The 143,353-nt window shown below is 44.0% G+C and overlaps 3 protein-coding genes across 12 annotated transcripts; 1 reads left to right on the top strand and 2 right to left on the bottom strand.

Moving 5' to 3' along the window:
* Positions 1 to 12,604: 12,604 nt before the first annotated feature.
* On the bottom strand, positions 12,605 to 22,200 carry DACT1 (dishevelled binding antagonist of beta catenin 1). The gene is made up of 4 exons (XM_053946649.1): positions 21,844 to 22,200; positions 19,439 to 19,571; positions 17,661 to 17,816; positions 12,605 to 15,354 (listed from the first exon to the last, which is right to left on the bottom strand). The coding sequence occupies exons 1-4, from the start codon at positions 22,198 to 22,200 to the stop codon at positions 13,496 to 13,498; spliced, it is 2,505 nt and encodes an 834-aa protein (XP_053802624.1). The 3' UTR covers positions 12,605 to 13,495.
* A 40,235-nt stretch (positions 22,201 to 62,435) lies between these two features.
* On the bottom strand, positions 62,436 to 131,907 carry KIAA0586 (KIAA0586 ortholog). Of its 7 annotated transcripts, XM_053945093.1 has the most exons (32): positions 130,197 to 130,219; positions 129,877 to 130,096; positions 129,165 to 129,241; positions 128,538 to 128,607; positions 127,349 to 127,415; positions 126,956 to 127,133; positions 126,350 to 126,583; positions 125,580 to 125,748; positions 124,629 to 124,802; positions 123,715 to 123,832; positions 122,637 to 122,769; positions 121,241 to 121,282; positions 119,629 to 119,855; positions 118,674 to 118,746; positions 118,044 to 118,295; positions 117,683 to 117,857; positions 111,919 to 112,101; positions 110,851 to 111,038; positions 109,582 to 109,689; positions 108,366 to 108,449; positions 103,963 to 104,159; positions 103,639 to 103,760; positions 102,871 to 103,052; positions 99,942 to 100,101; positions 99,140 to 99,362; positions 98,302 to 98,543; positions 97,811 to 97,887; positions 96,032 to 96,169; positions 94,250 to 94,430; positions 90,760 to 90,899; positions 87,085 to 87,172; positions 62,436 to 62,781 (listed from the first exon to the last, which is right to left on the bottom strand). In XM_053945093.1, the coding sequence occupies exons 3-32, from the start codon at positions 129,165 to 129,167 to the stop codon at positions 62,636 to 62,638; spliced, it is 4,374 nt and encodes a 1,457-aa protein (XP_053801068.1). In that variant the 5' UTR covers positions 129,168 to 129,241; positions 129,877 to 130,096; positions 130,197 to 130,219; the 3' UTR covers positions 62,436 to 62,635. The 7 variants fall into 7 exon arrangements, with proteins under 7 accessions (XP_053801068.1, XP_053801070.1, XP_053801069.1 ...); XM_053945095.1 differs by lacking the exons at positions 129,877 to 130,096; positions 130,197 to 130,219 and adding an exon at positions 131,871 to 131,907; XM_053945094.1 differs by lacking the exons at positions 129,877 to 130,096; positions 130,197 to 130,219 and adding an exon at positions 131,130 to 131,209.
* TIMM9 (translocase of inner mitochondrial membrane 9) lies at positions 131,231 to 138,366 on the top strand. 4 transcript variants are annotated; one of them, XM_053945097.1, is made up of 4 exons: positions 131,231 to 131,312; positions 135,090 to 135,153; positions 135,469 to 135,564; positions 137,880 to 138,366. In XM_053945097.1, exons 2-4 carry the CDS (start codon positions 135,115 to 135,117, stop codon positions 138,012 to 138,014), a joined length of 270 nt encoding a protein of 89 aa, XP_053801072.1. In that variant the 5' UTR covers positions 131,231 to 131,312; positions 135,090 to 135,114; the 3' UTR covers positions 138,015 to 138,366. The 4 variants fall into 4 exon arrangements, with proteins under 4 accessions (XP_053801072.1, XP_053801071.1, XP_053801076.1 ...); XM_053945096.1 differs by lacking the exon at positions 131,231 to 131,312 and adding an exon at positions 131,343 to 131,705; XM_053945101.1 differs by lacking the exon at positions 131,231 to 131,312 and adding an exon at positions 131,760 to 131,780.
* The last annotated feature ends 4,987 nt before the right edge of the window (positions 138,367 to 143,353 follow it).

The raw sequence follows: 143,353 nt of genomic DNA, 5'->3' as shown, positions 1-143,353 counted from the left end.
CAGACCCAACACACCACCGGCCTCACAGGCTGCACAGGGCCAGGGGTCGTGTCAGTGCCTCTGACACTGCAGTGTCCATTAGAAAAATGCATTAGGCTTTATTGTAAACAAAGGTGCTGTGGTACAAGGAGCCGTATTTCAATTACTTAAGCCCTAATGCCAAACTTGCTCTGTTTCAGAAGCAAGGATAATACAGCACTGACAAAGTATATTATCCTTGCTTTTCAGTAGCCACAGATAAGTATCACTATGTCACTGTGAAAAAATGTGCTCAATTATCCTATGTTGTTATTACTTAATCTGTGTTTCAAAAAAAGCTTTAGACTGAAAAGATGTTAGATAAAGGCTAAGTATTGCAGATAAAGGCATTGCTTCACTGAATATATGCTGTAAAAGCATGAGCTGTGGTTCCACACATTTAAATGAACCAGGCTCCTCTCAGCATGTTCCAGTACTGGCAGAGTCACAGGCAGGACTGGCTGCTTGCACAAGAAGGTGGTTTTGGAGCCCTAAGAGCAAAATGCAGAGGTAGGCTGGGGAAGGAGCCTGGTCCATCTCAGGGAGAACCTTTTCAAAGACTTCCAGAAGTCTTGGTATGAATCTCCTCCCCAACTGATGGAGACTGGGTCCCTGCTGAGGTCTGTACTGACACCACACTTACAACCAAGCTGTAAACGGCACAGCAGAAGGGGATGGCCCAGCCTGAGGCTTTCTCAAATGAACAAAGGAGCTTCATCCAGAAGACCCTGGCCACCAGATTCTCATTCTCTACACAGTCACCAGTGAGAGGTAGCAGGGTTCTGGATACCCATGTTTGGATTCCAGCTGCAGCCCCCTGTCAGTGCTGTGTACTTTAATGGTCCTAGAAAATGAGTCCAGCACACTGAATTGACGACAAATTGATTGAAACCAGATGTTGTGAAAAAAGCCTTTTCCAAGTTCAACGGCACATGAATGGTCTCAGCCTGCCCCCGGATAATCCGACTTCTGTGCCCCAGTCTGCCACAATAAACTAATTGGGAGGTTAATATTTTGTCTCTGCACTGTGAACTCCTTGGGGAAAGGAGCTTTTTAATTGCATACACAGCCCATGACCTGGTAGGCTCTAAATCTCACTGGGTGATGGGCAGAGTTATAGTGGGACCTCAGCTGAACACCCTGAGCTCATGTTACTGTCTGGATTAGCAAAACTCCAGACTATTACATCGTCTGTAGTCTTCAGGCATTGCTGGGAGTTTGGTTTCCCCACTGAGCTAAGCTCTTTTTTGGCATAGTCAAAGGAAGACAAACAAAACACTGCAGGTACAAAGGCACAGGAGGAAAAGCAGCACCAAGCTGTTGTTTGGCCAAGCCAGCAGATGCATGGTGGCAATATTGGCTTTGTAGGAGAGCAGAGGTGGCCAGAGCCTGCACGCCCAGGTCTCACCGCTTTGCAGACCTCATCACAACAGATATATTTACACTGGATACGCCTAATTAACACACCCTGCCAGACCCAAGCTTGCACTCTTCAGCCTGCACATACAGAGCAAGACCACAGTTTGGTCAGCTTGTGCTCCCCAAGGCAGATAAAAATGACCTCAAAAGCCAAGCTTGATGCATGGACTGCCATCAGAGGGTCCCTGGGAGGATGAGTGATTGATCCTGTTTACCTTTGGCACAGCAAGGCATTTAACATCAGGTTGGGAGAAGCTTTGTAGTTGTTATTCTAATGGGCTTCAAGACAGAACTATTTGTTTTGGAGCGTGATAAGACTTTTCAGACCACTGGCTCCCCGGGCAAGGCTCTGAAAGTCTATCACAGCACATGTGAAGCCACAGCACTAAACATGCTCTGCAGAGCATTACCAAGAAAACCTGCCCCTCTTATATTTCCTTGTCAAAATTACAAAAAGCCCAACAAATCCTACAGTGCTCAGCTCACATCTCTTCCAAAAGCTGGGGGAAGAAGCCTGCAGCTGAGGTATGGCAGAGGAAAGGTTGAGAGCAGACTCTCCTGGTGACTAATGCAGCCGAGATAAGCATCTAGATGCTCGCTAAAACATACAGTATCACACGCAATTAAAGGCTCCTTCCGAGATTTTGCAAGCAGCCAGTAACTCCTACCCAGCCATCTGCCCAGAGAGGGCCTCCGACTTGTCAACCAATCCATTTCCCCCAGTGCCACAGGCTGGGTGATACCGATCTCTGCTGTGTTTTCTTATGAGAGCTTTGATGTACGATCTCCTCGCAGCGGCAGCCCCCTTTAGGGAACAAAGCCCTGCTCTAGCCGGGCTCCTCACCAGTTGTCCAGGTATTAGGTTCTTTTTTCCAGCTTCGGGGCAGCCCTATCACTAACCTTTTCCACTGACCTTTTGCAGGGAACCTTCTGCTCGTGGCCATCTGCGTCCTTTTCTTTTCAAGCATTCACCTGAGCATTTGCAGCAAGCAATTACCCACACACACACACTGGTTTGCATCAGTCACAAAAGCTGTGAGCCTCCAATTAACCACCTCATGCCTTTTAATGATACAACGCTGAACAAGGAAGAGAATTAAAGGGAACATCCTTAGAAGTGGTTTGCAGCAGGACAGAGCCGTCTTTATTATTGTTTGTATGAGGGTAGCACCTAGGAAACTCAGCTAGAGGCTGTGAAAACAAATGGAGAACTTGGGGAATTAATTTAATATGGAGAATTTACAGTCTACAGGACAAGACAGAGTAGGTGGATGGGGTGTAGTGCAATGAGAACACAATGATTTTCTAAAGATCAGAATAACCTGTCAGCATCCTTTACTCATCAATGCCAGGTTCCTGTGTCCTCCCTCCTTGACACCACTTCAAGAATGCTGGAAGAGGGCTCAGTAGCAAAGGCAAGTGTGCCTTTGACTCCCAAAGCCCTCGCTGGAAGCACAGGGCAATGCCTTGTCTCTGTCTTCAAGAGATATCTGGAGATACTGCACCTGCTCAGAAGGTTTCAGGCAAAACAGCATTTCAGAGGAATTCACCAATTCAGCAAAATCTCAGCAAGGTGAGTCAATTTTGCCCAGGTTCCCATGAAACTTGCACAGGGCTCCAAACATCAGAAACCTGCTGAGTTTCCTGCCTGGTCACCCATCTGGTTCCTCCACCGTTCAGGTTTCCAGGGCCCTGGGGCAGCCTGCTGCCAAATAGGCTGCTTAGCAAGGGGGATTTCACTGCTCCCACACTTCTCATCTTGAGGTGTCTCAGACATTAGACCATCTCAGGCAGGAGAACCCATGAAACCCAGTGGAGAGGCTGAGAGATCCATGGATCAGCTCTTGAGACAACCCACAGTGCAAGCTGATGCACTATTCCCTTCTGCAGAATTTCTACCTGGTTGTGTTCTGCTCTACTTTGGCAGGAATTCAGCCTAATTTCATCAAAATTAAACTTTTATCCAAACTATAATCTCCTATTTAAGCCCCTTCCTAGCAGACACCCTCTCAGGACAGCTCATTTTCCTCTCAACAGCAGCCTCTGCACATCAGTCCAGTTCCAGCTGCTCTCAGGTCAGGGGCAGAGAGTTGTACATCCTGTACAGCCCACCAGGAACATTGCAGGGATATACAAATCAGCCAAATCTAAATTATCTGCTCTAGAAGACAGATGATATGAACAATCTTACAGTCCCATGAGCTCACCGTGGGAGGAGAATGAGGTAAAATCTCTGTATTTATCCATCTAATGGAAATATTTGATCTGCCTGAGGACTGAACACCTGATATTGTAACACAGTGTCATGGGGCTCAGAGCAGTTCAGCAAACTCAGACAAAGGAAATGGGGCAAAAAGAAGAGATTCACTTGCCTAAATGACATTTATTCTCTGATTTTCTGGAAAATATGGGGACAGATTCTGGAAAGATTGATATGAAGCAATACCAAAACAAAAGGGACTGAAAGATACTTAAAAGTGTCTTGTTCTGCTTCATGTAAGACCAAACATTTCTCACTGCTCACAAACCAAGTGACAGCAGCAGCAGCCACTGTGCCAAGGCACCTGTTCAGCCACCAACAGGCTCCACTGGGAGCCTAAATTTATCTATACTGTGAGAAACACGTTGCTGGAAGCCTGTTGTTCCCAAGACATACCTGCAACGTGTTGAACAAGCACCGAGGCTCCTCCTTGGGATGCAGCCGGACGTGCTGTGAAAGCTGAGAGCTCCTGAGCACGCCGTGGGAAGTTCTCCTGGGAAACATCTGTGGGAGACTCTGACACCAGCTGAAGGGTTATGTAGGGCTTGAGCAACAAACCATCTGTCAGGACCTGCTTATTAGGATGTTTACTCACAAAAGTGGCCTTTTCATCAGTGCACCAGAAGCAGGTTCTGAAAGCAGCCCTGACCACCAGGAAAACGGCCCCAGAATCAGTCAACAGGAACAGGAGTGGATCCAGCAGCCAGAGGAATCAGTTTCTAGCACAGGGACACTTTATCCATTTTGCCATCTCTCCTAGCTGTAGATCAGTAAGTTATTTGGGTTTTTAGATCAATGTCAGTGAGGACCTTTCGGCAGGATAAAAGGCCTTTTTTTTCTGTGCCCCACACAAATCCATTAACTCTGATATATATTTAGGGAGGGTGATTTATTATTTTCACTTTGCTGTGTTTCCTGTCCATATTATGATGCTTGCTTTGAGTAGCTAATAAAGGGTGGGAACACAACAGAAAGAAAACACAGCTCCCCACTTGCCTTTTTCTTTGTTGTTAAATATGAGATTAATTGTTTGTTTCATATTTCTGTAATGAATAATTACCATCTACATGAGCCCAAGAAACCTACCCAGGGTGGCAGTGGGCATCTGCAATGGGGAGGACACATGCTCTGAATCAAATGTCAGTGGCTCAGCAATAAAAGCCTCTCTCGGGGCTGAGACCATCCTTCAAAGGCAGCAAGTCTCACTGTGGATCAACACAGGAAAAAGAAAGCAGCAGGAACCACAGCAGAGATCTCTATCTCCATGGCAGGGAAGGGGAGGGGAAGGAAAGGGAGCTTGTCTTTAACAGCAATAATAAACACTTTGGAGTGTGCTTCCTCCTCTCCCTGCATGAGCATCTTCACCCTAAGCCCTGATGGGCTTCAGGTGGGATCAGTCAGATCCAAACCTCTCAATCCCAATATTCCTGTCAGAGAAAAATACTTTGGGGTAGCTGTGGATTGTGCAGCTATAGGGCTGCTGCAGGGTGTCCCGCAGTGTTGAAGACAGTGATGTGTTACCTCCATGTGTTTGTTGTCCCATACAAAGCACTCAGAAGATACCTGTAAAAAAACATGGATATGTTGCAGATGAGAAGAGGATCACATCTCTTCCTTCCAAGCAACCGAACATCAAGGAAAACACTCTCATGAGGTGTTTGACAGGAGAAACAAGCCAGAACTTCACTTTCATTCAGCACTCGGGCTTTAATGCCAAGCCACAATTTATTTCACAAGGAAGAAAAAAAAGCAGTAAAGGAAACACTTACCAGGATGAACACGCTGTCTGCTGTGGCCTGGAGGCAGGAAGGTGGCTTAAGCAAAGGCAGGGATCAGGAAATCCAGGTCAGTGGCCAACACTGCCCTTGACCTCACTACCCACCAGGTGGGATGGCCACTCGCCTGGCACAGCTCCTGTGGCTCCTGCCATGGCCTCTGCAAGCTGCTCCAACAGGATTTACAGACCTCTCTCTTATCAAACCTGATGGATTTCCTCTCCCACTCCTTTCCCAGCCCTTGCCCTGCACTGGGAGATACAGAGAATGATGCAGCACTGAGGACTGACCTTAGGTCTAGAATGAGGAGACCATCACCATGATTCTGCTTTCCAAGACTCTGGATTTTTAGCAAACACCTACTCTTTCCTGAGTTCACCTTCCCGAGAGAAGAGCAACTCCAGGAAACCATGTCAGTCAAGAGTCCAGGAAAGAAAACTGTAATGTGATACAAGTCTAACCCGCAGAAACGCTGGGAACGTCTCCTTTTACAGAGGGCCCTTCCAAAAGAAAACCAAACCACTGTAAATAATGTGTCTGGGAAGAGAAGGCAAACCTCTAACCATTCCCTTGCCTCCACTGCTTGCTCAGTTGAACTGCATCCTTCCTTTGAAGCCAGGCAAAGTTACCCTCTCTGCTTTCTCGTTCTGCTCTCTAGCCCAGAGATCCTGCTGCTTTGCTAATCTCACTGCCTGAAACTGGGATTAAAGTTGGATTAGCCAGAGAGATGAATGAATGGGGCTCCAGACCCTCCACATTTGGTGTTTGTGCTTGCCTCATTTTCCCAGCTCTCCCTGGGCATCCAGGGGAAGAGAAGGGAGCAGATACAGAAAGGGCCATTCTGTCACTTCCCAAGTGCCATTCCCAGGGTTTACAAAAAGTCCTGCTACTGATACAGAGCACAAAGCACATTTATTCATGTAATTGAAGTGGTTTTAGCTCTGTGTCCTCAAATACAACAAAATTAATTTCTTCCTTTAAAAGCTCTCCTTGCTATTACTGCTTAAATCAAGGACTCAAGGCACTGCTTCTCCCAAATTCAAATTAACAGTTTGAACCCAGTTTCACCATGGCTGGTGAAACTGGATTTTCAGTCTGGATTTTAAGGAAGAGCAGGGAGTTCCTTCCAACATGAGCCAAAAAAAAGTCATTGGGACAGTTTGCACAAACAGGCATGGGACTCTTGGAAGCTCAGTGACCTTGATCCAGCATTCCTGAGCACATGCTTAATTCACCCCAAAGTGTGTGCTGAAATGCTTCGCTGAGTAAGAATGGGCTTAATCACATGCTTAAACACTTACTGCATGAGCACTTCAGAGATTAAGATTGATTAGGTCCTTCTCCTACCTGTACCTCATACCTCCCCTCTTTGTGAAAATCTCATTTCTGAGGGCATGAAGCTCATAAGGAGACACAGGGAACACATTTTTCAACAGGTTGCAAATTTTCTAGCTTCCTGCCCCTTGACCACGGAAGCCTTGACCTTTTAAAGGGGGGATAAAACAATTTACTTCCAAAGCCTGATGGCATGAACCCCATCACGAGGTCAGAGTCCAAGTCATACGGGTTCTCCTTTAGTATTGTCAAGGAAGTCTTAGTTCCCAGGACTTACAACTCCTTTAGAACAAACAAAATCCAGATTTTTAGAGCTTGGCTCAGTGAAATCAAATTGTTAATGTTAATACACTTTATTGATCTTAAAGGAATACAGCATGGAAACAAAGGCCATTAATTAAGAGAGAGGCTCTGTTTACATCAACAAGTCACACAGCATGAAAGGAATGAAAGGAGCAGATCCAAACTGAGGTCCCCACAAGAACAATGTACAAAGTTCAAGTGTTTACTTCAGCCTAGACTTAGACTGGTCCCCAATGTCATTTGGACTAAGCTTGCCCATTTTTGACTGGAAGCTATTCCAGGCAGCCATCACTGGGTCATATCCCCAGATCCCTGCTCAGGTGGAAGCACATTTGCCCTGCCCCTGGGTCAGTGTTCTACCAGTGCGCTCCAAAACTGCTCTGCTGCCCCAACCAACACTGGTCAAGTGGAGATGACCATGAGACACACTTCCAGACTGCTCTGCTGCTCCAAACCAAGGCACAAGTGGAGACACAGTCAGATGAAGAGAAAAACTCCCCAAGGACAGCAAATTCCCAAGGCAAAGAGCAGTGGAGGCACTCAGGCTCTAGGATGGTTCATTTGGTTTGTAGGTCAGCAGCTTTTCCTGCAGTTTATAAGCAACTGCAGGGTGTAAAACTGCTGCCCAACAGTAACTCCCAAGGTAGACTCATTCATGGACTGAAGTCGTGAGGAACACACACAGATTGTGTCCATAACAATATTTGTGGTACAGAGGATGATGTTCACCGTAACAGAGGATTTAGAGTGCCTGCCTGAAAGGGTGGATGAATTTATTGTGCCAGAGGACAAGAGTGACCAAAACCATGTGTCCATAGTCTGGATAAATGCATGTCACCATCAGCCAAGCGTGGAAAGTGAACTTCTTGGCAAAGCAATGCAAAACTCGCCTTCAGCAGAAGTTGGGAGGGCAAAAGACTAATAAATATTAGAGTGAGGAAAATTCAATTGCAAAGACAAGTCCCATTAGTTACTTCAAGATCAGAGAAACACAGGAAATGGTCTGCTGGGTCAGCAGGATGATGCATCTCCCCCAGCTAATGGTGCTTCAGCAGCTGCAGGAAAAGACAGTCTTGAGGAGGAGCACAGAAGCCTGGCCACTGTCTACAGTCCAGTCACCTCACACTCTTCCTAGCATCCACCATCATTGGTAGAGCACATCCATCCCTACTTTCTCTTTCCCTCTGAACTTGCTGATGTTACATCCATCTCACTATTTCCAGCAGAAACTAATTCCCTGCTGTGTAAAAAAGCACTTTCTAGTATCCCTTTTAAATAGATCCCTCTGGTTTTCATGTATCTTCCCTCATTCCAGAACTGTGAGAATTTTCAAACCCCAAAGCAACTCATAGAATCATAGAATAGTTAAGGTTGGAAAAGACCTCTAAGATCAAGTCCAACTTTTAACTCAAGCACCACCTTGTTCACCACTAAATCAAGTCCCCAAGTGCCACTTTTTTTTTGAACACTTCCAGGGATGGTCACTCCATCACTTCCCTGGGATGCTTGTTCCAATGCTTGAACATCCTTTCAGTGAAGAATTTTCTCCTACTATCCAATCCAAACCTCCCCCGGTGCAACTTGAGGCCGTTTCCTCATGTCCTATTGCATGTTAACTGGGAGAAGAGATCAACCCCACCTGGCTCCACCCTGCTTTCAGGGAGTTGTAGAAGGTGATAAGGTCCCCCCTAAGCATCCTTTTCTCCAGGCTGAAGCTCCCAGCCCCCTCAGCCACTTCTCTCAATACTTCTGCTCTAGTCCAGTCTTTTCATCCATTCCATCACCCTTCTCTGGATATGCCCCAGCATCAATTGTTTCTCACCACAGTTCTCCATCTGTAATGTTAAAGTGAGAAAGGTTCAGTTTTTTGTATTAGCAGCTCAGTCATATTTATTTTTGTTGGCCACTCCAAAGGTACATACTCTGAAGTTAGCTATTAAAAATGTATTTAGCTGTTTCTGCTTCCTCAAAAATGCCCTTGTTCCCTCTTGTAAGAAGAACCACGAGCCTGGGGAAAGCCATGCCCAGTGTGGTGAGTCACCTGCCAAGTGGCCACCACTGCTCATCAAAGCCTTTGCTGCCCTTTGTGACAGGAAGGGGTGCAGGTCCCTCAGGGATGGCTTTGTTGGCTCCCACCTGAGGAGTGCCTGACCTTCCTCTGAGCCAACAAACAGATTTGGGATTACTGAAGGCACAGAGCTGTTGTGGAGAATCTGTTTTCGGTGCTTATCCAGCATGAACCCCAAGCCATGAGAAAAGCAGAACACTTGTAAGGGATGGACAGATTCCTGCTGAAGCCCCAGGACCAGGAAAGCTGCAAAGGGCTGGGACCTACAGGCTCTCTGCAAGCAGGGGCTGTGCTGTGGAAGGCCAAACCCAGTCCTGGGGAATGGAAGCTCATGTCTTGTCCCCAGTTCCTACAGGACTTGGTCAGATGGTTTTTCTGGAAGAAATGAGGCAGAGTCCCTGGGAGGACTCCATTTAGTCCAGTCTAACTTACTGAGCGAGGTGTTAGGCTGAAAACACCTCCTCTTCCCACTTCTTCTGGAAATGCAGATGAACCAGGATCAGACTACTCTATTTATGGGACTCTCCACTCCTTTCCCTCAGAGCCAGCTGTCTGAGCCCTTGCTCCACAGGCACATTGGATTTCTCACGGCAAGCAGGAGGTCCACAGCAGGGGCCCCACGCAGTTGGGACGTCTGGGCACCACGCCAGAGCCTCTCCCTGACCCCACACTCACCAGACACAGCTTCATTCTTTATTTGCTGACCCACAGCTGCTGGCTGGGGTGAGGGAGCAGAGGATAGACCCAGAAAGCCTGCTGGAAGGCAGACAGCCCAGGGACACACTCATCCCCTCAGTGAGAGTGATGGTATTCCAGAGGTGTGCAGAAACACTGCATTATCTGAACCACAAGGAATCCAGCTCAAAGGGCTCTGCTCATGTTCCTTTATGCTCTTGTACTTTCCTGCACATAAGGAGCATAGGGATACCTAATCCCAATCCCTCTACCACCTACCCCCACCTTGAAACAGCTCCCAGTGCAATGAAGTGTTCCTGCTTCAGGCTTCCAAAATCAACCATAAACACTGGGGATAATTAAAAAGTGAACATCATGAAAAATACACTGGCAAGCTGTGAAGCTGGAAAGCCAGGTAGCTTAAAGAAGTGCCAGATATTCAACTGGTCTCCAAGACAAGCAGATGGTTTTCAACCTAACGTTGCAAAAACTTACTAACTCAGATGTGTTTCCTAAATCAGAACCAGAGATGGGAATGTGTGTTGTGTATTGGGACCATATCAAGTACTTTTCCTGCACTGTTAAGATCTGTTATTAAAAAAAAAAAGGAAAAAAAAGGAAAAAAATGAGGGGGTTGAGTGTTGATAGAAAAAACTAGGCCTGGATAAAGGATTCTGAATGCTTACCTAAATCACGGAAGAAAAGGAAAATTCCTTCCCCAAACTGAAAAGACTTGGATGCAATTAAGAGGGAGATACCATCAGCCCATTTCCAAGTCTGGTATTAAGCTATTCAACAAGAGAGCTGCAGAATACAGTGGCTGCAGCTGATCCAGTCTTAGCGATATTTAGGTGGTTATTTTATTTTCTTTTTTTACTCAATTATCTGAAAAGAAACCATTCAGCAGCTCACTTTTGAAAGGCAGCCTCCCTCACTCGGTACAAGGCAATCTGCTATAGCACTGCAATTAAAAACTCATCAGCCCAATGCCACTGGGTGTTGGTTTGTCTTTCCACCAGCAGCTCCTTTACAGCCAGAGAGAGTGCATGGCTGAGGATCCTCTCTGCTGCTCTTCCACACCTTTGAGGAGATTTACAGGGATTTGCACATGTTTTTCTCGCTCAAAGAGAGATTATGTGGCATGATTAAGAGATCTTCAAGGAAAGAAACTACCAGCTTCCACAAGACATTCCCTTTGTTTGATATAACACCCATCAGTTATTAATGGGATGGCTTTAAGCTGTTGCTTAGCCTCAGTAATGCCATATTTAACAACAAACATTACTTCTCTCCTCTCTCTGTAGTGGCAGCCTCCATCCAGCAATTTCTGGATTAATAATTTTAAACCAATATATAATTTTTTCATACATACATATATATATGTATATATATATATATATATATATATATATATATATATATATATATATATATACACACAGGCTGCCTTTCCGTGTATAAAGTAATAGGAAAGTTATGAGCAGATAAGGGGAGTTACAGCTTTTGCTGTTTCATGGGAGGTGGAAGTGCAAGGACTTTCTGGGTCATTGAATCCACAGCCTGGTGATGTACTGCAAAACCCTTACAGAAACTGATTTTCCACTCCTTATAAAAGCAAACAAACAAACCACAAATAGGAAAATAATAATATGCGACATTATAAATAGGGATTTACTATGCTGCAGATTAAAAAATAAAATGTGCTTCTTAGGAAAAGTGTTCCCACTGTCTCAGAAGCTGCTCCCTGAGATGTTTAATTCTGAGTGGATCCTTCCTTCCCACATTTGTGATGCAAGGAAACCTGGGGGAAAAAACAACCTGCTCTGCCTTTCAGGTGGGTGACAGCAGGAAGGACACAGAGGAACCACAAAGGAAAGCTCTGCTCAGACCTTGCTATGGAATGGACAGGCTGCACACATATCCCTGAAATCCACACCAGCCACAGCACCCACTCCAGTTGTTTGTCCATTACTTTGTGGATGCCAAAGCAGAAGATGAACTTGCAGCAACCAGCACAACCTGCCCAAAACCTCCAACCTTCCCACCAAAGGCTGGCAGCTCCAAAGCTTTTGTTGTGAATGGAAGCAGTGCTGCCTATGGAGGGCTCCTTTCTCCTTTGCTGCCAGACTCCCCTCAAGTCCCATGGCAACAACCTGAGACAGAGACCAGTGGGTGACCCAATTGTCACCTTCCATGACCTTGCTAGGGCTGTAACAGAGCCAAGAGCCAAAGCTACGGAGGACACCATGGACAGGCAGCCTATGCTCTCCTCCACCCAGCCCAGCTCCCAGAGCACACAGCTCTTGGGGATTCACTTACTGGACATTCCATGGGGACACCTGTTGTGTCCCACAGATCAATTTGGTAACAGAAACCAACCATCTGCCCCCGTGTTGTACTAACCAAAGTCTGCAAGCACCCAGACAGAGAGCAGGATTAATGTTCTACTTCCATCTGCTCTGAAACATGAGCTGCCCATCAGCAACAACCTGATGCCTCAAGATGCCTCTGAGCTCCTAAATCCCACCTTGCCCTTGGAAAAATGCAAGCTACAAGAAGAATAAGAGAAGCTGTGACAAGCCAATTCCCTCAAAGCACAAGTCACATCCACAGCAGCATTTTAGAATTGCCCCTTTTCCTGCTTGGCTAAATACAAGGAACGTTATCAGGTCACATCAGGAGACATCTAAGTGGTGACAACACCAATATAAAAGCACTGACTGGGTCTGCACCAACGTAACAAACTTTAAAAAGTATTAAAACAGACTGTTTATTACAGCATATGATGTGTTATATTAATTTACACAATGATATATATATATAAAAACAGCCATTGATGATGTACAGTAAATTGGACATCAACAGGAATATTAAAACTACTGATACTCATGCACATGACATGCATATGGATTTTTTTTTTCTTTTTCAAAAGCAGTTTTACACAATATAATGAAGTTACTAAGCCTTGGTCAGCTGCTCCAGCTGCAGTTTACTCTGGACACCACCGCCGTCTGCAGTGGGACTCACAGGAGATCGGAGCAGAGGTGCACTCCAGGGAAGGCGATTTAACAGATTGAACAGGAGCCCTTTCCTGGTGGGGGAAGGCTGGGGGAGGACAGGAGTGAGTTTCAAGAAGAGAATCAACAAGAAAAGAAAAAAAAACCAGACCAGAGTACCAGAAGGAAAAAGTTCAAGATGTGGCAACAGCAGCAGCAGAAAGGGACAAGCAAAACCATGAAGAACCACCCTCACTCCCTCCCCTTTATTCCCTAGAAACTTATGACCTTAAGGTGTCAATATCCTGTATAAGACCCAGAAGTGGAAAAACTAGGCAAGGAAGATCCATTCCCAGAAACATTTTAGCCTTTTCTCAAAGCCTTCTGACACCACGCGCTGGAGGCTGTTCACCACTGAAATGGCAGTGTTGTGTTGTTGGGTTTTTTTAAACAAGTGTAACGGTCTTTTATTTCCACATAAAAGGCACTAGTATCCACCCAAGTTCTGAAGACAAGTGACATAATTTACCTTAAGTTTTAAATATTTGTATTATTTAAAAAAAAAAAAAAATCTGTGGAAATATGTACAAAAAAAAGCACCTTGCTTCCAAAAGCAGAAGCAGATACATTCCACCAAGTCACCTCACTAGACGGTCGTCATGAGTTTCAGGGAGCCTGACCGAAAGCGAAGGATCTTCTTCTTGAGGTTATGGGAGGCTTTGATTTTGACAAAGGCCTTGGCCGCATTTTCATGCAGCTCCGGCGCCGTGACTGTTTGGATGGGGAGCGTCTGGACAAACTGGGACCAAATCAGGCCCCCGCTCTCATCAGAGTCGCTGGTGGTCGTGCTCTCCCCTACAAACTCCACCTCGCTCAGGCTTGACTCGCTGTCTCCAAAGCAGTTCGTGGTGTAGTTGCTCTGCTCGTCCTCGCTCGTGTCCACCACGGTGGAGTGGAACAAGGACTCGCACTCGGCTGAGTACTCAGAGTCGCTGGCCACGTAGGCGTAGGGGCTGACATAGGGCAGGGGCACCTGTGAGTAGACCCCCACGCCCTCCCGCCGGTTCCTCCTCGCCCTCCGCAGGGCCTCCTCGTAGGAGATCTCCGCCGAGGACTTCCAGCGGCGGTAGTCGGCACGCTTGTGTTTGGGCTTGGCCACCACAACGTCCCGGCCGTGCCCATGGGAGCGGAGGGCGGATCTGTGCAGGCCGGCCTGCCGGCCCGGGAGGCTCGGCTCCAGCGGCAGGCCGCTGCCTCTCTTCCCCCGCGACGAGGGCTTTTTCAGTTTCTTATTTGTATCCAATTCCTCGGGAAAGCGGCACTTCTTGCCGACCAGTTTGGCTTTCTCCCTCAAGGTCTGCGAGCTGTTTTCCACCCCGTTGGCAAGGTGGGACCTGTGTTTCAGTGCAGAGCTTTTCAAAATCTTGACGTTCCGGGTGCCTTTGTGAAGCTTCATGCTTTGCTGCTGGGCCGGGATGTACTGGGCGTTCACCAGCAGCCCATCATCCAGGCTCTGCGAGGAAGAGCCCTCGCTTTTGAAATCCAGCGCAGGCCTCTCCTCGACAGCCGGCGACGAGGAGCGAGCTGCCTGCAAGCTGCTCTTCAACAGGATCTTTTTGGGAGGCTGGCTGACCCTGTTCTCTGGCTGCAACACCACCGCCTTCCCTGGGGTCTCTTTGGGAGATGCAGCAAAGAGCTGGCCATTCTCCTTGGGGGCATCCCCAGCCGTGGCCGCGGTGTTGCGGCCCAGCTCCGGCGGTGCCGGTTTGACGCCCCGTGGCAGGTGCTTGCTCTGGAGCTCCGTTGTTGTGCTGGGTGGGAAAGCTGCTGGCAAAGGGGCCTTCCTACTCTCCAGCTGCTCCCCAGCCGGCTCCCTTGGCCTCTGCTTTAACGGGGAGGGAGCCGTGTGGTCCGGAGCAGGGGCCCCACCGGCAGGCAAACACACCGGCTTGGAGCTCTTCAGGTTCACCACATTGCCATGGGCCACCATTGCTGCCGGTTGCCGGACGCACATGCTCCCATGCCTCAAGATCCCTTTGGTGGCATCGGCGTTGAGACTCGTCCGGGGTTTGTTAGTCCTTACTGCATGAGTCTTTTTCTGAACCAGGCTTAAGATGTAGCTGTCTATCCTCTTGCTGGTGGAAGGGCACGGAGCCGGCCAGGAGCTCTGCGGGGGGAAGGCGTTGGCGGATTGTCCCGAGTCCGTTTCGGATGGGGTGCAAACGTCGCTCATATCGCAAGCCAGCCTCTCCTCTTCTCGCTGGGGGTTCTCAGTCACGGGGAGAAGGAACATGGGGCTCTGCACAGCCACGGCGTGGAGCGGGCTGGGGTAGCGGTAGATGTCGTTCCCATTTTTAGACACCAGATCGCACTGGTACTTGGGATGTACATCTGCAACGACATCGAGGGAATTTGAGTGCGGTGTGGATAAAGAGCGACAGACAGAGCCTGCGGTCTGGTCCTCATGCTGGCCTTCCTTATTATAGTCCATCCAGCCTATGAGATCTGAAAGGCATTTTAGGAGAGTTTAGAGAGCCTGCCAGGGACAGCTGTGCTACGTTTTTAATGTGCTGCCAAGGACGCCGGTCCATCTAGGCACACGATGCAAAGCTTTAACTACAGCGGCAGCAATTTTGCAGCCAGGGGTCCTGTTCAAGCCATACAAAAAGCAGCACTATCCTTCTGTGGGTCTCCCTGTCACTGCATCTATGTGGGATTTACCCCACTAGGACCACATGGTTAAAACAATAAAAATCACAGCCCTAATGAGAACGTGTACATTGGTTTCAAACCTGTGCCCAGGTTGTTAAGATCTTCCTATCTTCCTTTCAAGCCACCCAGAAGTCTGCAAGGGTCTCTTATTTGTTACACAGTCACCTGTGAAACTCTCTGCAGGCCTCAGCACATATGAATTTTAAATCCAAAGAGAAACATAAAAAATACAGACAAGAGAACAATTAATCCTTGTAGCTTATTGACAAATTTCACTTCTGGATTCTTTCAAACATGTCTTGGGTCAGGCAAAAAAAATCCAGGCTTAATTTTATTGTTGTTTTTATTACTGTTACTACTATTATTATAATAATATTTATAGCAATGCTAATAGTAATAACAGATGCTCCTTTTGAATGATAAGGGGTTAAAGAATGGGAAACAGGCTCATGTTTTCACACAAGTACAAGGAGTGCAGGTCAATCCAGCTGACATCCTAGCCTTGGCTCTGCAAAGAGAGTTCTGCCAGAGAAATCCAGTGCATTTCACGGTGCATGAGTCAGATTTAATGGCTAAGGAGCTTACTAGAGAGGTAAGCAACCTTAAGAGCAGGTCTTCCACTCAAGCACCTAAGATTATTATTATTTTTTAAGCTTAAGTTGCTCTTGTCTTCTTGGGTAGGGGTACAATCTAAATGATCCTCTGCCAGTCCTGTTTTCTGCCCTTGGGCTGGAAACTTCAGCCAGGCTATTCCAATTGGAATGCTCAGTGCTCATCACTTATCTAAGGCTTATTTCAAAGAGGTCTCATGGGCATTGATGAAATTTGCTGATAGAGATGATGTTCCTGTGTGAGCAGGAGAGGAAGAACAGGGAAGTTAAGACCATAAACTTCCTCCAGATAACCTCTCAGTTTTCCTACATTTCCTAAACTCTATGTTGGCTTCAAGGAATGTTAACAAAAATATATTTTTGAAATTTGTCAGTTTGTGAAATTTCATCCGCAAAAGTGAGACTCTATGAATAATGAGAGCTTTAGGTTTTTGTGATGGATACAGAAAAAACAGCAATGCAATCAGCTGGAATTCCTTGTGTGGGTTGTTTTTTTTTTTTTTTTCTTTTTTTAATGTATGGCCCATGAAGATCACATATACCTTACAACAGGGAGCATTAAATTACCTCGAGCTGCTCACAGGAAAACTTAGAGGACTTGTCAGCATCTCAGAATGAATGTATTCCAGGCTGCATTTTCCCAGTTCAGGAACAGAAGAGCATGAGTTATTCTGTCCTCGATTCACAACAAATCACTGTAAGTTAACCTTAAAGAGCAGAATGCAAAGTGGAAATACTGTGGTTGGAATCATCCTCCTCAGCCCAGAATGAGGTAAAGCTTCAGAAAATGTCTGTAGTCAGTAACACTGGACCACAACAGCCCTATTGAAGAGTCTCTTCTGGAGAACAGAGGAGGCCTTCCTATTGAACCGTCCCACAAATCAAGGCTTGCATCTTTAGACTGGTGTCCAAGGAAAGTTCACAGCTCTCTGCCAAAGAGACAAAATGTACCTGGCCTGTTCATGGTGTCTGTCTATACTATATAAATACAGATCACACCTCACCATGCTCACCCGGGGGTCGAGAACCATCAGAATTGACAAAATGACTGTTAAACATATGTGCCCTGACCCCCTAAAACCTGTACCCTGCTCCTTACTCTGTGACCTCAATGCTGGCATGGCTAAGAGCTATTGTTAATTATTGCTGTTCACTCAAAATGCTTTTCTAAAGCAAGAGAAATCAGCTGATTGACGTGTTTCTGTGTACAGGTACCACTGCCCTCTGCTGGGTAGTGCAGCTGTCAGATCTTCACATGCCATTTTTACGTGTTTAGAGTGACATATTCATGTGCAAAGCTAAAGCAGTGGAGGGCAAACAGCCCTGCCTCATGACCCATGTACATGAGAGGCACTGGGATCTTTTCAGAGCATAATATGGCACATGAAAGGAAGAAGGGTTAATCCAACCCAGGTACTCCTGAGGCAGTATTTCCAAAGCCAAAGCCACCTCCTGGAGTAGGGTGTATTTGACCTGCTTTTACTATACCTGCAGATTTAGGGCGTCCATCTGAGATATTCAGTGTTGCCTCCAAAGGGCTGCAAAAGCAAGTGCTAGAATGGCAACTGGATAAACACTCACTGAAGACAGAGTTAGATGAATTGGAAAGCGATCCAGAAGCTCCATCACTCAGCTCATAAAACCCTATAAAAATAAGAGTTTGGATTTATATTAGTTATGTCTACACAAAGTTACTATTTGTGTCCCTAGAAAGGCAGTCAAGCTGGTGTTTGAGTTGGCTTACTCTAACACAAGTAGTTATGGGATTTCATTCAGTCACCCCCAAAACAGCCAACAATTTAGTAATATCCTTATTGCCATACATTTACTTTGTTTAAAAGTAAAGCACTTAAAACAGCAGAACTTATCTTAGCATATGGATTTTTTTTTAACTTTAGAAGGGTTGGGGTTCTCACCTTTACAGGGATTTTCAGATTTTAGCAACAAGGATCCAGGCTGTGTTTGGCAGCTCACTCATTTAATAGAGTGTTATACTTCCAAGACAGACTCTCCAACTATTACTTAACTACAAAAGTGTTGGGCCCAATGCTATCCATTACTTTCCTCAAAGTTCTGGAGATAAACATAATATTTGTGGATGACAGGAAAGAAGAAAAATGGCAAATAATTTGCAGACACATCAAATTAAATTTCCTGGTAAACTGGGCCTACTCAAGGAAAAATGACACAGCACAACCAAAATTTAAATTGTTCATTTAGGAATAAGGAATGCAGAGCATGCCTACAGAATGGGGATGCATCCTGGAAAACAATAATCCTGGAAAGGGCTTAGTCAACGTGGAAAAGCAGCTCAATCAAGCTTAATGATATGGCAAAAAAAAAAAAAAGAAAAAGCTAATGAGATTGTTGGATGTACAAAGAGGCTAATGAATAGCAGCAGGGAAATGACTTCAGCAGTCTACATGGCCCTGGTAAGAAACACTGGAACAGTGAGCCCAGTGCTCGAATCCAGCATGCTTAAAACAAAGCTAAAAATTGGAAAGAGGCCACCAAGCTATTTAGGAGCTTGGAAAAATGCCTTAAAATGAATGACTTCAAGAACCTGACCTGTTTAGCTCATCAAATAAAAGCCAAGAATTATACTGTATAGCACCTCCAAGAGAAGGAAAAACTGGGTATTAGAAAAGACCTTTCTTTAGGGGAGAAAAGGATACAAAAATATCAGTGCTGGAACAAGTCAGATTCAGACTAGAAATCAGCAATGGCTTTAACAATTGCTACTTGGAGGATTCTCCACATTTTAGTGTGTTCAGAACAAGTCTAGGGGCCTCTAGGAAAGGCTCCCCATAGTTAAATACCACTTACTGGCTTCAACACAGTTAGAATGAGATGCAATTCAATATTTGGAGGATTGAATTGTTTGATTCCATGCTCCTTTCTGGCTGTATGACCACTTTTGTGATATCTTCCTCCTGATGGTGGTGCTTCTTTTCACCATTTTTCCTTCAGTCTCCTCCCTAATATATAGGATAATTAGAATTTTTCGAACTAATGTGAGGGTGGCCTTGAAAGAACAAATGCCCCAAACACTAAAAAACTAATTAAGCTTGAAATGCTCCTCTGAAAGAAGCAAACAGCAGCCTTTCCAGTGGTCAGTGAACTCGGTTAGTAGGAATTAATTATCAGAGTGTGAACGAGATGTAGACATTTACTGCTGCAGTACTGAAAACTCCAGCACTAAAATCTACAGCCAGTTTAATTCCAGGTCCCAAGGGAGGCTGCATTTTGCTGAGCACTGCCCTTACCTGAACTTGGACGACTGTCTGTCTCCAGGTGTTCATCTGTCGTTTTTTCCACGTCCAGGCGGAGATCACTTATTTGCTTATCCAGCTCTTGCAACTGATTTAATAACCCAGCATCCCTCCTCCTCAAGCAATTCTGCAAAAGAAGAGGACAAAGAACATCAGCTCCTTCAGTGGGGCAGATGTGAAGGAGTCCCAAGGACCAACAGACTTCTCTGTCTGAGCCTTGTGAAACACCTCGTCGATATTCTTTTAAATAAAAACTGAACAAAGCCCTGACATTTTAGATGGATGCTCTGGATAAATACTCCAGTGAAAAATTATTCAGGCACTTCATCCCAGCCTGTTCCAGCCATTTCTGCATGAGGAGCATGTTTCACAGTTCAGGAAGACCAATGGGCTGTGCTGACCACAGCTGGAAGAACAAAGCTGGATTGTGTGACACGGCCCAACCAGACCTGTGCACGTGGAATGGGCAAGGACGGCCGTGCCAGCCTAGCAGGGCACGTTCCCCACCACACTGGTGTTACTCAGAGATCACATCTGCTCACACAATGGCACCAAACAGCTCTGCCAACAAGTGCCTGTGGTGTGGGAACCGCCTTGTTCTGCTGCACATTATGAGCTTAGAGTCCACCATCCAAAGAGCAAGATTCCCAGGGCTGGGATCACAGCCCTTTTATTAGTTTTGCAGTGCAGCAGGAAGGAAGAGTAATTCTTCCTCTTCTCCCATTATAATTGTATGAAATTGCTGCGAGACGAATTTTAAGGCTATTTATGAAGGTAATTTGATGGCATAAAATAAGCAATAAGAAATTATTTTGCAAGGCACTCATTAACCCACGGTCAACACAATCAGTTTCCCCCTGTGCATTATAATGTTGCTTATCCATCATCTGTTCAGCTTCATACCCTTTAATTGCTCTGGCTTTGGGGAAAGGGGAGGAGGCAGGAGGAAGGTTCATCTACTTTTGTTTCTTCAAGTGCATAATTTGACTGGCACCCGGGGTGCTCTGATACATTCATTGCAATGAGTTTTGATGCTCATAGCTGGACTAGTTCTGAGCCCATTAAATCCAGGATAATCTTTTCCATGGAGTGGACCAGTCATAGAATCATAGATTCATAGAAGGGTTTGGGTTGGAAGGAACCCTAGAGATCATCTCGTTCCAACCTCCTTGCCATGGGCAGGGACAGCTTCCACTGGACCAGGTTGCTCAGATCCCTGTCCAGCCTGGCCTTGGGCAACGGGAGAGCAAATGCTAAAAGCACTGGCAAGCACTGGCTGAAGATGTGCTGGCGCTTAAGGCCATCCTTTGGAGAAGCAAAGGGGTGATCCCAAGCCTTCTCCCCCATTCCTGCGGGAGCCAGGGCTGGCTGGCAGCCAGGCTGGAGGAGGTGATGGGTTCAAGGGATGACTTCGCTGCGCCACCTACTGCCACCAGCGCCCCCTCCCCCAGTCAGCACCGCATCTGGTTCCAATCTGCAATGTCAAGTGCACAAATTAAAGCGCTACCACAAATCTCCGACTTTTTTTTTTTTTTTTTTTTTGAGTAATGATTCCGTGGTCCTTCACTACGGCTCTCGGCTGCCAGCCAGCCCCTTTTCAGCAGACAAAATAATTTCTTTTTATCTTTTTAAAAGGGAAATAACCCTAACCTAACTAAATCAAAAGGGTAATAAGAAAAAAAAAAAAAAAAAAAAAAAAAAAAAGGAAGGAGGAAAAACGGGGGGTGGGGAAAAGAAAAAATCAGGGAAATAAATCACGCAATCCAACTTCTCCCTGGGTGAAAGCAAATGCTGAGCCGCGCACAAAGAGCGCCAGGCACAGCTGTACGCTATTTTCATTGAAAAATGATCTGCCGCTTCATGCCGCCCTCCATCTCTTCCCACACCAGCTCCAAAGCGCGTCCTCCAACAAAAGCATCCCTTCTTTACGGGCCCGATCCTGCCGGTGCCCGAGCGCCCGCTGCCTCCTCTCGGGGCTGGACCCGGGAGCTGGCTCCCAACTTCCATTCATGGCAACGGCGGCGCCTCTCTTGCCATGAATGGAAGTGGGACCGCCGGCCTGGCTCCGGGACCCGAGGGGAACTGTGCGGCCACCGGCACAACGCCGGCACGACCCGCGCACCTCCGAGCTGTCACCGGCCCGCCGCCTCACCTGCCGCCGTGCCGGGTGACAGCGGGCCGGGGGTGCCGCCCGCGGGGGTTCCCAGCTCCTTTCTCGCCTCTCCGCGGGCAGGACCCGCGGGTCACAGCGACCCCGGGAGCACCGAGCGGGCGCGCATCCCCAGCACTCCTCGCCCGCATCCCTCCCCGGCGCTCCCCGCCCGCATCCCCGGCTCTCTCCGCCCGCATCCCGCGGCGTTCGCCACTCGCATCCCGCGGTGCCCCCCGCCCCCGCTCACCAGCTGCCTCCGCAGGAGGAGGATGTTCTCCTCCAGGAACTTCTCCTCCAGGCTGCGCGGCGGCGGCCCCTCTCCCGGCGGCTCCCCGCGGCCGCCCAGCGCCCCGGACCCCGCTCCCGCCGGCCGCCGCAGCAGGAGGCTCTTCACCAGCAGCTCCTGCCGCTGCCGCAGGTACTCCAGCTCGCCCAGCCCGGCCAGCGTGGCCTCCAGCCGCTCCCGGGTGCGCTGCCGCTCCGCCTCCGCTTCGCCCTTCTCCCGCCAGCGCGCATCGGGCTCCCGCGGCGCCCCCGCGGGTCCCCCCGCCGCCTGCCCCGGCCCCGCCGCCGCCGCGGCGCTCGCCACGGGGCTCGCCTTCATCGCCGGGGAGGGGGCGGCCGCCGCTGCCAGCCCTGCCCGCGGGGGCACCGCGCCGAGCCCCGCGCCGATGCCGCCGCTGCCGCCGCCGGTCGCGAATGGTCCGCGGGGCGCCCGGCTGCCTCCCCGGCTGCCACCGCCCCGCGCCCGCCCACCGCCCGCCTCCATCCCTCCTCCATCCCTCCTCCATCCCTCCTTCCTGCCCGCCTTCCTCCCCGCCCGGCCGCGGCTCCACGCCCGTGGTCGTCTCGCTCCTTCTTCATCTTCTTCCTCCTCCTCCTCTCACCTCCGTCGCCCGCTCGCCGCGGGGTGCGGGAAGGTGGAGGATGCGGGAGTGCAAACCGCTGACCTTCCCAAAAACTCCATTCGTGACCTCTGGAGCCCTGCACGGCGTAGTCACGGGCCATCCCAGAGTGATGAAGGAATTATTATTGTAGAATCGCAGAATGGTTTGAATTGGGATATTAAAAACCACCTCCTTCCGACCGCCCCGTGCCATGGGCAGGGACACCTCCACTAGACCTGGCTGCTCCAAGCCCCGTCCAAGCTGGCCTGGAACACTGCCAGGGATGGAGCATCCACAGCAACCTGTACCTCACACCCTCACAGGGAAGAAGTTCTTCCTAATTCCTGATCTAAACCTGCCCTCTGTCAGTTTAAAGTCAAACACTGTTTAAACAGATCAGCACATCCAAACCAGGAGCAAAAACGATGCATCTGGGGAAAAAAAAAAAATCCAGGCATGAAGAGATGAGGGTGTAAGGAAAGGGAGAAGTAGAAAGCAGAGGAGAACATGGAAATCCTTGCACTGGGGTGCTGACCATGGCATGGGCAGTGGGATCAAAGCAGTGGTGAGCAGTTGCTTCAAAGCCTGTGTGAGTAAACCAGTCCAAAAAAGCCATAATGAAGTGAACTTTGCAGCAGCACGCAGACTAATTGCAGCAAAGGATCTGCAATTAGGTTTTCAATGGGCATGTGGTGGAAAGAGGCGGAGAGTGGAATGCAGATGCTGAAGGGAAAAAAAAAAAGAAAATGTTAGTTTCAAAATAGAGTGAAAATTGAGTTGCAGGCATGTACTAAGGGGAGAAAATGGAAGAGGAGGAAACAAGCATCGAGGGAGTCCTCCACAATATGGGGTTTGTTTGGGAAAATGTGAGCCCACCGTACAGCAGCTCTCATGGACATTATGAGCATAATGAATGCTCTTTCTCACTATCCATCAGAAGATTATGAATGTTTGTGGTACTGGAAGGTCTCAGATGGAATTTGGCTCCTCACTCCCATGCTGTTTGCAACACACAACACATAGTGCTGTGCCATACCCCTGCTTCACCTGGTGGGTCCTTGTCCTGAGAGCCCACAACTGGCAAAATCCTTACTTCACTGTCTTCTTAAACCACTGTAAAGTGCTTTCAAAAAATGACATCCACTTCCTCTTGCAGCTTAAAACCAGCCCTCCCAAATCCTGGCCCAGATGCAGGTGAGGGCACATGTTCAGAGGATGGTTGAAGCTAAAGCCAGCTCTGTTTCTTTTTGCAGCTTCAGCCCACAGCTGTGGCAGTGCAGGGCATCTATGGTCATCTTTTAGTTTGAATTGGGAGTGACTTTTCAAAGGGTCTCTCCACATCATCCCAGGTCACCTGAGGTTGCTAGGAAAAACTGGAAATAAAAAGAAGCCACATGTTGGACCTCTGTCTCTCATTCCTTTTATGTATCTGGGCCCATAAAAGGCCCAGAAGTAGGTTCAACCCCTGCCCCACAGCATTTAGGCCACCCCTGCTGACCTAAAAATCCTCTCCATGGCTTTTCCTCTTGTGTGGATCTTGGCTCACAGCACCCCTGAGCGTGTTGATGCTGAAACTTGTATTGCAATGCAGAGTGACTTTTCCAAGGGCACCAGAAGCTCTCCAGATACGGAAGCAAAGGCTTCCACATTTTCCTTCACCCTTTGTAGCCAGGTTTTGCATGTAGCTCTGTGCCTCGTATGTGTTTGCACACAAAGCTTCATGCAATATTTATGCAAAGCTATTTCAGCTCCTTCTGAGCTGTTGTGCGCTGTACTATGTGTAAGTCGCTTCCAAAATAAAATACAGCTGAATAAAATCTGTCTTAATTATATGTTTTTTTAAAATTTTGCCACTTATCATCTTGTAGATTTCAGCCCGATTCCTCCCTCCCAAGTCACCTCTTCCACTCTGAGGAGTATAAGGTGCTGTCTCCAGGACTCTCTACTGACATTTCTGTGTTCATCCTTCACAGTGCATTAGTTCCAGGAAGGAAAAGAAACACAGGAACTGCCAGAACAGTCAACTCCCTACATCACACGGAGAGGAGAATGCAGCTTTGAGTGAACCAGACTCACCATGTGGTTATAGGATCAGCAAAGAGGAAGGGAAGGAGGATCTGATGGAGAGAAACTGAGGTTTTTCTCCATAGAGGAAGCAGTGGGACTGGGGAGGCTGGACGGCATGGGAGGAGGAGATGTGCAACTGAGCAGCCAGAAAAATTGACAATTTATGTAAATAACAGAAGGAAAACAAGGCATCACCTAAGACAAAACAAGGGAGGGGAGGGCCACAGAGACCCTTTGAGAGCTAGGATGCAGCTCAGCAGAGTGTAGGCCATGCAGACAAGGGAGGAGAGAGCCTGGAAAGGCAGGGTATGAAGGCAGGAGAAAGAGCAAAGAGAATGAGCTTAAAATACAGGCCTTTTAATTTACTCAGGAAGCCGCTCAGAAAACAGCAAAATGAAAGGCTCATAAGCAGCAAGAGGGGACAATAAGGTGAGAAGATGGAGAAAGGACCAGGTGCCATTCTTTAATAAAATGGGGATTTTAAAAATAAGAGGAACAAGAGACTGAGATTGGTTTCTCCCCTCTCAGTTACACTGCAGTCGATCATCCCAATGAAAAACCAGTCTGAGAGAAGAGAGAGGCCTCAGTCCCCCTATTAACTCTGACTGGACCTTTGGAGGCCTCTCTCTCAGCAAACCAAACATCTCAAAACTCTTCACAAGGGCTGAATAATGGGACTCTCAAATGAAAAAAAATTGAGTCCAAAATTGTCTTCCAATCATCTCCTGGCTTATGGCAACAGCTGAAGGACTCGCTCTTACACTCCTTTGGAAAGCTGCTATCCCTTCACTGGGGTATTCAGATTAAATTGTCCACAAATAATCCCAGATTCCCCACTGAATGTGGAAACAGCAAGGAGTGAGGCAGTGAGATGTCTGCAGGTAAGGAGAAGAGCTGATGATTGAGGAGCTCTGTTGCTAGGAAGTTATGAGAGATGTAATTCTGTCTGCTACAGAGGCGGTTATGAAATGGTTCATCTCTTATGATTATCCTGCCTCATCTCCTGTGCTTGTATTATTAAGTGGTAGAAATGCTGTGTTCCTTCAGGATTCAGAGATGGGGAATGAAGAGATGGTCTCTGCCCCACAGAGCTTACAAGACAAGAAAGAGCTGCCTCTGGTAATATAAAAGGAGTCCTGGGAAAGTAGTGGTTGGCACAGTGAGTTCCTAACACACAGGCACGGGGCGAGAGATTCTGGCCCCCATCTCCTGGTCATTTCCTTCCCACTGGGAGCAAACCCCTACAATTCCAACCCACACATTTGTCTTTCACCCTGCTGATCATCAAATTCAATTTAGATTGAATGAGGCCAATTAACACTTGTTGCTTTTCCTAGGTTCATTTCTGACCTGTCACACTAAAATGAGTGTAGGGAATTGGAAAAAAATGAGGAACATGACAATTCCCTGTTGGTGAAATAAAAGTAAATGCTTTCCTTGCTCATTGAAACACAGCAGGGTGACACAAACACTTGGGGACTATGCCTAAGACCCACAGCTGTCTGATCCTTTATTTTAATCTATTCTAATGTTAATTGTCCAAGTATTTCTTAATTGCATTGGATAATATAATAGGGCATAAATCTTATCAGCAAATCAGCCTGGCATCAGCCTGTGTTATCATATTACCATGGTTACATTATTATTACAAGTGAACCTTGTGCTCATTACTAACCACAAACAATTCTAGCAAACAAGCTAAACTGGAGCAAAATATCCTGGCGGTGTTTCCATTTTTTGTCAAACAAAACTAATTTCTCTGGGTGCTAGGTAACAGCAGCATACCTACAATGCATTTTCAACCTTCTGCATTTATTTACTTGCATTTGTACAGCACTGAAACATTTCCCTGCTGTCAAGAAGGTGCAGAGGCCAGATTCTTGGAAAGTGGAATAGAATCTTTAACACAAACTCACGGTATTCAGATGACAAGCACTGCCCCAGCCTGTCAAAACACTGCCACGTTTGTACTGTTGTGACAAAAACTGCTGCACTGGGAACCCCTGCCAGCTTGATTAGGTCCCTCAAGGGCCCAGCTTCTCAAGGGCTGGCTCTCATCTGCTGTGGCTGTGGTCTCCCATCAAAAGACATTTCCCAGGGGGTCACTGTGAGGGTCCAACTCCCCTTGGCTGATGCAGGAGAGGAGGAGATGTGATGGATCCAGTGAGGGCAGCACTGCCCTTCCCTGCTCCAGACTGTTCATTTGGGCATTTTCTGCTGTTCCTCTGCTGCAGAGCATTGTTCCACCAGCTGTGCTGGGACTGTGGCTGGAAAACAGATCTCTATTCTGGTCTGAGTTAAAAAAAAACCCAAAATAACAACTTCTTTCATTTTTTGCTGATATTTCAGTGATCCACTTTTAAGGGTGAGCAGTTGCACTGGCATGAGTGAGAAAGCAGAGCTGTGCAGGAATGGGGAGAAAGAGCAGGAAACCCTCCAGCAAAAACCTCCATCCAGACAGAATGTGGAAGGAAAGATGGACTGTTTTCAAAATAAGAAGTCACCCAGGAGGCCATGGAAGAGGATGCAGACAACAGCTGCTTGTGGGGAAGCAACATTAGAGCTTCTCCAGACATTCCTGTCAGACTACAAGCCATGCAATGACATTCATTTCCTTTTCACAGCAGCAGCCCATCTGTTGTGTCAGGGAAAGGGCTGATTTTGGATCACCCACTGCTGCCTCCAGCACTGTGCTGCTCCCCAAGGCCATGAGAGAGCCACTTCATGCAGAACCTGTGGAGTGGTGAGCCCCGAGCCCAGCGAGGTGTCACTGCTGCTCAGCAATGCCCAGTGCCTGTCAGGTGTCACACTGGCAAAGGTGATGCAAAACTTGCTTCTAGTCCCTTGATTAGGGAAGATCTGTGAGAAAATGTAATGGAAAAGCGGAAAAGACTCAAGGGTGGCCTTCTCACTCTCTACAACCACCTTAAAGGAGGCTGTAGCCAGGCAGGACCATAGGAAATGGCCTCAGGTTGCACCAAGGTAGGTTTAGATTGGATATTGGGAAAGATTCCTTCACTGACAGGGTGGTCAGGTGTTGGAATAGGGTGCCCAGGGCAGCATGGGGTGCTGGAAGTGTTCAAAAGGCATTGTGGATGTGGCACTTGGGGACATGGGATAGTGGTGAGCACAGTGGTGCTGTGTGTGTGGTTGGACTCGAAGATCATACAGATCTTTTCCAGCATTAACCATTCTGTGATTCTATGAAAGCCAGGCCAGATGAGCTCCATTTTAACCTGTTTTCTAAGGATAAGAGAAGGTCTGATAAGGACAGCACAGGGAGGGAGAAAATGGAGTTCAACAAACCAGTGTCACTTATGATGTTCACAGCTGACAAGAACCAGAGCTTGAAGCTACCACCCTCGTTGTTCACCATAAAAAAACTTCACCAGCATTTCAGCAAACCACCTAATTCATCATGCCCTGATGCTAACTGATGGGACTGCATTCCCTCCTCAGGCTCATGGACATTTCAAATAAGTCAGAGCTGGACTGTTCCAAGTGACACTTCCTTTCTCCCTTTTTTAAATTTCTTTCCCTCACCACCAAGCAGACAATGTCAGTTGAGTTCTGCTCCAGTTAGTTTCAATTCATCCTTACAATATCATGTCTGATGTTCTTGTGTTTTGATTCCTTTTCTTGTCCTGGACTGGGTTTCATATGTATGTTTTAAAGTGCCTAAATTTGGAGGCATGAACTTCTGCTTAGCTTAATGCCTTCTTACACCCATGCTGCCAGTGTTCATTGAGCACACTGGGCTGGGGACAGCCCTCAGCAGCATGGATTTTGTGGAAGAATACCTATTAAACTGAACAATCAGCCACTGGGACTTAAATTACAACTTGAGGTTTAGACAGCCTGGGAGAAATTCCCAACAGAAGGAACTTTTCCAGAGGAAAAAAAAAAAGACATAACCTGCAGTACAATTTGCATTCAAATTGTGAAGAAGGCACAGGTTGTGCTCTTTGGATGGCCTTGGGACCCCTCAGCTGAAGCTGGCACATGATGGGAGCCTGGAGCTGGGCAAAATACTCAGAGGATATAACAGGAGTAAGTCTCTTTAGTGTATAACAACAGCAGGTCGAGGAATCACTAAAAAGCCCAAAAACCATAAATCATTTTGCATGAAAAAGTTCCTTTTCCACTGCTCTGAGGAGAACAAACACAGACCTCTTGCTGGGCTTAAGAGAAAGGGAGGTGTCACTGGCCCCAGGCTTTGCACCAGTGAGTCCCATGACGCTGGGAAGGTCAGGTGTGCAGCCACAGAGCCCAGGGCACAAAAACTGCAGGGGCTGAAAGGGCTCTGGAGGTTCTTGCTGCCAGCCTCTGAGCCTTCACTTAAAATCTGAGCTGAAGAGCTGCAGGTTTTAGCAGAATGACCCACTAGTCTGCTCCATTCTCCTCTGAGAAACCTGTGCAACTCTTTTCCCACCTTGCAGGACGGGAGCAGCTCTGGTCCCTGCCATGGAAACATTTATTCCTGCAATTCTTCCCTGTATGTCACTCCATCCTCATGTTTGCCTGACTCCTTAAAAGTCTTTTCCAACCTAAATGATTTTATGGTTCTGTGGAAGGCTGGGTTTGAAGTCAGGTGCAAACTGACACACAGAAGTACCTGAATTTCTGCTGGTTTTTGGTTTTTTTTCAGTATTGACCCTCTTATCAATCTTGGCATAAGAGGGAATAACACTTTTTAATCTTCTCTAATGAAAGCTTTTGTCCTGGAAGAACGCATTTTCTATCAACCCAGGCACATGTAAACCTGCAAGAGGAAAGAATGGCATTTCAATTTCCAGAAATTATTGGCCCAAAAGCTTTGATCTGATTCTCACAGCTGAACTGTTCATTCAGGGCACGCTGCATCTCTTACATTACTGTTTGCTGCATTGCCATCAGATGTGCAGGCAGGACTGTTTCCTCATAGAAAATAGCCTGGAACAGCAAGGCAGCACTGGGGACGTTATTCCATTTCAAAATTGCCAATCAAAGCCTCTCTCATACGGCATTGTCATGGGACAGCAGTGTCCTGGACTGAGCCAGGAGCCCTCCAGACCTGGGAGAGGACATGGGGAAAGGAGGGTCTGGTTTGCCCAGAGAAGGCCACTCCAACCCTGCAATTTCAGCTCCTTCCAAAGGCAGTTCCTGGGAACCTTTTGGGTGCCCCTGCAATAGGCTGGTATTGTTGCCCAGAACTGTTCCCACTTTGCAGATGATTACCTCCCAGTGCTTCTCAGATTCCAGCTGTTAGTCTCATGCATAATGTATTTCATTTCAAGCTTTTCATCTGTGCATAAGTTTTCCATCTATTTCCATCCTGGTCTCAGATACTCTTCTACCTGTAAAGCAGGAAAAGTTCTACTTTTCCCACTTATTTTCTGGAGTCTCATTCCTCTCAAACACAGCTCCAGCTTTTTTGCCACCAAAAGGCTGTTTCAGGGGGATGAGGTTCACATCCTCTTGCTGCAGATTTTTGGGGACACCTTCTTTCCAGCAGCATCTCTGCTGGCTGCAAAGCCCACTGCCTGCAGCTACTCCCAGTTCCCTGCTGCTGGTGAGGGATCAATTGCATTCCTGGGATCACTCCCTCAGCCACAGCGAGCCAGCTTAGCTCAAGTCACCCACTCCTTGTAGCCACCCTGGCTTCAGGGGCTCTCACAACAAGGGGAAGGTGCTTACAAGCACCAAAAGAGGCCATCAGGAGGCCTGCAGTGTCTCTTCAGCTGGGCCAGCACAACAGGCATCACAGAATCACAGAATCACAGAATGGCTTGGAAGGGGTTGGAAGGCACCTTAAAAATCATCTCGTTCCAAACCCTCAGCCATGAGCAGGGGCATCTACCACTAGACCAGCTGACACTACAGAGTTGTTTTGGTTTCAGTTTTGCTGGGTTGTTTTTTTTTTTTTTTTTTTTTTTTTTTAATTTAAACATTTTGGTTTATAAACTTAAACCTTTATCTTCAGGCAGGTGCCTTAAAAACAGACACAGCTCACACATCAAGTAGATGTTTGATGAAGGGACCCTAGGTGAGTTTTTTCTTGGTCTGAGCTACAGAGAAAGTTAAACTGAACCCTAACAGTCCCTGCTGGGATTGATGAGGGTCCTGGAGACAAGCAAGCCCCTCAGGCAGCAATCCTGGCGTTACCATGCTGCCTTGGGATCACTGATGGAAACTGCAGGACATCCAAACTTCTGCAGGAGTTGTGCCAAGGCCTGTGTTAAATGTCCATAACCCTCTGCTCTCTCCTTAGTCACCTGATGGCAGGGACAAGCCGTGGAGATGGTTTGGAATAGCAACGAGAGCAGATTCAGAGGAACTAGGGAATGCAGGGCTCAGCAGTCAAACACCCAGCAGTATCTGGAGCCACTTCTTTTCCAAATCCTTTCAGATGCAGCCTAAGGGTTTAGAATTGACTTAAAAAGCTTGGGGGGGGGGGGTTGATTCAACAGAAACAGTTAAGCACTTAATAACATTAAGCACGTGCTCAAGTCTCTTCCTATTCAACAAAGCACTTGAGCACATACTTCACCCCTCTTAGATGGTCCAGAACCAAAACACTGAGTTCTCAGAATTTCTTCAGTCTTTAATTTTGGAGGGACAGGAATTCGAACCTTGATCCATGTTTTAGAGGGTCCCTATTTGCAAATGAGTCAGACTCTAGCTCCAGAACTACACACCCAAGTGCTGGCACATTCATATTTTGGACTGGGACCTGAATTTTTCAGCTTGTGCCTCACTCTGATCGATGCTTGTGTTGATTATAGAGGTTGAAGTGCAGGCAGGGAGCTGTTAAACCCTGTTTCTATGCAAGGTTTGAGTTGATGATGCTTTTCCCCAACTCCACCTCCCTGGGATGCACAGCTGAGGCACCAGCTCAGTGTTCAGTGGGTGGATGCTCAGCCCAGGAGTGTGCAGGACTTGCAAAGCTCCTCCAGTTTGGCTGCTCCTCCAGAAATTTCAAGCCTCTGCAGCACAGCTCCCAGAACTGAGTGAAATCCTCAGGTCTGGTTAATATCCAAATGCCATCCAGCACCCACTTAGGAGCTGCAGGGGGAAAGAGCAAAGGGAATGAGCCCGGCCCAACCGGGGGATGCAGCAGAGGAAAGGGATGGCAGCCAAGAGGGAGATCCTCCATCTTCCTCCAAGCTGTTGTCTCAAGCTTTCAGCAGACTGAAGCAAACATCACCACTTTGCCTCGTGTACATTTCCAAATGTCACTGCTTCCTCCAACACTTTCTGTTCTTCTTTTTTTCCCTGTTGTTTTTTTTTTTTTCTTTTACTATTCATTTTAATTTGCTTCTAACACAAGCTGAGATCCTCCAGAGCAGAGCAGCAGGCATCAAGAAAAGTAGCAAACAAATAAATCAAACCCAAAACATCTGGGCCACATGGCCAAATCCAGGCCTGCTTCCCATCTCACACCAGTGCCAGTGTGTGGAGCATAACTCTTCTCCTCTCTTGCTTTGACAAGGCAGCTTCAGGGCTGCTGGCAGGGCAGAAGAGAGCTAGGAAATAAAAGGCCAGGCTTGTTCCAGGGAGACTGGAAACAAATGGACTGGCAGTTGTCTGGGTGAGCAGGGCAAGTGTCAGTCAGATGTCAGAGGCAGCAGGAGGAGTCAGGAGCCCCTCCACGGGCATTACCAATGGTCTGGCGGGGGAAGATAATGAACCTGGTTAAAAAACAAAAGGCAGAATTCAAATAGCTGCATCTCAGGCCTGCCAATAAGAGCATCACTGAAGGATTTGCTGATGAAGTGGTTGCCAGAAGATGAGAGGAGGAAGGAGCATCCAAGGGCTATAAGGCCCAGGAGGAGCTGTCACTTGGAGCAAAAAGAGGCTCAGGGAACCAGCAGGACTTTCCTTGCTGGTCATGATACTGAAAATGACTAGAAACCAAACTTTCTAATACAATTTGAAGTCTTATAAAGCAGGCTTTCTCTATTTTCAGCATGCTGGACATCCAGGGGCTATTTCCTCTAATCAGGTGTGTTGTGAAATTTACAACAGGGTATATATTCCATCACTTTTTATTCCATCACTTTTTATTCCATCACACACTCACTGCAGCACACTTCCTAGCTAATCCATAAACAGCCTTTCCTAGAACTCATTTGCATGCATCTGTGCCTTACTGGAAGGTCTTGGGAGGGTTTCTGGTGGTGGTACTCACTGAGTGTCCCCGATGTGACAGATGACTCTGCCTGGAACGTCTCTTAGGGCATGTGCTGTTGCTTTCTGTTACATGGCTTTGCCACAACAGCCACAATATTCCTCATATATCCATGCTCTGGTCCTTCCCAGACAGCCAGAGCCAAAGGGAGTCTGGCACAGAGACTGACCAGGGATGAGGAGAGGCAGGAATGACAACTGCCTTGGGCAACACCTGCCTCAAACTTGCCCTGTGAATGTGCTTTCCACTGTATCTGCTCTGACCCAGAGCATGTGGGCTGGAGGCACCAAGAATCCTTCATTCCAGAGGCAGATGAAGAGTGAATGCCCCATCTGACCAAGTGGGAAACAGGGATGGGGAGACCTGCCTGAGCTAAGGCACAGAGATGAGAGCAGAGCTGGCATCTGACCAGCCACCATCTGGCACTACTGACACAAAATCAGGCTCCTTCACACCCCTGGATGACACAGTGGAACTAGGATTACTCCTGGGAAGGAGCAGACTTGGAAAACAGTAATAAATAATTAAAATAAGTCAAGCAGCAGCTCCTGGCAGCCCAGCAGAGCTGTGAGAGCTGTCAGGCTGGGCTGGGCACTGTCAGACTCTGCCTCTCTGCCTTTGAGGTGGTGATGCTGAGGCCTGCTGGTCCCACAGAAGTTTTCCCAGCTTTGCAAATGGGCCACATCCTGGAGCAAGAAGCTCTCAAAATAACCTCACAGCACTGCTGTGATGAGGCAAGAGCTTCACCTTGCATGGGCAGGCCCATGAAGGCACCAACCACAGCTGGCTGCAGTGCTGGGGAGGACTGGGTGGCAAGTGTTGGCACAACAACAAGGGTTTGGCTCCTGGGTGTCACTCTGTGCCCTACAGGCCATTCCCTGTCCTCTCTCAGCCTCCCTGGAGCTGGAGCAAGATAAAAGGAACAGGCTCCCCAGGAAAGTGGTCACAGCAGCAAGCCTGCCAGAGTTCAAGAAGTGTTTGGACAACACTGCCAGGCACAGGGTGGGATTTTTGGGGCTGTCCTGTGCAAGGCCAGGACTCAATGGTCCTTGTGGGTCCCTTTCAAATTAGGATATTCTATGAAAAGGTGAGGAGAGGCTGGACCCAGCCCAAGAGCAACATCCAGACTGCAGGGTGCTGGCTGGATTGTGCTGATCCCTCAGACCCTCCCCAGCTGTCCCCAGACCCCAGGTCATGTCCAAGGGAGTGCCCAAGCCCCAGTGTGGGTGGAACCCCAGGTTTACCACAGCAGGGGCTTTGCCAGCACTTCAAGCTTAAGGCACAAAGCCCTGGTGACCCACGCTGGATTAACCACGAAGGAGGGGAAAGCTCCAAAGGCTGTTACCCTCTTTACCCTCTGCTGCCTTTCCCAGCAGCTTATCCAGGCAACCTTTTGACTAAAGGGACCAAAACCATCTTTCCTTCTTTTCCTTAGTGCAAACACTGGCTTCTTTTCTATCCCACAGCTGCATTGGGAACCTGCAGCTCTCAGAGAGCACTGCAGCAGCCACTCTGGGAGATTTACTGGGGCAGCCAGCTCTTGGTTTCCCTGGTCACCCACTGAGGATTTACAGCCCCTGTGCACTGAGAGTGAACAAAGCCCTGCTGTTCCTCATCAGAGACCTTATGATTGTGTCCATGGGGAGGAGGATCCAAACCTAGATAACCTTTGGGAGGAGAAATGGCCATTCCTGGATGTAACAGGAGAGACAGGCAGGAAGAAAAGAATCCGCAGTGCTCTGGGAAATCTCAGAATACGAAGCTGGGAGTTTGCAATATTTGTAAGGGTGGAGAGGAGAGGTCACGGGGCAGCAAGAACAGGTTGGTAGCAGAGTTTGTTCATGTAAATTTGGCTTCTGGGCCGATTTTCTCTTGGTTGTGACACAATTAAAAGTGCTTCTGCACAGGATCCACGTTCCAGCTCCTTCTTCTATATACAGAGCCCAGGGTGCCTTGAGACCTGCACCAGCAGCTCCTGTTTTGAGTGGGCTGCACTCTGTGACACACAGCTATGAGGCACCCACAGGCATCTTTTGGAGTAGAAGGGCTGATAAACTTTCAAAGGATTCTCTGGAGCCCGTGCACTTTGCCCTTCCATCTGTGCAGGGGCTCTGATCTCCCTGGAACCAAGAGCACTACCAGCAACACTTCTAACACTTCTCTGTGATCTCTGTGGTTTTCCTCTCAGCTTGCCCTGAACGACTGGCATGAGACTTGCACTCAGCCACTGCTTCATCCTGCTGATGGGTCTGACCATGAATGCCACACAGCTGTTTGCTGTACCCTTGGTGTTGGAGTCATCAGCAATGGAGAAAGGAGGGTAAACAATCATTACTATGCAGATTTCAAAGAGAGCTGCATCTGTGCCTGGCTTTCTGCTTTGTTTGGTGACATCTTCACAGGACAAAGTGGAGGTTTTTTTTTTTCCTTAACTCTTACATTAGCAGGGGAAGTATGAATTTGTTGTGATAGTAGTTGTCATATGCACAAAAAAAAAAACAAAAAAAAAAAAAACAAAAACCCAAACAAAAAAAAAGAAACTAAAAGCTCCCGAACAAACAGTAACACAATTCCCTGTGACTGAAGATTCTGCATCTCAGCAAGTGGCTTCCTGGAGGAATATATCCACAAAGGATTAAACTCCCATCCTAATTAGAAGGGAATCTCTGAGACAACCTTTTCCACAAAGGAAACAAAAAGGCAGAGCTGACACGTCTAATGCATATATTAACACTAAAGACATGGAAATTAATTGGATTTATTACTCTCACAGCTGCAAAGATGGCTCATTTCTAAGTTTATTTTACAGAAAGTGGCGGGAGGAGTGGGATTTAATAGTCAGCTCAGTTAAGCTAATGAGCCAAAACTAATGGTCTCTTCTTGTTTAGAGAGGCCCCAGCTCAGTGGAGCACCTGAGCTTGTGTGTGGCTCTCAGCGTGGTGAGAGTCCAAGGGATGCTTGGAATCTGCTGGAATGTTTGATGAATAGGACATGCACAGATGCTTAGGGTCTGGGAGGAAGAGGAAGCATCTTTCCCAATGGCAGCCAAAATCAGTGGGATGATCTGTGGGGATCAATCCACAATATCATTTCTGTCCTGAAGAAATGCTACGGAGACAAAAAGATAATGAGAAACTCTGTCCATTTCCAGCCAGGTTAGTTTTCTGCTAATTTACAAAGCACAACCATCTTTCCAAGAGGTTGGATCCATTCCAAAAGAAAGCCACAGCTCCCTTGTGATGGCTCCAGCAGGTAGGACACTGAGACAGGAAGGCAGGAGCTCAGCTGCAGCTCAATACTGGCACCAGCATCCCTAAACCTCAGCCTCTCTCATGTTTTCTAGGCTGCATCACTTGAAAGGATGTTAAAAAGATTTCTAAAGGAGCTCTCAGAGATCTGTCCTCTCCTGTAGATGAAGAAAAACAGAAGGTTTTTGATGGGAAAACTGAGCGTGGAAATGGCAAGATGAGTGTTGTTTACAGAGCACTTACCTCAAACCTCCATGAGAGGATTTGGAGGATTTTGGTAGCTTCCTTCCCAAATTAGAAACCAATTTTCTGAGGCAAAGGCAGGCTGCCTTGGGCAGGGAGGTGTTAAACTAACAACAAAAGGGAAAGGTGCAAAGAGGGAACAAATGGAAGCTCATTTAACACATAATGTAAGGTGCTGAGAACAAAATTAATCAAAGCAAAGAAGGAAGTGGAGAAAAACGCTTTCATCACCTATTCACCAAAGGTAGGTCCTGGCTAATAAACAGGAATCTCTGTTGTACAGCAAAAATTTGGCCGAGATGGAAACCTGAAGGGAAGCTCATTGGAGTGTTAAAACCATGGCTTTTAGGGAGGCTGAAGTGAGGATAAGATAGGGACCTGTTAGAAATGGGATCATGAACATCCAGGTCAATGGACTCAGTAGTAAATGAATCTGAAAATTGATGGCTCAATCATCTAAAACAGAAAGTACAAAACAGACCAGCCAGTGTCTGCAGTGGAGCACAAAATCAAACCTGTGAACCATCTGAACATCCCCCCGAGCAGCTGCCAAAGGCAAGGAGAGGAAAAGGGCCAGATTGTCACAGGGAAACTTCAAATGAAGCAAATCTGCAGGAAAGCTGCCTCCAGCACCGAGACAGGCACCGTGCTTGTGAGGGATGATGGTGATTATTTGCTATCTCAAAAGAACTCACATATCCAACAGGGGAGAACTGTGGATCAGACCTTTTTTTCTTGGCAGATACAGAGAATTTGATCACAGCACTGAAAACACACGGTAGCTTAGGTGGGAAGTGATTGCCACTTGAAAACATTTGTTATGTGCAGATGGAATAAAATCAAACCCAGTCAGACATTGCCTTGCTGCTTTCTCAGGCTGCTGTTACCAACCTGAAAACAATCATGGGCTAACTGAGTTCAGAGTAAGAATTTAAACAGGAAAAAAAATACAAAAAAAAAAATCAAAAAAAACCAAACCAAAAAATCCCAAGAATTATAATAGGGAATAATGAAGAACATTTCTCTATACTGACCAAAAGCCACAATCTGACAAGTGAGGGACTGTTCTAGTAGTTAAAACAATACCTCTTCATCAAGAGGAGAACAGAGATATCCTTTACAAACAAATGGGGAACAGAGTGCTGAAGGCAGTGAGTACAAATCCAAAGGTAGGATCTATAGATCATCCATATGGGAAACAAAAGGGTAAGAGACAGCCAAGAGAATTTGAGCAACTGCAGCAATTTTTATTTTTTTTTTTAAGTACAGGGAAACTTCTTGTTTTCCATGTGGGGGCAATAGCCCTGCAGAAAAGGCAGCAGCAGAAAAGCACCAATTTTTGTGTGTACCCTTTGAAAACAGCCATAGGGTAAAGTGACATCACCTGGGGCTGATGACAGAGCTTTGCCCCCAGTGGGCAATAGGGTGATCATTAGGCAGAGATTAGGTATTTTAAAATAAAAGGGTTTGTGCAACCTGCAGCAAGGCAGAACTGTCTGTGCTGGGCTTTTGCCTTCCAATTTCCCGTTGATGCTTTGCTAACAGAGGCAGCTCTGGGAATTCCCATGCAGAGGAGAGGCCAGAAAGTGTGTGAGGTAACACTGGGTAACAACAACATGGGTGCAACACCTAAAACACTGGGAGTAGCCTTCCAGTAAATCTCTCCCCCATCTCCACTGGTAGTTATGAGCCAGCTGTGCCATTGGCAAACAGATCTTTCCTGTCCTCCTAAAGAGCAGCGGGATTGGCCTCCTGGATCCCGGAGATTAAATCTCAGGAGGAGCCTGTGCTGTTGTTGCTGGATACTGCCCTTGGAGCAGCAAGAAGGACCAGGGCATTGGGTGGGACAGGATCTTGGAGACACTCCCCTACAGCTCCTGGGCTTGAGACTCACTGTGGGATCAAGAGTTTGCCTTTCCAGCTGGACACTCCCAAACCCACCTCATCTGGGTTTGTTAACAGATTGCTTATTGCCAATCCAGTTTAGAAACCCCATACAAATCCTGCTCGGCCCCTTCCCTGCTCTTTGGCAGAGCTGCAGCCCTTCAGGGAGCTCCCAAAACATCCTCAGAGTTACCAGAAAGGCAGAGTTAGTCATGAAACCTTTTACTGATGGAGACAGATCCAGAGCACGGGTGAGCCCAGGGCAGCTCAGTGAGCACATGGCCAGGCTCTCCCAGGACAAGGCACCACTGTGCTCCCTATCTCCCTGCCTGGAGCCACCTTGCCAAGAGGGAATGGCAGATCCTCTTGTCAGAGAGGGGCACTGATGTCTCGTGTCACCTATGTTGGGGATAGTGGCCATCCTGCTATTGTCCCACAAAGCTGTTCCCATTTCCACTGCAGCTGCAGGGAAATCAGCTCATCTAAACACATCCCACGGGCACTGTTGGCTCAGCTGTCAGGAGCTGAGTTGCCCCACTCCTGGCACGTGTGGGGAGGCATCACCAGTTGGTATCTTCACCTTCCAGTGCCTTAAAAAAATAAGGCAATCTACAGAGAGAGGCACAGATCTGCTGCATTTGTGGTGAGACAAGGCTCTAAGCAATGTCCACACACACCCACTCCACTTTCCCAGAAAACGCCTGCTACACCACTACAAAAAAAACTCATTTATTGACTATTAATGAAAGCATTCTTCCAAGAGGTGGGAAGGAGCAGGAAAGCTGACGAGCCCAGCCCAATTTACCAGAGCCAGGGACATGGGGCGTGCAGTGCCAAGCAGAGATTGATGCAACACGAGCAGCCCTGAGCCAGCAAACTCAGGGGATGGGGAAAGAGGAGTAAAAATCCCTGCAGTGCATAGCCAGGGCCTGGAAAAAAAATTCAGGACAAAAAGCGAAGGGCAAAGCTTGAGTCACAGAATTCACAGAATTCCCAGAATGACCAGGTTGGAAGAGACCTTAAAGATCATTGAGTCCAACCCAGCCCCAACACCTGAACTAAACCCTGGCACCCAGTGCCACATCCAGGCTTTGTTAAACACACCCAGGGATGGTGACTCCACCACTTCCCTGGGCAGACAATTCTAGAACTTTGTCACCCTTCCTGTAAAAAACTTTTTCCTGATATCCAACCTGTATTTCCCTTGGCACAGCTTCAGACTGTGTCCTCTGGTTCTGTCAGTGCTGCCTGGAGAGAGAGCCCAACCCCAGCTGAGCACAGCCACCTTTCAGGAGCTGTACAGAGTGCTGAGGTCAGCCCTGAGTCTCCTTTTCTCCAGGCTGAGCACCCCCAGCTCCCTCAGTCGTTCCTCACAGGGTTTGTGTTCCCAGCTCCTCTCCAGCCTTGAATCCACCATGAACCCACCATAAAGAGTCCACCCTGAACCCACCACACTCCTAACGCTGCTGGCCCTGGTGCATCAGCCCTTTTTACCCCAGACTGTTATCTAGCAAGGGAACAAGTCAATGGAATAACCTACTACAGATTCATTACTGTCAGCTCACTCAGAATTATGTGTATTAATGACCAGATTATATCTGTTTATATAATACAAATTACCATAGAGTGACTGCAGGCATTGAAACGCTCCTTGTGTGTTTGACACACATAAATAATGGAGGAGCTCACGCTGCATTTGGTACACATGACTAACCTTTTATCCCTGGCACCCCAGTGCAGGCTGCAGAGAGACTCGGGTTTCACATTCCTCGCTCCAGCTGTCATTAGCCTCTCTGAGTCTTGGCGAATTGGCAGCTAATTGATGTCCTTGTTGGACATTATTTTATTAGTCAGGCCTGGTGAGCATCAAGTGGCATTTTAATGCCCTTCTATCCTTGGCTCCACGTGGCCCTAAGCGTTAAGGCTTGTAAATAATTAACTGCACTCCAAGAGTTTTAGGAAAGGGTGAATAAGTTGTCCTGGGGGTTCAGGCTGCTCCAGCCCTCCCTGGTGCTGTGATCAATGTGGGTTCCTGGCAGGATGATGGGCTGTGAGGAATCACCCAGACCTCAGTCCCTCAGTGATGGTTCACACCATCCTTGGGGGTGGATGGACCTTTGGGAATCTGCCATGGGGAAGAGGGAGAAGTGGGAGTGTGCAGACAGCCTTGGGAGAAGGTTCAGATGAGGGTTTGGCACATACAGCTGTGCCACGCTGCCCAGTGCTTGTTGCTGCACCAAAAAACCATCACTGCATCGAGCTGTGCTGACATGTGGTGAGGAAAAAAGGATTTTCACAACCTGCTGTGAGCTTCTGGCTTGTCTGAAACCCCACCTGCCAGGTCACCCAGGGGCTGGGGCTCAGTGGTCACATCACTGCTGGGCCAGGGCACTGAGCAGCATCCCCAGCTGGAGACCCAGGGCACAGTAAGGCCCCTCTGGGTCTGTGGGCAGGGAGGTTCTGCTGTTGCATGGTGCCTCAAAAATACTGGCCTTTTTTCTTCTGCTTTTTCTTCAAAACTGGCTAAATAACCTGAAATTTGAGACTTCCAAATCGGGGCCCAAAAAAAAAAAAAATTAAGTGAAACATTGCGAATCACTTCCTTTTTTTTTTTTTTTTTTATTTTTTTTAAAATTTTTCTTTTTATTATTATTTTTAGCAGCACTGGGAAGTCCACCCTAAGCTCAGACCTTCTGAGCTCACTGCTGGCAGACCATTCCCTGTTGATCTCTTGGGATTTCTCCCCCTTTTTTCCCTCCTCTACCTATGGCTTTGTTGGTCATATGTTGGGCTTCTCTTTGGGGGCTGTCCTGACTGGGGAAGCTCTTTTGGAGTAGTTCCGTATTAGGAATGAGAGATGTATTGGACTTTTTTGGTTTTTAGCTTTTGTTTATTGTTGTTTTATCAAAACTTTAGTATGTTGTTTGTACTAGACTTTGTATGTAGGAAAAACAGTACAAAAATGGTCTTAGATGTAGAGTTTTAAGGTTTTTTAAGGCTGAACTACAACCAAACTACTTAATTAAGAAATTATACTTAGATTATTTTCTCTTTTAACTTAATAACTGATCTTTTGAAGCTTGTAATGTGGAATTTTTTGTCTAATTACAAAACATTATCCAAACCCATGAAGGAGAAGGAAGGAGAAGGAAGAGAAAGGAACTCGAGACAACACCCTATACTCTCCATCTTGTTTTATATCCATTACTATATTCTAAAAACCTAAACTCTAAGTTTTCCACCTTGTGATATTACACACTTCTAACCAACTACATACTCAGTAATCTTAGTACTATCAATCAATCAATTTTTAAAGTCTTCTCCACAGCTTCAGGTTAAATGTAGTGCTCTCTTGTGAGTCTGTGCCTTTAAGCACAGAAAGTTTAAAATTCTCAGCATCCAGGATTCCAACATCTACCCATCACTCTGCAACCCCTCTGGGACAGGAATTTTCTGTTCCTACATGAGCACTCTGCATTTGTTCTCAAACACAGCCCCCGGGGCAACAGCATGATGCAAAAAATAAATAATTTAAAATCAAACCTTGATCAATCTCATAAGATCCCTTCTCCAGCCCTGCTTAGGTACTGCATGGGCTTTTCCAGGAGCTGAGTAAAAATGAACAGGCAACTTGAGCACACCAGGCTATTCATACATTAGGCAATAATTATAATGTATATTAACTGCCTGGGTGTTGAAAGAGTCCCAGCATGAGATTGCTTCCCTAATAGGAGACAGGAGTGATAAAAGACAGTAATAGATTGCCTTTCAGATGTGGAATTAAAAGCAGCAGCTCATTAGATTATTTTTTTTTCACAGCCTCTAATCGCAAGTAGTTTCTTTTCAAGTCAGATTTCCATTTCCAAGGCTAAGCTCAGCAACACAAACAGAAATTAAAGAGGATAGGGGGTCCTATTCTGACCTCTCCAGGATCACAGGAAGGGAGAGTAACTGAGCTCAGCTCAGCAGTGCTGCCCAGCCCACCTAGGCAGCCTTCTGAAGAGACTATCATCAAAAGATCAGGATTTGGCAGCTTTTTTTTTTTGCTTTTTTTCTCCTTTTAAAAGGGAGCTGCAGCCCCTAAATTTCCTTTTTTTTTTTTTTTTTTTTTTGAGATAGCCTAGAAGATAAAGCTTTTGAATTAGAACAATCAAACAAAAAAATTAAGCTACTTCAAAGCAGTGGTGGAGATTCTTAAAAACCTGACATTTCCACTTACTGATCCAGTTTGTCTCTAGCAAGGAATGGTTTCCAGACAACTTTGGCTGCTGTTTTAAAAAGTAAAGTATAGAAAGGAAGAGAAGAAAGAGCTGGATTTTTGCTGAGCTGGGAAGCACAGTAAATAACATTCATTAGGTTCTCCCAGACAGTTTTAATGACTCAGAGTTTTAAACTGTTCATTCAACATCTTTACAGGCCAAAATACAGTAAGCTTTCAAACTCAAATCTTTTGGCAGGAGCTGCATAATCCATAAAACATTTTAAGGGCAGGAATTCAGGGGAGATTCAAAAAGGTATAAAATTGGGCCAAGAATGGTGTTGCTGATCAAATTTCATCTAAATCAGCAGCGAAGTCTGATTTTATCTGTACTGATGGCACCTAAAAATAAAGAAGTCTGGAGGAGCTCTGTCTTCCCACCCCCAGAGCCAGGACAGGCACAGCCACATGCAGATTTTGGCTGCCAGGCATGGGTTAACCAGGTTTCCCCATCCCTGTTTTTAGTAGCCAAGCTCTTACACACAGATGGAGACTTGGATCCAGCAGCACAAAAGCTGCATTTCTTTTTTTTTCCCCCCACTGTTCTGTCCACTTCAGCCTGGATGGGAAATGAGCTCTTCAGCAGAGGAGATTATTCATGCAGGAATCCAGGCCCAGGGTTTAGGCCTAGCTTAAGGCTCCAAAAGTGCCATGATCCACATCCCCTGGGAGCAATCCTGCTGAGTCCTTCCTTGTGGGGTGCCAGTGCTGCTGGTCCTGGCAGGCAGGGGAGCTCGGGCAGCTGGGAATTGTCTGTGGAAAGTGAAGGCAAAACGCTGCAGCCTGGTCCCAGCTCTCCTTGAGGAGCATGAGGATGCAGGGAGTGCCTGGGAGCTTCTCTGGAGCCAAGGGGCTGCTTCTGGGTGCATCCCTTTGGGGTATGGTCACTGCAAGTCCATCCCCTTGCCCAGCTCACCGGCTTGAGGTTGGTTATGGCGTTTTTTCCTGCCTCAGCACGCTGTGGTGCCAGTTAGAGAGAGGTTTCAGGGTGGTTTAGCACCTGAACAGGGAGAAAAGTGCCCAGCAGGGCCATCACCCCCAGGAGCCCCTCTGGGAGACGTGAGCTCACGTGGTGCAGACCTTGCAGACCCAGGAGAAGGCGACACCAGCTCTGCCACAGGCCAGAGCCCCCCAGACTGCCCCAGGCTGTCAGAGCCAAGCTGAGCCATGCCTGATCCCAGCTGTGCTGCTGCTGGGGGACACACAGACCTGCAGCAGCTGAGCTGGGCTGCTCCCAGGGCAGGATCTGCACCCCCAAACCCAACTGCAGCACCTGGCAGGGAGGGAGCAGGGAGGGAGCAGGGTCTGGCCTCAGAGGGATGGAGCAACCATTAAAGGTTGGCCCAGGAGCTGCTTACAGGGACACACACACACAGAGCAGGGCCCCTGGGGAAAAGCCGCCTGTGGGGGGGATTTTAAGGAAAGCTTTCAGCATTTTGGGAACTGGAGAGGCCAGGGGTGCTGCAGAGGCACCAGCTCATCCGGGGATGGCTGAAAGCTGAGCTGACTTTTGTCATTTTGGGGTGAGCACGGTGAGGGCCCAGCCCTCACCTCCAAGGGTGTAAATCAGGAGTGCACTCAGAGCCTCCATCTGCAGGGCAGGGTTTGCCCAGAGGTGATGGGAAGCAGGGAAGGTGCTTTTCTGTGTGCTGGTTTGACAAACACGGTGTTGTGGTTAAGGAGACATCCAGGAGGGGAAGGAAGGGAACCCGCAGGATTTCCCGTTTATCAGCCACAACCACCTCCTCCATCTCTGCTGTCAGACAAGAAAGGGTTTGCAGGAAGGTGCTGTGGTCTGGGCAGGAAGGGGATTTCGTCCCTATCACCCCACACCACAGCACATGTTGATGGTTTCCCTGCCTCAGAGGTGCTCTGCCTGGATCAGGTTTGCAGCTGTGTGCGTTTATCCAGCGCTCACCAGCTGCAGATCAAACCTGGGGTCAAAACCAAAAGCCCCCAAACCCAGAGCCACACTCCAGCCTGGCTCTGCTTCCCAGCAAAAGGCTCAAACCTTTGGCCATTTACTTCCCAGAAATAGGATCAGGACCTAAAAGTAGCCATTAACCCCCCCTCCAAAACATCCCCATAGATTACTTTTTGTTGCTAAATGTTCTCTCCCTGGTCCCCCTTTCTCCTGGAATCTTGTTGCATGGAGAGCTTGAGCACAAAAAAAATGCACAGCTGAAAATGAAGCGTCCCCCTGAGAAAACCAGGAAACCAACCCAGGACTGAGCCCTTCCCTTCACTGTTCCATGTGCTAAATCCATTGGAGATGAGCAGCTCAGACCCAGAAACCCCAGGACTTCCCACTCCCTCTCTCTTTTATGATTACCCAACCCCGCTACAAGCAGGTAATAAAATCCTGCAGCCACATCAACAAAATTAGATCAATTCCATGGCTTCACTTCCTCTTTAAACCTTATCAAATTACTCCTCATCCTAAGGATCCTGGGGAATAGCTCTTTACGGGGAGAGCACAAAATCAAATTAAAGATTCATGAAAATTAAAAGGTTCAATTTTAAAAGAGGCAGGGCCAGGCCAGAAGGAGCTGAGGAAAGTATTTTTAATGAGCTCAGTGGCAGGAGTATCTTTAATAATAGATCTGATGGGGGGACTCTGGAACCTGGCAGCACATGAGGCCTTTCCCTCCACACTGGGATAAATCAAAGGCACAGGTGTCCCCACACACTGGTGTTAATGGTCCCTCTGAGCCCCAGATTAAATTTTGGTGACCAGAAGAAAAATGTGGCATTGGTCTTATGGATTGGCTGAGCCAACAGCACAAGGGGGAAAGCACCTAAGAGAAAAAGGCAAGGTAAGAGTTATGAAAGAAAATTCATTCTCTGGTAGGATGAGGCCTCTGGTAACTTGGCTGTGATCCTTCCTGGTTCTGCTTTGAAAACAAACCCAGCAAGAGAATCAGAGAATCACAGAATGGTTGGGGTTGGAAGGGACCTTCAAGAACATCTAGTTTCAACCCCCTGCCATGGGCTGGGACACTTTCCACTATCCCAGGTTGTTCCAAGCCTTGTCCAGCCTGGCCTGGAACACTTCCAGGGATCCAGGGGCAGCCACAGCTCCTGTGGGCACCCTGTGCCAGGGCCTCTCCACCCTCACAGTCAAGAATTTCTTTCTAATATCCAATCTAAACCTACACTCTTTGAGTTTAAAGGAATTTCTCCTTTTCCAGTTACTTCACGCCCTTGTCCAAAATCCCTCTCCAGCTCTCCTGGAGCTCCTTTAAGCAGTGCAAGAGGCTTTGAAGTCTCCTCAGAGTCTTCTCTTCTCCAGGCTGAACAACCCCAACCCTCAGCCTGTCTCCAAAGCAGAGGCTCCCCAGCCCCCTGGTCACATCTTTGCTCCATCAGGTCCACGTCCTTCTGATGTTTGTGTCCCCAGAGTTGGATGCAGCACTCAAAGCATCTTCTTCTCTTAAATCACCCATCCACATCCATGGCAGAACTTCCCCATTCAGAGCAGAGATGGGCTTCAGTTTTCCTGCTGTTCAAAAGGTAATGTTGAAACTCCACTGCTGCAGGTCGGGGCTCTTCCCAAATCCTGCCTGCCCATAAATGGGCTGTCACATTTTTCACTGTACAATTCTTGTACCAGGATCTGGGTCGGGGTGAGCAGAGCTTGTGGATGCCAGGACTGCAGTGCCTCCATGGAGATGCTGATTCCAGCAGCAGGGAAGTTTTCCAAGGCAGGGCAGAAATGGAAGACCTTCAACCCGACTTTGAAATGCTTTCCAGTTTGGGGTAAGGCAGGGAGAAGTTTGAGGGGGGTTGGTGATGTGGGACTGTGCCCTTGGATAGTCTCAGAGAGTCTCAGGGCAGCACCCACACAGAGATGTGCATATAAATACACCTGTACATATGCATGTGTGACACATTGCAATCAGCCTGTCTGCAGCTGCTGACAGGGGCAGCCCAGTCCTTCCCCAGCAGGGAAACATCAGCTGGACTCTGCTGAGAAAAGGGAGGAGGATGCAGAACTCATCTCAGAAAATTAAGGTGAAAAAAAAAAGGACTGATGTGCAGCTTGAGGTTTTGCTTTTCTCTTTGTTTTTCTCCTCTTTCCCCACTTGCCTCTGTGCCTGGCTGAGCTCTTGCCTCATCCTGCTGCCAGTTTGCTTTCCTGCAGCCCTTTGCAGTTGGCAGAGGCTCCTGGAAAGTCCCTGCATGGCTGGGGCAGGAGGTGATGAGTTTGATGGTGCTGCCCACAAAGCAGCACCACCAGAGAGGGAGCCAGGGATGGAAAAAAAAAAAAAAACCAAACCTTTTGCAGATTTTTCTTAAGCCCCAAAGCCCTCCCTCTCTTCCCTCCCACAAGAGTTCCTGGCTCACAGAGAGTGCCTGTCTCCTCTGGCTGCCCCCTCCTCACTCCCCCACCAGCCCAGGAAGATGGGATGAAGCCCTCCCTCTGTCAGGATGGAATACTGGATGATAAATTTGGATGCAATTGACTGAAAAAAAAAAAAAAAAAGCCTGGAGAGCTGGGAAGCATCCTCTGGGCAGGCTTGAGGCCACAGAGAAAAGCTCCAAAGTGTTTCAGAACCCCTTCTCCCTGCAGGGGTTAGAAACAGGTGGTTTAATAATTTTCTTTTTCTCAGGGGCTGCTTCCCTGCCTTGCCTTGCCCTGGGGTGAGGTGTGGCTGCTCTCAGAGCTGGGCAAGGAGGGGTTTGAGGGGTGGGAGGGCTCGGAGCTGGCAGAGGGGCTGTGAGGCTGCTGGGCTGTTCACTCCTGACATGGGGCAGGGAGAGGAGTCACCCCCCCAGCCCTGGCTGTCAGCTCAGAGCCCCCTCTGAGGAATTTAAATGAATTTAAATGAAATTTAAATGGAATTTAAATGAAATTCTTTATTCAAAAATTGTGTTTTGCTTGCCGTGGAAGCATTTCTGCTTAAAAAAAAAAAATAAATTAAATAATGGCTTTAAACTAATCCAGAATCCCTTGGGATGGCTGGGTCTCAGAAGTGCCAAAACCTGACCAGAGCATCAAGGGAACAACTTTCCCTGCTGATGCTTCAGTTTTCCAGCATGGCCATCCACTAAATCCTTGAGCTAAAGGGGACTTTTGTACTTGCTTAAGACATTTTTGTCCTCAGCAAAGCACTGTTCAGGGCCCCCAGATGGGGAATAGTCAAATCCCCTGAGCTGGAATAGCCTGTTCCCTTGTGCTGAAATTGCTGCACTCTAAAAACACATTTTTAAATGTTTCTGCTGGCACATGGCAAATGCCCTCAATCCCCACTTGGAGTAGGTCCCTTGGAAAGCAATTTATGATGAGTTTTGTTTCTTAATTAGAATGTGGCTGCATAAAAAGTTATAAAGAGGCCGCTGAGGTTTTTTTTTTGGGTTTTTTTTTTTTTTTTTTTTTTTACTTTTTAGCAGCTCCTTGGGGAAAAAGGCCTTACTTTAAACCATGAGAAGGAATCCAGAGGGCTCTGGCACACTCCTGATGAACTCAGGGAAGCTGATCCTGGGGGAAGTGGCCAAACTGGCAGCTCAGGTCCATCATTCTTGCCTTCACCCACTCCAAAATCCCCACCACCCCCCCTGCAAAGGACCTGCTGCAGGTTGACTTCCAGTCAGGGATGGTTTCAAAAGGCTCAATTTACAACAGATGCAGGAGCACCTGCATCAGTGGTGGCATCACCTCCAGTCACACCCCCAACACTTCCCCTCTCTCTTTCCAGCTGTGCTGGCCAAAAGTAAATGGAAGAATTGGAATACAAAACAAACAAACAAAGAGAAATTATTTGTTTCCATTTTTGTTTCTGGAGGGGTTCAGGGACTTCCATGATGGTGCAGCACTGCCATTGAGACCAGGCTGGTTGAAGACAGATTTTGCTAGGAGTCAAAAAAAGCTCCAGGAGAACAGCCCAGGTGCATTTTTCCACTGCTGCTCATAGAAGTGTCATTGAAAGGTCTGCAAAATTTCTCCCCTTGATTTTCTCTTTTTATAGCCTCATAACCACTTAAAACCACTTCTTCTGGAGGAGCAGGGGGCCTCCAAAACAGGGAAGATCACAGTTATGAAAGGAAATAATTCTACAGTAGGATGAGACCCCCAGTACTTGGCTGGGCTCCTGCCCAGTCTGGAGCTGAAAACAATCTCAGAAGGAGATTCATGGAATCACAGAATGGTTTGGATTGGAAGGGACCTTCAAGAACATCCAGTTCCACCCCCTGCCAAAGGCAGGGACACCTTCCACTATCCCAGGTTGCTCCAAGCCCCAGTGTCCAACCTGGCCTGGAGCACTGCTGGGTTGGGGCAGCCACAGCTTCTCTGGGCACCCTGTGCCAGGGCCTCTCTCTCACAGGGAAGAATTTCTTCCTTAAATCTAATCTAAATCTGCCCTGTTTCATCTTAAGTCCATTCCCCATTGTGAAAATGCCTGGATCTACAGATGATGGAGGCAGAAGTCTTTCCCTGCTGGCTCCCTTTGCAGAAGTGCACACAGCAAACACAATGTACACAGCAGCTCCCATGCTAAACAAAAGGCAGGCAACAGTTCAGCAGCTTCCCTGCTCCTCAAGGTGGAAAATCTGTTTGGCTACCCTCACCCACTCCTCGAGTTGTTGGCATATCCCAAAGAGAGCATGATATTCCCGTGTTTCGTAGGAGCAGCATAACAAAACAGACAGAGCCAGAAATCCAGGAGCAGCACAAAAGCCATAAATACCAACCACAGTGCTGAGCCAATTAGTGAAACAAGAGAAATCCAATTCAGCCTTGGGTTTTCACTCAGAGGCAGGAATGTCTCTGCTGCAGCCTGGGAAGTTCGCCGGCGCTGGCAGCTCTGAGAATTCACCTCGTGTAAACTCAGCAGAGATGAAAAATACTCTCCTGCTCCAGGCAGAGCTGCTGAGGAGCTGCAAAGAGGAGTCTGTGGAAAGATTAATTTGGGGATCAATGGAGTAACCAGAGCAGCCAAAGGAGCTCAGCTGGACACAAGAGTGGGTCAGTGGGGCTGCGTGAGCAGTGGCCAGTTAGTGAGAGCCATGGGCTGCCTGGGTCACAACCAGCACTTGGGAAATAAGGCTGGAATCAAGGCTGATCTTGTCTCCTCGCTGAGTGAGGAGTAACCCCACACAAAAATCACAGCAACCACACTGCTGGGGTAGTTGGAAGGTGCTTGAATGGCAGAGAGCACAGGGAGCACCAAAATATCCTGGAAAAGACACACACAAAAGCAGGGACAGAGTGATTTGTGGCAGTAGCTCTCACCCCTGATGGAGAGATGTCTTCCAAGCTGGGATTTAAATTCAGTTCCTGAGCTCCTACTGGTATAAAGTCAATGTGTGAAGCCCCAAGCAGCAGCACTGTTTTGCCTTTATTAACCTGTAACCAAAGAAAAGGTTTAAATCAGCTCTTCCACAAAGTTTCTGTATCACTGTCACTACTTTTTGGCTGCAGGAACCATGGCTTTCTGAAATTCTCTTTACAAACAGAAGGCACCAGGAACAGGCTCTGCTATTTTAGTTCATACAGACATTTTGGCATTGCAGCCAGTCCTAATCAGTGAGCACATGTAACACTGGTGACTTCAGTGCTGAAGAGCAGACTTTGAAACTCCTCATAATGCTGCTCTTTGAACACTCATAACCCTCAAAAATGGGGATATTTCGGGTTTAAAGGAGGTGGTGCTGCAGCAGTGAGCTGCAGTGCCAGTCCACAGAGGACAGAGCAGCCCAGCCCAGCCCAGCTCAGCTCAGCTCAGCTCAGCCCAGCCCAGCCCAGCCCAGCTCAGCTCAGCCCAGCTCAGCCCAGCCCAGCTCAGCCCAGCCCAGCCCAGCTCAGCCCAGCCCAGCCCAGCTCAGCTCAGCTCAGCTCAGCCCAGCCCAGCTCAGCCCAGCCCAGCCCAGCCCAGCTCAGCTCAGCCCAGCCCAGCCCAGCCCAACCCAGCCCAGCTCAGCCCAGCTCAGTCCCAGCCCAGCCCAGCCCAGCTCAGTCCCAGCTGAGGGGATGCAGGAGCACAAAGCTGAGGCACGGTGAGGTCTGAGCACCCCAAGGCTGGGTGCATCACCCAGGGAGCACCGGCACAGGAGGGCAGAGGCAATGGAAAGCAGCAGTGAAATGGGCTGAGCTGGGCACCTCACCATGGCCTTGCAAGAGCCAAACCCACCCACGTCCCCAAGTGCCACATCCAGGGGCCTTTTACGTCCCTCCAGGATGGTGATTCCCCCACATTCCTGGGCAGCCTGTTCCAGTGCTTGACAAGGCATTCCACAAAGAAATTTCCCTAATATCCAACCTAAACTTCCCCAGGTGCAACTTGAGGTTGTTTCCTCTGGTCCTTCACTGGTTACCTGGGAGAGGAGACTGACCCCACGTCACTCCAACCTCCTTTCAGGGAGCTGTAGATGGATGGTTTGTTCCCTCCTCTAGCACAAACCCAGGGATTTTCAGTCATTTCCTGCTACCTCTGGTGATGCCTGAAGGATGCAGGGAAGGGTCAGATATGTTGGCAGGGAGACAGGAGTAGGAGGTCCTTCTGCAGCCCCATCTCAGCTCAGCTGGAGCAGAGGGTGGTGGGGTTTGGCACATTCATCCTTTGGACATCACCTGTGAGGGGTGCACAGGGGGCAGAGCACACCTCCCTCCTCACCCACCAACATCTGGAACAAATCCCTCAGCAGGGACAGGAACAGAGGACAGGGAGCAGCAAGAGAAATTATTTTATTTAATCTTCACTGCAAGCATCAGGAACCTGTGTGTAAGCTGGCTTTGCAGCACCAGCACCTCTAAAGCAGCATTTCCTGGATGAGTGAGAAAGCTCTCTGCTAAAGAATAAACTTAACTAAAGACAGATTAAAAACTGTCTATATCTTACTGAAAAGCCCAGATTCCTAATTTCTGCAAGCTCTGGCTGCCCTGAGGCACAACGTGTAAATCCACACACACCAGCACAGTCTGAGGGCTGAAATCCTACACCCACCAGTTTGTCTGAGGGAGGAAAAGTTATCAGATTAAAGATCAGCAAGATTTAAGGACTGCTAGAGCATTTATCACAGTGGTTTTTGCACTCATCTGCTTTATGTACTCAACCAAGATTTACTTGGAGTTGTCACTATTTGGGCTCTGAGGAGGAAACATGCTGACTCCTTCTCCTTCCTCATCCACTGAGACATCTGAGCCTATGCCTAAATTTACCCAAGAGAAGGGGCTCACTGAAGCTGGTACAAGTATTCTTATATTTAAATGTAGGGATGTGTTTGAAATATCTTGTGAAACTGAAGCTTGGGCACAGTAACTCAAAATACTTCCACGTTTCTAAGCTTGTTCCCAGCCCTGCTCCTTTCAGAGCTTCTTTCATGTTACTCAAAACGTTTGCACACTTAAGTTTTCCATTTGGTGTGGATTAATTTTCCATTTGATTTTACCAGCAGCAGCAGCCACCCAAACAATTCAAATACTCCCAGGGACATGGAAAACCAGTATTTGATCAGGTGCTTGGGTTGCATCAGAAATTTCTGTATTACTTTTACCTAACCCTAAACTATCCAATATCCAAGCACTGTTTTCTTCAGATTGTAGAATCATGGAATATTCTGAGATGGAAGGGACCCACAAGGATCATCCAGTCCAACTCCTGGCCCTGTACAGGACAACCCCAAGAATCCCACCCTGTGCCTGAGAGCATTATCCAAATGTTCCTTGAGCTCTGTCAGGCTTGGTGCTGTGACCATTGCCCTGGGGAGACTGTTCCAGTGCCCAACCACTCTCTGAGTGAGAAACTTTTTCCTCATATTCAAGTCCAAACCTTTCCCTAAGATCCAAAAATCTTTATCCTAATATCCAGATGTTTCATTTGCCATGTGAAAATTAATTATCACAGTTCAATTTCCATTACATCAAACACTTTTTGGAAAAGAATGTAATCCAAGATGGTCTTTTCCCTAACAAAGCACCTAGCAGGATGCAGAAATAGCTGTACAAATAACAGAAGAAGCACAACAACTGTCCTGCCTCCATCCAAGTTCGTGCCGTGTTTCTGGTGGTGGCCACAATGCAGACAAAATCCAACCTGTGACAATTGTCTTGCATTTCCTGAAAACCACATGAATTCCCAGCAAATTTCTTCATGTGAGCTCTGCCTTTCCAAGCCATCTCAGAGCTTACAAAATGCTCTCACAGACAGGAACGGGCAAGGAATTTTTTAAAGGATTTGCAAGAGGACCAGCCCTGGAAACCCAGATTGGTTCTTCTCTGCTTCTGTTTAGGAGCAGCATTCCCAGGCTGCATTTCCAAGAGGTTTTTGGTTTTACAGCTGTCATGACAGCAATTTTCTCAGCTTTGCAAGGTTCCCTCATATCCTGTTTGAGCTGGCTTATCTCTGTTTAGAAGCCATGTTCCTACATGGCGTTTTTCAGGAACAGATGTTCCAGCTGATCCCACATTGCAGCACTCATTGTATTTCACAGCCCCATTTTGAAACAATTAGCCTGTCACTGCTGGAAGAAACCTAATGCTTGGCTACTTGTTCACTTTGGAAATAAAAAAAAAAAAAGAAAATGAAAAAAAAAAGAAATCAGGAGTAATCTATGATTTATACTTTCCCCAAATATGCCAAGATGCTCTAAATTTACAGCTCATTAAAATGGCAGCATGTCGTGGTTCAGCTGCTGGTCCCAAGATTTGTTATCTGGAGAAGAAGATCTGTGGGCAGAGCAGCTGGCAAAGAGCTCTCCCAGCCCCAAAAGTGACAAAAAAGCAAAAAAAAAAAAATAAAAAGAAAGAAGAAGTAAGGAGAATCTTTATTTACACAAATTAAAAGCTAATGGGTTAGTGAGGAACGTTCAGAGCAGTGGCACCTGTAGCTTTTGGACCACAGGCTGCTGTCAACACACCCAATTTACTGTGCAATACAAGGCAGCCTAATTAATAAGTCCTTAATGGAATCATAGAATCCTAGAATGGTTGGGTTGGAAGAGACCTTAAAGCTCATCCAGTTCCAACCCTCTGCCGTGGGCAGGAACGCCTTCCACTGTCCCAGGGTGCTCCAAGCCCACCCAGCCTGGCCTTGGACACTGCCAGGGATCCAGGGGCAGCCACAGCTTCTCTGGGCAGATGCTCTGGATTGCAAACACCCAGCAGAGCACCTTGGACCCATGGCTGGGATTCCAGTCATCTGCAGCAGTGGCTTGGGAACCATCCAGGCACAGACCCAGTGAATAACAAGGTGCAGTAAATGGTTTTGGTGCCATAAAAGCCAAAGGAGCCACAAGCAGATTTATATCAGGGAAGAATTTGATCTCCGACATTAAGCAGCAGTAATTCCCACAAAAAATGATCTTGCAGGCCATTGTAATAAAATTATTTCCTTTTTATCTCATGGAGATTACTCCAGCCTGTTTCTACTTGGAGGAAGAGATCTCATGGTCATACAGATCCAGACCAAAGGAGTGAGCACCCAGCACAGAGTCCATCTGCCACCAACACACACCCCCTGCTTGTCCCTACCTGCTTGGCACCTTCTGGTGCCATTTGTAACCTTGTGTACCTTTGTAACCTGCTCCTGGTCAACACCTTTTCTTCCCTTGGAGCAACCTGGTTTAGCAGGAAGTATCCCTGCCCATGGCAGGGGGTTGGAATGAGATGATCTTTAAGGTCCCTTCCAACCCAACCCATTCCATGATTCCACGTGTCTGCCTTTCCCTTCAGAGGGATGAGGGGGGATGAGCCAAGCCTGAGCTGGCAGCCCCATGGCTGACATTTCCTGGCCAGCACAGGGTGCAGTAACAAGGAAAACGACAACAGCCGAGCTTCCAGCATGGAGCAGCTGCCAGGCCACGTGTCCCTGCTGACACACAGCCTGGCAAGGACAGGTCCAGTCTGCCAGGACCAGGCTGAGCAGGAACAGCATCTCCAGGAGCAGGCTGAGAGCCCAGGCAGGAAGAGCATCTCCGGTGACAGCTCACTAGTGGCAGACAGAGATAGGAGACGAGACGAGGGTCAGGAGAGGCACTGCTACAACCACGAGCTTCAATTAACTGAAAACAGCAGAGGCTGCCTGAAATAAAGCTCCTCATATCAGCTGACACTCAAGGCAACTGCATTTTTGATCATCAAAGCAAAACCAAAAAGCTTTTGCTCTCTGCGATTGCTCACAGACCTTCTCTGGGAAGGCATCCTGCCACTCACAAGTTCAGGGAGAGAAATGCTTTCTGAGGCTCCTGGAAGGATCACACAGCCCAGACATGCCAGAGCCATTCCCTGGTTTTATATATGTGCATCAGATGCAAAACTCATTCCACAAGTGTATTTTACTCTCAAGCAAGGGTAGCTGAACTAAGGACAAGAGTGGAGCAGTAATTCTTGCATGGAGCCCTCTGGGCCACTGCTCATTCCAAATACAGATTTAACAGCCAACACTCCTCAAAGAAAGGTTGGAAGATGAGGTTTGCTCACGTAGAGGCTCTCAGAACGATGGTCCTAATGGAAAATAACCACTGGGGTGGGCTCATCTCTACCAGCCCTGATCCCAACCATCCAGGGATGTGGGGAATGAACAGAAAAACCCACCTTACCCCAAAGGAGGAGTCTCCAAGAGCAGAGGTGGCTCACGTCCTGGAGAGCCTGTTCCAAAAACCATTAGGAGGTGCAGAGGGATAGCAGAGGAGTGGACACCTTCACTGCCCACCAAACAGAATCCCAGACTCTCAGCAGAGTCACAGCAACAGGACCCCTGTCTGGCCTTACCTGTTACACACAGAAAAATAGTTGTTCTGCACTGAAAGGGAAAGCATGGATCCAGCACTTATTCCCCAAGGAGTATTTCTACAACATTCATTGCTGATTAAAGTGAATTTGGGTGCCACCACCCCCCCCCCAACCCCAGACTGGCCTTTCTGCCTCTGGGTTCTTGCCCATGTCTGGGGGTGCAGCAGGCAGGGACTGAATTAGCAGGGTTATAATTCTTGGCTGGGTACTTCTAACTCTGGTGAGGCACTGGCAGAGCTCAGCTCACTAATTCACCTCCATGTAAACATGATTATTTTAAATGAACTCCAGACGAGGCTTAACCGTAAAAACATCTCCAGTTTCTGTAGCATTTTTAAGTGTTCAGCTCCGAGTTGTTTTCGTTAGGGCAAGAACTTACCCTTTCTTCAGCTTACAGAGAATATTTTCAGATTTAATGATGCCCAACACCCCCCAACTCTAACACGAAAAGTCACAAGTCTGAAAATGAAGCTGCAGCGGGATTTCACGGTCAGGATTTTCCCTTTCTTAGCCAACCATTCCTTTCCTCACAAACAGGAATGCTTTCAGCTTTCAGAGCCAAGCTGAAGAGAAGTGAAAACAGTAAGAGGTATTCACTTGGCTGCATTTCTTTGAGTGTTTCTGGTGCAGGGTTCCCATTACAGCTTGTGAGGAGAAGTGGCAGAAAACCACTGTGTGTACACGGGAAGGGTTGTACTTTCTCTGAACAGACACGTTGCCAGGAGGCGGCAGATGAAAGAACTGGTGGTACTTCAGACAGGGGAAAATAACATCTTGCCAATCGTGTTTATTTGTAGGGCCCTGTGATTTATGCCTTCCCCATTTGTAGAGGGGTTGAGAGAGATGGATCACGTGGGCTCTGTTTAGATAATCCCCGAGGAAATTCGGAGTACATCAAGCGGGGAGAGATGGGGTTTGTTCTCCTAGATGAGAGGGGCTGGGAAGTGGCAGGGAGATGTGAGATTTCCTCAAGATCCTGGAATGAAGTTCAAGGCTGTGATTTTCTGAGAAGATTGAGTGTGGGTTGTGAGAACGAAGCAATTAAGATAAGAACACAAGTAGTTCAGGGTAGGCAGGGATGAACAGTTCTTTGCTGTTATTTACTGGCCCAGTGCAGAGAAAAACAAGGAGTTACTCCCTCAAAGACCTTTACTTGTCAAACAGTACAAGGAGAAGATGCAGAACTGTTGCTACAAGCGTGAAAGCAGAATCTGTCACCCTCTGACTCACACTTCTGCTCTTTTTATTTTCCATAAGAATGCCTCTTTGCGGTATGGTCCCCATCTCAACCCTTTGGAGCCTCCTGGATTTAGCAGGACTTGCAGAAATCAGCCACTATTGTCTGTATAAAGAACCTAAACTGGCATTTCACACCTGGAAAACATCCTTACCACAGTCAGAGGAAGCAAGAATGCAACTGCTTTTAAAAAGAAAACGCTTACGGCAAAGATGAGTTTAGTTAATTGTTCTGGGGAAACAAAACAAAGCAAAAGGCCAGGCTGGATGGGGCTTGCAGCAACCTGGGCTAGTGGAAGGAGTCCCTAGATTGGAACTGGATGGTCTTTAAGGTCCCTTTGGATTCTGTGACTCGAAACCAGCTGTGCAAAGAGGCAACAGCTCAGCAGCCCCAGCACAGGAAATCCCCCCTCAGCCTTGAGCTGCAGAGCTTAAGGGCCAGAGGAATCCCTGAGTCCCCAGCACCTGGCAGGTGCTGCGTGAAAGCTGCTTTAAACAGCCGGCATTAGCAGCCCTGAGTGCTCCTGAAGCAGTTCTGGGTGTCACAGCGAGTGTGCCCGTGGACACAGCGGGGAAGCAGAGAGGAAGATGTGATTCTGGTGTTTGTGTGAAGTGCAGGATGCTGAATGCCCTTGGCCAAGGGCACATTGCACGGGAGCAGAGATTTCCCAGACTGTCAGGATAAAAGGAAAGGAAGGAAAAAAAAAAAAAATGACAGGATGCCACTCACCCAGCCAAATCCCCCATCGCTGCAAGCAGCAGCTCCCAGAACCCATTAAAAATAAGCTCTAAGTCCTCATTTCAGTGGCAAGATTTTTCCATGGTGATCAAACAGCTCTCTAGGTGATAACAGGCTGCAGGGAAGTACAACTGCACCTGCAGTAAGGAACAGGCACCGACCAGGGGAGACTTTTTCACCTGGCAGTAACAAATTGGAGTGCTGAGATCTCTAGAAGACCCCACTGCATCCTTGCCTGCAGCCAGGTCAAGGAATAGGAAGTGTTAGCAACCCTAATTTGCAGGGCTGGGCACCCCTGCCAGGAGAGAACAGAGCTGAGAGTGGTCTGAAGAGTCCAAGCTGCTGCCAGGGCAGGCAGGATGAAGACTGGCACTGCTGGGAGTTCACTGCCCTCCTCCCAAACCTCCCTCCTGGAAGCTGGTTGGGATTCCAGCTCATCAGCAGAGTAGGCAGGATTGCTGCTTCCCAGCTGCTTTTTTTGGGTTTTATTGAAGTTCTTTGCTCAGCACCTGCTCAGCTCTTCATGTGAGTGATTTTTGTATCTCTTCTTCCCAACTGTTTTTTTGGGAGCTGCCTAGACCATGGGCAAGAGCCCCACTGGCTTTTAGTTCAAGAAATTTCAGGGGCTTCACATCTCCCTTCTCCTCAACAACTTTGGTGCCGGATCTGCCTGCCTGGGGCCTTTGAGATGAAGTCTGACCAGGAGGACAATGATTCTCTGCCCCAAGTAAATCCTACAGAGGGGGTGAAAAAGCACCTCTTCCCTTTCTTGCACTGGAAATATTGGGGCATTACCTCCCCCGTGATTGAGGCACCTCACAGGCTTCTGATTCCACTTCTTACTTGACTTTCCTTTCCTTTCTCTATTTTAACCTAAATATGAAGTAAAGAATAGAAAGAACCTAAAGAACCTAAATAGGAATAAAGAACAAAATAATCCCAGTACTATAAGAATCCCCTTTCTGTACTCACCTCTCAAGGCATAGAATGAGAGCAAAAGACAAAACCAGGCCTCCCCTTCTACCCAAAATACAACAAAAGCTGCAGACATGGATACAGAACTGTGGGTTTGTGATATTGACATTACAGGAACAAAGCCCAGGCCTTATTCTGGCCTCTGCTCAGCTGGCCACAGCACCACAGTGAGATTTCCATAATTTTATTTGGGATTTCTGGAAAAACCTTTTGTTGCAGTTCCCTGACCTGGCTCAAGGATGCCACAGCATTGAGATTTGGATAAGGGATCTGGTCACATTCACAAGAGCAAAGAACCAAAATCCCATCCAAGTCCTGGAGGGCTGGGGGAGGCATCAACACACAATCAAAATAATGAATATTTTGAGGTAACTTATGAAAGACATGCATCTAATTCAGGAATGCAGCAGAAAAAGGGGAATAAAAAAGAGATCTCCATAGGAACAATCCTGCCAAGCAGGCAAGTATCTCAATGCTTATACAGAAGCTTTCAGTTCCACGTACAAAACACCACTGGGACACCTCTGGGAAGGATGGATTTCCCAAGCTGTAACAATCCCACAGGATGCAATCCTGCCCCCAGTGCTTGTGCCAAGTGTTCACAGTGAGCTGTTAAACAGTTGCAGGGTTCCAGCTCTTCTGTGGCTGCATTTCAGACTGGAATCCAACAGAATTTTTGCACATGTGTCATTTTACACATCTGAGTGCTTAATCCACTGGGAGGAGGTTGGCACACACATCTTTCCTCCATCAGGACAGAAATGTTATCCTGCAGCGATTCACAAAGCACCTGGGAAGGTCAGCTCATGTTTTTAGCAGCTAATTTTGACAACTTCCATCTCTGAGCTATGGACAGGAATAACAAAAACCTCACTTTTATCCTATTTCCCACAATTCAGATAAGATGGAAGTGTGCACGTGAAATTTTCTGCTTCTGATATTGAAAACCCAGATAAGCTGAGCAGGGAAGGGTGACACCAGCTGGAGTCCTGTCCCAGAGCCAGGGCTGGCCTGGGAGCTGGGATCTCCCCCTGTGCCAGGAATCTCATGTCCTTCCACTCTCACCATACAGCAGCTCTCTTTTATCTTCAGCAAGGGGAGAAAAGGGGAAAAAAGCCTTGGATTCTTGAGCACCTTTCAAAATGCCAGATTTTCCTCATCAAAGTCAGAAAAAGATTCTCTGCAAATATAAAAGCTTCTGACATTTCAGTTTCATGCTTTCCTAGCACTGCCAGTCCAATCCATGAACAAACAGCCTCATTCCAGAGCTTTCCCAATGTAAGACACAAGCAAACTTCACCAGGAATTCAAACAAACCCAAAAATAAAGCCAGGGGTTTGGTTTCCATGCTACAACTCTGAAATCCAATAACACCCTCCCTACCCCCTCACCTCTCTGCTGCTGAGATTTAACTGAAAAATAGAGCTGTATAGAGGTGGTTTTTTAATACTTTTCCTGGATGGAATTCTATTTGATGCTGTTAAGCTTTGATGACATAGCCCAATGACTGGCTTGGAAGAAATCCATTTAGCAAGCTTGCAAATCACGCTGTTTCAGTTCCGTGAGTGCCCATGAGAAATGTGCATTTTCAATCATAAAAGCTGTAGAAACAAAATGGAACTTGGAGATGCAGACAGAAAAATTCCTTATCAAGGCTTGGCTGTGCTCACAGAACATGTGTTTACCATTTCCAACTCCGGAAAACTACTTACAGGAACCTGAAATACAAGACTGAATCCAAAAGTAAGAAATAGATAAATTTCTAGAAGATACGTTTAGGGTTTTTTTTTTTTTTTTTTCCATTTCAAAGTTAAAATGGAGACTCAGATAAAAACTAAAGCAACCCTCCCTGCTCCCCCTGGCTTTTCCTAGGAATATAAAGAATTGTAATATGATCCATGCATGGAGTGCCAGATTTACATAGGTTCCCTTATGTTTCTGTGGCAGGACACTGTTTTGGGGAAGCCTGGAGGAAGGAAAAGCCAAGAGTTTGCCCTTTTTTCACCTCTCCAAAGTGCTCTTTGAATAGGAACAGCAGAGGTTGCAGTGGGGATGAAGGATTAGCAGATCCCACTGCCATCCATGGTGTAATCCCCACCAGCAGCACATCTTCAAAGCTCAGTGCCAGGAACCCAGAAGCTTCCAAAAAGATCAGCCAGTCACAACAAGCTGGGAGAGAACACAGCCCTGTGGGGAATTTTAAAAACTGACTGAAAATGGTATTCACTGGGCATTTCCTGACATATTTTCCTCAAAATTTTTCCACAGTTCAGTCAATGACAATGACAACACCTTTGATTAATTGCAAGAGAAGATAATTGGAACAAAATGTGAAATGCTCAGCATTGCAGACAATAAAACCCCACGCAGTAATTTTCCTGGGATTATGAGCTGATGGCCTCTCCCACTGGTTGGGCTGCCTCATCCTTTCCTAAACAGTCTCCTTGCCTGTGTATCCATCTGCTGCCTCCCATCCCATCCCCATCCCTCATCTGTCAGCTCTCTGCATGTTCTCAATTCTATTACTGCACTTTGTTTAGCAAAGCACAGTCCTGACCCAGCCTTGCAGCCCTGGGCACAGGAACAGCTCAACTGCTCTTTACACTGCAACAAAGGGCACCTAAATTATACATCAGCACCCTGAGCCACGCAGGAGACTGACAGAGCCCTTGGAACACAGCTCCAGGAAGGTTTGCTCTTGCAGGAAAGCTTTAAGTTTAAGAAGCTCTTGCTCTCTCCACTGCATTTCCTTATCCTCTCACTTGTTTTAGTGCAACTTGTAGCAACTTTTACGGCAGAGTAAAAGAACACCTCCATCCTCCCCAGAGAAGCTGTTCTTAATACAAAGCATTGATTGGGTCAATAGTGGGATTTAAAGTGCAGTTCCACAGAGAGCAGCAATGGACAGAACTGTGCAGATCCTTGTCACAGCACCAGAACACTGAGAAGCAGCTCCCTGCTGGTGCCAGGGGTTGTGGCATCACGTGCTGGAACCCAGCTCCCAGAGATGCCATCCCATAGACTGGATTTTAGGAAGAAATTCTTGATTGTGAGGCCCTGGCACAGGTTGCCCAGAGAAGCTGTGGCTGCCCCTGGATCCCTGGCAGTGTTCCAGGCCAGGTTGGATGGGGCTTGGAGCACCCTGGAATAGTGGAAGGTGTCCCTGCCTTTGGCAGGAGAGTTGGATCTGGATGATCTTTAAGGTTCCTTCCAACTTACACCACTCCATGGCTCTGTAATTCTCACTTGTGCTTTTCCTTTTTTTTTTAAGTGATGTTCATTTTGCACAAAGCCTGACACTCTTTTACCCCCACCCAAATCTGCTATTTATGTGTCTGTCACAACAGAGAAGCAAAACTCTGCAAGGTGCTTAAGAGACACCCTTGAAAGCTCAATCCTGGGGATATTACTGATCTTGGAGGCTGAAGCTCTCTCTCTTTTCCATTTACCCTTGCAGAGGCTGCAGCAAATTTACTGAACCTTGTGGTCAATGAGATCAACATAAAGCCAAAAGGAACTTTGAATATTTCTCTGTTAAGGAGAGAAGAAATCAGTGCAGGCTCCAGAAAATAAGAGTAATGGGAACTGTTCAGGGTTATGAGTACATGCAACAACTGCAGTATCTGCAACGCTCATAAATGATGAGGATCAGAGCAAAAAGCTGTGTTTGTCCTGCTTAGAAAACAGCTTCTTTCCCAGTTTTTCTACTGGAACATATCCGAATTCCTCTTTTTCACTTTGCTTGGATGCTGTTTGGGACGGGTGATCCCACCTTCCTCCTGGATCAACCACCTTGTCCTGACAGAGGCTCCACAAAGGTGGAGCAGTCCCTGGGAGAGTGGCACTGTGTCCAACTCCTGCTGTTAACCATTACTGTGGCATTCCCAGCTGAGACTGTCATGATTCTGAAGGCTGAGACTGCAGGAATTGATTCTGTCACATGAGAAGGAAAAAAAAATTACATTAAAAGTGCAAAGAAATAGCCTTACTTACACAGTCTCTCATTCGCAGGCTTCAAGATGGGAAAAAAATCTTTAGGGAAACAAACATGAAATGCTGAGAAAATCTTATAAGTCTAAAAAAATTAATTCTTCATAATAAACATACAAATTCTAGAGGTCTTTTTCACACACAGTTTTGAATTACTGGCTTGTCATAGTGGTCTTCTAAGGATGAACAACCTCTGATGATGCCTAAAAAGAGAAATTTCTCTTGCAGACTTTGGTTCCAAATGCATTTCCCTTTGGCTCAACATTTTGACAGTACTGATGTGATGTTGAGCCAAGAGGTTTTCCATAAGTGAGACACGCTTTTGCAGTGGATTTTAATACCAACCACCTCCACATTCACCTATATAATAATAAATATTTAAAAGGTCTTTATTAACTTCAACTCACAACGATTCTGGAAAAAAACTGAATTTTATTTGCTTAAAAATAATTGCTATATTCACAGACAGAATCATTTAAAATAATAACAAAATTATAAGAAAAAAATAGTAGAAAATAAACAGTACTGAAAGACTGTTTTTTTGATGGAACAGCCAGACTATCACACTAGACAGCATCTTCAGACAGAGACTGCCATAAACAGCCCTAAGCTTTAAAATGTGTCTGTCCCTGAAGAATCAGAATCTTCACGTGCACTGCTCAGACTCTGTGTTTCATTATCTGTGCTCGTGCCAGGCAGCTGCACTGACACCCTTGCTGCAGAAAGATGTGGATTCAGGTGAGGGGCAGCATCCTCTCCTAAAAAAAAAAAAAAAAAAAAAAAGGAAAATTAAAGTCGTTATTTGCTGTCTGTGACAAATGACTGAACTCTGCTGAACTCATCTCCATTTTTCCATGGAAATACAGGTACACAGACACCCCTGCTGCCCACAGTTCTGAGGCACTTCAGAGGCTGCTGCTTTAGCCAGCAGAACTCTCCTTACCAGGAAACAAAGGGATGAATTTCTGTGCACACACAGAATCCCAGAATGGTTTGGGTTAGAAGGGACCTTCAAGACCACCTCATTCCAAGTCCCTTCCACTATCCCAGGGTGCTCCAAGCCCCATCCAACCTGGCCTGGAGCACTTCCAGGGATCCAGGGGCAGCCACAGCTCCTCTGGGCAACCTGTGCCAGGGCCCCACCACCCTCACAGGGAAGAATTTCTTCCTAATCTCCAATTTAACCTTACTCTCTGTTAGTTTCAAGCCATTCCCCTTTGTCCTGTCAGTCCCTTTCCAGATTTTTGGATGCCCTTTAAGTACTGGAAGGAGTTGAGTTTTATATATACACTGAGTTATATTTACATACAACCACCCACACACATGGATCTATAATCTCCAGTAGGCCCAGAGTAATTTCAAATATCTATACTGGTGCTTCTGGTGTTTTCCACAGCATTGGAATGGGATCCATAGAAAAGTCATGGGCAAAAGTTAATGTATTTAGCCAAAGGAAGGAGACCAGCTGAATCAATTCATGGAGCAAGGAGAGGAAGTCATGGATCACGGTAGAAACAAAGAATTAAGGAACTCAGGAGAAATTGCACTGGCACTCAAGCACAGAAAGAGCATTTTGAGATTTCAGTTGTCCTGGGGGTGTTTAAGTGCAGCAGCTACAAGCAAAACAAACATATCTGAGTCCATGTACAACAGCAAAGTCTTGGAGCTTGTTCTTATTCCAATAAGCTGTAACAATTCTTCCTTCTTCTGTGATAGACTAGGTAATTAAAACACTACTTTCCCAATAAAACAAAAAAGTTAGGCTTTCTTTCACCCCAGTTAATTATCTACTATGTCACTGAAGCAGTCATCTGCATTCACCTGACTGGCAGCAAAGCACACTTCGAATGGCTAATTAAAACAAAACCCCACTGCTAAAATAAAATTCCATTGGTGATTTTCCTGATAGAACAGCAGCCAACAGCCTGGAAAATCAAACATGAGTGAGGCCAAAGACAGTAAAGGCAGGACAGGCAGTGACCTGTGCCAGCACAGCCTCTTGCTATTCAGGAAGGCAGCAGGAGCACAGGAGCATTTCTTGTGTCCTCAGGGAATCAGCACATCACCTGGAGAGGAAAAGGATTTGGGGAGATCTTAGAGCAGCCTTCCAGCACCTAAGTGGAAGAGAGCTGGAAAGGGATTTTCCACAAGGGTATGGAGTGATGGAACAAGGGGGAGTGGCTTTAAACTAACAAAGAGTTGGATGGAATATTGGGAAGAGGGTCTTGGCTGTGAGGGTGGAGAAGCCCTGGCACAGGGTGCCCAGAGAAGCTGTGGCTGCCCCTGGATCCCTGGAAGTGCCCAAGGTGAGGTTGGACAGGGCTTGGATAGTGGAAGGTCCATGCCCATGGCAGGGGGTTGGAAGGAGATGGGCTTTAAAGTCCCTTCCAACCCAAACCATTCTGGGATTTTGGGATTCCAGTCTGTAGCTGTGTTTGGGTGATACAAAAAGGCTGCTGAGAAGAAAAGCCAAGGGTTTGTTTGGTCAGACATGAAAATGACACAGTGAAGACGTGACTGGGCAATGCCCAAGGAAACCTGGCAAATCATCCTCTACTAAAGCCCCTCTCCAACACTAGATGTAGTTTGATGCTTTCAAAGCTTGACTTTCTTAATAATTTCCACCTTCATGTCACATTCCATGATGTCATTGTTTCAACAGCTGTTTTCAGGTTTGTTAAAAAAAAGGGGGAAAAAAGGAAAAAAGAAAAAAATGAAAGGAAAAAAGAAAGGAATATTCCCTTATTCCAAGGCTCTGTCGGAACTTCTCAAGTCTTTGATTCTGGGAGTGCTAAAAGAAAGTATCATATTAGTCTGCATTCCTCCAACACATCCTATAATATATTTTACAGATATATTACAGATCAATTTTACTATAAAGTGCTAAAAGACAGAAAAAATTAAAAATAATAATTCCATCTACATGCTCAACAGAAAATTTACCAGTTCCTGAGCTATCAAAATATCTTTAACTTAAAAATACCCAAAGTCAACACTGCCCTTTTTTATGGCAGAAATCTGAAGTCTCTGACTTTTTTAAATTCACACAGAAAATACAGAACATGCATTTTCAGCATTTTAACTGTGAAAAAACTGTGGATATCTTATTTCAGTTAAATGGGAGATTCTGCTCCATGACTGTAACTTCCCAGGATAGAAAGCTGCTAGTCCTGAAACTCTACATTGGCCCCAAAAATACAACTACCAAGTTACTCTCACATGTGTTTTATCATTATTACCTTTTGCTGAGTGTAACCTCGTGCACACACAGTGCATAAAACACTTTATATACACATCCAGGGAGGGGTTTGGGAATAAAGACACAAATAGAGGCAGACTGGTTTAAATCCTTGTATAGCCCCTGGTCTGCTCCTTCTTTAATAATGTGATATTCCATTTTATGTCTTCCCCTCATCAGAGAGCAGCTCATAACCAATATTAAGATGGTTTCCTCTTTAACACTGAGTTCCTTACCAGAATGTTTAAAATCTTTTGATACACTATAAAAATGGAAATGAAATTTTTTTCCTTTACAAAGCACAAAAGGGTGAGCAGGCAGATAATCTTCATGGCTTCCCCCCCCCCTCCTTTTTTAGAGGTTCTGGGAGTACAATTTTGTAATCATGTAGTTAGGTGTATTGATAAAAATCTTCCTTGTTAAAATCCAATGAATGGAGCGTGTGACCTTAGGTGACCTCCAGTTTTCCAAATTCATTGTCACCATCTAATAGAATGAATTCCTATGAACTGTGAAAACTGACACTCTTGGTAAGGGAGTCCTTGGCTGGTAGAAACTCATCAGTGACTGAAAACATCTTGGTGACCCACTGATGGAAAAGGTCACATTTCAGATCAGAGATTTTTCCTGTTCTTGGCACTCTGTAACAAATTCATGTCCAGTGCTTAATTTCCAGACCTTTGTTTAACAGAAGCATAAAAATTAATGGTGTGTCAACCATCCAGTGACCTGTGAAGGGAGTTTTTCTCTAAGAGGTACTGTCACACTAAGAATATGCCATATACAAAGGGTGTCATGAATGTGTGCCAAAGGAAAAAGGAATTAACCACACTGAAAGGAGGTTTGGTTACTCACACCATATAGCAACAGCAAGAACAAAGAAAAATGTTTAAAATCTTTCTTTTTGAATTTTTCTATTTGGCAAAATAAAAAGACTCAACAAGTCTGACTTTTAAGCCAAATGAAAACCATGTGCTTTAACTCCTCTGACTGGGTGTCTATATATTAAATAAAACTATTTTAAAACTCTGTGGGGATGAAAGAGGGCCATATCTTGCTAGTGAAATTGTAATCATGGGATCACAAAATGGTTTGGGTTGGAAGGGACCTTAAAGACAAACCAGTTCCAACCCCTGCCAAAGGCAGGGACACCTTCCACTATCCCAGGTTGCTCCAAGCCTCAATGTCCAACCTGGCCTGGAACAATGCAAGGGATGGGGCAGCCACAGCTCCTCTGGGCACCCTGTGCCAGTGTCCCACCACCCTCACAGTCCAGGATTTTTTTCCAGTATCTAATCTAAACCTACTCTCTTTCATTTTGAAGCCATTCCCCCTTGCCCTGTCTGTCCATGCTCCTGTAAATCATCTCTTGCCATCAAGGCAATAAATTGGGAGGGTTTGAAGGATCAGGACCCAGGTTATTTTTCAGTATAAAACCAGAAGTATAATTACGGTAATTACCTACATATTGCTTCCTAAAATTTCAAAACAATCCTCCTTCTATTCCCCAACTGAAGCAGCTCTCTTCAAGAGCAAGAATAAACTTCCAAGATTGTAAAAACAACTCCAGTGCAGCGCTCTCATTCCTTTAATAGCAGGGGCTGATAGGAATGGCTTGTTTCTTCTTCTGCCAGATTCCAGCTGCTTCTTCTTTGTTTATTCCTGACTTCAAAGTTTCAAACACTGTCCTGTCCCAACAAATAACTTCCTCCAGATGGCATTAGCTCAAGTGCTCTGAGCACTGGGATAGCACAGCACCTGCAGATCTAACTCAGCATCTTAAAATCTTCATTGAACGTGCCTTGGTTTTTTCTGTCATTTCCCCGTTTTGCTTTTTCCCTACATAAAAAGATTTACATCTGGCATACAGTTATAAAGACTATTAGAAGGGAGAGTTGTCAGAAATTCTTTACACTGATGGCTAAAGCTAAGTAGAAGAACAAATGTCTACAGGCTCAAAGGTAACAGAAGCACTGGCACTAGGAACATTTTATAGTCACACAATGGTTTAGGTTGGGAAGGACCTTCAAGACCATCCAGTTCCACCCCCTGCCATGGGCAGGGAACCTTCCACAATCCCAGATTGCTCCAGGCTCCATTCAGCCTGTCCTGGAACACTTGCTTGGATGGGGCAGCTACAGCTTCTCTGGGCAACCTGTTCCAGGGCCTCCCCACCCTCACAGGGAAGAATTTTTTTCTAAGATCTCGCCTAACCCTGCCCTCTGTCAGTTTGAAGCCACTGTCCATTGTTCTGTCAGTCCAGGCTCTTGTCCAAAGTCCCTCTCCAGCTCTCCTGGAGCTCCTTTAGACACTGGAAGGGCCTTTAAAGTCTCCCTGGAGTCTTCTCCAGGTCAAACACCCCCAGCTCTCAGCCTGTCAGCCTCTCTTATCTGCACCTCAACTCTCCTCTCTTATCTGTTCCTCTCTTTTCTCCTCTGCTCCTTTTACCTGTAAGCAAACCTGTGAGGTACATTTTGGACCAGTATGTGCCCTGGCCATGTCTCCATGGGTTTGTGTGGTACCACACTGAAATTCACTCACTTTCATATGTGGTTGTGCAGGTGAGTTACCAAGCAGAGCAACCCAAGAAGTGGCATTTTTGGCAAAATCAAAATTATTCCAGGCTTGCTGGGCTAGCTAACACATTCTTGGATAAGAAACATCCATATTTTGATGTAAGTAATTCTGAAGGCTGCACTGAAAAAAGAAATTACACTTCAATGTCAGTCATGCTGCTAATTATAATGATATTTAGCATTTCCAGTTCAGAGTCACATTTAGCTGTATTGTGCATACTGGCTATTGAATGTTTCTGGATTCAATGGCTTATAAAGATGAAAGTGGGTAGGTTATAGAACTAAATGAACACAATCTTTTCAGGAATAAACAGGACCATCAACAGGTTCTCAAATAATCCAAAGTTTTGGGAAAATTATTCTCCATTTATTAGAAATGAGAGTTCCTCCTTCAGAGCTTTTCTTGCTCTTGTCACCTTGAGTCCATGGGCTTGTTTAGGTTATTGTGGAGAAGTTGGCCTTTCTCAGCTCTGCCAGAAATGTGCTTTTTAGGCCAGGGGCTCTCTTGGTGTTGTGTGAATGCTTTGCCATTTACCTGGCTGCAGGTGAAAGCTCTGCCTTCCACTGGGACAGAAACACAGAAAACAAGAACAAGATGTCCAGCAAATGCCTGCAGTTCTCTTTTTTCACCCCAACCCACACTGCCCCAACTTAGCTGTTTCATGACAAACAGAAAAGACTCGAGGCAAAACAAGGCCAAATTTCTAGGGCTGAGTTACATGAAAGGGGTACATTTACAATTAAAACACTTGAGCTGTTTTCCAGAAATGGACAGACATCTGGAGGAATTGAGCCAAAAATGTCTGGATTTAAAAGCATGAGTCTACTGCTGGAGCTGAAAAAACATGGTTTCATTCTCAAAGGCTGCAGCCAAGTCATAAACTTCCATAAGTGGGCCACAGACACCAGTGGAGACAGAAAACTATATAATATGAGTTCAGTTCAAGTTCTGACCTAAACTTGGCAAATTCCACCTTCCCCTTGGTGTCATGTACTTACAAAAACCCTGCACACAAGCACACAGAAAATAAACACGTGTATACACACACTGTGCTTTTGCTGTTTGTTTGTGTAACCCCCAATGTATAGCCCAGCTATAAATATTTCCAAAAAGAAAATAAATGCAGATCCCCAGCCAGTAAAGGAGGGTGGGGCCAGGCTCAGCAGCTAACAAATATTTCATAGCAGAATATTTGAAAATGGTTTTCTCCTCCTCTCAAGTTGGAGCTCAGGGTTCAGTGGTTTTTCCAAAACACTCTATATTCCCACCAACAGCAACACTAAACAGAACAAAAACTAGAAATACATTAAATAAACTAGAACCAGATTTTTCAAAATCCTAACACAGAGACCAGCAGGGAAGGGCAGACAGAAAGCAGCTCCAAAAACATCTAGAAATGAGATTGCAGAGTTTACTAAATAAATATTTCCTTTTGGTGCCTAAAATCTACTCTGCTCCTTTAGATCTGGCATCTTTTGCTCTGTAGAACCTCTCACACCTTAACAAATTCACTCCCTGGCCACATCTCTTGCTGCTGTTTCCCACAAATCCCTTCCAAAACACATGTAATGATATTTCCAAATAACTACAATAATTATTAACACTAAGAAGAAATATTAAAAGTGAATTTGATTTTTCCATACAGATGGCTGTGATTTTTGGATGTGCAGTTGGCTCAGAGCAAATAGTTTAACATTTAAGCACTGCTCTCTCTAGGCAGCAACCATTTTCCTGAGGAAAACTCAGATGAGGCTCTGTGGCAAATATTGAAGTTGCAACTTTTATTTCAAAATAAAAAAAAGGAGAAGGAGTTGGTTTCTTACTGGTCCAGAGTCTTTGAAAAACCACCAGGAAAATGTCTATCTTGTGCAAGGGCCAGGGGGAGGAGTAATCCCTAAATCCACAAGAGATAACCTAGGTAAACAGCTGGTGGAATCAGGAGAATTTGACAAGTGATAATTAAAAATCTGCAGATCTAATAGTGTAATTAATATTTTACTTATTCAGTAAAACTAAATATCACCTACATACCAATTTTTTTTCTTCTAATTTTATGCACAATCTAACCAGCAAGTGGACAGAAAGGTAATTTCAAAAGCATATTTCTAGAATATATTCAGCTCTGTTATTCACGCCTTTATGTTTGGGGCTCCAAAATATATTTTAATGCCTGTATCCGAAACAAAATAAAGAAGCTAAAAAAAAAAAAAGGAACTGGAATAATCAATTGTGGGAATTCACACTTAATTCTAAGATAAAGTTCTGCTGAATTCCCTTAGGATGCAGAGTCAGTCAGTGCAAAGCCAGCAGTAGGACTGGCTCCACTGAGACCTCCTATCTTAATGATATTAATTGCAGCAATACTGCCTGCAGCTTATCTGCATCGTGCCACAGTGCCAGACATAGCAGCATTCACAGCCTTCTTGGGGAGTGGCAAAGAAAAGAAATAAAAATCAAAGCATCTTTTTAATTCTTAGAGGTTACATGGCCTCCTTTTATTGAAAAACAATTAAAAATATTTTTACATGAATAATTAAAGTTGAGCGACCAAAGTCAAGTGATGTTTCACCATCAATTAAGATCTGAAAATGAACATCTTCCCAGTTCACAGCTAAAATGCAGGTGGGATGTCCCTGGGAGGCTGTGGATCTCCATCCTTTGAAGTGCCCAAGGCCAGGTTGGATCTTGGGGGGATAGTGGAAGGTGTCCCTGCCCATCACAGGAGGATGGAACTGGACAATTCCAAGCTGTCCTGCCAGATCCCCTGATACCAAATACCCAAAAAAATCCTTAGGAATCTCAGAGGACAAGTTTCAGTGAAGCCCTGGAAGAAGTCACAAGTTACTTTTCACCACTAAAAATTTCAGTGAGAGACTTCAATGAGCTCTCCCTCAAACAGGCAAGAGGATTTCCTGGGCAAGGAGGTTTTATCCCATGGCTGCAATCTGCACCCAGATTTGACTGAAAAGTCAGGGAATGGGTATCAGAAAGAAAAGAGAAAACTTTCTGCCTGAAGGGCAGTGCTGCAGGGCAGAATTTTCTCACTGCAAGTCACTCCTCGCATATAATGGAGTCACTAAATGCATTCTTATAATAAAAAATTAAATAAGGAATTCTCAGTATAAAGAATTTCAAATAAAAAATGTTTTTCTAGATGACCACAAGCAAAATAGCTTTATTTCTCTACTCTGAATACTTAAATATTCACATGATCCTGTGATTTGTTTTGATGATTTTCACTAACAAAGTCATGGGATTCCCCATGTGGAAACAGTTTGCCAAGATTCCCATTACTGTACTACCATTACCATCATCTGGCATATTAAAAATGCTTATACCTACAGCACAATTACCCCAAATTTTTGTAATTACACCTTTTCAAAAGAAAATTATGAACATTTTCCCCAGGAACAAAACAAAACAAGACAGAACAAAAGCCAGCCCGACAGAGTTTGCATTTTCCAATGGTCAGTCTAATAAATTCCAGAACATCTCCATGCACATTTCTAGTACATGGACAAACAAATTTATAAAAAATACATGTTTGCCAGCCTTTTGTTTAGCAGTAGAGGGTGGCCACTGCAGGTCTTACCATTTGTAGATATCAATGTGCTTTGGAAAATGGGTAGGAATAAGCATTTCTAGGAAGCTTAGAGAGGCAAAAAACTTTTCTGTCAGCTCAGAAAGAGGATTAAGTAAGCACATGTTCAAACAAGGAAAACATTAGATGTCTTTACTGGACAATCTGGGAGCTCATTGTTATAGAAACATAAAATCATTTAAGTTAGAAAACACTTCTAACTTCATCAAGTCCAACCATTAACCCACCACCACCATGTTCATCCCTAAACAATGTTCCCAATACCACATCTAACATATTTTTTTAACATTTTCAGGAATGGTGATTCCAGCACTCCCCTGGGCAGCCTGTTTCAATGTCTGACCACCCTTTCAGTGCAGAAATTTTTCTTAATATCCGATCTAAACCTCCCTTGGTGCAACTTGAGACCATTTCCTCTGGTCCTGTCTGTGTCCAGATCCTATTTTGACCTGCTCTTGAAATGAGCACTCAGTGTGATGACAAGTAACTCTGCCTTCACAATCTAATGCCTGGGACCAGAAACTTGGAAAGGCCTGAGAGTAAATATATGATTTTATCTTGTGCTATTTTAAAGTTTGCTAAAATCTAAAATGATTAAACTTTGTGCAATAGAGATAAGAATTCCTCCTTAAAGAAAAAAAAATACAAAAACCTTGGCCTGTTACATGGGAAAGAGTAAAACCGAAATTCCTTTGCAAAACTTGGGTGAATCTGAGCTCTAAATGAGTAGAATAAATGAGCTGGAGAAATGCATTGCTCTACATTTATGTTGCACATTAAGCACAGTGCACCACCTTCTCTCTTAGCCACATCAGTGATTTTAATAATACCACACCCCCTCCATCTGTGCTAAGTGGTACAAAACACAGGGGAACTGCAGCTCCCACCAGCACCGTGCCTCTCGAAGGATTCTCTGCCACTGAACAGTTCCCAGCAGCAGCAGAGAAACCAACAGCTCTTGTCAGGAGCAGCTCTGCACAACCCTTGGAGCTGGTGTCAAGCAGAGCCTTGGACAGACCCTTTTCCATGAGGTTCTCATTTGGGCAGATGCTCTTTGCCTCTGAAGCTGCAGCCACACGCACACAAGTTGAAATTTGGGATGCTGGCTGCACCAATTTCCTTCAGGAAGCTCTGCAGCTCTTTGACTCTTCCCAGCTCGAACCTGGTGAGCACCCAGATCATCCCTCAGTGCTTTAGGTCACGAGCAGGACTAACAGAGCTTGTTGGCATCTGAGGGAAAATAATTTATCAGTTCTCTGGGTTTAAATATCCCTGGCCAAAATACAAGGAGGTCTGCACTGCAAAGGAGCATAGATGGAAATCCAGTCTGCATGTGTGGGAGCACAGTGATGATGGACACAACTTGGAATTATCCAACCACTGAGGCTGGAAAAGTCCTCTAAGGTGAAGGGCACAGACACGTGGCTCTGTGCATCATTACAGAGCACACACCTGAATTCAGGAGCTGTTATAGGAACAGCAATTACACAAAGCTCCTCAGGAAAGTGGCTTTTGCCCACCCTTCACACACCTGCCAATGCCACAGACTCAATTATTCAGCACAATCCTGATCTGACATGATGACACCCAGCGTGTGCCAGCAGGAAAAGCACAATGGCAAAGGAAGCCTTATCTCCTGTGCCTCATGGAATTTAATGGCTCCCAATATGTTACCTGAAGCAAATTCATTCACATTATACACACAACACACTCCCAAGTTCAGGAACACTTTCTCTGCAAGCATCAGATAAAGCAATCTGTTTTCTGGCAATTTCCCTCACATGCTACAATAAGACCAGGATTTTAAGAAATGTTATCCATTATTTTCTTTCTTTCTGCCTCTTAAATATCAGGGAAGAACTCAGTCTGGAATACACTTAAAATTCAATACATCTCCAAGTTGGGGAATATGTTTTCCCTCGTTACTACTCTGTCACTGAGCATTATGCTGCCTACACAAGAGCAGGAGAGAACAAATGCTTAAAGATCATCTTTCTTTAAACACAACATTTAAGTGTCACTGTTATTTAATGCAATAGTGGGGTTTTTTTAAATCTTGGAGGCATAGAATACACGTGTTGCAAAATCTCTTGCAACAGGACTGTCTCCTACATTGCTGGAAGCCTGGAAAGGGTCTGGATCATGCCTGGGGCCTCTCTCACTAATTCTGCAATGCAAACTGCAATGTAGTTTTAACTCTGCTATTACAGAGTTCTCCAATCATTCCCTGTTCCTTCAGATGAGAAGCAAACAGGTTGATGCAGACTCATTGTGCATTGCTCTGTATTTTTAGAGAGCTACTTAGAAAGGGAGTAGTGGAGCATCCAAGGTGTAGTTTTATTCACACAACCTACATTTATCACACACAGAAAGTTTTCTGGAAACCTATTCTAAATCTGATAAGAAAAATCCTCATTAAGAATCATTTGCTTGTTTAATTTCCACTTATTGAGCTTTAATGCACCATAAAAGTAATAACAACAGTGCCTTAACTAAATACTGCTTGTCTTGTATTCATTAATTTCAGAAGAACACAAAACTGCCTGTAGATACAGGAAGGTGCTGGAAAATAAAAAGGAACCTATTGCATAAACTCAAACAAGAGAATTTTTTTTTTTAATGGAACAAGGAGTTCAACAAAAATGTATTCTGTTCACTGTACACACGACACCAATGGGAATAAGAGCCAGTTCAAGTTCTAAGTTACCATTACTTGGGTAATGGCTTCAAGCTGCAAGGCACAGCTGTATGGGCCCAGCCAGACAGGCTATCACAGCAATGCTTTGATAGCATGGGGCCCTTAAGTGTCAGGATATAGAAAAGGCAGCAGTTGTTGGCTGTGAAAACAGTCTGATACAAACCAGATGGGGACTCACTTCATGGGCAACACAAAGGAAAACAATTGGCTCATTCAACAAAGTCAGGCCACTGCCCCAGAGAATTAACAGAAGACAATAACAGTCAACCAGAGTTGATGCAAACAAGAAACAGCCATGTGGTTAGGGTTTAAGGAATTGTTGCTCCTCAGACTAAACATAAAGTTTTGATTTCTAATTCTCATATTCATTAATTTCAGTCTCGTTTACAAGCCCCTTCTTCCTCCAAAGTCTTCCGTGTAATTCATTTATGTAGCACCAGCCTTCACACACCTACTTAAACAAGGAAAAAAAAATCTATGACAAAGGCAGCTGTATTAATCTAATGTTTCCTGAGGAATGCCAAGACCAGAGACAACTTTCTGAACCGTGGCAGAACAACATTACAGATACACAGAGCGTTATTAGACATATTTGCATGCATATGGCAATATATTTACTGATTCTTTTTGATTTGAAATGCATAAAGCCCAACAGGTCACATGCTGGGTTACCAGAGTACAGATGTCCTCCAGTTTTGTGAAGAGTTCTTCTGGTTTCTTACTTAGGTTTTTTTTTTAAGCAAACTTCAGATCAATTATGTTGCCACATAAGAGTTTTGTCAGGCTACAGTTAAAAAAATCTATTAAAATAGCTATTACCAAACCTTTTTGAAGCAATCAAAAATTTTAAAACTGCCTATTTCAGCCATGATTCAAAAAATCCCCAGCCCACTCATTTTTAGAAGCTTGTAGAAGATTATGGTCCAAAATCTTAATTGCTCTTGCTGTTTTATTACAGGAAATATGAAAGTGACATGTGCAAAGGTATTTTGATTACAAATTACTTACAGAGATTGCACAATAACTCAGACCTCTAAGGGCCTTCTGCAATTTCACTCTCAGACTGAAAACATCTGAACTTTCTTTTCATATACTTCAGACTGTTCCCTCTGGCAGGCCCTGCACTGTGGAGCTGCACACCAGTGTGAGCACTTGGATGGCACCAAGGAAGCCACACCTGGAAACCCAACTGAGGACCTGGGCTTGGAGATGTCCTGGATACCTTGTGACATCAGTGTCCCACACATCATGAAATCACAGAATGGTTTGGGGTGGACGGAACCTAAAAAAACATCTTGTTTTAACTCCTTAACACCTTCCACCATCCCAGGTTGCTCCAAGCTCCAATGTCCAACCTGGCCTTGGACACTTCCATGGTTGGGGTAGCCACAGCTTCTGTGGGCAGCCTGTGTCAGGGCCTCACCACCCTCACACTGAAGATTTTTTTTTTCCTAATACCTAATCTAAACCCAGTCTGAATGTATGGCTCTTATTTAACAGGCTGATTCTGGAATGACAGAGGGAGTTTGTCCTTTAAGAAAGTAAAAAAACCCTCTCTGAACTAATGAATCAGAGATTCAGAGGCCCTAACCATCCCCTTAAGTGGTTCTTGCCTTCAGCTGCTGTGGTTCTCCAGCCTTTGAGCATGGCTTCACTTCAAAAAAAGGCCAAAAAAACCAAACTACCACGTACTGTAGGTAGAAAAACCAGGTTTTACTTCAGTGTCCTGCCATAAACACAGAGCCAACAAAGCCATTGTGTGCTGTGCTCCCTCTGAGCTAAAACATCTCCCCGGCAGAACCACAGGGCTGACTTCCAAAAGCACAGCCAAATTCTTGAACCCTCCACTGCAGGGCTGGGCTGTCACATCATAGCAAGAGAAGACTTTGCCTGCAGTGCTGCTATTATTCATTTTTCACATCATATATATCGAGGTCAGACCACATTTTCTCCATGCAGCTGAAATTTTGGGTTGAGTCCCTCTGTTAGGTCGTTACCAGAAAATGCCGAAGCTTAGGAACAGAACAGCCTTTATTTATCAAGCCTGAAAACCTCAGAGATACTGGCAGTCATAGTCCTGCATTAAAAGCAGATGAGAGAGGAGCAGAAACCTCTGTAAACCCCAGGTCTGCCTGCAGAGGCAAACCCCAATTGCTGCTATAAAAAGGGGTTTGGACATGGTCTGTCAGAGAACGCCTGCACAGAAAGGGCAGCTGGAGCAGGGGGGGGCACGGCTCCCTCAAAGTGAGGATTCCAACAGGAAACTGCTCCCCCCTTTTTCTCTTTTTTTTTTTTTTTTCCTTTTTAATCAGGAAGGAAGCTTCATCTTCAGAAACAAGCATTCCCTGTGTAATATCCCTGCCTGGCTGTGTCTAGGAGCGGGTCCAATTACTGAAATAAGCAACGTGCGCTTCTGAGAAGTCACTCGTGCATTTACACTGTAACTCAAACTAGTAAATATTTCCCATTTATAACTCTGATTTATGTAACAGGGCACAATGGCAGCTGTTAAGTAAATTAAACAATTTTCTCAAGATCTGTAATTATGGTTTCAGGATAATAAAAACACACTAAAAAAAAAAAAAGTCAGAAATTAAGCAATTTGCAATGAATTCTGTGCTTTTTACTTCTCCTGAAGATACAATGGCCTGACAAGGACAGACACTGCAGCTGTTTTACTGTCTTTAAACAAACACAGCTCTGCCTAACTCTTGCAATATGCACTGTGCCTAAAATGAGGTCATGATATGCAACCCTGAGATTATTACTTTAGTGTAACAACCTGAGTTAGGATGGAGAGCAGCAGATAACCTAATAAGTCTAAGCCACCTTGACTGGCTAATTTTGAGCCAAAATATAAACATAATTCTACCAGACCTAGAAAAGGTGAGATACATTTTCATTGTTCACATCTGGTTGATGATTTATTATTTTGTATTAAAAATACATGCCTATATGACATTAAAAAAAGAAAGAGTAACTGGAAGGCAAAGTCATGCTGTACACAAAGAGGAACAGTTACTTCTCTGCAGCTAAAGCACTGGGGGAAAAAAATGCATTTCACAGACCTGCTTCATATTTTGTGTCACACTCAACAACTTTCACTCAGGTTGTTTAGAACTGTGCTTAAAACCAGCTCTTCCTTCTTTAAAAGCTAAACATAAGTTTTAGATTAGAGCAGAACGACAGGACATACAAAGGGTCTAAATTTAAGTTTTTGTAGGTGTAGGGTTTTTTTCTCTCCTGAATGACAGAACTATGATAAAAACCAGAGAACAGTAGTCCACAGACAAAGTTTAACCCATCTCCATCATTTACTACTGTTCCTTGCAAAGGCAGTCACCAAAAGCACATTTGCAAGTGGTATTTCAGAGATGAGATGAGGATTTGTTGTACTTCACTTACAGAATCAGTTGCATGGAAGATGAAGAGGGTTTTACTCCAGCTTTATGTTAGGAAATGTTATTCCACAGAGTTACAAAACACAGCCCCATCTGCAGCCTCAGCCCTGAGCAACAGGTCATGCATGACAACTTTAATCTTCACTCACCAGTCCTTACCCTATTTTTTAACAAGAATGCTACTTTGGCAGCCTGCATTTCTCAAAATCAGCATGTTATCACACAGGAGCATTATTGCTACTTACATACTGTTTTTCATTTGGAAGACATCCTAGATTACATTTACTCCATGCTGTTGGTTTATTTGAAAATTTCATGGGCTCCTATTCTTAAGAAATTAATCCTGTGGGCTCAGGAACCCTATATTTATATTTAATTATAAGCAGCCTTTGTATCACTGTATTGAGAAGGTGGAGCTGCACAAACCTGGCTTCTCTTTGGTGCATGAAGTCAAAGGTCTGTTTACTCCCAAGCATGTAGAAAAACAAGAAATAAAGTACCTAGTAACAACACTGGTCACCAGCAGGAAAAGTGCCTGTAGGTCAAGCCCTTTCACAATCTAATAAGCAGTAGAATTTTAAAAATACAATTTGATTGTGGACACGAATTGTCTAAATATCCATCTTTATTGGCCACTTTGGTTCCCATCATAACTTTACAGCTGTGCCTTGCCTCTCCTTAGCAGTTCCAAAAATTTACAAAGCATTAAAAAAGAAAAAGAAAATGAAATTTATCGTCTGAGGATGACAGCTTCTGTCTGTTTCGTAGAAGAGGTCTGGGAGCAGACAGTCAGAATTTGTGAGTCATTCATCACTCACCTCATACACACTCTTGTCTCGGGGATTTCTCTCCTACTCACCCCCCACACTAACAGCTGGCTCCTTCCAGCTTTTATGTAGCTTAAAAAAGCTGAGTTGAGAGCAATTTAAGAACAGGTAAAGCTGAAGGGAGTCCAGCTGCCTCTGCCCAGGGCTCAGCAAACCCAGCACAGTGGGGAGAGCAGAAGCTGCTCCTTCTGTTGTGCTGCTCTCAGACTTGCACGAGCCACTGAATTATAAAAGGCAACATCTGCCTTCCCTACCAACCAGAAAAATGTAACCAACTCAGCACATGCTGAAGACATAAAGCCTGCATTTCTCCTATCACAGTGCTATATATGTTTCTCCAAGTTGAAATATGTGTTTGCAATACTCCTTGTCTTCACCTGTCACCAAACAGTATCCAGGCAATGTGCTGCCAGCACCCAAAAGCATCAAGACTTCCTGCTCTGATACTGATGCCTTTTATAAAAAAAAAAAAAAAAAAAAAAAAAAAAGAAAACTGGGAGATAAGAGACCTACTTAAATGACTGTTAATCCAAGTAAGGATGGTCATCCTAGGAGATCCTGTGGTGTGTGTGCCAGCTGAACTAACCCAGCCAGCAGCAGGTCTGCCTGAGACCCGGGATGGTTCCTGACACAGCTCAGTTGGTCTGGATGCACCAGGCTGTACACAGAGAGTGACTGAGAAGTGGAAAAATATTTTATTCAGAAAACTGCCTTTGTAGGCTGGAATCTGTGAGAAGCTGCAGCGTAATTCTGGATGCAGTAACTCCAACCAAATGCCCTGCTGGAAAGGGAATGCTCTTTGAATCATGGAATCACAAAATGATTTGGGTTGGAAGGGACCCTTAAAGATCATCCAGTTCCAAACCTCTGTCATATGGGCAGGAACACTTTCCACTATCCCAGGCTGTTCCAGCCCCACCCAACCTGGCCTGGAACAGCTCCAGGGATGGAGCAACCACAGCTTCTGTGAGCAACCTGTGCCAGGGCCTCAGCACCCTCACAGCAAAAAAATCATTCTTCACGTCGAACCTAAACCTGACTCTTTTCAGTTTTAAACCATTGCCCCTCGTCTTGTCACTCTCTATCTATAAAAAGTCCATCTCCCTCCTTTTTATGACCCCTTTAAGGTAGTGGAAGACCACAGTGAAGTGTCCCTGGAACCTTCTCTTCTCCAGGCTGAACGATGCCAGCTCTCTCAGCCTGTCTCCACAGCAGAGGTGCTCCAGCCCTCTGGTCACATCTTGTTGCAGTGACACACTGAGGCAGATCCTTTAGAACAACAGAAATCCCAATTTAGATTCTTTTACCATCACTGCTAACAAATAGGCATGTGAATTAAGCTAGTACAAGACCACAAAAATCAAATGCTTCTTCACAACATTATGACAGCAGATGATTTGCAAAGGGACTTCAGACTCAATTATTTGCCTACAAATGAGCAACAGGTTCAGGAGAGACTGTTCTGATTCTTTTCCACGACCCACCACAACACACAGGCCACAGAACAGCTAAACATGCTTACTTTCTAGTTGCACATCAGTTCTTTCTTGTTAAACCATGGGCTCAGAGCTGTGGAACCACTAATTTGTGAGAAACTTCTCCCTCCAGAGAAGAACTAACTGGAAACAGCCCTGGGGCTGATGTAAGCATTAAGTACATGGGGAGTCTCTGTCCTTAGGTGGCTTGCCCAAGCCCATTAATTTTTTGTGTGTGTCCCCCATTTATATAAGCAATGTTTGCATGAAAGGGGAAAGCAGGTCAGCCTAGTCAGCCTGCCACCATCTGCTTTTATTCAGAGTTGCTCAAGATCAGTGCCAGTGGGATCAGTGCCCATTAAAGGGGTTTATTGTGTGTGTTTATTTTTTGCTCTTTACAATGAAGGCAACAGCAATTACTGTAAGTTTGTAGAAGTGCATACAAATCATATTCCTCAATACAAAGCTGCTTCAGTCAGACCCCAGCATGTTTACAAATCCTAGACAGGCTGTGAGAAAAGCTGTCCTGGCACAACAACTTCCACAGACTGGGGAGAAGTGTGGTAGTGTCCAGGAGATCAGAGACTTGTATTTAATAGTTGTTATCAATTCCATCCCCTGTTTGCAATCCACAGCAACTCCAGCTGATTCACCACCACGAGAGTCTTCGACAAAAGAAAAAGCCTCACACTGGAGCTTCACCCCCAGACAGGCTGACAATAGATGGATTTATATAACTAAAACTGGAACTGGTGAGAGATCAAAGGTAGGCTGCCAAAGTGGAAATAGCAATTTAGAGCTTTCAGCTAGTACATTCCAACTCCTAAGAGTGGGTATGCAGCAGCAAGAGGTAGCCTTTCCTTTCAGGAGAATTCTGCCTAGGATATGCCTGGTCACTAGAGACACAAGCTACCAAAACTCCTGAAATGAAACAAAATATCAAAAAAAACCCCAAACAATTAAACAATTGCAAAAAACGTAAAAAGAAGGGGAAAAAAAGGAAAATACAGAGAATTGCAATGGTAGAACTGTGCTGTTTTGGTTCCAGGCTGTCACAAGTGTTTGAAAAGTAAATGTAATTATGAATATTTTTTTAAAAAACAAATTCCAATTAATTTGGATGTGAAATCCTGTACATTTTTATGATATACTTCAGAACAGAAGATCCTCTGATGCTTCTGGTGTCTGGGTGATGTGATGAAGGCAGCTCAGCAGGCACCTGGACTAGGCACCACATCATATTTTGAGATAAAAAGGATATCAAGTGATAAGAAAAGGGGGAATAGCCTTAAGCTGAAGGAGGGTAGATTTAACTTAGATATTGGGATGAAACTCTTTTTATGGGTGGTGAGGCCCTGGCACAGATTTCCCAGAGGAGCTGTGGTGGTCCCTGCATCCCTGGAATTGTCCTAGGCCAGGGTGGATGGGGCTTGGAGCAGCCTGGGACAGTGGAAGGTGTGGAAGGGATGGAACTGGATGATCTTTAAGGTCCTTTCCAACCCAGACCTGTCTGTGATTCCATGACTCCATGAAAAATTTCAAAATCCAAATGTACATTGGGTGCTCTGTGCAGCAGTGTCACAGGTTTTCAGCTTATCTGCATGAAAAAGGGGCAGGAGCCTCAATATTTTCACATTACAGCCCCCATATATGACTGAAATAGCAGTTTAACTGAAGTTTAACTTGTGATCTATACAACACACTTAGAGGGGTGCCACAGGTCACTGGATTAGATCACCTGGAATCCTTTAAAATCTAGGCTTGAAGAAGGAATCAGATGACATTTTGAAATACTTACTTTTGAGCCCCAGAAAATGTGAATAAAGACAAGCAAAAAATCTAAATATTTGACAGTCACCATAGGAAGTAATGCTTTCAGTAGTGATCATGTCACTTTGAAGAAGTTTTTCTTTCCCTTTCTGCACAAAAAAAGCCCATCTGGTGCTGGAATTTCACTGAAAATCCCTGCTGCTGTGTTCAGAGCAGAGGAGAGGCTTGGTACACACCTTGAAATTCAGCAAAATAAATGTATTTAAACACAAAGATCTTCTCAAAAGGGAGGCTTTTTTCTTTTTACTGTATGAAAAGTGCAAAATGGTTCCCTCCAGAGATCACTCAAACACACACCCAGCAGGCTGGCATGGATGAGGGAGGTGTGAGGATACAGAAAGCCGTGCAGGTTTCGTGATGGGTGCACAGCACCAGCACACAGGCACCAAGGGAAGGTAAAAATGGAAATTTCCTGCCTTTGCACATGGCAAAAGCCTCAGTGCAAGGTCACAGCAATGCCACTGCAGCAGGGAGAGCTGTGACACTTAAGGAGGGCTGCAGGAAGAGAAGAACAAACTCTCAGCTTCTCAGAAATTGAAGGAAATTGCCAAGAAGGGAAAGATTGGCAATACATGGTGGGAACTGGCCTCTAGAGGAGAATCCCTTCTCCCTGAGCACAGCACTCAGCAGCAAACCCTCAGACTGCAGGGCAATGTGACACTGCTTGGTACAGTTTTCTTCAAGTATGAACTGTGTTGTCTTGTTTTTTTTAATTTCTCCATCTGACCACTTGTATTTCAATTCATTTAGCCACCTCAAAAAATCAAATTACATTCTAAGAATCCAAAAAGCAAATAGAGCTGTGCTTCACCTGCTTGTAGTTACTATTCTTCACACCTTTAGCACAAGTGAGGGGAAAAAATGACAACTGTATGAGACCAGAGGAGCATTTCCCTGGAAGAGATCTTTTGGGAATGGCTACAAAGATGTGCACAGCCCCATGAAATTCCAGCAATTCCTGCTGTTTGGTTCCTCATGACTCAAACCTGAAGCAGCAGAACACACCCACAGCAGGTCATCATCATCCACAGTGACAAATTTACACAAGATTTTGCCTTAAGCTATGAAAAATCCAACTTCTGGTTTAACATTTTGTTTGAAAAATAACTGAAGTAACTCAGTGGGAAAAGAAGCAGCCACAGATATAAATGACACTTGTTAATAGATAAATAATATTTACAAAAGCCAAGAAATTAAAAGCTCCTGTTCCAAATGTACTATAACACAGCTCAGTATTTACTTAGAGGAATTCACAGTAGAGACTCTCAAGTGTGGCTACTGAGGATTTTATGTGGGATATTATTCAGAATGCACACTTTATTACTAACATGCATGCTTTCTACTGCATGGGCTATTGTGTAGCTCCTATGGACACATGCAGAATAAACAAAACCTCCCTGAGAACTGGCATTCCAAACCACCTGGAGCACCTAAAAGCTGATGGCTACTTAGAGAAAAGCCAGAGCTTCTGTGGGAAATGCAGCCCTGCATCTCCTGACTTGCCCAAATGTAAAATACATTCACTCAGTGATGTCAGTGAGCCATCTGATAGCACAGAGAGGTAACTGGGTAGGAAAACCAGAGAAAAAATAGATCAGAAACATCCCTGGAAGAGTTCAAGGCCAGGCTGGATGGGGCTGGGAGCAACCTGGTCTAGTGGAAGTGTCCCTGCCCATGGCAGGGGGTGGAACTAAATGATCTTCGAGGTCCTTTACAACCCCCACCATCCTGTGAGTCTGTGACAAGAATTCTGAAGAAGCCCTGAAAAAAACTTACATGAAACACTTGCCTGAAAAATGCCTTAATTACAGCCAACTGATTTCATTCCTCCAATTTCCAAGATCTTCTCTCAGAAATGAGGCAAATTCAAGGAGCAATACAGGCTACACAAACTATTTCAGCCTCTCAGGTTGTGGTGGTTCTCCCTACTCTGGAAGAAGAGCTCTGCTTTGCTTCTCTGGTTGATATATCCAGGGTGCTGTGGAGAGCCTTTAGCAAAAGCCTTCAGTGAAATTCAGGCCAAAAAAAGAAACAGCAGGATATTAAAGGAAAAGTAAGCTTTCAGTAGAATAGTCACTGAGTTTGACCAAAGCAGTTCCAGTTCTAAGAAAAAAAGAAAGACCTTTAGCCTTATCCTAATCTTCTTCCTTCCTTGAAGCATCTGTTACAGATTTGCCTCACTCCAGAATAGTTTTAAGAAAAAATAACCCAAAACCTAACTCAGAGCAATTCCTGGCTGAAGAAGAAAGACAAAGAAGTATTTAGTTATAGCCATATTTTTAGTATTACAGCTTTCAATACAGCCTAATGTTGATGTTAACACAGAAGCAGCCCATTTTCAATACTGAACAAGGACTATGGAATTTTTGGGTTTTTATACAGATTGTTTTAAGGGCCTCTTGTCATCTTATTCATATATTGCACAGACCATCTCCTCCCACAAGCAGTTGTGCAATCTCTCCGTGGCAACAAAGCCAATTGCTTAGTGTCCCAATATTCCTTTCCCATGTATTTACACTGCCTGAACATAATTCACTAGCTGGAGATAAAAAGGAATTACTATCACCAAGTTGTGCTCTCTAGGTCACATTTTGAGAGTCTATGCTGTAGGAAAATAATTAAGTGAAGATACATCTACCTCTGAGCTGCTCATATTAAAGTTTAAAATTGCTCTGTACTCAAGCATTGCCACCTGTTCTTTCATTTTAATTTAAAAAATTCTGAATCCCTTTAATGTAAGCCTGAAAATGCTTAAATCCTGGAAATATGAGCATTCACCAACCACAACAATTACTCTCCTATTAAATTCATGAAGATATATGAAAGAATGGTACAAAGATTAAAGGGTATTATAAAGCCAAAAATATATATGCATGTATATTATGTACTACAACTCTTGTGTTTTCAAACCACTGTCTCCACTGTGTCTAGAGAAGGCACACATTTCAATTAATAATACATCCAGGCTTGATTTTCAGTTGTAACTTTTCAGGAGACTTTACCCTTTCAGGCATGATATTGTAGCAGTCCTGAACTTCAACTTTCATTAGAAGCCATCAATCAACTTTCTTTCAGTAAAAACACATGTTCACTGCAGACCACAGAAATTTTTAAACAACAAAAGAAAGCTCTAATGTGTATAAATGTTTATGGCCACCGAAAGATGAATCAAATCTTGTCATGTTCTTATCAATTATATAAAAATGGCTTTTCAACATCCAGCTTGAAGTCCAAAACAATTTGCCTTTTCTCCCAATACTGCAAATTCACACTTCATCTCAGGGCTTTGGATTTCCTAAAGTCTAATACCAACCCAACCACTTACCCTTTAAGCTCTGAGAGAGTATCTAAATATTCCTGCCTCCAGAATGCTTCTCCATTTCCAGGCAAGCATTCCTTGTCCCTTGCTATCCCAGGGAAGGCAACCATCTGACATGAAGCTTTTATAAACAAGGTGCTTTGAACTTGCAGTAACAGATGTGCTTAATTTTAAAATGTTGTATTTACTTAAACCCACGTACACTTATCATGTTGCAAGCTTTCCTTTTTCTTTCAAATGCTTCTTATTAATTTTTACCCTCAACTTTCAGCCTGATTAAGGTCTCTGTGGTGAAGCTTAGAGAGAGAAGACATTCTGGTTAAAAGTGACAGACAGTTGTTTCCATTCTCTAATCCTTGAGATTTTTATTGGCATATTAAATATGTATACTTCGAATGAGATTTCAATTATCCTGGTATATAAATCATCCTTTTTTTCTTTTTTTTTTTAACTCTCAAAGAAAATTGACTACTGCCATCTCCTGGTCACACGTTTCCAGCTCAAAGACACAGCTGGATGGTGCCCAAATTCCTTGTGTTACAGTACAGATAAATGCAGAGGTAAAAACAGGTAAACACAGACCTGCACTAAGTTGTGCCACTTCAGCTCTGGAAGCTTTTCCACTAATTATTATAGATAATTTTTACATTATTCATAACTTTCTTCATATGCAAACCACGGTTTTGAAATTAGGTTCCAAGTCCCACGACCAATAACATTGGCCTGGGGCTTTTCTTACCACTTATAAATATTTGAAGCAGAATAATTCCCTCAGAATTCCATGAAATGTTTTTAAAAAAATTAAATGGAAGAAGTTCAAAGAATTATTTTTAAAAGGGCTTGAAGGAAGAATTTCTCAGTGCTAGGGTGGAGCAATTATAATTGCATACATTGTAGACAGGCAGGTTTTTAGATTCTTGTTCTTAGAATGTGAGATTAAAACTGCTACACATCTCATTGCAGCACCTCCACAAACTTCTTATCTGCTAAAACAATTACCCATGGCAGTCATGTGCACAGTTTATGTTATTCCCACACTGACTTGAACTACAATAAACACAAGATATTCTCTCCCTCTCTTTCATCATCCTGAACACCTTTACAAACACTGTTAAGCAACCTCCAAAAATAGCAGAGATAATACTTAGTGTCCTTCAGAACAGAAAATCTTTATCTGTTACACACCAGCTTGTAGCCCATCTCAAACCAGGTCATTTTAACATTGAAAATATCTTTTTTTTTTTTTCCATACTTGCATGATCTTAACTTCACATTATCACCCTAGGACACTTTCAGTTCTCCTGCAGCACTCCTGTGTTTTCTCAAGCATGTGAGCCACTCCCTTTATCACAACATTATGAACATCTCCTTTGCTGAACAGCACTCTATAAAGCAATTAAGATTCAGTTAACTACAGAAAATGCACGTTGCAATGCTCTTGGCAAATCCAAATTTAAATAAATACTTAATTGCCAAGATTCTCATGACTTCCATACAGATGCAGTTCATAGAGCCATAGAATGCATTGGGTTGGAAGGGAACTTAAAGCTTATCCTGCCATGGGCAGGGACACCTGGGACATCCCAGGTTGCTCCAAGCCCCATCCAGCATGGCCTGGAACACTTCCAGGGATCCAGGGGCAGCCACAACTTCTCTGGGCACCCTGTGCCAGGGCCTGCCCACCCTCACAGGGAAGAATTTCTTCCCAATATTTCATCTGACCCTGCCCTCTGTCAGTGTGAAGCCACTGCCCACTGTCCTGACACTCCATCCCTTGTCCCAGGTCCCTCTCTTGGATCTCCAGATCTCTTGGAGCCCATGTGAGCATTGGAAGGGACTCTAAGGTCTCCCTGGAGCCTTCTCTTCTCCAGGATGAATTTCCAATACTTTCAGTGCACCCCAACAATAACATAAATGTGTACCCATACAGCCAAAACTTTGTACACATGTATAACCTCTGTATAGAGAAATGTCTGGAAATGTTGTAGCAATGAAAACCAAATTTTAAAAAATCGGCACTATTATGTCAGTATACAACAATACTTAGAAGTGATGTGCTTAACTGAGAGAACTCTGCATATTGACACTGATTTACCTTCTTGTTGCATCTCCTCAGATTTCCTTCTCATAAAGATAACTCGGGGTCTCACAGTCTGACCATGTGCAGCTCCTTGGCTTTCTTCCTAGGTATCATGCATTAAAATCACATTACAAATCTCACTTTTGATGTAAAAGCAAAGCAAAATCACATTCAGCTTCAAGAAACATCCAAAGAAGTTTTTAAAGATTCATTAAACATGTGCACTTGTTCTCCCTACATCTGACTTCAAGAGAATTCAGCTCTGAATTAGCCTATTACAACTATTCCCTCTAGACAAACATCCTGGGAGCAGCAGGAAAGGATGGGAAAGTGCCATTTCAGACCTGAAGACACAGGAGACTTTCAATTTATACTCAAAGCATGTAGTGGAAAGAACATAAAATTTCCCTGGCTTTCTTCAATACCCAGGATATCTCCCTAGGTATTACCTTCCTGACTAGTAAGAGAAAGATGAAAGAGAAAAGAAATATAAAAATTTCAGCACACAGGTTGGAAAACCCAAATCAAATCTAAAATTTATTTCCTTGGCCATGTTTTTAGAACTGGTTGCTCCAAGCCCCATCCAGGCTGGTCTGGGACACTTCCAGGGATGGGGCAGCCACAGCTTCTCTGAGCACCCTGTGCCAGGGCCTCTCCACCCTCACAGGGAAGAATTCCTTCCTTATCTCCAATCTAACCCTGCCCTCTGGCAGTTTAAAATCACTTGTCCTGTCACTGTGTGCCCATCTGGAAGACTTAAGCTTTCTCTTAACACAGAAAAATTTAAAGCAGACAAGATGAGAAAGAGTTGAGATTATTTTCTGAGGGCATGAAGGTCTCATGGACACTGACTGAAGGACACCAACATATTAACTGAATATTAAATGTCAGCAGTATAAGAGGTATCATGGCTCCATCCTGAAGTGTTTTGTTTGGGTTTTTTTTCCATTGGATTTGTAATACAGAAAAATTCAGTTTAAACTGAACCGAGCTGCAAACAAAAATTGAAAGATAACACAGATTCATAACCTACAATTCTGCATTCCTGAAGATTAAAAAACCATGTCTTTTGAAATACTAAAAAATGAAAACTAATGAGAATACCAAAGTGACAATCCCACTTGAAAAATGCAGATTGTATAAAAACATCCATACTTATAAAGGAATATTATGAAAATATTTTGCAACCAAGTGATTTTCTAAGATTTTAACAATGCATTTGGGACTTGAAATTATTTAGATTTACCATCTCTGGAATGTGTAGCCACGCAAATATGACTTCAATGTTCCTGTCCCTCCCATGATCAAAATGATTTATTTAGAATAGGAAGAGCTCAGCTTCCTCCAAGTCATTCTCTTGCTTCTTAGAGCTAAGACCATGGGGGCAAGATGGCCACAAATAACAGTCAATTCCTGTATTGTTGCACAAGAATGGACAGGAGGGGTCAAAGTAAAGATGCATTTAGTCTGGCTTTCTATCTAACAGTGGCTAAAAGCATATATAAATCTCAAAAAAAAAAAATCTAATGCCAGAAATGGAAGAGCAGCCAAGGAATTTGGGTAGATAAGAAAAATTCCTGTATGACTTAAGCCATTTGTTTTGGACTGAGTGACCACACAGACTTCACTCTTCATGACTAAAAGGCATTTGCTCCTGCCCTGTGTGAAAACTCAGTGCTCTTTCTGCTGGTGAAAACCTGACCTACACACCAGTGCCAGGGAGCAAACAAATCTGGCAGCTCCACATCCCTGCCAAACCTCCCTGACAGGAGGATCCTGCTCACTCGGGCTGCAGAAACCACCCAGGCTGTGCCACCACCTCCCAGGGCCAAGGCCCAGCATTTTCTCAGGTCTCTTAGCAAACTTTGCTCCTAAATAGATTTGTCTTCTGCCTTTGTATGTGTGTGATGCAGTTTGATTTCAGTGAAGGTAAACACTGTCTGGAGATGAAGAACAAGATGTGAGATCAGTGACTAACTTGTGAGGAAATCCTTCAAGAAGTCTGAAGTGATTGCTCCCTTAAACATTGCACAGAATGAATGAATCATCCTGAAAGCCTCAGTAGCTCTTGCTCTCTTAGCTGGTGTAATGATACCAGAAAATCTGTCTCCTGCAGGCAGGTGACAAGGCAGATCCAATGGCAGAGCTGAACACAGATGCCATCCTTAATTAAAGCAGGGGAAAGGTTCATCCTTGTCACAAGTGCTGTCACAACAAGCTTTCAGATCACCTGGTACAGGGGTTATTTTTTAATTTCAGAGAAGGATGTGAAGATCTAGTAGAGGATCTTACAGAATATGGCTTAACCACAGTGAAGATCTCTCCTGGATGGGGCAATCCAGGAGATTATAAGTAAGACTTATAAGTATGATCACATTATAGAACAGATAAAAAGTTATCCTGTGAGAAAGTGATGTAGAGTTAAATCAGGAATAACCACACTCAGGAATAAAACACACACAACAAAACCACACAAAGTTCTGGGGTTTGGTTGTGTGGTTTGAATGGAGGGTGAGTTTTACATGCCAGCAGGCAAACAAAAAAAAAAATAAAATAAAAGCCACACGAAGGGTTCAGATGCAAGAAAAAGTTTCTAAAGATAAGATAATGTATAACTACCTACAGATAAAGGATAAGATCACAGATAGCTATCTGTATATCTTCTGTGAAAGGCACATGTGTTACCCTCTCTGTCCCTATTACTTTTGGCTAGAATCCACTTTTGCCTGTGAACAGTAATTCCAAGAAAGTCTTTTGTGGTGAGCTCAAAGTAAAAGAGGTGTAACATTAAAAATCTTCTCTGAAGATGCAACACATCACTTCAGGTGACAAATTTAAGAACTGCTCAGACACCAATGGCACATCAAGGCTCAAAAATATAAATCCAAAGGAAGTTTAATGCAAGATAATTTAGATTATTTTTAATACAAATAAAACACCAAATTAAAAAAAAAAAAAACAACATCAGGGAAGGACAGAATTTATCCATGAATACAGCAGCCATGGTAAGTATACAATGCTTTCAAACACACTGTGAAGCCTCACATATTAGAGAGCAGTCTGCCACCTCATTTTTAGCTTTTGCCACTTGTTATTTGCATTTAGTTAGCAAGTAAACCATCATCTCCAGGTAACAGCACATACTAATAAAGTAGCAAAAAATTAACTGTCTAGGCTTGAAGCAGAGATCAATAGGATGTTCCTCTACCTTTTAGTGCTCTGAGGTTCATCATCCTCACTGCCTTTCCAACCCTGCCCCTGCTTGGACAAATGAAGCTCCTGGAATGCTGAGTGGGTTACAGCTCATGAGGCCAAATCTCTCTTGCCACTTCCTCAGCCATATATCCAGGATGTCATCCTGCATTTGCAGGATGTGCCCCTAAAACATGGGAATGCCCCAATGAGTGTTGTATAGGACTGGATCCTGTGAGACCACTGAAGCTGTGAGGAAGTGCAGAAAAGCTAAAAAAAGAAGGTCTGAGCTTTAAAAAAGGGATTTTGTAAGGATTTGTCACAGGAAACACAGCCACCTTTACTGCACACATGCACTTTGACTCTTCTCAGCTGAATGTGTCACTTTAATGCACCAGTCCTGTGATGTCAGGCAGGACAGTGAGACAGGAAAATTTATTTTCCCAGGTTTCAGTTTGCTCTTTCTAACTAGGCACAGGAAAAATCCTTTCAGCTCACCTGGGACAGATCCTCTGGGAGTGGTGTCATTCTGCAGCTTGGCTGGGCTGCTGGCAGGGCAGGATTTGAGCCTGGCTGTGACTCCAGTTCAGCCAAAAGCATTGGACTGGGACTCGTATCTGCATCTCCAAGAATTTCTGCTGAGAGAAAAAATTTCCTTCATGAGCTGGAGCCATAATCTCCTGGTCAACTCACGTGACAGAATGTGCAGCCTTTCAAACTTCCAACAGGGGGACATGCAATGTTAAAGAGAATGATTTCCTCCTTACATGGCTCATTGTATACCCCTTAAATTGCTCTTGTGGGAATAAAAATGAAATAAGAAATACATGCCTGTGGAAATTGAAAAAATAAATCAGCTTTATCATCTGTAGATTTCTAATGTGGCAGCATTTGAGAAAGCTTCAGAGCTGTACAGTTCATCATACCATTATATGCTTAATGAGCTTTATCGCACTTACTGGAAAGAAATTGGAAAAGCTTCTTCATTATATGTTTCACTCCTGTATGAACTAAAAGAAACCTGTATATAGTCTCTTTTAAAAGGGTAATTTGCTCTCTAATCCAACATTTATCATGGTTTTGCAGCCTCCAAGTGTGTAAAATATCTTTATGAAAAATGTACTGACAGCTCATGAACTAACTTTAGCCTTCTGCTATCATACAGAGCCAAAAAATGAATTTTAAGCCTAATTAACTATAATCATTGCTTAATTAACTGTAATTATTGTTCACTTTAAGACTGCATGTGCCAAATTTCATTTGCATGTTGGTTTTTATATCCCTGACTTTTAGCATTGAAAACAAGGATTTATAAATGACTGATCATCAAGATGCTGTTATGTACCCACATCAGCAACACCTGCTCCATCCTACAAATGGACACTGTGTTCCCATAATACAAATAAAAAATGGTCACAAACCTGAAAACAACTCACAAACACACAATCTCCAAAATTCCTAGAGACTCTTCTGTGAGTGACTCATTCTGACAGAAGAAATGAGTGTCCACTGCAAGGTTTCATGTGCAGGGATGCACACCCTGAAATATGTGAAGTCTGACACCCATGGTGTACCTATTATTTAGTATTTGCCCTGAAAATAATTACCAAATAAAATGATGGCCCTGCATGGTAGCTGTTGTGGCTATCAGGAAACAGTTGACTTGCACTGAAGGACAAGCAATCACATCCCAGTGCAGAGAGAAAAAAGGCTTGGAAGGAAAGTGGAAGCAATCACAGATCATTCCTTTCACCCTTCACCTGACCCTCCCTCCAAAACCAGATTGTTTTCTGTTCAGTGTTGACTTCAGTAACAAAAGGCCTTAGAAACAAGGATTTCTGTTCCTCCTTGATATGAAAATAACCCTTGTCTTGAAAGCAGATCCAAGCTTTTATACAATGTTGTTTCCTTAGCAATGCAACAAATTACTGTGCTGTGTTCAGGGGTGGGGAGGGAGGGAAACTAAATTAAAAATCATCAGAATGCAACAGAACTCAGTCTGGGATTATAAAGATTATGTAAAAGCACAGGGCATTGCCTTCTGGTAGTTAGTCCAGGGCACTTGCCTCCTTTCAAAAATATGCTGCAATAAAGACTAAAAACAACAGTACAAGATTTAGAGATAAGCTTAAAAATCAGTAGAGAAACACACTGCTGGTGGATTATCATCACATGCACGAGCTGGTTTGAAAAGTGCTAAGATATTTACAGGACAGCCAAAGGGCATCCTAAATTGAATGAAATAACTTTTACAAATTATTTTTAAAGATACAGGGAGATACAACCCTGTTGTGCCAGATACAGCCATGGACAGTCAGAAGGACAGACACAGGGACAGGTTCTGCCATTAACAGGCATCTTCCAGCTCCATGGTCCTGAGCACCTCTACAGACTTAGAGAACCAGAGAAATCCCAGAATGGCTTGAGCTGGAAGGGACCTTAATCCTCACCCTGTTCCACCCCTCTGCCATGGGCAGGGACTCCTTCCACTATGCCAGGCTGCTCCAATCCCCATCCAACCTCACCTGGAACACTGCCAGGGAGCCAGGGGCAGCCACAGCTTCTCTGTGCCAGGGCCTCAGCACCCTCACAGGGAAGAATGTCTTCACCACATTTAATCTAAATCTCTCCTCTTGGGAAGAATTTCTTCACCATATTTAATCTACATCTCTCCTCTTTAGTTCAAACCATTCCCCCTTGTCCTGCACTATCTGCAGATGATCTGATCACTGATTTATTGCTACATCAGTGTCCTTAGTGCTGACTGAACTCTACCAACACAGAGTCAAACAAGTGACTTGGAGAAATCTCTTATCTCAGGAAACCTCACGCAACCAATTTCCAAACAACCTTCAACAAACTACTTTAAAGGAAGAGTTTGATAATATATAAAGTACCAGAATATATTTTCAAGGCTGACACTGGTGTAGTTGTCCAAAATGTTAGGTCACAGCTGGTTTAAAAGGTTACTCTCTGTGTGACCAATTCAAATGTTAATCACTTCAAAACCAAGAAAATATTTTATTTTCTCCAAGATTGTTTTTGCCATGTGTTAAACACATTTAATTTCAATGCACTTCCTACTGGTCAAGGGCTAATAATGTGAGATAAGCTTCTCTTGTCGAATTCATAAATGTGAAAATTAAAAGGACAGAAAGCCAGCTGTTTGATCACTTTAATTTACACAACTTTTGATGAATCAGTGCAACCACGTTTGTGTTGCAACAGCTTAGTAATTATTTCAGTTTAGTTTAAACATATTTAAAACCACAGTCAACAAAATAAAGACTTTCTACATGCTTGCAGCAGCTACATTAAACAATTATAGAAGCACATTTTCAGATAACAACAGAGAACCTGGGATAAAAAATAAGGAAGAGAAAGGATGGACCATTGCTTTCAGCACTACTTTCAACTGAAATAAAATAAATTTCCCTGCTTTACCAACAGCAACTCCCTACTTTGTACAAGATGTTTGTGCCTCTGCTATCCACCTGGGAAAAAAACAATTTCTATATAATCAGAGGAATGTATGAAGCTAAAATATATTGCCATTTATGAGCCACTGCAGTACCACCATGATGGAGTGATAAAAGCAAAGAGGAGCAGTGCTGAGCAAGGGGACAGAGAAAAGCAGCTTGCAGTGCTGGTGCTAACACTTGTCCAATGGAAACTGCCTCCATCTGTTACTCAGAACTGAATTTGACTTAAAAGAATAAGATACACACTTCACAAGTTAACTTTTGTATAGGCAAGTGGGTATTTGCCATGATTTTTATTCCAATTGTAGGAAATTGCTAAGAAGAGTGAAGACAAGGCTTGAATTAAATCCAGTTCTTGAAAGAGGAACACTAATAATGGTATTGTAGGAATTGCCTGTACATATTGGATTTTGAACATATGGTCAGAAATTATTTCAGATTCTGTTATGGAAAATTCTCAGAATCCACCTGAATATCCTAGAGAAGAAATAAGAATCTAATTGTACCTCCAATTTGGACAAGCTGCCCTGGAGATGCAGAACGGAGACCTTGGCGTGGTCTGTTTCCAGAGCTCTGAGCAGATGGATGCTCCATAAAAATGGAATTTCCCATCAGGATTCTCTCCTGTGCTCTGCACAGCCTTGGCCTCTGACCTTCACTGAGCTCCCCAATGCTGCCATCAGAATCCTGCAGAGAACATCAAAACCACAGCACATATGAAAACCTAGTAAGTCTTCCAAACCCAGGGATTGTTTTCTAATTACATTAACGCTGAAAACATTTATAAACTTAAATTCATTCTATTTGCATTGGATGAAGAAAACAAGCCATGGAGATACCATCTGGGATTGAAATGAAGATCTCCATTTATCAGGAGGATAGAAAAGAAACACTTGCAGCCAAACATCATTTATTTTGTTAGTGGTATCTCTACATGATCAGAGCCTAAGATACATTTTTAGCACATGAAGCCTTTGATATTATAGATTTGGCCACTGTTGACTGCCTGACCTTGAAACACTGGCAGCATCTAAAAGCTATTGACTCTCTGCACTGCATGTCAGATAAAAGCTTCAATTTTCAAGTAGGTTTGGAGGGCACTAAAAATAGGGATGGTTCCCTGGATCCTGACTTTTAAAGCTGCAGCTTGCTTCCATGTCAGAAAATAGGTGGAATACACAAACACACACACACACACATGTGCAAAGTATAACTCTAAGGCCATACAGGGAACATCCAGGAGAATGCTGATTCTCCTCTGAAGGAGAAGGAACACCTGCACACACCTTGCCAGAATCTGGGGGGAGTTTATGAATGCCTTGGACGGGCAGACTGAGTGGTCTGTGATTATGGGAAAGGGAAAAAGCAAAGCAGAGCTGCATTTGTAACTGGCAGTGCTGATGAGAAAATGGCATTGCAATTACAGGCAGACTTGGGAGTTAACACTGGAGAAAGCTTTTCACCAAGTCCAGCCACCAGAGCTCATTAGCAAAATAAAGACAAAGGAACAGCCAAGGAGGTGAGTCAAGTTGGTAATTATTTAGACTAAACTGACCAAGACAGAAGGAAAAAACCGCATATGCATCAGTAGCATCACAAAAAAGCAAAGATCTGCTGTAAATAAATGTGTTCACAAACCATTGCTGCAGCATTCAAAGTTCATTTCCTTCAAACATTCCTCCAGCTATGTCAGTTAGAATTAACACCAAACAGTCCAAACTGCTATTTTCCAACACAGAAATAACTCAAGATGTGTGACAAAAAAATTGTGATGCAGATAATTACATTTTTCTGCGAGTCTCTTTTTTTTCTGCCAACTGAATAGGAATTTTTGAGGTTTTGTTCCAAGATCAGTATCAACAGCATGTGCAAAGTACATGTAAACACTTGCTGAGTTGTTCTTCATAGCTCCCTAAAACACTCCTGTGGCTGTTAAAGGCAGTGTATTTGTACTGTTGAACATTCCACCTGTATTGCTGAAGTGACAGAAAATTCCCTGGTCCTCCAAGTGACAGGATAAACCTGGGACATGGGCACAGTCACGTACCTGGAAAATCAGGTTCATATGATGTACAGTTTGTTTGTAACACTGAAACTTCAATGTTTCTTAAAGAGTTTTACACAAAAATGAAGCCAACAGAAGTGGGATCACTTGCAGCAGGGGATAAAGAGTATGAAGCTGTTCTACAGCCAACAGGAAGCATAAAATTGGGATATTTTATCTACTTTTGAGTAGGAAATAATCACTTCAAAACTACTGTACTGGAAAGCCAAGGACTGTAAGTTACCTCTGAGTGGTCTATTCCTTCTTGTATAAAAACAGGTGCTTGATTTAATTTGGTTAAAAGAGCCAGGACAGGATCCCTGTAATAATAGCCTTTATCCATTCTTCTCACCACCTGCCCTTCACTTGGAGGATCATAATCCTAGAACAAAGAAACAAACAGACAAAAAAAAAAATCCATATAATACATGCTCCAAAACTGGTTTTTGGTAGGAATTTGAATCATTCTTACTTTAGTTCACAACTAAACTTTTTTTAACAGTAAGTTTCCACACTGAAAAATTATGTCATGAAAATTCAAGCATTTAAAAATAAGCAAACAGGTGACACACTGCTTTCTTTAACCCACAGACATGCACATTCTTTATTTGATACAAAAGACTGCAATACTTAAAGAGGAACAAGGCCCTTCAGGCCTCCAAAGATCAGGGAAACAGTTAAATCCTCACACATCCTTTGCTAGCAACAATCTGGCTGCAGAGCTGCTCTCACCAGCAAGGAATTACCTTCCTCAACCAAACAGCCTGGTCTGAGGATGGAGAAATACTAGAAGGAGCTACAATCCAGCTGACAAAGAGAGGGAAGAACATCTCAGCAGGCCAATGTTCCTCTGATGAAGAGAACTTTAATTTAGGTTCATCTGTTATCAGAGTTTTAAGCCCAGATTTTAGGGGAGAAGTGTGGCTGACAGAGGAGGCACCTGAAGATCTGCCAGTCCAGGACAGTCTCACAACTGTGGTGGTTGTTTTGGGGGTTCTGTGCAGAGCCAGGAGTTGGACTTGATAATTCTTGTGGGTCCCTTGCAGCTGAGGATGTTCTCTGATGTTAACTATGACCTGAATGAAATCATGGATGTTCATGGGAAGCTCTGTACAGGGAGGTGTGCCCAAGAGTGTGCAGAAAGGATAGGCCAGGAGAAGAGGACTCCTGCTCCAGAACATTAAACTTGCCTTGTGGAGCTTGGAAGGAGCCTCTGGAGGCTGTCTAGCCCAACCCAGCTGTCCAAGGCAGCCCTCCATTCAGTGCTTGGCCACTCCACAGTAAAAATATCTTTTATGTTTAAATCAAATTTCCTGAATTTCATCCTGTGTCCACTCCCTCTCATCTTTCACTGGCTCGCTCTTCCTTACTTCTTTCCACCACATATTTATACATTGGTAAGGTCCCCCCAGAGCTTTCTCTTCTCCATAATGTCCCCTATAATTGATGTCACAGCTACATCTTACCAAGAGGCTTTACACAAAGTCAGAGAGGGGAAAGTCCAGGCATTTGAGGAATAGCAGAAGAGAAAGGGGATGGAGAATATCTTGACTTGGGAGGCTTCCAGAACCATGGACTACAGCAGACATTGGATAAGAAACTATTCTGATGTTTTAAGCAGCTTTAAATAACTCCAGCCTCAGCTAACCCACTTCAATAATTTAATCATGCAAGCAATTAAAAGATGGCTCAAAGCTGCAACAGCTCAGTGCATACCAATGTTCTATTCTGTTTAAGATGCCTTAAAACTAGAAACAATAAAGAAATGAAAGTGCATAATAGCTATCTCTCACCTACAGAAGGATATGAATTATCCAACTTTTTAAAAACATAAATTAGTTTGTATAATGTGGGTTTTTTTCCCTTTGGTGTTCTGAAATTCCAACACTCTTTGTGAGTATGCAGTTTAAAAGTGTGAATTTAGAAAGGTGGTGAGGGAAAATGTTTAAAGCAGATCCAATTCAGCAGGATGCCCAAGGTGGAACCCACATTATCTGTGATTCTTTATGAAAGAGTTCCTTACCATTTCATTGGCATCTCGGAGAGTACTGGATAAGCTCTCAGTGAGGTTTGGAAGACACAATCCTCCTTCTGCTAAGGCTGAAAAATATTTTATGTTACAACTATTAAAAACATTCAAGTTACATGACAGAAAACCCAAGCCACATTCTTTAAGTGCAACACTGTGCTTTAGTAAATTTGGAAATTCCTACTGCTGGATGTCTATTATAAAGACATATTTTTGTATTTCTTTTCATATTTCTTACACTTTGCTTTCAATAGCAATTTAGTACCACATGGTACTTAGGCAAGACAAGCCCCAATTATTTTCCAAGTTGATCTCATGACAAAAGAGCAGATTGAATCTTTTTTCTTTAATAAACAGCAGCATTTTGTTCAGCGACGGGAAAAAGAACAACGAGGTCTTGTCAATCTTCCACAAACTGCAAGTTAAGGCTTGCAGCTTTGTAAGAATAAGAAATAATGCAAATTCTAATTCCCACAGTTGGTTACCTGCTGCAGGCAGTGGCTGTCCATAGGGGAAGAGCACCTCCCCTTCTGAGAGGGGTCTGTCCGTGGTCTCGGTGCCTGTGGGGGTGAGGCTGCTCTCCTGGCTGGACACCCCAGAGCTCAGCGTGGGCACAGGTGAGGGCACCTGGGCAGGGCAGGGCAGGGGCTCAAAGGGCCTCCCTGGCAGCTGCTGAGATGGGAAAAGCAAAGCCTCTGGTTCCTCATCATTGGCCACTGACATCTCCCTGCAAGGACAGAACGTGCACTGTGAATACACCAAGATGCACTCAACAGTGCAGACCAACATCTTAATTCAATACTGAAAAGAAACTAATTCTAGTTCTTTACTGAAAAGAACTAATTCTGAAAAGAAACTAATTTGGAACTATTTTTTCCAATGCAAGAGCACAGCACTTTACAGAATAGTTCAAGAGTTAACATGGTTAAATAATGTTATCTGTGAGTTTCTGGTTATAAATAAAATTACCATGTGTATTCCCAAGGAGGTAACACAAAAATTGAAATGTTAATAACACAATATTTCACTGTCACTCTATGTGTTACTGGCAGGTGTAGCAATACAAGTTTCCTAAGTACAGTGTTCAGCAGAGCAATGAATAAAGGCTGATGAACCCTGAGAAAGGCCCTGATTTCATATTTTTCTCTAAACTGCCCTTCAGGCAACTCAAAAAAATGAAAACCCAATCCTGGCTTATCTCAAATGCCTCCTGATACACACATTAGCATTTCTTTCTGCTGACTTTTTGAGCATATATGTAGAAAGAATATAGGTATTTCAGTTTTTGAGAAATGAGAAAATTGTGCAGCCTCTTGAACTCACACAGTCTTAGGTTCTTCAGGACTGGGGTTCTCTTCTTCCAGAGGAAGTTCTGCACCATCCCACGGGTTTGGAAGCTTTGGACTTTGCCTTTTTCCAGCTTGGGAGCCCCATTCTGAGGCAGGAGGGCTGGGTGTGGCTGCTGGGGGAGGAGTGGTCACAGGGGTGACCACAGGAGTGACCACGGGGGTGACCACAGGGCCCGTGGCAGCTGCAATCTCGACTCCTGCACATGGGAAGCCAAATTTCAGATGAGAAAGGAAAGCAGGAAGTATATCTGAGACAGAGAGAGTCAGTTCTACCAAGCACTTTCAGTTTTGTGATACCTTTTGATAGTTATAAAGATTAGATTAAGAATTGCTGCTTTTAAGTACTGTGCTGGCACCTGAAGAAGATAGAATAAAACCTCAATTTCTTCCTCAAGGGAGACTGCTCTGCATTTTAAAAAATCAAGCTGCTTTACTTGAAGAGTGTACATTTGATTAAATTAACATTACAAGCACAGGAAGGAGCAAAAGACAGCTATTTTTCTGATGTGAGAAATTGTGGAGGGGTTGGGAGGGGTGGAAATCACACAGACCATAGAAATGTGCATTAATTTTGAAAATAGAACTGTTACCAAATAAAAGATGTTTGCTTTCTATATAAATTAGCCCATAAATTTTTGTAGAACATGAGTTTCCACTTGAATTATAGCCTCAAGAATATTTATCTTGAGAGATAACATTTCTTTGAAGAAGCAAATTAAAGGCAGTAGATTAAAGCATATTTGCTACTTCTAAACTTCAATTATTATTTTCAATACCTGTTTCTTTTATTTTTTCATGTCCACGAACATCCCCACTCATCTCTGGAGGAGATGGAGATGAATCTGGAGTTTTGACCTGAGGCAATTCTTTTTCTGAAGGTGGTGTTGGTGGTGGTGTGGCCTGGGGTGTTGGCACTGGAGTAGGCACAGGAGCCTCCTGAGGGCAAGAAAAATCATAAGCACAGTTAGGATCTCCGTGCAGAATTCCTGCCTGCCCAGGAGCCCCAGAGAGAGCTGAGGAAGAGAGGGAAAGGCAGCTGATCACAGAACAGCTGCTGCTTCCGTGGATCTAACTCCTCCAGGAAGCTGCACCAGGACAAAATTAATTAAAACCAGTGAATTAAGCATTAAAATGATTAAATTGGGAAATCATTATGTATAGAACAGAACAGACTATTTCAGCTGGAAGGGAACTACAAACATCATCCAGTCCAACTGCCTGACCAATTCAGGGCTGACCAAAAGCTGGATTTTTTTGTTAAAGGCATTGTCCAAATGCCTCTGAAATACTGACAGGTTTGGGATACCAACTGTTGCAACCCTGGATGCTGAGAATTTTAATGCTGAGAAGGGCAGAGACCCCCAAGAAAATACTATATTTGACCAGGGGCCGTGGAGAAGGCTTCCAAAATTGATTGATAGCACTGGGACTATGGGTGTGCAATTTGAATAAAAGTGTGCAATATCACAGGGTGGAAAACTTAGAGTTTAAAGTTTTAGAATATAGCAATATATATAAAGAAAGATAAGAAGTTTTAAGGCAGTGGCTAGTTGTTCTTCTTCACCTTCTTCTTCATGGGTTTGGGTGGTTTTATGTAATTAGTTAGAAAAGTCCACATTGCAGACTTCAGGTGATTAGTTACTGAGTTAAAGTTATTGAGAAAATAATTTAGGTGTTATATCTTAATTAGATAGTTTAGTCTTCAAAAACCTTATAAAAATATAATTAACCATTTTGTAGCTTGTAAGTAGAATGCTGTAGAACTCACAACTTGTAAGACTGTGATATAAGTAAGAAATAATAAACATTTGAGTCTGAACACAAAATATCATCTCAAGCACTTTCAATCCATACCTTAACAGAGGCAAAAAAAACCCCCAAAACCAACATTTAATGGTACCAACCACCTCTCCAGGAAGCCTATCCCATGTTTAACCACCCTCTTGGTAAAGAAATGCTTCCTAATGTCCAGTCTAAATGCAAATTCTATTATTATATGGATTTTAATAAAGCATTTGAGACAATGTTAAGCAAGAAAATATTTCATGACCTGGATAAAATTGAGTCATAAAATTGATTTTATAGTAAGAAGAACCAGCTAAAAGAAGATTACAAACAAAGTAATACCAAGACAACAAAGCACTTAAAGAAGCACAAACAGAATTGGGATGTTCCTTAAAAAGGTGACAGCAATGGACATAAATCTGACAAGCAAATATGATGGTTGTTTTTAGGCCTGCTGTGGAGGAATATGCTGGACCTTTGCAGGTTTCTTCCAGCCTTTTTTTCTGACATTTCATAAAAAAAAAAAAACAAGGCAATGATGCTATAGGAAGATTTCCAGGCTAGTTTCTGAAGAGTATCTCCTCAGGCTGATGATTTTTATTAAAATTTCTCATGGGAATTGGAACCTGCAGGAACATTTGGCAGCTCACACCCAATCGTGTGACATTGTGAACACCAAAGAACTCAGTAACAGCTGAAATTCAGTTCTAGATAGGAAAATTCACAGTGGGAAGGGAGAAACAAGAATGCATAAACTACGTATTCAAGAACTTCTGCTGTGAGCTGAGTACAAATGGAAAAAGAAGAATTCAAAAACTTTGCTAACTTTCCTTTAACTTGTGCTATCATGCTACAAAATGTGGAAAGACTTTAAAAAAACATAATTAGCTTCCTGGGGTTCCAATAAAGGCAGGAGAGAATCACTACTACAGCTCAAGGCATTGAGGAAACCCCGTCTTGGAGACCACATTATTATTAAAAATGTCAATTAGCATTTTAGTGTGTTACCTGTGCTTGAAACCAAGCTAAACTGGAAAACATCAAAGTGCTGCCCAACAGCAAGAGTCAAAAAATGGATGATTGCTTTCTTTAGGCTAATCCAAAAAAGGCCAAAGATGAGAAAACTCATCTCTTCAAGTGTGCAAACATATATAGCAAGGAAAACCCAACCACTTCAGCTAAAGGATATTTCAGTTTAAGCTGACAGAGAAACAAAAGGGAGATCAGTAAACGTAAAAAGGACAGCAGAAGAGGTTTCTGAGCATCAGAAGAACAAGCTGAGAGGCACATCAGGCCCTCCTCAATCTGTAATGGAGTGGAAAAGATGCTGGGGGGCTGAGGTTGAGCCCTCAGCAGTGAAACCTTCATTTTTGCCTATAGAATCACCTCTTAGTCCCTTGCAGCAAGCAGGAGGAGATGTTTCAGGCTAACTGAATGACTGATCCCTCTTTCAACAAAGCCTTCCATAGCTGGATTTCTAAGCACAGCAATTTCCACAAGCATCCCAAAGACTTTACACAACCCCAGATTGCAGCACAGTCATGTTGTTATCAAAGTAAGAGCCAGCTGTCATTTGATCATCAAGGGGAACACAGGAAATTATCTTGTATTACAGGAAGCTCTACTCATCAATTAAGCATTTATTCAAAACTACTGAAGTCAAAACTCAGAAAGAATTAATAGTCATTTTAACAGATATGAAAGAATGGCTGCAAGCCCATAAGACCAAAAATAATATTGCTCTCAGATTCCATTCCTTATTAGATGAGGAAATTCATTTCTTCATCTCTCATTTGTTTGCAAGAAAGCAGAATAACTATTTTTGGTTGAAAATAACATGAGCTATCATTCAACAACATGAAATTAAGTACCAGGTCCATCAGAACTTCAGCAGAAAAGCTTGAATAAAACAGATCTTACCATCACTGAGGTTGTGCTGGGAGGAAGAGGATCAGGAACTGCTCTCTGAGCCTGGCTGTCTCCCAGCATGGTTGCAATGGTTTCACTGAGAGCTTCCTTTACAAAATGATTTATCATTTCTGAGTCCACAGGGACACCAGCATTGACAAAGAGCTGAAATCCACCACCACCTGCAACTTCAACTGAAAATGAAGGAATGTGAAGCACACAGCCAGGTCTCACTTCCTAAAATCCATGTACTGTACTGCAGCCACTCACTCTCTATGGAATTTTAAACATTCCTTTGCAAAAAGTGATTTTTTTTTAACCTTCCAGATAAACAACAGTAGAGAAACAAATCAGGAGCATAAAAAAAGACAACAGCAAAAGGCAAAAGGCAGTGACATCTCAGGAGAAATCTTTTTCTCTCCATTCTCACACATTCATAAGAGAAGTAACTTTTAACATATCTATTAAAAAAAGGCAAACAAACATTACAGGCTCAGCAAAATGCCAAATGTGATTTAGGTGGCCAATAACAGAAGGTGATTTGTACAGTGCTGTTATTCTAAATTCTCTTTTTCTTTTTATTTTAGATAATTTCTTTCAATGGCCTTGTAACAGTGGCTCTGTCTCCACATAAATTCAGGTGTGCACTGCTGCTTTTCACAGTTTCATTGGTTCAAGATTATCCACCTTTAGGCTGAGGCAACAGCCACCTACACAGCTTGTTAAAATTAGCCAAAAATTGACATAATCCATCTGCAGAGAACAATAATTCCTACTTACCAATGCCAGGGGTTACAACCTCACTGTCTTCACTCTTTATGGAGCTGCTAATGCTGGGCACCCTTTCTGTCTGAGCTGGGCACATCTCACTGATAATTTTTGCCATTATTTCTTGTTCCACCCTGGCAGAATAAAACCCATTTAAGTGTCAGCAAACAGCAAGACACATAAAAGCACACAAAAGAGCATTCTGGACATAAAATGAAAGGCAGCTCAAAGGAAAATGGATAAGGGAATGGAGGCAAGAAAAAAAGGGGAGGATAATTAGGGAAACATTCCTTCTTCCTTATATATTCTTTGCCACTTTGTTAAATTGCAACTCACCAATTTATCAACTTGTTTTCTATAGTTTCTCTCCTTTGAATCAGTTCATCCAAAATATCAGCAGGCTGCTGAGGAGCAGAAGCCACTGGAGGAAACACAGGACCATTGTATTGTGGTGAGGCAACTTTAAACTGGCCATTAAGCTCCAGAAGAGGCTCAAGGAATTCTGGAATTTCATCCTTCTCCTCTTCCTGATCCTAATAAATAAGCAGTAAATTAAGTTATGGTACATTTCTGGAAGGCAATGTCATTGAGGTAGCTGTCAGGTTTTTGCTTTAAGAATAAAATCCACATTTGTGGATGTATGACAGCACACAAACCACATTCTCCCTCCTCAGTGTGTTGTAGTTAATTGATACAACTCTAAGCTTAGCAAATCATAAATCTGTAGAGGTATAAAGCCATAGGAACTTCTCAGTAAAACATGATTTGGCTCATATTTCCTGCCTGTGCAGCACAGGGCAGGGAGCCAGTGGCAATGCTAATACTTAAAAAATTTACTTGTGACCTACGTCAGGTTTCTTTAATGTCACCCCAGAAATGTTCCTCCTCTGAGCAAAAAAATTTAGGAAACATTCTACAGTTACTTGTTGGGTTAGGGGGTTTTTTGTTTGTTTGGGTTTTGGTGTTTTGGTTATTTTTCTTAAAATAAATCAAACTTGTTCTTTAAAGTCTCCAGTCTGAAAAAACAAATTCACAAAAGTTAACGAGCATGTAGTCAATCAAAACTCTAATGAACTTGCCAGCACTGAAAACTAGACATTAAAAGTTTACACATATGTCATACATGTGTTTACACTTCCATTAACTTCAGCTGCTGAAAGGTAGAAGGTATTTCTGGGCAATAATTCAGACAACCCTCACAGACATCTTGATTTTAATGTTAAAGTTCTATTCCTAAAAAGTTAGAGAAGTGACTTGGTCAGTTAAAATACTTGGGTTTTCCCCAAAGATGCCTCCCTCCTTTTCCCCTGGAGCACAAACACAGCACCAAGTCCCAAAAAGCAGGCACTAAGCCAAAATATTGTAATGTTTCCTGATGAATGAGAACCTGCAACCTCCACTTCTAATATTAAAAACAAATGTCTCTAATAGTAATATGACTCTCTAAGAAGAAAATTTGGCATGCCAAATGAAAGAGATGAGGAGCTGAGCCCTGAATTACCAGTGACAAATATGTGATGGTGCATAAAAGCTCACTGTAAATCCATATTTACTAAGATTAATCTCCAACACAGTGAAAGGAGAAAAAAAGTCTCATTTTCCCTTATATAAATTAAACTTACTTTCAACCCATAAAATATGGGTTTTAAAATTTTTTTTCATATTATCTATGAAAAAAAAGAAAAAAATGAAAAAGTGAAAAGAAAAAAGTGAAAAGAGAAAGAACAGAGGGAAGGGGAAAAAAAGTAACATTTCCCTCTATCCTTCCCCACCCCAGCATTAACACTTCTACCTTAACACATTTTAAAACTGCAGAGTCAGAGAGGTCCCTGATGGGTATTACACAAAGAACTACTGGGTCTTTAAATAGTGATAATCTTCAAAGCAGGGAGGAAACCAGGATATGTGTATTTGAGTGATAAATAAAGATTTTTAAAGCATTCTAGGCACAGAAATGAGCAGAGAAGTTGGAGTCAGAAGGCCCTGGGTGCCTTGCAAGCTGCTCAGCAGCTCGAGCTGTTGGCATATGTGTATTGAGAACAAGAATTCATTCTGACAGCAAATGTAAAGATGTCTTTGTCCAGCATTTCATTATGTATTTTCCTCTGCCTGCATTACTCCATAAATTTTCTTTGATGTTGCCTATTTAATACCTCTGAAAGCATGCAAAATACAAACATCTGGGTTAAATAAAGCGAGTACATACAATACATCTTACATCTATTTAGTAACTCTGACAAACTTTTGCAGCTCTACTGCATTTCTAAAATATTTTATATTTTATAGCACACAAATCCACAATAATGCACAAAGTTATATTCATTTGGGGGTGATATATTATCTCTGCTGAAATAAAAAAATAATGTAATAGTCAGTATTTAATTATACAGATTGAACTTGAACATATATCAACTTGTACACCAATCTTGAATAGTCTGCACTCAATTCTGCATTTTGCTTCCCTGGAGGCTGTTGAAAATATCTCTATCACAACCCCCAATCAAAATATGGCATAAATTAGAAAGTCTTTCAGATATGATTGGAATATTAATCACTGTACTTTTTTATAAAGTATCAAGCCAAAATTCTATTTCCCGAATTACATTCTGATAATTAAAAAAAGAAAAGAAAAGTTTGAAATTATTATAGGTTAGTTTTGTTCCATTACCAAATATGTACATGCAGAGTGCTATTAAAGACTCCTGAAACTTAAGCCATGGATTTCTTCTTGATGGATTTCTAAAGCAATTCCCAGGAGCAAGGTCAGGCTGCCTTGCAGATGTCACCTGTGAGCTTTTGTCTGAAGAGTGAAGTGTGAAAATATCAATGTCCTGCCCAAGAGCATCAATGGGAAATGAGGGTTGAGGAAAATACATTTACATTTATAATACCTGAGCTCTGCAGGTTCCATATTTTGCTGTGGCATTCAAACTGAAAGCAAAAATTCTGAGAAAAAAAAATCCCCTACCTTGCAATTAGGGCATATTCAGAGAGAGCAAAAAGTGCATTTAATCTGAAATCCCAGGGAGTTTGCTGAAGGAACTGCAGCATGTGGCTGCTTGTAAGAATTTGAGAGCAGACTCAATAAATCTGAGCAAGTTTCTCACTCTGAAATAATCCCAGAATGGTTTGGGTGGGAAAGGACCTCAAAGAGCATTTTGTCCCAAACCCCTGCCATGGGCAGGGACACTTCCACCAGACCAGGCTGTCCCAAGCCCTGTCCAACCTGGCCTGGAACACTGCCAGGCAAAACAAACACAGAAAAAGGAAACAGAAACAAACAAAAAAGGAAGATACTTCACACAAATACTTATCCTCCTCAGTTCTAACAGATTTAAGCTTTCATAATAAAAGGGGAGTGGGGAGAAGACAACAAAAGTTATTTTTTTTTGTATAGCATTTTATGCACATACTTTCATGAATCTGAAGACTCTTTAATAACAATAACTTTGCTTTCTTTTGATGTCTTAAATACCCCTGCCACTCCAGAGATTGATTTTATGCTTCCCCATTGTGTTTGCCTTGCACATTTTTAAGAACATTGTCTGTGTGGTCATAGGCCAAACATATGTTTCACTTGGAACATTTTTGGTATTGTGGTTAAAATACATCCCATTGCCAAAACTAAAAGATAAAAGCAATCCAGGAAAAAAAAAAAAAAAGAAAAAAGAAAAGATGAGTAACTATTATTCACATAATAAAAATTTAACATTGCAGCATTTTTGATAGTTCCTAAAATGATTTCTTTAAAGCTTTTTCTTGTGCTAACAGAAGAACAATGTCCACAGAGATTTAACTCCTCCCCTCCAGTAACATAAGGTAATTTTGAAACTATAAATGAATAAAGCATTTACACACTTTTGATAGACAAACCATAAATTGGGGCTGTTTTAATGGACTGATAATGTTAAATTATTAACTCATTTTAAAAGTAAATCTATCTGTAAGCACTAGGGCTAACATCTGATGTACACACTAATCCTGGGATCAGGAATACATAGAAGAAGTAAAAAGAATAAATTTTTGGGTAAATTTTGATTACACAAAGTAAGTTTTGCTCAGTAAAGTGAAATACAGGCTGGTTCACCAACCTGGTGTTTCTCAGGAGCCCCCAGACAAGAGGTCAGCTAACCAAAGAAAGGATTTGCTACCTAAAAAAATTAAACTGTGAAAGAGGATCTCAAATAAACCTGTGTAACCATAAACCAGAAACAACAATATTGTCAAGAATTTCTTCTTAAGATCTAATTCTAACCCTGCCCTCTATCAGTTTGAAGCCATTCCCCCTTGTCCTGCCACTCCAGGTCCTTGTCCCAAGTCCCTCTCCAGCTCTCCTGGAGCCCCTTTAGGCACTGGAAGGTGCTCCAAGGTCTCCTCAGAACCTTCTCCAGGATGAAGAACCCCAGCTCTCTCAGCCTGTCACTATATTCATTACATGCAGATCCTTAAATTGTAAAGTCCAAGTGCTATAATAACTGCTGATTTTAGAGAAATACTTGTATTTCTAGTGGATTCTAACATACCCAAATAAAAGCCAATTTTTCAAAAGCTTCTGTACTCACCAACACACAGTAATTTCTAATACCCTTTATAACAGTATAAACAGTTCAGTATTGCTCACAAAGTGCACTTTTAAAGCTGCTAGGAAAGCAAAATGGTTTCTTTACACTGTGTTTCCAATATTAACAGAATAATATAAAAATCATTAAAAGGAAAATACACCTTTGCAATGGGATTACCTGATCTGTGACATCAGTAACATCAATGAAGTTAGCTCCTGGAAGCTTTGTGTCTTCCTCTTCACTGTGTATTTCTTCTGGAGCCTTACAAAGACAGATTGCAGTTTTTAGGTATTTCATCTTGGAGGGGTGGAAATGCATTAGCAGGAAACCTTCATGACAAGAATCAACTAAACCACACCTTCCCTTATCCCAGGTTGCTCCAAGCCCTGTCCAACCTGGCCTGGAGCACTGCCAGGGATGGGGCAGCCACAGCTTCTGTGGGCACCCTGTGCCAGGGCCTCAGCAGCCTCACAATCCAAGATTTCTTCCTGATATCCAATCTAAACCTGCTCTCTGTCAGTTTGAAGCCATTCCCCCTTGTCCTTACTCCTGTAAATAGTCTCTCTCTTTCTTGTAGGGTCCTTTCAGGTACTGGAAGGGTGCAATGAGGTCACCCCAAAGCCCTCTCTTCTCCAGGCTGAACAATCCCAATTCTCTCAGCCTTTCCTCATAGGAGAGGAGCTCCATCTCTCTAATCAACTTGCTGGGATGGAGTAATAGAATTTTAAATACAAATCACTATTTTTGTCCGCAATCTCCATCTGATTCAGTGAGTACCTGGATCACAGGACTCTGGAGGACCTAACTCCTGAAGTGAGGAAAATGGAATGTACAATAACCACACAAGAATAATCACTGCCTCACCAAGCCTTCACACACTCTGTGCTGATCACTCAGCACACAGCAGTTACCCTTAGAGCTGCACAAAAACCATCCTTGCTGCTCACATCCAGATTAAAAACACTTCTGAAAAGTTGTAGGGAAAGAGAATAGAGTGGCCACTCTACAGGCTCCTGGGACTCAGAGCCCACACCACTGACCACTCCCGAAGAGCCAAGCAGTAGAGGGAGGGATGAGGAACATCCTCAGAGCACTGAAGCCAGTGAAAACAAGACAGGCATGGGCCAAGAGGGATTATAATTCTTTACAGGATACAGGAACACTGTTTTTCTTAGAGTTTTACCATGGTGATCATTTAATGTTGGCAGAAGGCATCTTTCTACAATTTTTCATGTTCTTAAACAAATACCTTGTACTATAAATTCTTTAGAATAATTACTCATTTTTTTCTAGAACTGTCTCATTTCTCTAACTAAAGAAAGACAATGAGAACTTTGCAGCAATTTAACATATTTTCCTTTTGAGTAAGTTTGAATTCCCAGACAATCAGTACCTGTATTACAGCATTGACAGGAGGGAGCAGAGCCTCAGAGCCTGAAGGAGCAGGACTTACACTCCCACTGGCACTTGAAACACTGTCAATATCAACACTTGGTAACACCTAGGACAGAAAAAAAAAAAGCATCAATAGAAAAATCTACATATTAGCTTGGCTATTATCATTGAACTTTTTAGATTTTTTTTCTTCCACCTGCTTCTGAGCCACTAAATTATTCAGTGCTGTCCTTTTCTCATGCCTGTATCTGATATCAGTATTGGTTCTGAAAATCAAATTACTGTAATGTCAAAAACTAACACGAGAAATAGTCACCTCTTCTCTTGCAGTACCTGATTTCTCCTGCTCTCTAATTCCCTGACACTGTTTTGCATGGAACACAAGGTGAGTGTATCTGTAATAATTACCTAAAATAGAGCAGAGGTGTGTTGGACCTGCAAGTGGTTTAGAAAATTACAATATAGTCTGTAATCAAGGCACGTCCATTCCAGCATTAAAATGTGTTGTGTTTCTGTTAAGAACAAAGATTTCAATGCTTCATTCCTTTGGGAAAAGAAAAATCACCTTAAATATTTAAGAACTGGGTGAAATAACAGCAAAATGCAGGTGGGTGGAATGAAATGACACAGCAGGGGAACAAAGCACAGAACACCCTACCTGTGTTTAACTCTGAGTCCCATGAATCATTTGTGTCTGAAAGGTGTGGGGGGAGTGGGTGCATCTCAACAATTGGAATCCAAAACAAGGAACATGTAAGAAACATTCACTTCCTTGACAACAGACTCATGTAAAAAATGAAAACAAATCCCAACCCACAAGGTAAGGACTGCAAGGGTTGATTAATCAGGAGTGAAACCCTTGGGTTGACAGTCATGCTTGAAACAGAAATCTTAAAGGCCAAAGCAATCATCCAAGAAAACTGACATTTATATTTATACTTCTTTTATTCCAAGTTTGCTCTGGCTCAAAGATCTCATTAAAAAAAAAAAAAGTGACATAAATTTTACAAATGCCCTGCATAGGTGACTTAGGGAAGAAATAGTTTTGTATTTCTTCCCTTTCTATTTTCTAATAAAGATAATTGTTAAAATATGAATAAATATATTACTATAGCATGAGAACTGCTTGGTCCCTCCATTCCATATTTTTCTAATTCTTACTGGAAACCATCTACTGATGTCCAAGTGTGTTACTGATGGATCAGGCTGCCTGTAGTTAGCACTCATTAAAATAAACAAAGAAATCATCATCACTCTTGACATGTACCTGCACAGAGAGCTGAGGTGGGTCCTTTTTCTCTGATCTCATCTCTATCACAGCTATATTTGGTTTTTTTACCTCGACTGGAGGCTTTGGTGGCACTTGAGGAAGGGAGGTTGTAACTGTGACAGGGTGTGGTTTATCTATGATTACTCCAGCAGGCTGCAATAATGTGCTGCTGCTTTGGGTTTGACCTAAAGACAGTTGAAAAACAATTAAAACTTCATATATCCATCTCCAAAGGCAGTAAATTAATAAATTAATTAAAATTATATTCTGTGTGTTTCGAGATTCTGTGTGCAATTACAGACCAATTAAAAAGCCCCCTGTGAACATTAGCTAAACTACAGTAATTCACCAGCTAATTTTAAGCTTTCCCAGCAGAAATTGTCAACTCAACACTGCCTGTTTTTCAAATTATTCACTTTGCTTGACTCTGGTGACATCTACTGCTGAAAACAAGAATTGTGTTTCCATTCAAAAACTACAGACCATCACACCCCAAGTACTATTACACTTGGTATAACAACCCACAAATTTTTGTCTGAGACAGCCTTTTAAAAAAATAATTACCTTATTTCAATGCCTATATAATTCTAACCCTTCTCAAAACAAGCCTTATATAAAGGTTCTATTGAAAGTGCAAAAATCCAGAAGTCATGACAAGGAATTTACTGTGCTTGGCACAGTCCTACTGAAACTGTTGGGCTGAAGTCATTGCAAAAGTTGAATCCAAGGTTGAGTGATTCAGTTCCTGAATACCAAACTGAAAGAACATGAAGCCTAAAATCAAAATTAACCAATACAGGTACAGCTAAGCAAGTAATTGCTCTGTCAGGTTGTCAGCAGATATCCAGCATGAAGGATGAGGAAAACCAGAACATTTTCAACTGATCCCTCAGATTTCCTATGAGAAGGGCAGGTGCAAACCTCATGGAATGATTTGGGTGGGAAGAGATCTCAGAGATCTAATCCCAACCCCCAAACCATTGACTTAAGAAGATAAAAGTTGTATTTCCATGAAATAGCAGCAGGTAACCTGCACACAATCTGCTCCAGGTTATTTGTGCCTACCTAGTGGAACAGCCATGGGAATGAGGTGGCCTTCCAGAGGACCAGAGGCAGCAGGGACATCCTGGCTGGGGCTGAAGAAGAACTGGCTCTGCTGGGCATACACAGCATTCTTCTTCCTGGGGCTGCTGATGACCACCCGTGTGTGAGAGCAGGTCTGGGTCTTTGCTGACTTCACTTTTGTGCCTGAAACAAGAGCACACAAACTAAAAAGGTCACAAAGCATGCACAAACCCAGTGACAACACTCTACTGAGCCAAGCCTTCCTACTGAAACCACTCCAAATTTTTGCTGTGGGATGGAGGGAATGAGGCCCAAAGGGCAGAACCTGAAAGATGTCTCGGTATTGGCAGCAATGAAGGAGTTAAAATTGCAATTTTTAAGTTGAATCTAACAGATAAGGGCAGAGAAATATTAAAAGGAACCAAAGGACAGCAGTAAGTTGGAACAAAATGTGTGATTTAGCAGCTAAGAAGAAATCCATGATTTAAGTTTGAAATTTGGAACTGAATGTGTGATTTAGCAGCTAAGAAGAAATCCAGGATTTAGGTTTGAAATGCAGCCACAAAACTGACAGGTACTCAGAGGAACAGGTATAATCTGTAAATTCCTGCTTTAACAACTCAGTGCTACTGCAAAATCAAGCCATAGCTAAAACCCAAAAGTCTTGACTTCCATCATGATCTTTTGGTCCAGCTTTTCAAGTGTATTGTAAATAGCCAGCCAGAAGTAATTTATATGCAAAAATGTCTCAAGCAAAGAGCAGAGGAGAGCATTTACTACAATGTGCATTTCTCACCACACAGTCATGCAAGGTCTTACTCAACTTACAGCAAACAATGAATATTATTAGGGAAATTATTAACTTTAATATAAATTAATAAAACTGCCTGAAAATTCCCCCCAAAAAGGTGTCAACAATTGTCAATCAGGCAGAAGTGCTTCTACTGTTATTTTGTAGGTGTTAGGATAATGAATTTGGAAAGAAACATGCTGATAACCAACTCCATGCCTTTATTACAGCCAAAAAAATGTCATTTTGCGCCTCTGTTGTTTCTAATAATCACCTCCCTGTACCTGCAGCCAGTTAACACATGGCAACAAGCACTTCTTAGCTCTGTTCACATTTAAGAGCCTCCTAATTAATTAAAGAATGAAAGTCAATTATTATAAAATATAAGGATAATACATTTTGATAATGTGAGTTTTGTTAGATGCAGACAAGCAGATAAAGTGGTATTTTTGTACAGACAAATTATGGGTTGTAAGCCTGGAAACAAGAACAAGTCATAACTCCTCAGTGAGCAAACACAGGTCAGAGAGACTAATCTCTAGAAAAGGCTTTATGGTCATGTTGGGTAAGCAATGGAATGAGAAATCACAACACAGTGCCCTGGTCAACAGGGTAAATGTAACCCCCAGATGTCTCAGCAGAATGTCTGAGATGGAGCAGGAGAAGACTTCCATAGATGATAACACTGCATTCAGCACTAATTCTGTATCTCTGCAAATATTAAAATAAATTAGCCATTAATAGGCACTCTTCATTTTTTAAGGAAAAGTCACTTGGAAAGTGAAGTAGCTGTAAACTGAAGCCAAAACCTCACTACAAATCAGATAATAAATCTGAAGTGTCCTGTTTGCTTTTGAAGCACAAGGAATTTTGCCATGGGAAGAAGCACAATTTCTTCTGTCTTTAAATGATGAGCTTGTACCTTTCTGCAAAGCACAGGTTAGCCAAAAAAAGTGTTCTGCAGTCAGACAAACTACTGGACTCTGTAACATAAACAGATACAGTTCAGAGGTTTGTGATTTAGAAGAGGTCATACTAGATGATCTAACAGTCCCCCTTGGCCTTGAACTTTTGAGTAAAAGCAGAAATTGGCAGCGTATCTGTAATGCTGCCAACTTGTAAAAACAAGGTTTTCACAGTGAGAATGATTAAGTACTGTATACACACAGCACCTCATTTTAATTGCTTGCAACTTTTCATTTTTCCCTGCAAAGTTTATTTGCACTGGGCAGAAACTAGACATTTAATTAAACTTAGCTTTAGAAAAACAGTGTTTTACATGTATTTATCAGTTCGTATTATGCAAGAAAATAATTCCAGCTCTTTTTTTAGAAATGATCACTTACTCATAAAAGTGCTAGTTGAATTTTTTCCTAACTTCCCATAAGAAACTAAGCATTAGTCACCATAGTTTATTTGCAAAGAAAATGGTTGAGAGTTATAAAATGACTGAAAAGAGACTCTCCAGATGGCCATTTCAGTCTTAAATAAACATCCTTATTCTAACACTAATTTAAAACAAGCTCAGTGGACTTCTCTAACAAAATAGAGTCATTTAATGAGTCTGGATTTTTCAGCCAATCAAACCCAAGGCCAAAGACTTTCAATCATTTTGGAGCCTTTATCATCTGGTACATCAAGGCCAGGAAGGGAATCTGTGGGTGCAGATCTGTGAAGGGAAAAACTCACCATGCCTAAGGTGGAAGAGATTTGTTTATTCTTTGTTTTTTTAAGAACCTGGTGCTTTGAAGTGCTCATTCAACCTTGGTGCATTTTATTTCCACTCCTCCTATAGAGGAGCACAGAACTGTTCCTGATTTTATTATTTAAACTTTGCTTTGCCATAACAGCAGCTCCCAGAATTACTGAACTGGTTTGTCTTCATGAGACCCACGTGAAACATCATGGATTATTTTTCCATTTTATTGGCAAGGTAAGGAAAGGACAAAAATGAAGCAGTTTGACCAAGAGTCTTACCAAGAGACAAATATAAATAATGCCAGTATCAAACAAACCTCAGTCTCAGTTAAAATCAGAAAGTTTGGGAATAGGACACACTCACTGGAGTGCTGCTCCTTTACACAACGTGCCAAAAATTCCATTTTTCCCCTCAGATAAGAGCACAAGGAGGTGTCTTATTTTATTTACTGCCAGGATAGAGACAAAACCATATCTTCAGCCTGATATTAAATAGAGAAACAAATTCTATGGTGGCTTTACTGTTGCAAACACACGTTTTTCTCTGCAGCATGACTTCATGGCTTGGAAGGGAACCACTTTGGGAAAAGGCTATCCAGAGTTCACTCTGTTTTCCAGCAAAGAGCTTTGAAGCTGTTTGTCACACACAGGAGTTCTGCAAGCTTGAAGGCAGCATTGATCCAGTGCAGTTTTCCCTTTCATTTCTATTTGCCCCCAACAGAAAAAAGCTGAAGCACAGGAGCAGCTCGTTCCAGCTGCACAGAAGCTGCACCTTTCCATGTCACTGAATTTCTGCTGGTGGTTTCAAATGCTCAAATGACCTATTTGTTATAATTAGATTGAGGAGGGGGGCACTCTCTTTCTGCCACTTTACAAGATATTGTTTCTGGAATTATGAAATTGGCCTTCCTGGAAAGGTTATGACCTTCTGTAAAGGACAAGAGCCCAATAAATAGAGAAGAAAATTCATTTAGGACTCAGCAAAAGCAGAACTGCTGATTAAATATTTTTAAAGAAGTGCCTGTTCTCAATCCAAATCTTAGTGGTCACTGTGTCACTGTTATTACTACCCTAAGTGCTTACTAGCACACATTTCACCCAAAAAGATCTATACAGAATAAATTAAATTATGGGTGCACAGCACAGCCAATAGTCAAAACCAGAGTTATATCATGCTTCAAGTGAGTATACCAGAGGATACACTATTTTTCACCAAAGAAAAGACATTCAAGAGAGGGCAAACAAAATACCTAAGTCACAAGGCTGGCAGTTTTCATGTGACCTTTTAAAAAATGGTGAGTTTTGAAAAGTTTTCTAGGTTTTTGCCAGGACTATAACCCACATTTTCCAGGAGGGTGATGAGAATTGGGAATAATTTCTACCAATAACACTTCCTCCTCACAGATCACAACTGGGCTCCAGAGCACAGGTAAGGAAAGTGCCATGAAGACCAGGTCAGGCCAAATAAGAGATTCTTGTACTATTTTGAGGACTTGCCACTGTGGATGTACATCATAACCACAGAAACAGAGAAGGGTTTGGGTTGGAAGGAACCTTCAGGGTCAAGCAGTTCCAACTCCCTGCCATGGGCAAGGACACCTTCCACCAGGTAGACCAGGTTACTAAATAATATTAAAATAAATAAATACATAAATAGAAATATAATAATGTTTTTAAATACCCAGCCTCAAACAACAACAACAACAATAATAATAATAATAATAATAATAATAATAATAATAATAATAATAATAATAATGTTTTTAAATCCCCAGCCTCAAACCCCAGCACTGCCTGTCTTCAGGAACACAGATATGTTTTACACCACCCATTGCAATGGCCTAAAAACATGATTTCATCAAGTGACTGGCTGCCTTCTGATGTTAATCTCTCATGTTTCACACAGAATGTAATGCTTTGACTGCTGTAATAAAAACCCAGGCAGCATTTTTAAACACGGCATTTAAGACTGCATCAAGTAGATTTTCCTTGCATGGGTAACAACAGCCTAAGTGCAAGAAGCATGGAGGGAGCCAGTTAATATTTTTCCATGGGTGCACATCTTATTAACTCCATTGTGCCCACCACCACCTTAACCACCTCTTCCTCTTAAGCCTCTCTCCCATCTCCACACTTTGCCTTCATCATTATCTTTTTTCATGTCATTTCTCCCCAGTAAAATGATCCCACTGTTTTTTTTTTTTAATACCAGTTAAAAAGTATTCTTAGTTTCTGCATCAAGAATCAGTTAAGTTTTGAAAAGGTAATTAAGAAATAAAACAGATCTAATTAAAACATAACTAACTCTAGATGAAGTTTATCTACTTTGACCTATGTCAGATATCATCTAGTCTCCCTCTGTAATTATTCTTACACATTTTTATTAGTTAGAAAATTAGGACCCTCTTATCCTAACACTTTGCCAACAAAACTAAGGAACAGAATTCATTATTAACCAACTAATAACCTTTATCAATTAAATACCTTAACAAGCTATCACAGAAAGGATTTCTACTCTGCTTATAACTCTAACTGGATGAAGAAAAAGGAGTTACTTGCACTTAGTGAACTTAACCAATTATTCTGATTACATCTTTCAGTATTTTCATCTTCATGGCCATATATTTAATTTTTCATATTTCAATCGATGCATTTGAAACAAGAAATTAAATATCAGAGTTCCTTCAGTTCTCAAGTCTCAGTACATTTCTGAACTCTGAATGAGTTAAATATTTAAATGATAAATCACTGGATAAACCTGACACAAAAAATACATCTCCCAGTGACCTTTATCAAAAACTAAGTTCATTTTCCAACACACTCACTTGTGATTAATTTTAGCAACTCAGCTCATTAAATCCTGGACAACAATAAATACATACTAATACATTTATCATATTTAGAAATAATATTTATTTGACAATCTAAAATAAGTGAGAGACACATTAAGCAAAGTTGAAAAACTTCTGATATTTTTCAGTTTTGAAAAGAGAATCTTAAATAAACTATTTCAAATGGACAGGACCTACAACAACCATCTAGTCCAACTGCCTGACCACTTTAGTGCTGACCAAAACTTAAATTAGAGGCATTTTCCAAATGCCTCTTAAGCCCTGACCAACCTGAGGCAGTGACCACCTCTCTGAAAAGCCCATGCAGATGCTTAAGCTTTATACTGAAAAGCAGATGAACTAAAATTAACAGATTCATTTTCACAAGGAATTCCTGGTAAAAAACTGGGAAGGAACACCTTATTCCCATCAAAGAATCACTTACCTCTAACAGTCTCTATCAGCTTGGGTCTGGGCAGTTTAGATTTGGGAGAGGGAGAGTTGAATCTCAGGTAAGGTCCTTTTTTAAGCGTGCTCCGGTGGCCCTGGTAAATGGGTTTTCCATAAACTTGAGACAGATAATCTTCATATTGGACCAGTGTAGTTCCACCTACAGCTCCCTGATGGACACCAAAAAGAAAAAAAAAAAAAAAGTAGTTTACAATTCTTCATTTGTGTAAACTGGAGCAGGACAGAGCCATCACTTTCATTTTGAATTAGTACACACCATTTTTGCACACACCATTTTTCATGTCAATACTGGACAATTTTTTCCCAGAAAAGAAACCAACTACTTGGCAACTCACATCTGCTCTTCTTTCTTTGCTCTGCACATTTTCTGAAAAGTAAGTTCTAAACTTCTGTTTCCTTGTGTTATCTTCCACTTGCTTCTGCAATGGCTTAGCTGCAGCTGAAAGTTTTTTTGTCAAGCATCCTTGGGTGTTTTGAGTTTTCTCTTTAGTTTCTTTCTTGGTCTTCATTGCCCTGAGGTTTTGGGCTCTCTTGTTACTTTTTTGATCATGTTTCCCTTGTTCTGAATAATTTCTTGCCATTTCAGCCTAAATAGAAAACATAAATGTAATAAATGGAGATTTTTGTCTTCAAGGTTATCAGCAGTGTGTGGATAACTTTGAAGCTATGAGAAAGGGCCTGTTTTTCATGTTAGCCAGCAAGTGAGACCAGGGGTTTTCATTACACAACTACAGTTTTAAAACAGAAGTAAACATTTTATTTATTATTTATTTATCCCTTATTATTTTTATTCATTTATTTGTTATATTTATTTTACTATAGCTTACTGCATGCTAGCAATAATAGGCAGCTTTCTCATGTTTTTAAGAGGTGAATAAATCACAATTTTAAGAGGTGGACATGAAAGAACAATTCAAGGTGGAAAAACCCAACACAAAAATCTGAACTCATTTTTCCAGCCCTACCTGGATTTCCTCACTGATTGCCTTGATCCTCTCATCCACAGTCCTTCGGATACGAATCTCTTCCAGGACATCTCTGAAACAGAAGAAAGAACCATTTTAGGTCAATGCTTCTCAAATTGCACAGATTTGTTCCTGGGAAAGTAGTGACCTTTAAATGCTCTAAAAGGTGCAGACAGTGAGATTCTGCACCTTTACACTTCCCAAAAGACACCAAGCAAAGTCCATCAAGAGTCCCAGCCCCAAACCTGTTCCTGCATGGTGCCACCTGCAAACCCCACTCCCTGCTGCTAAATACTGACATCATTACAAATATTTTAGGAATAAGAGGCAGCCATGTGTCATTTCCTACTTTGATCACAACTGAAAAACCAAGAAAACAAAAATATTCCAACTCAACAAAAAAGCAGATGACAAATGACTACATCCTCTAAAAGATAATGAGGACAGGTAACATGCCTGAAAAAAAAAACCCTTATGCATACAGAATAGCTACCTTCCTCAGCAAAATGCAAATTTAGATTGTATTTTTAATAGAAAATTTCCATTATGATTCAAACAGGAGTATTTAACACAACTAACAAAGCAAAAGTTCAAAAGCCAAAGATCTGTTGCAAAATGATTAAATTCAGTAAATTTACAAGCTTATGAAGCCTCTTCTGCACTGAACAATTAAATTAGGCTTCAATTTTCTTTTTAATGCAAGCTGGTATGGAAACAGTTAAATGTCCTGGCAGCAGAGCAGTTTGTCCAGCTGATAAAGCCTCATAAATCAGATTTAGGCCCCTGACAAAAATCAGTTCACACCACGAGGGTAGAAAAAAATCTGAATTTCAAGAATCAGACAACGATTGCTAGGAAGAGTCAATAAATCCTTTTTGCAGGGAAGAACACAAGTTCTTCAATGCCCAGATTTGGAAACATCAATCTCACAAAGCACTGAATTGTAGGGTCTGACCTGTTTGTAGTCAAGGAGTTACTGAAAGCATACATGGCCTCTCCATCTTTTGCATGAGTAACAGCTTCCAGATTCTCCTCAAGGACTTTCTTATTGTTTTGCACTCCTCTCAAAATCCTTTCAGCATCTGTCAGTATAGACCTTGGCACTTGGACATTTTGAAGGATGGATGGCTTGCTGACTAGATGATGCTCAGGAGGATCAGGTGCAACAGGAGGATTTTTTGCCTAAAATTGAAACAGAACCTCTAGCTTTTAATCAGAGATTGTCATTTCCTATTAATCTGTTATCACATCAATGCCACCATATAAAATACTGCCCATGTGCACTAGCAGCAACTTCAATTACTCAAGAATGTTCATTATGGTGCAAATATATTTCGAGAAGTGAAAGACATCCAAAAGATCTCAAATGGAAAATGATGTGAAGTATGAGAGGCAATGCTAATGAGGCTAATAAGCATGTGAAAAGATGGCAATTAGAGACATGAAGTATCACAAGCAAATCTCTCCATGTAACAGTAATTAAATATAATTAAGAGCCTAATAAAAGCCCAAGTCCTCTAAATATATGCACTTGTTTGGCATCAATCTGCCCCCAAGAAACCCCAAGCAATATTTGTAAGTTTTAACAAGTTAAATCCCTCGGCAGCCCCTTGATCCTCTTCCACTTTTACTCATTTTCACTTTTCAGAAGGAACAATAAAACCTCTCACTTTGCAGAACCCTTTTACAGAGATAAAAATCGAGCATAAATTAGCTGCTAAATACAAAAGAAAGGGACACAAACACAGGAAACAAGTTCTTACATTCATTCTCACACTCCTGAGGAAAAACCCAGAGACCCATGAAAACTTCATCAAACAGTAAGAAAAAAAAAAAATCAAAGCAATAAAGGTACATTAAAAAAAAACAAACAAAAAAAAAACCAACCAAAAAAAAAAAAAAAAAAAAAAAAAAAACACAAAAAAAAACAACCAACAAAAAAAAAACCAAAAACCACCTCAAATCACAACCAAAATGCCCAGACTGTGAAAACATCAACTGAAAGAACAGAAAAAAAAATCTCACAGATCACAACTCAGTTTTGGCTTTAAGGTTACTTTTTTGTCAAATCAGAATTAAACTAAAATTTATGTTCAAGACAATATATCAAATTATTTATCAATTTTATATAGGCTTTCATTTAAAAATGAAACTTTTTGACAAATACTAACTCAGTAAGGCAGGTAAAATCTGTGAGAAAAGGTAAGAAATACAGATACATGACTGATTGTAAAATGGTGTGGACTTGCTAGTGAGACCCAGATCATGAAATGGTAACTGGATCTGTTAAATATGTAAAAAATGCTGGCAGCAGCAGCCCACACTGTGCCAATCTGACACAGCAGCTTCCTGCCTGACCTTATTCCCTCAAGGGATTTCCTAGGACTGAACCAGACAGGAGCAATGTGATCTGTCCAAGAGCAATCCTTTAACAAACATCCAGGTGTGCCACAGGCAGGCACTGAGATTTCATTGCAAACACGCTCAAAACTGCTTCAGCATTTGAGTATTTTATAGAAAGCTCAAAACCCCACAAAAGAAACACACATAAAAAATTCAAGGTCTACCTTAATAAGATCATTCATGCCAGATTTCCATGAACTTGCTTCCTAAAAAGACAGAAGAAGAGCTGTTGAAACTTTAAGGTAAAATCCATAGGAGATAGTGAATCAGTTCCTCTGGCCACAATTAATTCTTTGGGTTAGAGCACCACCTTCTGTCCTCAGCTAATTCACACCTTTATGACAGAGCTGGTTTATAATTTACCCAAAAATGTATCATTATCTCACTCTACAAACCTCTCAGTGATGAGGAGGCAGTAGCTAAGTGTTTAATTGACCCACCCCTCCATTTGCTAGGTCATCACATCTCTGTCTATTGACCTTTTTCATAAGAGAGATTTCAAATCATTTCTGTAACTGTGTCATTCTCCCATTCCTTCTCCCATCTCATCTTGCTCTGTTGCCTGTACTGAGGTATGTGACTTATTTAAGTTTTTAGCAATAGTGGTAAGAAAATATTTGCAACCTCAGTGGCATCTGTTTCCATTCCTAGTAAGAATAGTTAAATGTAAAATCCACTAAGTGTTACAAAATCTATAAAAAATACATCAGCTATCCTATATGACAGATGAAGCTGCCTTTTCTACAGATACAGCAATAAAAACCAGACAGGTAATACAAAATATCTTTTAGGGAAATATGCAAGTTGAAACTTCCAGCCACAGAAATGAACCAGCAGAATTAGAGTTATTACATTTCAAGCCAATTCACAAAGGTGAATTTTCAAGCTTTTCTCCTTTCTCACTGTGAATATTGACAAGGACAGAAAGGACCACAGCAGACAGGTGGAGCCAGGAATGGCACCAGGGTAAGAGATAAAAGCCTCAGTTGTCAAAAGCTCCATGTTGCCAGCAAAGAAGCAGATCTTGCACCCTTAAAGGAACAAAATCAGTAGCACAAGAAACAGCACAAGGATTCTATGCCAGGCAATTCCTAGTAAACAGCACTCGAGACAAAAAACAAGTGGCAAAATGAGAAAGGAAATGCTTAAATCAGCCCTAAAGCTGACTGGAGATAAATGGAATATTGTTCTTTCCCAAATGGGAAAATTACATCAGCTCTGTAGATCTGCAGAGAACAGGCACTGAAAATATCCAAAACCTTAAAACAAACAAATAAACAAACTTATTTTTTTTCTCTCTCTGTCCTTCCCTCTCTCACCTATTTTATGTCTGGGACAATGGCAGTCAGAGTCCATTGCACACCCAGAGCACTATTCAGGCTCAAAGCTCTCCCACACACAGAGACTCCAATATTTCAATTAATTGTAAACAGATGTGGATAATTTTACAGGTGTACAAGCAAGAGCAACACTTTTATTAATATCAGACCTCTATGTTTTTCTCCACATTTTTATTCCCCTTCTTCAAACCCCTGCTCATTGTGATTAGACTGACTTTACCTGCAGAATGTTGTGCATTTCTCTTCTCAACTTGCCAAGATCTTGAAGTAAATTATCTGCTTTTTGCACTGTTTTCTCAATTGAATTGTAGTTTTCAAAAGAAGAAATTGAGTTTGCAGGCAAAGCATTGTGTCTGAGGGGAGAAACACTCCTGGTTACACCTCTCGTGGCTCCTGAGGTGCCCCAAGAAAGGATTCAACTGTGAAACCAAGCAGGAATTTACAGTGCAAGTACCAAACCTTTAGATAAATTGGAACTTGCTTTGGCATCTGAAGTAATAGAGAAGTTATTGGGTTTTCTCTGTTTACCACTTAACACCTTCAGCCCAATCCTTTTATTTTCAATAGTGAAATTACATCTAATAAAGCAACATTTAAACTCTGGATATCTTTCCATTTGAAGCAATTAGCATCTTTGTGCACACTGTTCTAAATTAGACAGTTCCTCACTGTATTAGTGAAATTATAACTTTAAATTATTGCCTGGGGAAAATATGCTTCAGAGTGCATGGCTAAGAATATTTTTTCACCCATTTTAAATCTTAGGAATTGTTAGGTGGATGCTGCTCCTGTAAAACACTCCAAGTGCAACCTGCTGACCTCTGAGAAAGGTGTTGTGAGCTATCCTTAGCAAAAAGGATAGACTTCATCTGCCTGCAGTTCAACAGGAACCACAGAATCCTGGAATATTAGAGCTGGAAGGGACCCACAAGGATCAGAGTCCAACTCCTGGCCCTGCACAGACACCCCAACAATGCCACCCTGTCCCTCAGTGTTGTCAAAACTCTGCACTCTGTCAAGCTTGGGGCTGTGCCCATTCCCTGGGGAGCCTGTTCAGTGCCCAGCACCCTCTGGTGAAGAACTTTTCCTGATATCCAACCTAAACCTGCCCTGGCACAGCTCCAGCCATTCCCTCAGGTCCTGTCAAAAATAATGGCAACATAGAAATACTCCAGCACAGCTGTGCCAGACTGCAGGGCCACACCAGGGACTGCCAGAGCATCAGTGTCTAATGCACCTCTCTCAATTTCATGGAAACACAAACTCTCCCTCAGTTTTGGATTGTTGTGTTTATCCACCTGTGTCTCTCAGAATGCCAGCTGCTTTCATTGCTGTTTAATGCTGTCTTCTTGGAATACTCTCTTTGGTTTAGTGTTTCTTGAGAATTCAAAACGTGTTCCAGACCTTTCCCTTCACCTACAATGAAATGAAATGAAGGAGAAAAAAAGAAAGGTAAGTTAGTTCAATATATTTAGTATTTTCTTTTCCTTTCCAGGTATTTCACTATACTCACCAAGGAGAGTAAAATATTTTTAAAATTTAAATATATAGATTTATTTCAGATAAGGCAAGTCACTTAAAACCACACACACTAATCTGTCTTTCTGAGATTGCTTTAAATTAGCAAAGCTAGATGGAACTGGGATGACAATGAACTGAGTCACTGAGAACAAATCTGTGACATTAGGGACAGCATGCTTTTTTTTTTGTCTTATTTCATTTATTCCTGGACCCACTGAACAATAGGAATACCTGACAGCTTTGTAACACAGACAGAACCTGATTAAAAGCAATAAAAGAAAATCACATTTGCTTTACATCTGCTGCTTTCAATACAATAACCCAGAGACCTTGTGGACCCATGAAAAAATAAAATGAAAATTCAATTTAACCAAGGATAATGACAAAGTTATTGAGTAGCTCCCAAGTTTTACATTATTCTGTCTAATCTTCCTGAAACTTGACTTTGAAAAAATATTTCAGTGAGCAGTCCTGCTGAAACTCTGTAGATTGAATCAGCACTGTCTTTAAGTCTTTAGTTACTTATGAGCAAGTGACTTATACACAAAACTAACCCTTCCCAAATGTAGATTCCAAATATTCTGAATAAATGCATTTAAGTGCCAGCAACCCAAGGGAAAAGGTCAGCAAAGGTGAGGAATACACAAAGTAACCACCAGGCCATACTAGTTAGGCCAGTGGAGGACAATACCTTCTCTTGTAGGTTTGGGAATATTTTCTGCTACAGAGTTTTCTTTCTCTGAGATTTTCCCATTTTTGGGCACAGGTTCTGGAGCATATCTTCGAGGAACTGGTGTCTTTAGAGGAGATTTTTGTGTATGAACCCCATGACTTGGAAAATTGCTTGAATATGCTTCAGGGAACACTGAAAAAATAAAGTTATTTAAATGTTGACAATTTTCTTGAAAGGAAATTATATCATAGACTCACAGAATGGTTTGGGAAGGAAGGGACTTTAAAGATTATCCAGTTCCAACCCCCTGCCATGGGCAGGGACACCTTCCACTATCCCAGGTTGCTCCAAGCCCTGTCCAACCTGGCTTGGAACACTGCCAGGGATGGGCTACCCACAGCATCTCTGGGCAACCTGTGCCAGGGCCTCAGCACCCTCACAAGAATTTCTTCCTGGCATCTAATCTAAACCTACATTCCTTCAGTTTGAAGCCATTCCTCCTTGTTCTATCACTACCTGCCCTTGCAGACTCTAGGAAAAAAAAAATCTAGGGAAAAAACTCCATGCCAGGTCTATAAATTCTGCACAAAAATACAAAGCATTACTGCACTAGTTAAGTAAACAGGAAAAAAATTTCATACTTCTGACTGCTATCATAAGGGGATTTAAAAAAAACCAAAACCCCACTGCAGTTCACCACAGGCTTCCACACAGATTATGTCTCAGTAGGATTATTTTAAGTCCAGGCCCCTCCTGGTGCAGATTTCAGCAAATCAAAAGTCACTTTAATTTAAACTGGAAGATACTAGAACATTGTCAGAATGTCACAAAATATAAAGAGCATTGGGCAATAAAACAAATTACACAGAAGAAATGTTTACTATTCATTACTGATGTGATGCACAATCCAGTATTAATGGACACAAAATTAATGCAAAACTAAGAGTGAAAATAAGAATTTGTCTCCACCTTGGGCAGGTGCAGCACTGGCAGGGAATAAACCCCTGTGAGATGAAGGTGCTTCGTTAGTGAGTGATCTCTGCTCTGGCTTCTCCCAGTGCCCTGCCAGGGGCCCAGGGGCAGGCACAGGACCCTGCTGCAGCCCACGGGTGTTCACTGCAGAGCTGATGAGATGGGACTGGGAGACAAAAGTACAGAGTATTTCTGGTCATTGAATCACAGAATTGTTAAGGATGAGATTAAGACTTTTAAGATTACTGAATCCAAGTCTTCTCCCAGCACCACCACGTTCCCCACCAAACCAAGTCCTCCAGTGCCACATCCATGATTTCTGTAAACTTCCAGGGATGGTGACTCCACCACTGCCCCGTGCATGTTCCAGTGCCTGACCTCCCCTCAGTGAAGAATTTTCCCTAATACCCAACCAAAACCTACCCTGGTGCAGCTTGAGGCCATTTCCCCTTGTCCTGTCCCTGTTCCCTGGGAGCAGAGCCCGACCTGCACCAGCCCCACCCTGCTGTCAGGAGCTGTGCAGAGCCACAAGGTCCCTCCTGATCCTCCTTTTCTCCAGGCTGAGCCTCCCCAGCTCCATTCCCTTCTCTGAACATTCCAGCCCCTAAGTGTCTTTCTCATTGTTGAATGCTTTCACTTCTTTTGATCCACTTCCACTGAACTTTCTTTCTTTCTACTACTAAGAAACAATCCAAATTATTATAACATTAATACTGAGATACAGAAGAAATTATTAACCTGAAGTTTCTGCCTTGTGATTTAGATACCTGAATATTCATTTGTTGCTCCTGTAGCTTTTCCAGGTGCTGAATCCTTTGCACCATGAAAGCATTCATTTGTTTTTCAAGCTTGCTGACTCTCTGGTGGTAGTGGGGTTCCTCATGTTGAGCCTTCATACTTTTTTGCTGTTCAGACACTCGTTGCAGCTGCCTGTCTGTCTCCTGCAGTTTCTGAAGCAGTTCTGAAACTGAGTTCACTTTTGCTTCCAAATCATTTTGAACCTGCAAGAAAGGATTAAAAAAAAAAAAAAAAAAAAGGTGGGGGGGGAACCCATTATTGCAGAAAATGTGTGAGCATCAAAAGAACAAAACGTCCTTCACAGAATCCTGGATTTGCATCCCAAAAGAAACAAAATTTTGGTGGTTTAGCAATATTGTGAATTTCTAATAGATAAATCAAATATTCTCTGTCTTCTGCTCATTTAGTTAAATCCAAATTAGCTCCCTCTGGTATATTGGCTGATGAGTGTGAGATGACAAACACAAAGCAGTGAGCAGACACATGCAGGCTCTCTGGAGCTACTATCAATAATTTCAGGCTTGTTTGGAGCATTTACTATTTTAAGAGGACACAGAACTGCTACTCCCACTCACCTTGAGAAGGGGAGCTGTCGTGGCAATGGCAGCAGCAGTGGCTGCTGCAATGGTTGTTGCAGAGTCAACTTCCCTGGGTGCTGACCTGGTGTCACCCACAGCACCTTCCCTTTTTTCTGTGGGGGCACTTCCCAAGAGCTGCACCTTCACCTCTTTATGAACAGGAACAATCTGAGTTCTAGAAAAATAAAAATGTGCCTGTAAACAGCATTCTCTTCATATCTCCTCCAAGCAAGTATTTTCCCCACACAGCATTTCTCCTGCAAGTTTTGACACAAGATACTCCAGGGAATAAAATCAACTGAAAACACTTTCATGCACAGAAAAAGAACACTGACAGAGAACTGTAAAAAAACACTTCTTCCTCAGACACCAACAACAATTCACACTTACTTCTGCATTAATGCTGCTCTCAGAGCCTCCTTCTGGCCAGTAGCATACTGAGAAATAAAAACATCATCTGTGGGGAAGGACAAACATCCTTTGTTGAGATAATTGGCACAAAATGTCTATTTCACAGGTAGGGACAAAGTATTATTTCAATACATTTAATTTTGCTGTGAAGAATCTGTTACCTGCAGGAATTACATCACCTATTGCAACAACAAATTGTTTCCTTTCAGTAACAAATTGTTTCCTTTCAGTAAGTAGAAAACTTAAATAAGGGTAAGAGTAAGAGCAGGCTTCATTTAACACAATTTTTATAGCACTGAATGCTGCTATCAATAAAGCCCATATAATAATGCTGAGTAAAGTCTCAATAACTTTAACTCGAGCTCAGACAACCCAGTCAATAAAATGCTGCAAATTCTGACTTGAAAAACAGTTTAATTAAGAAAACCCCAGAAAGAGTATTTCCTTGCCATCATCATAAATTACAGCAAGTTTTCTTAATAGGTGTAAATCATGCTAAAAGCATTGCAGGCTCTCCCTCACCCACTGTTAGCTGGGCAGAGGAGGCAAATGCTGCTAAGTCAGGTAGCTGCAGCCTGTGAGAGTAAAAGTACTGATTTTTGGACTTAACCAGGGTATTGATTTGTGTTTTTTCTCCTCTGCACAGCTCCAGGTATCCAAGAAACCTGCATAAGTGTGTTTTCTTTAAAAAGCCTTCACTTCCCTAAATCTGATTGAAATTGGCAGATTCAGAAATTAAAGGAAAAGACACTGACATTGTGATTTCTGGGATTCCTAAGGATTAGAAAGACACTTTTTTGGTACAGGCTGCTTGAAGAAAAATATGCCTTCATAGTACAATAATTCATAAGAGGAAAATGGATCAAAACAAGCCCCTTCCCCAAAGTGCCTATTCAGAGACATGAATATCTGGTTGACAAAAGGAATCTCAACACTGGCACACTGGCAGAAGTCCCACTCAGTTCATTAAAAAAATGTAATGCCAGCAATGAGATAAAATTTGCAAAATTAAAGAACGTTTCTTACAATTATCATCTTTTTATCAAAGCAACCTTTGAATATTTTCACTCAGAAGTTTCTATAATGAAAAAAAAATAATACCTAAAAGTTCCCTTTTCCTTTAATTAATCAGTCTCCTAACAAACAAAGGGTGATTGGTGTGTTTTACCTTCAGGTCCTCTGCTATCTTCCAGCAGCACCAAAGGATCATCTTGTGCTGCAGCTTCTCCAGGAGGATCCTCGAGGACAAGAGCAGAAAAAGCAGAGATCAAAGCCTCTGAAGCCAAAATTTTGGAGGCAGATGGAACTGCTGAGCACGCAAATGGAACCATTTGCACACAACAACACAAAGGTCTTGGCACAAAACATGTGAAGACCTCTGCCACAGAAGGGTCTGGACATTGCTGGCAAGAACTCACGTGGAATTTTAGGGACTAAAACTCCACAGACACAATTCAAATCAAAACCATATATTCTGTGTGCTAAGGAAGTTTATTCTTTTCATTTGTGGCCAAAGAAGCAGTAGTGAAACTGTACCTGCTGAAGTTTAGGGAAGTTGTTAACCTTGGATTGCTCACACACGGAGAATTGAGCACTCAGTGCTAAATAAAGCCCCTCCAAAAGCACCAGCAGTAACACCACACTAGCAGCAACTCAAAGAGAAAAAGCAGCTGCACAGCTGTGGTGCAGAGGCTGAGCCAAAATCTTGTGCTGCTTTTAGAGGAGCTACAGCTTTCTAAGGAAAACAGTGCTCTCTTAGCTCAGGATTGCAGGAAGGAGCAGCAGCTTTTCTTACCATTTGGGATAAAAACACGGGCTTGGAATTTTCAGCTGGAAGCAGGCATTCTGGATATGCTTTGGTGCTTAGGACTCCTAAAATAAAAGCATTTTTACTGTGGTCAGAATCACTTGTGGTGCATTTTCTCTACAGCTCCACATTTCCTCTGAAGGCCTAGACATCACAACCTTCATAACACAAATGACCACAGAGATTGTGCTGAAGCTTAAAAACATCAAGGAATTCTGTGAGTCTGAACAAGAAATTTGATTTACAGCATGGGGAAACCTCTGAAAAACAGAACATTACTAAACAACTGATGCCTTGTGAAGGCTGACCTAGAACAGAAACTAGATGGAGTTAAAGAATAAAGTAGGGATTTATTAAGAGGCCTCAAATAGATCCACCTTGGGCAGCACAACCCAAAATGGTCACAAAAATGGACCACAGGTCACGGGGTCTCACGGTTTTATAAGTTCTGCTCCATTTGCATATTGGAGTTAATTGTCCAATTACAGTTTTAGCCCATGCAGTCCCATCCTTCTTGTTTTTCTCTCTTCAGCCCACATTGTTTGTGTTCTTGGGCCTGAGATTTGGATCATTTGTCCTTGGTGCCCAGCTAGAGCAGGAATTGTTTTGTCTCCATGCTCTGTGCAGAGAGCTCACCATCCCCTCATATGAACCTGCACACTAAAGCAGCACAGAATGTGAAAAATAGAAAAGCCAAAACCTGAGGCATCACATCCTTTAACCAGGGATGTTTAACAGGGATTGAGCATTCCTGCCCCCATGGAGAGCGACAACTTCCACTGTCCCAGGCTGCTCCAAGCCCCGTCCAGCCTGGCCTGGAACACTTCCAGGGATCCAGGGGCAGCCACAGCTCCTGCGGGCACCCTCACAACTCACATTCCACGCGCAGAACAGTTCGGGAGAACACAGAGTGCGGACAACTGCGGGGCGAGAACGCAAAGATCCCTTAACCGCGCAAACTCCTCCGCGGCTGAAATCGCCTCTCGGCCCAGCTCTGTGCCGAAGCCGGCGGTCACTGACCTGGAGCGGCGCCGGGGCACTCGCGGCTGGTCCCGGCCCCGCCCGGAGCCCGGGCTGGCACCGCGGCACCGCGGGCTCCGTCCGCAGCCGGATCCGGCGGGCAGGGCGAGCCCCCGGCGCGGAGCTTCGGCACAGCCGCCGCCGGCCTCGGGCCGCGGCCGCCGCCCGGGGGCTGCTCCCTGCGCGCCGCCGCGGGCCGGAGCAGCGGCTCGGCCGCCCCCGGGCTGCCCAGCGAGTCCCGGCTGCCGCCAGAGCCGCTCTCCGCGTCCATGCAGGGGACTGCGGCCAGCGGCGCTCCTCAAAGCAGCGGCCGGGCGGGCCGGGCACGGCGGCGGCTGCGGCAGCAGCCCCGAGGCTCCGGGCCGCGGTTCGCTCCCACGCCGCGGGCACGGCTGCCGTCCTCGAGAGGGCAGCGCTCCCGCCGACCCGGCGCTGATCCCGGCCCCGATCTCTCTGTCCCGGCCCCGTTCCCGCTGTCCCGGCCCCGATCTCTCTGTCCCAGCCCCGATCCCGCTGTCCCGGCCCCGTTCCCGCTGTCCCGGCCCCGTTCCCGCTGTCCTGGCCCCGATCTCTCTATCCCGGCCCCGTTCCCGCTGTCCCAGCCCCGATCTCTCTATCCCGGCCCCGATCTCTCTATCCCGGCCCCGTTCCCGCTGTCCCGGCCCCGATCTCTCTATCCCGGCCCCGTTCCCGCTGTCCCGGCCCCGTTCTCTCTATCCCGGCCCCGTTCCCGCTGTCCCGGCCCCGATCTCTCTATCCCGGCCCCGTTCCCGCTGTCCCGGCCCCGTTCTCTCTATCCCGTCCCCGTTCCCGCTGTCCCGGCCCCGATCTCTCTATCCCGGCCCCGTTCCCGCTGTCCCGGCCCCGATCTCTCTATCCCGGCCCCGTTCCCGCAGTCCCGGCCCGGCCGGCGGCACCGGAAGCGCGCGGTACCATGGCCACGGCGTCCGCCTTAACCGGCGTCCGGCGGGAAACGCGCGGCCCGGGAGGGTAAATCGGGCGGCGGCTCCGCGCGCGGCCGATTCGCCGGCCCGTGGCGAATCTGCGGGGCCCGGGCCGGGCCCTCCTCGTGCGCGCGCGCGCGCGTGGCGAATCTGCGGGGCCGGCGCGCGGGCGGTGAGTGCGCGCGGGCCCGGAGCGCGTGAGGGAACGGGCGCGGGAACGGGCGCGCGCTCGGGAGGGACCGGGAGCGGTCCTGAGGGGCCGGGAGGGATCAGGAGCTGTCCTGATGGACCCGGAGCCTCCCTGTGTCCTGGGAGAGCCGTAGAGGGCCCAGGAGCCTCCCCGTGAGGGCCCAGGAGACACCGGGAGCCTCCCCGTGGCCTATGAGGGTCCGGGAGCGCTCCCGAGAGCCCTCAATGGGGAAATCCGCGCTCTGTGCCCGGTGTTGGGCCTGGGCTTGGCTGAGCGAGTGATTCCCGAGGGAGAGGAACTCGATGTGCCCTTGGAAGGGAGAACTGGAGGATGGAGTAGAAGGAAAAGCCCCCCCCCAAAAATACAGCTCGACAGGTTCGCCTCAGGTTTTGGTTTTATCGGGTGAGAAGCGTCAGCCAGGTGTGATCTCACGTAAATAGGAGAGCGCTGGTGGGTAACTGTGTGTTTCCCCTCAGGCCTGATGCCCATACACGTGAGGCTCTCCTGGTGCCTGAGGTCACGCTGACCCTCCTCACTCACCTTTGGTGCTCGGTTTCTTCCTCTGATCCCTTCTCCTTCAGAGCAGGCTGCAGGCCAAATGCAGGAGACAGTGAATGACAACAAGCTGAGCACCAGCTACAGCTGGTTATCCAGCTGCTGACTAGCCCCTCTCATCTCACCCTGTCCTTCTCACTTCCTTAAATGCCTCTGGCCTCTTAAAATCGATTTGCTTGGGTGTCTTTTCAATCTGATGGCAGTCCCAGTAATCCCCCATGATAAAAGAACTTTCTCTACAAGCTGTGGGGAGTTTACCTTGACACAATTCTTCGAGTCGAGATTTTTATTCTTTGAGACATTTCTTTGACTTGATGCTTTTACCCTTCCTTTTCCTTTTCAGAAACACTTGCATGGTGTTCTCTGTGTGCAGCTTGAAGCAAAGGTTTAAAGAGACATTTCAGCTTTCTTTTTATGGAGTAGGTGGTCGTTACAGCTGATTCAGATGGATAGTGGGGATTACAAGTGTGAGGGATTTGTAGTGTCTCTCCATCACTCTTCTTCCCAGAAAAATGCAGCTCTTCTCAAAAAGATTGGGGTGAGAGAGATCCCAAACACAGGGCTTGTTTATTTTGATCAGAGGGACTCCTCTTAATGAAACTTTAGAACAGCAGAATATATTTGGAAGAGCCCCAGAGCCTTTCAAGAAGGGAGATTTGCCAGTCCCTTGCTCCTTTCTGGTCACTCAGCACACTCAGACTGTGTGTCCCCTGCAGCAGAGGTTTATTCAGACACCTCTGCTTCCTGCAGTGTGAATATCCTTGCTTGGAGGGGCAGTGCTGGATTTTTAAATCGTGTTTAGCCCACGGGAAAGTCCTCCAGGCTCTGTAGGATTAAACGTGAGCCGTGCAGGAGTGGTGTGAAGAGCTCTGCAGGAAGCTCTGGGCTGGGTTGGCTGAGGTGCTGAGCACTCTTTCATCACCCTTTAAAAGCTTTTTTCAGAGTTGGAGGGAAAGGGGAGAAGCAGCAGGAAATCGTGAAAGCATACATTTAGCAGACTTTGGAACAAAGCAGATTTGCACATTCCTGGGAATGTTCAGTAGCTCGTTTTTAGATGTAAGGCTGATTTATAGCTGAAGGTGCAGCAGAGCCCTGCGATTCCCCTGTGGAATGTGTGAAATACCTGCACAGGGTCAAGAGCTTCAGGCACTTCAGATCAGCTTGTGCTGATGTGAATCAGAGCCTTTCCCAGGTGTCAAAGCTCTGTGGAGCTACAGTTTCAGTGTGCCATTTCCAGTCTTGCCAAATCAGTCCCAGAGAGACAGGGATCAGGTTTGCTACAAACACAGCTCATGAAGCAAGGCTGACTGTGGGAAAATGGCACCCACAGTTGAAACTTTGAGCTTCTTGCCTTTGGCAGAGGACAAAAGTGCTCCCTGCAGTTTCTGTTTAATTATCTACATACCCTGCCCTGGGAAAATTGTCATTGCTCTTGTTTTCTCACAGGCTGAGCAAGGAGAGAGTGGAGTTGCCATCACTTCTCACTGGTTACTCCAGGTGATGGGCATGTCCATTCTCCTGAAACAAATTAGGGGTTTAGGGTAGAGGAGAGAGGCTGGAGGGGGACTTTGGACAAGGGCATGGGGTGACAGGACAAGGGGCGGTGGCTTTGCACTGCCACAGGGCAGGGTTAGATACTGGAAAGAAGTTCTTGACTGTGAGTGTGGTGAGGCCCTGGCACAGGGTGCCCAGAGATGCTGTGGGTACCCCATCCTGGCAGTGCTCCAGGCCAGGTTGGAGGGGGCTTGGAGCAGCCTGGGATAGTGGAAGATGTCCCTGCCATGGCAGGAGGGTGGAATGAGAGGATCGTGAAGGTCCCTTCCCTCCCAAACCAGTCTGTCATTCTGTGACAACCTGAATAAAACCTGGTTCCTTGTTAGCCACCATGTCCTGCAGGTTCTCCTTCAGAATGATATGTGTGAGCTGCCTGCCCATGAGGAATTCTTGCATCTTAGCTCCCAGAATCATCTGTGCCCTTGGCCTCCAATCTCTGAACTGGCTTCCTGTGCAGGGATAAAGTGTGGTGTCAGGAGGAAGATGTCACCATCGCTGTGCTGCTGGGAGGGGCTGTAGGGACAGTTCACTCTTGTGAGAGCTCCCTGATGCTATTTTTAGTTGCTTCATTTTCTTTCTGTTGTAGAAATAATTGTTGCTGTCTCTTTGTTCATGTTCAGGCAGCTTGTGTAACTCTTCCCTTCCCCCTGCTGAGAGCCTGCGATAGCTCGAGCTCTCTAAAACATGAATATCTTGCCCAAAACTTGGCAAAGCATAATAGAAGATTAATTGTAAGTAGCCCTTGCTAAAGGACTAAGAGATTTTTTTTTCCCCAAAGTGATTGCACTTCAGTGCTCATTTTTCTTCCACAAGTGGAATTAAACTAAGGAGCTTCTTCTTGCCAACACGTGATATTAGTTTGCATTGTCATCTGTGGTAACAGGTCTTAGATAACATGGAAATTAAGGGAAAAGGAGACTAGGCTTCAGTCTTCTAGGAAACCTGCAGGGATGCTTTCAAGCCTTAACTTGTTCAGTGTGTTGGATTAGGAATGTGAGTCTTCCTTGAGGATGCTTGCTTAAATTCTGAGATCCATGGCTGTTAACTTCTTCCCCTTTTCTTTGTCTGTTTCGTTCCATTTTCATTGTTCTGTGTTTTTCTTGCATTTAATTCACTACAATAACCACCACATTTGCTGTAGTTCAGGTGTTTGATGCAGCTACACAAAAACCAGGCCCTGCACCTTGTGCTGCATCTGTTCAGTGACTGCCAGTTTATATTTGCCTTTTTTCCTTACTTTTTACAAATCACATCTAAAGTCACTGAAACTCTAAGGCTAGAAAGTGTTAAGACTTCGCTTCTTCCCCAGCTCCTGCCCTAGCTTATTCAGTAAGTTTGATAGCACTTATAAAAATAAATAAGGTATTCTCTAAGTCACTTCAGCTGTGTGAAATGCCCTAAAAGTCTTTAAAGGACAGCAATTGGCAGGTGGCTCTGGTAAGGTTTCATACCTGGAATTACCTTGGATGGTTTTTTAACTGAATACATTCCCAACAGGTAACTTCCCTTTGAGTGAATGGCTTGGAAGTTTGCTAGCAAAGTTGCATTTAAACACACTTCAAGGATGCACAAAATTCCATTCTGATGTAAAATGTTGCAGTTCATATTTGTGTTTCTTATTTAAAATTCGACTTTTATCCTCGCCTTTAGGTAACTGAGTCACAGGTGGTGCAACATGGCTGGACAAATATCAGAGTCTGATCAGATCAAGCAGGTGAGATGCTGCATTTGGGAGGGGTGGCTTTGAAAGTCTTGTGCTGCTCTGTCACAGGGAGTGGAAGGTGTAGTGCATAGGGAAGGACAGAAACTCTGAGTTATCTGAATTAACCAAAAGTTCAACAGGTGACCATTGACAAACAGCATGTTTTGTGTATGAGCTGCTTTTGGTGCTGAAATCTTCTGACTGAGTGTAAATTTTTCTAGTGACTTGTCCTTCACTTTTTCTTATACCATGCAGCTCTATGTAAGAAAAATAAACACTGTTTTAAATTTTTTTTTCTAATATTCATTGTCCAATCTTTATTTACAGTTCAAGGAGTTTCTTGGCACATACAATAAACTTACAGAAAACTGCTTTGTGGATTGCATAAAGGATTTCACTAGCAGAGATGTGAAACCAGAAGAGGTAGGTGATGGCTTCTAATGACCCTGTGGTAGAATTGCTGTGTACATTCCAATTTCAGAAGCAACTTAGAGAGTTTTGATCTTTAAATTAAGATACAAAGCCAGGCAGCAGCCTTCAGTGGAGTGTGGCATGTTGCTTCCAAGTGAGTGTCCCATCCCAGACCAGCTTGGACAGGGCTTGGAGCAGCCTGGGACAGTGGAATGTGTCCCTGCCCATGGCAGGGGGTGGAACTGGGTGCTCTTAAGGGTTCCTTCCACCAAAACCATTCTAGAAGTGGTTGTCACACACAGAATATGCCCAGTCCCCACTGAATATTGGCTGCTCATTGCAGTTCCGTGTGTTTCATTCCCTGAGCTGCCAGTGGAGGTTCTTGTGCTTTAACTTCTCATGGGTGGTAACTCCATGGACATGGAAGCTGCCCACCTACAGCCTGCATCTCATTCTTTGAGGAATCCTGCTGAAATTTGTTTACCTGCCCACATTCCTGCTTTGTAGTGAGTCATAGGAACACAGCTCTGGCTGTTAAATCCACTTCCCTGCACTGCAGGGAGCTCCCTCACGTCATCATCTGCAGAAAGATTAAGTCTCCATAAGAGTAGTTGCATGGTTTTGCTTCTCCTTGCCTATTGAGAGGCTGTTTCAGAGCCTAATCATTTTGTTGGTTAAAAATCTAATAACCTGTGCTTGACTCTGCTGGCAGGAAAAAAAAAGCCTAAAATTTTAAATTAACCATTGTTTTTGAGCATTTTCTGTCTCCTTGGAGTTCAGCTCCTCACTGCAGGCAAAACTCACGTCTCCTTCCAGGTTTGGTTCTGCTGCCCTGAACAGAGCTCTCTTAGCTTCCCAAGACAGATTTCTTCTTTCCCTAATCTTCTCTGCATCTGCTTTAGTGGAATTCTATTACAGGTCATAATTATTCTGGATTAAAGATTACTTAGGTCCAAAAAATATTCTTAGATTCTTGAAGCAACCTGGACTAGTGGAGGTGTCCCTGCCATGGGAGGGGGTTGGAATGAGATAATATTTGAAGTCCATCCCAATCCAAACCATTTTCTGATTGTGACCTGCCTTTTTTTTGCTTTTGTGGATTGCAGAGGGTTCATGTCTGGTAGCACAGGAGGCATCTGTTAACAGTGGAACTGGGAAGAAACTTTCTTATGGCAAGTTCTGCCCATGTTGTCCTTTATGGGATTTCCTGCAGAGCACCTGTCTCTGGAAACAGGACACTTGTCTAGATGGACACTGCTATGGAAATTGCCATGTTTCTCTTGAGAGTTGTAGTTCCTTATTAAATAATTGAGATAATGCCTCCACACATCCCCTTTGGGATCCTACACTTGAAAAAACCCAACCTCTGAGCTCTTTCCTCACCCCAGTCCCAGTGCAAGTCTGGACTCCCCAGCAGCGTGTCACACACGCCGCTCCCTCTGGCAGCAGAGGCTTGGGGCAGTTCCAGAAGTTGTTTCCTAGGGAGGCTCCACTCCTGCTCAGCAGGTTTGGCTGTAGCTGGTGCCAGGCTGAGGACAGGAAGGCAGGTGCTGGGTGGTGTGTGGAGCTTGCTGGGGTTTTGTCCAGTTCATTTCAACCCTTTTGCTTTTCACATCCCTCTGTACTGAGCAGAACCAAAGCAATGTCTGCGTTCCCAGGCAAAGGGACTGGTTTTCCTTTCTACCCAAATTTGTTACCTTTGCAGTCACAGCAAGGTTTTGAGCCATGGCACAGAATATCCAGTTAATAGGACTGTAGCTCAGAAATAGCCTCACAACTCTTTCTCTACACTTTAAATTTGAAAAATACTGTGGATGGAATAGGCTCTGGTGTTTGTTTCTTTATTTATTTCCCAGTCCAGCTGACTGATGTACTCTGGTGGCAAGGCAGGTACCAGAAGGCTGATAGAGCCAATGGGAGCAAGAGTAAAAAAGGGTTAAACTGAGTTAGCAGAGAGCAGATCATATTTGGCTGTCAAAGCCAGTATGTGTTTGTAAACAGAATTAAAACAAAATTTACTAATTTAATAGATTTATTATTGATTTCAAAATATGTAGTTCAGTTCCACAAGAGGAGCCCAAGAACAAAAGGATGGTTGGTATCTGCTAGGTCCAGGGTGTTTTCCATGGAGACTTTATTTTGAGAATGAATATAAGTAAATGTTTCAGGCATACCAGAAAAACTCAACTTTACATTTTCTACTGCCCTCATCTTGACCATATGAGATGTACTCACCTGTTTATCCCTGTCTGTGGTGATATTTTGGGTCCTGGTTGGGGATGTGTTTGACTTACTGTCTGAAGCCCTGTGTTTCCCTCTTGCTGTAGATAACTTGTTCAGACAACTGCCTGCAGAAGTATCTAAAGATGACACAGAGGATCTCCATGAGATTCCAGGAGTACCACATCCAGCAGAACGAGGCTCTGGCAGCCAAGGCAGGACTGCTCAGCCAACCTCGCTAGAGCAGAGCATTGTGCTCAGACTTAAGCTGTGCCAGTGTTCCCTGGGCAAGAACACTTTGGGGGATTCCTACTGTCAGAATGTGTGTCAGCAGCTCAGAGCTGTGGGTGCTGCTCAGGCAGTGGGAGCAGAAGGGTTAAACAGGAGCTCAGTCCTGGTGGCCTGGCAGTGGAGTTTGTTTCCACAGGGGAATGATGCAGATACAACTTTACCCAGGGCCCACAGACTGGTGTCTGAATTTCAGGGGTGGTGGGAGGGCTCACCTGCCTTTTGCTGAGACTGGTTGAGATGAATCAATGTAACATGGGGAATACAGTTTTATATTTAATTCAAATAAACTCAACGGGAGCCATATACATGTGTGTGTTCTTTCCAAAGAGCCATTTTTGGGACATGTGAAAGCAGCATTTTCTTTTCTGGGGACTCTTTGCTCAGCTGCTCCAGAGTTCTGTTCATTCACTGCTGGTTTAGGAGCTGACAGATGCCAGAGGGAGCTCAGGCAGGGGTGCCCCAGGTTATCTTTGGGTCATTTACAGGGGACAGGGGGGCATTAGCAGCACTTGTGCCTGAGGCAGCTCCTGTGCACCCTTTGTTTCCCTGAGGGAGCCCCATGGGGGCTGAGCTCCCTGGCCTGACACACTCCAAGCACTGAGCTTGCTGCAGTTTTCACAGAATCACAGAATGGCCAGGTTGGAAGAGACCTTAAAGATCGAGTCCAACCCATGCCCCAACACCTCAGCTAAACCAAGGCATCGAGTGCTACATCCAGTCTTTAAAACACCTCCTTTCTCCTGTGAATGCCAGCAGGAAATACAGGCTCTGCACAGCACAGGGTCTGTCCAGCTGCTGCATGAGCCCAGAGAGAGGTTTGGAAGGCAGCTAGATTGGGTTAGGAAACAGAGCAGTGTTTTGGAAAGATCCTAACAGCTGGAAACCTGCAGTCAGGGCATTAGTGCAGCAGAATGACAGTCAACAGGCACCCTGTGCTTCAGTTCTCACTCATAAAATACAGGAACAATGGGAACAGAACATCAGGAGCACCAATTTGAGATTCCAGGTGATGAGGAGTGAACCAAAGCTATTTCATGTCAGCTGCCAGGTTCTGTTATTTATAGAGAGGCAACAGCAAGGAACAGAAAGAGCAGGAGGATTTTTTTTTTTTTTATGTTACCTTCTCTACCTTTTTCTTTCCAGCAGCAGCTTGAATGAGTAACTCAGCTGTCCAGGCTGTGGATTCCTGGCCCCTGAGGGCAGCACAGTGCCCCTGCCACTTGCAGCAGACAGCCCCTGCTCTCTGTGCTGCAGCTCTCCCTGGAACCCTGCTCCTGTGCTGGCAAAGGTGGAAGGAGCCAGTGTGAGCCTCCAGTCTCACATCCCTGTGTCGGTACTGGCTCTATCACAGCCCCTTCCCCTTTGCCTTGTTACCGTGGAGATGATGAGAGCTCACTCTGAAACAGTGAAGGCTAAAAGCCAGCCCAAATGAGGCAGCAAGTCTGCAATGTCCTGTTTTTTTCAGAGGAGTATCAGGCTAAAACTGTCCAGATTGTTTGCCACAAATATTGCAGTCAAATAAGAATCAATACATGCATAGTTAAGACTGAAGGCTTTCCTTGAAGCAGTCTCTTTTTGTTAAACATTTGAAAGTAATCCATGATTGAGATTTTCCACTGGATCTTCATGGGCAAAGAAAAGTGCCTGAAGAGTTTAACTGATGGAAGTGGAGGATTTTCATGTCTTCTGAACAAAGCACGTTGGGGCTGAAGTGAGGATTTTCTCTCATTTCAGTATTTGGAGCTAGGAAAATATTTAAATATTAGGCCAGATTTCCTTTAAAAACGGTTAAGCAAGTTTTAGAGGGACTTAGTTAATAAATTACCCACTTTCAGGTTTGGATAACCAGTTTTGTCAAAGCTCTGTTTCTCTACAAAAATCTTGTGGTCTTTCACATCCAGGTGACAGGTTGCATACAGACAGTACAAATATATTTGAGCTTGGAAATAAAATGCATCCATGTAACTAAAGCATCCAGGTGATAAATAATATAAAATAGGATAAAAATGGTTTTACTCTGGATCCTAACAGAGAGACAACAGCATTTTAATAAATGCCATTAAGGGGTGTGAAGAGCAGGTGAATCACCTTGCTGAGGCACAACAGGTGCAGGAATGGATCCCACTCTGGAAGAAGGAGCAAAGGGTGAAAAGTGGGAAGTTGCTGAGGCAGGAGTAGTGAGAAAGCTGTGGAAAAAGTGAGCCAAAGTGGAGGTGGGAGGGGAGGGAGCAGGAGGGCAGCCTGCCAAAAACCAGCTCAAGGAAACTGAGCTGGTAAACAGACACTCATTTGGGGGAGATGCTCACTGCAGCAGCAGTGAGGGAACACGGATCCTTCCCGCTGCAAACACACACAACTCCTCCTCAGCCCACACAAACCAGAACCATTTCAGCAGCAAGGGTCAGATGAGAGCCTTGCTCCAGAGTGCCCTGGACAGCACAGTGCTGGCACAGCTATCAGATCAATCAGCTGGAAGATTATAATAGAGGCTCCTTGAATTCTCTCCAGGAAAAAAACAAAGCCCCAATTTATGCAATCCCCTGCTGAGAGCTTCAACTGCTGAGCTCTGTTGGAAGGCAAGAAAAGGAGTGACTGCAGAGCTGTCAGGGAGTGTGGGTGAAACACTGACTGTGGCTGTAGCTTCAGAACAAGGAGGCAAATCCTGTGTGCTCTGACATTCCCCACTCTGGGAACTGGAGCTTAGCAACAGCTCTTGTTTCAGCATCTTCTCTTAGCTAATTGGGAAGTGAGCACATGGTATTTGAGGAATCCAGTTCAAACCTTAGGAAGTCTGTTAAGCTCAGCTCCAAAATTTGTTGAATGAGTCTGGCCCAAACTCTAAAAGCTGTAAAAGTAATTAAAGCCTCTGACACCTGAACCTGCATCATGCCTGCACCTTGGATTTCCAGAGGACAGCATTAAAAGAACTCAAAAAGTCACAATTCTGCTTCATATTGGAGGGTTTTTAAAATTACATTTTACCTTAACTTCACATTCCTTTGTGTTTTGGTGTCAGGGAGCAGCAGGTTCTTCACAGTGCATGTCAGGTAAAATGCACATGTTACAGTTTTACAGCAACAACTAGAATTAGATTGGGGAAGTACATTAGTGACTGTTTCTGCAGATTAAACTGTTGTTCTCTCACTGGCCATATTGCACCAAAAGGCACGGGGAGGTGGCTGGGTCACACCAGAAGGCACTTGGAGGATGGATCCTGGGGCACCAGGAAAGGGGCAGGGTCACCCTTGGAGCACTGAGAGACCACAGAGACTGCTGGGGCACAAGCAGATACTCCTGGAGGGGGGAGGGGGGGTGGGTTTGGAAGTAGATTATCTGTGAGTCCCTTCCAATCCAAACTGGTTTTTGATTCTGCAGAGACATAAGAAAATGTCTTATGGAAGATCTGGAAGAAAAGACAACACATTTCTCTGCTTGCCTGCACATCCCCAGCTCCAGCAAGGCTCTGGGGCAGGCAGGCAGGACATTGCAGGGGATGCAGTGAGCAGTGTCATCCCTGGGCACTGGGACAGTCCAACATTAAGGTTTTCTATGAAACCAGCTCTGGGCTGAATGTAACATCAGCTGATCATTCAGAGGCACAGAGAGGTGTCACCCTGCACAGGGATGCTGCCCAGTGCCACTGAGCCAAAGAGAAATCACATTCTCATCAGTTGTTCAGGGCTCTCCAAAGGAAAAGCAGGAAACAAGAACAGCAGCAGCCAAACCACAGCCACAAAGATCAGCTCCCTCCTGCACTGCCTGTGGATAACATTATTCCATAATTATTCCCACAGGATTAAGTGGGGCTGCTCTCACATTCTGAGTTAATCATGTACAAATACCTGCACAAACCAACATAAAATTTTACCTGTCACTGGTTCCACTGCCAAAACATTTCCTTATCAGAGAGGGATTTTCGTGCCCACCTGAGAGCAGCCACTGCCCCCGAGCACCTGCTCCCATCCATGCCACTGGGATGGCACACAGGGGTCACCTGCAGGCTGGGAAGCAGAGCACGTGCAGAAGGAATCAAGGGTTGGGGCTTTCCTTATTTTTCCTTTTAAAATAGCTTTATTTATTCAGAAGGGAAATAAAGGAGCATCAAGAGTGATGGTTTTAAGTTACACATACACATAAACAAGTTCCTTGTTGAAGCAGAAAGAAAACACACCCTTGTGCAATATAGCGAAGTATTTCACACAAATTCCACATCTTACCCCTCCTTATGAAACTGGCATAGCTGGTAAATTAGGTCAAGCTGTACCCAGATGAGGGATTAGAGGAGGAGTTTAGGAACAGCTGAAGACACAGACAGTGCTGGAATAGAAATGCTGTTGGGTTACTCTGAACAGCAGGAAAAGTGAGACATCGCCAACCCAGAGCAGTGTGTCCCCCACAGCAGGCTCAGGGTCGGGGTGAGTGACAACCCCCTGCAGGCTGTCACAGCTGCAGCACAGCTCCAGGGCAGCTTCTCTTTGCTGGCAAACACTGAAAGAGGGAAAGTGAAGCAAAGCTGCCCTGGTTAGTGCAGTGAGTGAGCTGTGCTGGTGCACTGAGGCCAAGTGGCATCAAACAAAGCCACTTCTCATGTTTGAAAACTCTTGGTGGGGGATAAGCAGCAGCAGAAGGGTGTTAACAAATGCAAACAGCTGCAGAGCTGAAGCAGAACCAACCTGCTCTGAGCCAGAATTTAGGGTTCCTCTGCAATGGGAAGGAGCAGGAATAACACCATAAAGAGCAAAGATAGTTCAAAACAAAGATGACACCAGACAAGTGTTATTCTTAGAAAAACTGCTTTCACAATGAACAGTTTGATCCTTCCAGTTTTCTTTAAATGATAGCATGGTGAGTATTTGTCATTGGGCTGTGGCTAATCCTAAAATCCACCACTCATTAGCATTGAAACAAACACACCATCAGACCAAAAAACAGTGGGACAAAAAAAACCAAATTTACATATCCACCCAAAGCAATAGATGGGACTAATAAATAAATACTCATGCAATTTGGAGAACTCGCAGATCTCCAGAGCAAACAAAAGACCCCAAATAAGTCCCAGCTACTCAGTAGTAACTGATAAAAGTGAATAATTTTAAACACTGAGACTTCTTGAAATCCCATCCTATTTGGTGTGAGGTGAATATGGGAGAATGACAGATTTTCTCAATCTCAGAGCAATAACTTAATAGTGTGAGCTAATTACAAAATGTCATTTTCCTTAGCCCTGGAATTACAGTGAGTCAGCCTCTGGCAACATCCCCTTTAGTTCCAACTGTTTGGTTATGTCCCC

Source organism: Vidua chalybeata, chromosome 6 (assembly GCF_026979565.1).
Source record: "Vidua chalybeata isolate OUT-0048 chromosome 6, bVidCha1 merged haplotype, whole genome shotgun sequence".
In the NCBI taxonomy this organism is placed as follows: domain Eukaryota; kingdom Metazoa; phylum Chordata; class Aves; order Passeriformes; family Viduidae; genus Vidua; species Vidua chalybeata.
Note: the sequence above shows the minus strand (reverse complement) of the source record. Positions and strands in the feature narration are given on the sequence as shown.

What these genes read in the sequence shown, in the direction of transcription:
- DACT1 (XM_053946649.1), bottom strand. Translation starts at nt 22,200, where the DNA reads ATGAAGGCGAGCCCCGTGGCGAGCGCCGCGGCGGCGGCGGGGCCGGGG. An exon ending in TCCTCCTGCGGAGGCAGCTG is followed by an intron (nt 19,572 to 21,843) that starts GTGAGCGGGGGC and finishes CTTCTTTTGCAG; the next exon opens with AATTGCTTGAGGAGGAGGGA. An exon ending in TGGACGCCCTAAATCTGCAG is followed by an intron (nt 15,355 to 17,660) that starts GTATAGTAAAAG and finishes AATGCCTTTCAG; the next exon opens with ATCTCATAGGCTGGATGGAC.
- KIAA0586 (XM_053945089.1), bottom strand. Translation starts at nt 130,467, where the DNA reads ATGGACGCGGAGAGCGGCTCTGGCGGCAGCCGGGACTCGCTGGGCAGC. An exon ending in CCAGCACAACCTCAGTGATG is followed by an intron (nt 100,102 to 102,870) that starts GTAAGATCTGTT and finishes TCTTGCCCTCAG; the next exon opens with GAGGCTCCTGTGCCTACTCC. An exon ending in TCCGAGATGCCAATGAAATG is followed by an intron (nt 96,170 to 97,810) that starts GTAAGGAACTCT and finishes TCTTTGTTCTAG; the next exon opens with GATTATGATCCTCCAAGTGA.
- TIMM9 (XM_053945097.1), top strand. Translation starts at nt 135,115, where the DNA reads ATGGCTGGACAAATATCAGAGTCTGATCAGATCAAGCAG. An exon ending in AGTCTGATCAGATCAAGCAG is followed by an intron (nt 135,154 to 135,468) that starts GTGAGATGCTGC and finishes CTTTATTTACAG; the next exon opens with TTCAAGGAGTTTCTTGGCAC. An exon ending in GAGATGTGAAACCAGAAGAG is followed by an intron (nt 135,565 to 137,879) that starts GTAGGTGATGGC and finishes CTCTTGCTGTAG; the next exon opens with ATAACTTGTTCAGACAACTG.